A 121,958-nucleotide genomic window follows, 5' to 3' on the forward strand; every position below is an offset into this window, starting at 1 on the left:
GACTAATTTGATGGAATTCTTTGAGGACATTATGTGCGCAGTGGACAATGGGGAACCTGTGGATGTGATGTATCTGGATTTCCAGAAGGCATTTGATAAGGTGCCGCACCAAAGGCTGCTGCATAAGATAAAGGTGCAAGGTGTTATGGGTAATGTATTAGCCCGGACAGAGGATTGGTTAACTAACAGAAAGCAAAAAGAGTGGGGGTAAATGGGTGTTTTTCTGGTTGGCGATCAGTGACTAGTGGTGTGCCTCAGGGATCAGTGTTGGTTGGGACTGCAACTGTTTACAATTTACATAGATGATTTGGAGTTGGGGACCAAGTATAGTGTGTCAAAATTCGCAGATGACACTAAGATGAGTGGTAGAGCAAAGTGTGCAGAGGACACTGAAAGTCTGCAAAGGGATTTAGATAGTCTAAGTGAGTGGGCAAGGGTCTGGCAGATGGAGTACAATGTAGGTAAATGTAAGGTCATCCATTTTGGTAAGAACAACAGCAAAATGGACTATTATTTAAAGAGTAAAAAATTGCAGCATGCTGCTGTGCAGAGGGACCTGGGGTCCTTGTGCATGAATCGTAAAAGTTGGTTTGCTGGTACATGAGGTAATTAAGGCGGCAAATGGAATTTTGCGCTTCATTGCTAGAGGGAGTTTAAAAACAGGGAAGTTATATTACAAGGCATAATGTCCTCAAAAAATTCCATCAAATCTGTGGAATTCCCTGCCCAGTGAAGCAATTGAGATTACCTCATTGAATGTTTTTAAGGCAAAGATAGATACATTCTTGAACAGTAAAGGAATTAAGGATTATGGTGGGTAAGTGAGTCCATGAAAAGATCAGGCATGATCTTATTGAATGGCGGAGCAGGCTTGAGGGGCCAGATGGTCTATTCCTGCTCTTAGTTCTTATTGCAGACATTATGTCTCCAGCTCTTTAGCTAAGTAAGCCAACCCACTGTTTTATAGCTCTATCGCTTTTAACTTTAGTAAACAAACATGGCTAACCTTTTGAACTGCCATACCTTCAGGTTTCTCGGCAATCTCTGAAGCCCAGCATTTTAATGGTCTTGCCTTTCTGGTTATTAACCTCTCAAGGCAACATGACTGCAACCTTTTAAATGTAATAGACTCCTAGCTTGCTCTAGTTGCATTTATCCCATTTTCTACAGTTAAAGTTTAATTCCTAAAAACTTTTTTAAAATTCCAAAACATCAACCATGAACTAGATATTTGCAACAGTCCTGAAACTTTCTGATCAATACACTTTGATATTTTTTTCTAGTCCTGATGCTTCATAAATAACCTTCCCCAGTTTGGCAGCCATTTTCCCCAGGCCAAGATTTCTGCAACAACTTACATTAATAAGTCATTGAGAAATGATTTTTATTTTATTTGTCACCTGTCACTCTTGGATTGGAACAATAAATTGTCATTTAATTGCACAGAACGCAAGTATTTTTTCTTTGTCCTTTATATGGTCCCCGGAAGGGTAGGGGTTTTAGTTAAGTCAGGTAGCATGGTCGGTGCAGGCTTGGAGGGCCGAAGGGCCTGTTCCTGCGCTGTAATTTTCTTTGTTCTTTATTGCTTAAAAAAGACACGCTATTGAAGGTTTTGTCTTAAGATCTTCTGATGATGTAACAATTTGCACTGACATCAGGCACCTTATCCATGAGAGCACAGCTTTTCATCCTGCACTCATCATGACAATTTGCAAGAATACCAAACATAAAAGGGAACAACTTCATGAGAAGACAGTGCTGATTGGTTAGCAAGTGAACTTTGATTGGTAGAGGCATTTGCATGGAGAATGCATCAATTAACTGATGACTGGCAGTTAACTGCCAATCCTAAGCTTGCCTATGACCACAGTTAAGACTTTAAAAGCTATCTTTTTAACAACAATTTTAATTACATGTGCTAATATCACTTTAAGACATGTTAAAGGCACAGTATCAGTGCAAATGGTTGCTGTTCAGCACCATTTTATTTAGCAGGGTTATGGACAGTGGTGGTTTAATTTAAACAGCACTGATATCTCCTCGCTCCACCAGTATGTAACGAGGTGTTTTTGATTTGCTTCCCACTTCATAAGTAGTAGTGTATTTCCCAATCCCCCAGTTTTGGTGTGACCAAGGTTTCTATTAATAACCTAACAGCAAACTCAAGATATAATGAATTCAAAAGGTTAGTTTATTTGCAAACAGAGAAGAGGATCTCAACATTTACTATATGGAGGCAAAGGGGGATAGAGAATAGAAATATTGTTTCACATGGAGAGAGTCCAGAATCAAAGTCCAATCAGGTATTCCTTCACGGAGGTTAGCGGGCTGAAAATGAACGCCGCAGAAGTCACTTTTCCAGTGGTGTTAACATGATGAGTTAAGCACACAGAGATTAATCAGCCATGTGGGCAATGATACAGAAGTTCCACCAGAAATAGTGTAGATGGGGCCAGGTATTAGATATGAGCAGAGTCTCTTTGTGATGGTGCTAGTTAGATGGTAAAATGGCAAATTGAGTTTGAAGTTCAGCAAGGCAATATAACTGGTTCCACCAGCTAAAGGTCCATGTCACACGACTCTCACCTTTCCACATTGTCATTGACCAGATGTGTATCCCATGTCTGAGTCCCCAAGATGATTAAATGTCTCAACCAAGACTTGCCCTTCATCCTAGCAGACGAGTAGAGTCCAGTTGGCTTACCTGGGTTATGAAATGCAGATGGTCTTTGTATAACTCTCTTTGAATTTGATCAGTGCAGCCCATGAGGGGGTTGTTAGTATCTCTTCAGGGATAACAAGGTGCAAGTTTCTTCGATATTGACAGGTTGCTCCTTTTGGTCAAGGGTCATGAACAGACACATACTCGGCTATTTTAAAAGATCTTTGCCCAGTTTTTAACATTTTAGAAATAGCCATGAGGATATCTTTATAGAGTTTATAAAAATGTGCAGTGCGAGGTCTTAGTCCCCTCACAACAGATTGACAAAAATGTCACCAGCTTTTAAAGGACAAGAATTCTGGCCCTTTCAGGAGCTGCAGAAAATGACAGCGTACCCACTCCCCACACACCAAGTCCAGTGACTCCCTGGAGTTCCTGCAAGTGCTGGCTCTCCCTTGAATCTTATCTCAGACAATATGTTGGCAATTACAGTTTATCTGATAGATCAAGCAAAACAGATCGGGAAAGTTGACATTTCATTCTAACTTCTTCCCAGGCTGTTGATTAGAAATTGGTGAGGATATTGGCAGAGGGTTCACTGAGGCAGTTGAACAAATTTGCGGGATCACAATATCTTGGTGCTAAATTATGGAACATGCAAATAATGCACGAACAGAGATTATTCAGTACTTTTGAGGCAAATGGGTAGAGAAAGCATGCAGGCAAATCAGGAAAACATTGAACTCATGAGCCCCAACTCCCAGCACTGAGTGCATGGAGCAGAAATCTAAGCAGGATGTGGTGGAATCCACAGCCCAAGAGTGGTTAACAATTTTAGCCGATATTCATCAAAATATTCAAAAGATTGGTAGTGGTTGTCTATTCAGATGCTGATAGGTTTGTTATACATTTGCAGTGTTTGTGGTTTATCTTTTAGTCCCACTCCAAAGAATTTAGTTCCACAACTTAGTCTGTGACCCCAGCAAATACTTCCTGATTAATAAGCCTCTTTAGCTGAAGTTGGTGGACAGGGCCACTGTGATCAGTCTGGGTTTTTTTTCCTGAGATGGGATTTATCTAGATCAATATCCTTCTTCCCCAGTCTAGGTAAATTGGATTGCACACCTACATTCTTCCAAAGTATCTAGTCCACACTACTGTGCATTTATTAACAAAAACTCAACCACAAAACACACTGCAGCCATCCAAACCTCTTACAAAATGCTGTTTTATATTATTCGGGTGAGGTATTAATCTCAGAACTAACAGATTAGACAGACACGGAGCAAAGGCAGGATTCAATAATGCTCCTTAAATAACACTTTGATTCACTGAACACGAAAAACTCCTCACGTAAAAATTCATACCGAGGTTTTGTATATAACTGGGGAAAATACTTTGCCTTCACACTTCCCACAGGCTCAATTTGAAACATTGCCCATATTCAGTGGTCAAGCATCTTATTGAAGAATGATCTCCATCCAATGGAAACAATCGGACTTTTCTTCACCTGCCACTCACAGCAGTCTTCCAAATAGTTTAATGATCACTAGTTTCTTACTTGTGCATGCTCCCAACGTGAGCGCGCAGTGATAATTCAATTTTGGAGGGGACATAGCTGAACTCGATTCTGTCTGCACAGCACATCATTCAATGGACAGTGATCAGGAGTGCTGCTAGTGGCAGTCAGACGGTGCCCCTGCCAGCACAGAGTGCCAACTGAGAGTTGCAGTCACAGTGCCAAACTATCAGAGGTTAAAGCCCCCTTAGAGGGACAGAATGCTTCCATGTTTTATCCTTGGCACCAAGTTCGCAGAGAAGTCTGCAGCTACTACACGATTCCCATTTGCATCAGAGGTTTCACAACTCAAATATAATCAATTTCCATATCATGTGATATCAGCTTCACAACATAAAAGGTACAGCAATCAAACACGTGCATTTCTGTATTCCCATCTGCCATATACATCTGGACACAGCTACATTTAACTAGCTCATGTCAGACTAAGAAATTTAGAAGGTGGAAACAGAGAGCACAAAGACCTTGAATCCATCACTTGCTAGCTGAATTTATCAGGCTGTGGAGCAATCTGGATTCGTGACATCCAACAACAACCTGATACAGATTTATCACTTGGTCACACTACGATTCTCACCCTGCTGTTTGAGCTGTGCAGTGTGTGTCCACTAAGCACGTAGAAACGGTGCAGAGCCCTGCACCAAGTCAGTGAGGAATTTTCTCCGCTTGTTCTCTAGCTTCTGCAGGAAGGTGGAGACTCTCTCCTCTCGTTCTCTGCTGTATTTTAGGATCAGTTCCTGTTTGCACTCTGTGCCTCCAGCCTCCCCTAATGTGCCCAATTGCTCCAGCACACAGGCGAAATCTGCCTCCACCTGCTGACGCCGACACGCTGCCTCGTGCAACAACTTTGCTTTCTGCAAAATAAAAAACTAATCAGTTTAAGTTGACATGCAAAGGTCAATATGTAGATCAGCATATTTAATATTAGTTCATATACGCTGATTAAATTTGTTCCCAAGTCATTACATCATTAATGAGCAGCAGTTGTGTATCTAAATGATAGCCTGTCATCAACATTCCCTCTAAAATGTAGTCTTTGTGCACGGGCAGATTTTTCAGTACATAGTCCCATTAAATTGTTTTGCACCAACACACACCCATGCATCATAGCAGGCAAATTCTTTGTAAATTTTACAGGGATTGGAACAAGGGACACAGCTATCCATCACAGGATACCTCAGATAGCTACAGCAGAGAAGTGGGTGAGAGAGGATCTGGAGGCAGCAAGCAAACAAAAGGATCCAGAGGCAGCTAGAAGAGTGGACAAAAGGAGGATCTGCTGACAAAGCAGCACTTAGAAGAGCTAGTCTGTGGCTCCAGAGAGGAGCGACTAAGTTCTGAGAGAAATCAAAGGAAAACATGAATGGTTGGTTGGTGAATAATTTAGAATAGAATTACTACTGTGCACAAGGCGGCCACTCAGCCAATTGAACCTGCACCGAACTGGCCTCTGCCTTATCCAATTAACAGTTGGGGGATCTGCTAATCCCCCAACACTAAGGGGCAATTTAATATGGCTAAGCCACCTAATCTGCACATCTTTGGACTGTGGAAGGCAACCAGAGCACCCAGAGGAAAACCACGCAGACACGGGGAGAACGTGCAGACTCTGCACAGACAGTGACTGAGGCTGGAATTGAACTTGGGTCTCTGGCACTGTGAGGCAGCAGTGCTAACCACTGTGCCACCCTGCTGCCCTTAAAAATTGGCACAAAGATTATTTATTCATTATTATTGTCACAAGTAGGCCTAACATTAACACTGCAATGAAGTTATTGTGAAAATCCCCCAGTCGCCACACTCCGGCGCCTGTTCGGGTACACTGAGGGAGAGTTTAGCATGGTCAATGCCCCTAACCAGCACATCTTTCGAACTGTGGGAGGAAACTTGAGCACCTGGAGGAAACCCACGCGGATACGGGGAGAATGTGCAGACTCCACACAGACAATGACCCAAACCAGGAATCGAACGCGAGTCCCTGGCGCTGTGAGGCAGCAGTGCGAACCCACTGTGCCGTTTATCTTCAAAACCTGTGTAATTTATTAGTAATTGTAATGTCTTATTAGTTCTGGTAAGAATTACCAACAGTAGTAAAGCTTATTGGGAGTAGTAGTGTTTATTAATGATAAACTAGTTAAGAAAAAAATTAATAAACACATAATAGGGATGATAGGGCAGGTGATATGTTGCAACTGCAGAATGAGGGGGCGCCTGCACACCATGTGATCCAGAGCAGACACACCTGTACTAAGTGCAGCTTAAGAAGCTTTGGCTCAAGAGTCACTGAGCTGCAGTCACCGAGATACATTAGGCTGGGGGAAAGTTACCTGGAAATTGAGTATCATGAAGCAGTCGCACCCCTTAGAATAGGGTCTTCCGATTAGGTCAGGGAAAGAGGGTGTGACTGCAAATCAGGAAGGTAGAGGAACTCAAAATAGAAGCAGAAAAGTCTCAGCCTTTACAATTGTCCAACAGATTCAAGATGCTTTGCTAAGGCCACACTTGGAATACTGTGTATAGTTCTGGTCACCCTATTATAAAAAGGATATTAAACTAGGAGTGCAGAAAATTACTAGGATGCTACCGGGACTTGATGGTTTGAGTTATAAGGAGAGGCTGGATAGACTGGGACATTTTTCCCTGGAGCGTAGGAGGCTTAGGGGTGATCTTATAGGATGTCTGTAAAATAATGAGGGGCATAGATCAGGTATGCATAAGGTAGTCAACATCTTTTCCCAAAGGTAGGGAAGTCTAAAACTAGAGGGCATAGGTTTAAGGTGAGAGGGGAGAGATACAAAAGGGTCCAGAGGGGCAGTTTTTCACACAGAAGGTACAATTTTGTCTTTTAAAAAGCATTTAGACAGTTACATGGGTAAGATGGGTATAGAGGAATATGGGCAAAAAATGGGCAACTGGGACTAGCTTAGTGGTAAAATAAAAGGGCGGCATGGGCAAGTTGGGCCCAAGGGCCTGTTTCCATGCTGTAAACCTCTATGACTTTATAACCTGTATGGATGTACTGGGGTACAGTTTGGGTGAGGGAACTGAAACTAGCCGCCAGTTAGTTTAATATGTCATAGGGAAAATGCTGGAATCAATAATGAGGGAGGTTAGAAAATCTTAATGCAATCAGGCAGAATCAACATGGTTTTATGAAGGGCATATCATGTTTGACTAATTTATCAGAGTTCCTTGAGGAAATACCAATCAATGTGGATAAAGGAGAAACTGTGGATGTGGTGTATGTAGATTTCTAGAAGGCATTTGACAAGGTGCCGTATCAAAGCTTACTATACAAAGTAAGAGCTCATGGCGTAAGGGGTAACATATTAGCATGGAGAGGGGATTAATTAGCTGATAGGAAACAAAGTGGGCATAAATGGGTCATTTTCAAGTTGGGAAGATGTAATGAGTCGAATGTCATAGGGATCAGTTCTGGGGTCTCAACTATTTGCAATCTATATCAATGATTTGGATGATAGGATCAAATATATGGTTGCTAAATTTGCTGATGACACAAAGATAGGTAGGAAAGTAAATTGTGAAGTGGAGTCTGCTAAGGGATATAGATAGGTCAAGTGAATGGGCAAAGATTGGCAGATGGAGTAAAATGTGGAAAATTATGAACTTGTCCACTTTGGCTGGAAGAACAACAAAAGCAGCATATTATTTAAATGGGGAGAGATTGCAGAACTCCGAGGTAGAGAGAGATTTGGATGTCCTGGTGCACAAATCACAAAATGTTAATATGCCAATATAGCAAATGATTAGGAAGACAAATGGAATGTTGTAATTTATTGCACGAAGAATGGAATATAAAAGCAGGGAGGTTTTGCCACGGTTGTATAGGATATTGGTGAGACATCTGGAGTACTGTGTTCAGCTTTGGTCCCCTTATTAAACAAAGGACCTAATTTCATTTGGAGCAGTTCAGAAAAGGTTCACTTGACTAATTCCTGGAATGAGGGATTATCCTGTGAGGAAAGGTTGAACAGGTTGAGCCTGCATCCACTGGAGTTTAGATGAATGAGCAGTGATCTTATTGAAACATGTGAGATCCTGAGGGGACTTGACAGGATGGATGCTGAAAGGATGTTTCCTCTTGTGGGAGAGATGAGAACTAGGGGGCACAGTTTAAAAATAAGGGACCTCCCATTCAAGACGCAGACGAGAAGACGTTTTTCTCTCAGAGCGTCGCGAGTCTGTGGAACTCTCTTCCCCGGAGAGTGATGGAGGCAGGGTCATTAAATATTTTTAAGGCTAAATTGAATAGATTCTTGATTGACAAGGGAGTCAAAGGGCATTGAGAGTATGTAGGAAAGTGAGATTGATGCCACAATAAGATCAGCCGCAAACCTATTGGATGGCAGAGTCGGCTCAAGGGGCCGAACAGCCTACACCTGCTCCTAATTTGTATGCTGATCAAAGGAGATTGCTGCTACTCCTTTCTCAGGGGGTTAGGTTTAAAGCTTCAATGCCTTCTATGGAGTTCAATACATGGGATCATTGTGAAGGTAAACACTCAATGTAGAGGAAATAGCCTGTGATCAATAGTTCACATCATGCTGCACATGGTTAATCTTTGGACACCATTACCTAAAATTAGTGTAGTTTGACCGATGATGCTTTGGACAGTGGCTTTGAGTGCAGCTTGGTGAGATCTAGATATTCGTTAGGACCCCAGTGTACCATTTCTATTGCTTGTCATCCCAATGTCCTTCCCACCCACAAACCCTCCCCCAGCCTCTTCCAATGAACCACCGACCTTCGCCACACTGTCTACAGAATAGGAGAGCAGATTTAAAATGTTACTCCTTCCCCACCACCCCAAAATAGGTTTAGTGCCAAACTGCCATGTTCTTGACACAATTGCTGCAGGTTTCCACACACTCACCTGTAGGGCAGGATGATTGACCTGATACTGTAGGATGGCTTGACACAGATTCCAGAAGGAATATTCTGGCCACAGCACAGGCTGAAACACCAAGCACGAATGAGAAGTCTGCAACGGTGAACAATCATTGTTTAATTAATGAATGGTGACAATGACTAAGACGTTGAGAAACAATACACACAGGAAGATTATAAAAAGGATACCGGGAAATAGTATTAGATAGTTCCAGCTGCAGTACTTGCATTGGCATGGGGTAATGGGCCAATTGGCTTTTGATTTCTATGGTTCTATTGATTACGCTTTAGTTTGTATCGTTATTCAGCAAGGAGCAGGAATTTTCCGGGTGTCCTGGGGCAACATTCCTCACACAACCAACCTTTTTAAAGGGCAATTTATCATTCCTTTTTGTGGGATCTTGTTATGTGAAATTGGCAGTCAAGTTTGCTTAAATAATACCTTGAAAACAAATCACTGAGTGAACAGCTTTGGGATGTCCCGAGGATCTGATAAAAATTTAAATAACTGCAAGCTTTGTCTTTCTGCTCAAAGTTTAATTTTGGACCATACAATACTGTAAAGAAGACCGTCTCCAAAATGTCTCGGACAACCTTGGGTGGTCTTGCATCAAATATGTACGTTTTTTCTCTTTCAGATGTTAATATCTAGTTGTGCCTTTCCACATTTGCAGTGAGGAAAAGGACAGCATACTAGACATTCCGGTGGCACTGTGGTTAGCACTGCTGCCTCAGTGCCAGGGACCTGGGTTCAATTCCCGGCTTGGGTCACTGTCTGTGTAGTGTCTACACATCCTCCCCATGTCTGTGGGTTTCCTCCGGGTGTTCTGGTTTTCTTTCACAGTCCGAAAGATGTGCAGCTTAGGTGCATTGGCCATACTAAATTGTCCCTTCGTGTCCGAAGGTGTGTAGATCAGGGAGATTAGTGGGGTAATTATGTGGGGTTACAGAGAAAAGGCCTGGTGAAATACTCCCGGAGAGTTGGTGCAGACTTGATGAGTCAAATGGCCTCCTGCACTAAAATAAAAGAACATTGCAGGTACCCTTCCTAAATTCTCTCAATTCAGCAACCATTCTATTAAATTGGAAATTTCCACCCGTCACACAGCTTTTTAAGAAAGGTGACAGAGGGAAACTGGCAAATTATACATCAGTTAACCTAATATCTATGTTTGGTAAATTATTGTGCATAATAAATAATGTGATTGAGGACTGTGATAGATTTCAGTCTGAGAGCCAGCATGCATTTGCAATGGGTAGGTCATGCCTGATGAGCCTGATTGAATTTCTTGAATAGGTGACTAAAGTAGCTCATGGAATTGAAGGTAAATTATTGATCTAGTTAGGAAATTAGCCGGGTGTCAGGAGGCAGAATAGGGATAATAGGCAGGCGCTCTAATTGATGGCAACATAATGATAGGCACTACTGTAAGCCAGGGGTCTCCAAACTTTTCAATACAAGCGCTACATCATATATTTTACACATTTTCGGGGGCCAAAGAAAAAAAATTAGTTTTATAAATGATTAAGCCCGTGGGATCGAATGAAATTCACTATTGAAACAACAGGTTTCAGAACGCAAGACATATCCACATATTTTCCGCACAATGCTTGTTGATGGATAATGCAATGCAGAAACATGGGCTTTGAGAATCCACCAACCTCAAGCTTTTGGGATATGTCCAACCAAACCTTTCTTCACCCCAGACATGTTCTTTCCTCCATCAATTGTCACACATTGCAGTTTATTCCACTCCAGGTTATATTCTAACACAGTTTTTTGCAATTCTTTAAAGATGTCTTCTCCAGTTACTGTGCTGTGCATGCTATGCACTGATGCTAATTCTTGTGTCACATTAAATTCACTGTCGACACCAAGGATGAACACTAGGAGTTGTGATGTGTCACACACATCAATCGATTCATCAAGTGCGAGAGAATACAACTGAAAATTTCTTGCTTTGTCTGCAATTTGATGAAATATATTGCTTCCTATATCCTCAATTCTACGAGCAACAGTATTTGGTGCAAGACTGATGATTTTGAACAGATTTGCTTTTTCTGGGCATAACTTTTCCACTGCTTTCATTATACACTCTTTGATGAGATCTCCATCGGTGAACGGCTTTCCTCTTTTAGCCAACACATAAGCTAGTTTGTAACTGGCCCTGGTTAAAGCTCCATTTTCAGTTATCTTCTACGTAAAAAAAGCTTGTTGGGAAAGCAACCTGCGTTGCATTGATTCAAATTTTTCTGAACACTGTGTTCCTGTGAATTGGGAATAACTTGGTTCATGTTTGGTCTCATAGTGCCAACGTACATTGTACTCCTTCAAAACTGCAACAGTTTCGTTGCATATGACACACAAGGCTTTATCACCTGCTTGTACAAAGTAGTACTTTACACCCCATTCTTCATTAAACAGGCGGCACTCACTGTCCACTTTTCTTTTTTCCTTCCATAACTGAATTTCCGTCATCATTGTCATTGTTCTCACTCATTTCAGACAGATGGAGCTTACGAATTGGATAAAGCAGCTGTGACTCAGTCAATGCAGAGCGGCAATTGGATAACAGATGTCTCAATTGCTGATTCGTTTAATGAACTGTCAGTCACAGGATGGCAGCTCTGATTGGACAATAGGCTGGCAAAGAGGGTGGGGATTCCCATGGGTTCATCAGACACCGCGCGGAGCGGCAGCAAATGCCCGGCCTGTGGCTTCCGTCCCTGCGTCCGGCTCCTGAGTCAGCGACGGGGTTCCGGACGCGGGAGTGTTTTCGGCAGCGGGAATCCCGTCCCGCCCCACTGGCTGCGGGCCAGATGTTAGCCCGCTGCAGGCCGGATGTGGCCCGCGGGCCGTAGTTTGGAGACCCCGGCATCATCAGTCTCGCAGCCCATTCTTCACAAGATTTGCAAGCCTCTTGATTTCTTCAATTCTGCAAACAAGAAACTTCAATGTTGCCAAAACAATAGTAATCTCTTTGAAAAGGCCACCATTGACAAGGAGATCCAACCTCGGATCGGCTGTGCCAGCTCAGTCTTCTCCCAACTACGACAGCAAGCATTTGACAACAAAGACCTCGTGAGTCCTAGTATACAGAACGGTTGTCACACTTCTGGACTGTGATTAGCAACACATAAGAGCACTAGAGGAATTCCAACAGCAAAGCCTCCACTACATCCTCCCCATTCAACAGGGGGAATGTCAAACAAACCCTCGTTCTTTCCTTGAAGCCAGTTCCACAAGCATTCGGACAAAGCTCCTGCAAAATCAGCTTTGATTGACTGCACATTGTCCAGATGGCTGAAAACCATCTCCCCACCAGGTCATGTTTTAACAACTCTCAAATAGACCAGGTTCTGGGAACGACAGAGAAAACACTCTGAAACTGGGAGGAGTTTGCTATCAATCATTCAAAATGGTGACAACTTGTCCATCAAGTCGCATCATGCTTTGAGTCACAATGCCTTAATAATCAGGCAAGAAAAGGAAGCAAATCCTGCACTCTGGGTCCAACGTAGGATCCGGAGTGCGAGATTTGGAAGTGGCTGCCAATTATGGTTAGTGCTCAACATATTCCAGAGTCCCTCCTTCAACATATATGGGAGATGAAATATTTGGTTGACATGAGTTTTCTTTTTGCAACATTGAAGGCTAGGTTGAGGTTTTTGTTTGCAGAATCAAAGAGATCTTGTGTACCATTCAGCCCTTGTGTGCAAAGTCCTGAGGATTGCAAATCGGCCTGTTTAGTCACATGAAGACCCATGGCACAAACATGCATCCAAGTAGATATCATCCTCGAATTGAAGGATAGTCAACAATTGATTTTCTAGTACCAACAAATCAGAGTGACTAAAAGTGACTAAACCAGATAGTGTAGTCATTAATGCAGAGTTTAAGCTATCACGTTAACTGTGCACAATGATTCTATTCACTTGATTCATTACAAATAATTTTTGCTGTCTTAAGTTGATTAGTGGAGCTGCCCTGTTTAAACCAATGGGAAGGTCAATGATGGTACAACCTTTATTGCTTTTGAATTATATTAACTTATATTCACAGCTACATACATGCAATGTAAGGTACCTTTGTCAATCTGGCACAGGCAACATGTGGTATGGGGTCAGGGTGGGTGGTAGGCAAGATAGTGTTAGGGAGAAGGAATTAATTAGTCCAGGAGCATGTCAGTTCTTGGTACAGGAATAGCCATGAGACCTTCAAGCCTGTTACATATTTCAATGGAATCATGGCCGATTTCATCTCAACTCCTTTCATATGCCTTTTATATTCTTGGTGAGCAAAAATCTATTGATCTCAGATTCCATATTATTCACTGAACTTGCACGTACTGCTTTTTATGGGATAGAATGACATTTTTAAAACCATTTTTGATGTGAAGAAGAGTTTCCAAGCACTTCTCCTGAATGATTTGGCTCTGAATCAAGCTAGTTTATGTAATTTCTCCTCAGAATCTAACGCTTGGATCCCTGGTAACATTTTGGTGAATCTATGCTGTACTCCTTCCAAGGTATTATAATAGCCTGGGATTTTGTAGGGGAGGATAGATGATAGTAAACTATCCATGTTTCCTGTTATTATCCCTCTGAAACTGACTGTAAATTCAGGATGTGGGGAATGCACAGGTGAACACAGAAATATTGAAATTGTGATCTATCACTCATGTCCCACTATAGGCTGCACTGTTCACAGTGCCACCCCCTACCACCACAAAATCTGGTCACCACTGAACTCAGGTGAAAATTCCAACAATCCTGCCCCAAAATAGCTTTCACATGACATGAAATGTTAGCTTTTTTTTCCCTTTACAGATGCTGCCAGACCTGCTGAGATTTTCCAGCATCTTCTCTTTTGGTTTCAGATTGAACAAGGTGGGGCAGGATAAAAGCAATCAGATGCAACTGGGTTTTTAACAATGATGTGATAAACAACATTTGATGAGACAGAATTTGCCCAATTGAAATAGGTTCATGTTCATGAAGAATTAAGTGATAACTAAATTGTTAAAGCTTTTTTGAAAAATCATTAACAAACAAAACGTTTACCGTCTACCTTTATGCCATGTGTACATCACCAATCTTTAATATTCCATGTAAAGCATTTTTAAAAGTGATTTTATTTTCAGGTTTTTTGAGATGTGAAAATCCTGTAATGTGATAAGTTCCTCAGACAGCCTGATGACATTACCTGTGTTCCAGACTATCAGTGCCCATATAAAACATTGTGATCAGTTGCAGTACCACTGCATGGTGACAGTGTGAAATCACAGGAGAGATCACAAGATCTCTCAGCAAGATTTACTTTGCTGTCAGTGGTAAGCTTTGCCACGGAAGGCAAACTTTAGGCCTTTCTTTCAGGTGCAGTACCCAGAATGATGCAGAATAATTTAGGTGTGGTCTAACCAGGGCTTTATATTTCTGAGGCACAATTTCCTTCCCTTTATAGTCTCGTTTTTTTTTTAGTTATAAAGGCTAATATTCTACGAACCTTTTTGATTTGCTGAACTCGCGCGGAGCGGCAGCAAACGTCCGGCCTGTGGCTTCCGTCCCCGCGTCCGGATCCTGAGTCAGCGACGGGGTTCCGGACGCGGGAGTGTTTTCGGCAGCGGTAATCCCGCCCCGCCCCACTGGCTGTGGGCCAGATGTTAGCCCACTGTGGGCAGGATGTGGCCCGCAGGCCGTAGTTTGGAGACCCGTGCTATAAGCAGGAGAAGCATGAAATTTCAAGGAGAGGTTAATAGATTAAGTGAATGGGCAAAAATGTGGCAAACGGCTTTTAATGTAGACAAGTGTGGGATCATCCACTTTGACGCAAAAAGGATAGATCAGAATAATTTCTAAATGGTGAAAATTTATAGAGAGTGAAGGTCCAAAGAGATTTAGGGCTCCATATGTAGAGTTCATTAAAATGTCATGGTTGCATAGATAGAAAATAATCAAAAGGTCATACAGCATGCCTTGTATATCTAGAAGACTGGAATACAAGGGCTAAAAGTCATACAACAGGTATACAAAGCCCTGATTGGATCACCTCTGGAGTACTGTGTTCTATTCCAGGCACCACACATCTTAGTAAGGATATATTGGCTTTGGAGGGAGTGGAGTATAAATTCGCAAGAGTGATACCTGAACTCCAAAAGTTAAGATGAGAGATTACACTAACTGAGGTATTCCTTGAAAGTTAGAAGGTTAAGGAGTGATTTGATCAAATGTTTTAAGATATTAATTGGAAGTGATGGAGTAGCTAGAAATTATTTCTGCTGATTTGGAACATAAGCAACAATTCAGAGGCAGATCCTTTAGGAGTAAGATTAAGAAACAGGTTTACACAAACACACGCGGCGCACACACACGGGTAGAATCTATAAATGTAAGGTAGTCAATTGTTAATTTTAAATCTGAAGTTTGTTAACCAAATATATTAGGATGGGCAAAGGTGGCCTTTTGAAATTAGGCCCCAGCTCAGCTATGATCAGACTGAATGGCCCTCTCCTGTTCGATGTTTTCTTTCAGTTCCATTAAAAAGCTTTCCCTGGTTTAACCAGTCCCACTCGTCCCTCAAACACCAATGTTTAAAATGACAAAAAAAAAACAGATATAAAATTATTTCAACAAAATTAAAGCTGGGGTTGGTGTGCATTGAATGTAGTTGTTCACACTTGCCCGGAATCAGTTTATGTACTGGGGTTAGTGTTTAACATCTTCTCCATCATTCAACAAAGATTTGGACTGTGCGCAAACACTTTCCACAACCATATTATCTCAGTTTCACTGTATGGAGCTTTTACTCTAAACTCAGAGCAAATCTGCATGTTTCACAGCAACACATCAATCTTAAATGCCAGCCTCACTGTCTTGCGAATATAATTTTACATCTTTAGATGGTGTGTCAGCGTGCATGATTGTTAAACGCAAAAGTATATTTACAGCAGAAATTTGTGAATTAACATAACTGATGTGCATTTTTCAGGCTAAAGCAACAGCCCAGTGTCAGTTCCTCACCTGCCACAGCAAGAAATCGCTGAGCCGCACCTCTCCCGATGTGCGGATTAGCAGGTCTGGGTCTGGGGAGCCACTCGAGTACAGGCACTTGCTCAGTAGAGACTCTGAAAGATCACTGAAACATAAAGGGGCTCAGATTAATGCTGTGCAATGGGGCAACTCGCCCTTTCCAAGGGGTTAGTAACAAACCAGCCCTTCCCCAGGCTGAAGACTGATTAATACTTCCATCCCTACCCCCTAAAGCTTGACACTGAATAACCACTTCCTAGGCTCAATACTGATTAATGCGTCTCATTGGAGGCTCCACACAGATCAGCCCCTACGTTCAGTATGTGCAATGAGGTAACATTACCTGGGTTTCAGTAACCCTTCCTCCACTCCTAGTGCCATCTCACAAACTGCACTGGTGATCTCATGCCGGGAGGTGTAGGCGAAGCACACATTCAGGAAACACCTGCAATACAGTGAACTAGTTAATAGAACAATAACAAGGACTGGGGAAAGTAAGGCGGCAGCTCACCACCATCTTCTCAAGGGCAATGAGGGAATGGCAATAAATGCTGGCCAGTCAGTGACGCCCATGTCCCACGAATGAATAGAAAGAAGTGGGGGAGAGGGTGCCCCATTCATTCGGACTGGGTGGCAGAGATAGATCCATCCACCAGGCACGCACGCAGATGTAGAGAGTACAGTAGAACTTCTTACTTGTTGTAACTCTGTGTTGCTAGTACCGCCTGTGCAATGAGCTCCTGGATGTCAACAGGGAGCAGGGTCAAGTTTCCCAGGACTCTGATACAAACACCATGTTTCTTCAAATTCTCCCTAGAGATTGAAAATAAAAGAATTTCAACTACTATCAAGAAATCCTGTGGAGAAATCACAACTTAACCAGTCTAACCCGAATGCCATCACTGTGCATGACACTGGCAGTCGTAGCTCAGTAAGTAGCACTCTCAGCTGTGTATGAAGGTTCAAATCCCACTCCAAAATTTGAACACAAAAATCACGGTTGACACTCCAGTGCATTACTGAGGAAGTGTTGCACTATTGGAAGTGCTTTCTTCTGGATGAGACTTTATACCAAGACCCCATCTGCCCTCTGGACATAAAGATCCCATGGCACGATTTTGAATAGAAGGGGATTTATCCCAATGATCTACCAAGCAGAACCAACATCAGATTACCTGGTCATTATCACATTGCTATTCGTGGGAATTTGCTCTGCACAAATTGGCTGTTGTATTGACTGAAAATGAGGAAGCCCTTAGTCAATCTAAATTAAAATGAAAATCAACAAATTTGATTTTTTTGCATGGTTGGGTGGAGTGGAAATCTCTTCACCTTATTGGTATTTGCAGCACTCTTACTGCACACATGGCTACCATGAGGATTCTGGTTTTAAGTATGAAGTCCAGAAGCCAACGGACCAGTGATCAGGAGTGGAAACATTGGCTGCTTTCCCCTCTATAACCCAGGCCTTTTGGATGGCCTCTGCATCTCCTCAATCCTGGGATCCACAGTCAGGTAAAGGGAAAATTGGGGATAGGGGGCCGAGGGTCAGCCACAGGGCATTGCTCTGGCTGTGTGACAGAGCGACATAGGAGGCACCCATTACCAGATTCTGAGTAGTTACTCAAGGTTGGTGTAATTTCCTGAAAGCCTACTGTTCCTCGAGGAGTCTTGTGAATTTCTGACGTGCGAGTTCCATCAGTCCATCCACTTCCTCTTTGGAGCGTTTGAAATTCTCAATACTGAAAGCGTAAACAGTCACCTCTCGGATATTCAGGTTCAAACACCAGCGAAGGGTCTGCAAAAAAAGTGCCAACCTGCCATCACTTCAGTTTTACACTTTGAAGCCTCTCACCTCAAGAATCCTTGATTCCCACAGCCTCCCAACCCCATTGTATTGCAGTCTTTTCTACCCTTTTAACTCCAGGTTGTCTTGTATTTTAACTCCCCATATCTTCCAGATAACTAACAGTAATGTATATGAATTTTAGCATTGTGAACGTTTGTCTGGAGCATTGAGCTCCTGGCATTTCATTTACTGAAGTTAAGCTTTTTAATAATTTTCACAACATTTCAGGCTGTGTCCCAGGGAAAAGCTGCAGTTTGAGAGATCCCCAAAAAGTAGAAGAATGCAAAAGCCTGAAAGTTTGATTTTACACAAAGTGCCTTTGATACATTCCTGGAACCTGACTGGAAAACAAAAATCTCTTTGATGCTTCAACAAGGAGATGAGGATTTAGGCATTAATGTGAGATGTGGATGTGGCTTCTTACCTCAGCCAGCTTCTCAAACCCCTGAGAGTGACCCTGTTCCCTCTCCACTCGACATTTCTGCGCATATCGTCGATTCCCATCCATGATGAATGCCACATGCTCAGGCATTGGGCCAACCTGCAGAACAGAACATGATATTAGAAATCTCTACTCTACAAAGATAATTATTCAGACACTTCTCTGACATAGGATCATATACCTTACAGTGAGAAAACAAATCATTGGTTTCTGTCGGTCAAGCCAATTACTGAGCTCCAGAATATCCAAAACAACCAGCTGGGGTTTTTGTTTATCCAATATAGAACAAATACCCTACCAAGTGAAAGGACACAACCCACAATATTATTGGCAGATCGTTTAGGTGGAGGTTAGCAATGGACAAGGCTCCCACACTCCCATAGTGCAACCAGTAATGCTGGAATTTAGGAAGGTCAAACTTGTAGCCTTTCTATAAGAAAGGCACCATCTCCATCACATGCGCGCTTGGCTCATCAGGATATTGGACTGGAAGATTATTGGATGAAACTGAAGGGCAACAGAGCAGCACCCAGTAGAGCCTGGTGATAGTGCAAATGCAACTTATGTCCTACAAAGTCAATTGAGCACATCTCTGCCTTGTGTGAATTGCAGAATTTGAGTTTAGTTTATGACTTGTATACAACAACTAGACCTCACCACACCCTTAAAAATTTTGAACCAGGAATGCAGCAAAGCACTTGGCGCCTGCTAATGTGAAAGATGAGGAGTGCATTCTCAATTACAAATGCAGGGATGTGTACTGAAAGAAACTCGGAACATATCCAGTGAAGGTACACGGACTATATTTTTGGGAGTGTATTTCCCAAAGGGTCAGGCTGCTCAGAGACTAATCTGAAGTTCTGAACCAAATGAACACAGGAGCCTCTCTGGGAAACAGATAGCTTTGCATGATCAATGACCTTCAATCTGAGGACAAAGGAGTGAAGCAGCTGGTGGATGTGCAGCAAGGAATTTGAAGGTTAATTTAGAAAGCTAAATGTCTTTATCAGGTTTTGCCATGTAGTAATTCACCCCAACCACCAAATTTGCCTGTCCTTGAAGATAAATGAATACAGTTACCTTTAAAATGGACGCACACAGTCTCTCAAAGAGGTTCAGCTCTGCCTCTTGGATCCAAGACATTCTCAGGGACTTGATTCTCTTCAGAGCAGAAACGGACCCGGTAGGATTCTATAAACTGGGAAAGGAGTTAATTGTGAAGCACAATGAAGGATCAGTTGGTCCATTTGTTCATACCAATCAATGCCTCCTGGTTTCTTATGGCAAGTAACAACGTGCAAGAACAGAGAAAAGCCCTTTGGTAGTACTGAAATTGAGTGACTTTTCTCTGAAGGGAGGACCACACTTCATAGTTAGTGCAGCTGAAAGAAGTAAATTGAGCTCTCCAATGAACTGGTGAATTTGTGTTAAATAGAATGTTGTACACGATTCTGGGCACCATACTTCAGGAAGATCAATATCTTGGAGAGGTTACAAAGAAGATTTCCAAGGATGATAAACAGGCCTGAGGGACTTCAGGTATGTGGAGAGATTGGAACAGAAAAAAGTTATGGGGTCATTTAATAAAGATGTTGAAAATTGAGACATTTTGACAGAAATAGATTCCTCTGGCAAGTGGCACAGTAACCGGAAATTATAGAGTGAATATCATTCATCTAAAGGGCCATGATGTGGAGATGCCAGTGTTGGACTGAGATGGACACAGTAAGAAGTCTCACAACACAAGGTTAAAGTCCAACAGGTTTATTTGGTATCACAAGCGGGATACCCAGATGACCCTTTGTCAAAGCTAAAAGGCATAGAAAGTGGGAGATATTTATACTGCAGGGTGAGGGAATGAAAGATGAGTCATAGCCACAAAACCAAGGGGAAAGGCAGCTTATGGCTGTCCATACAGAGAATAAAAAAGGTGTGAATGGCTAAACGGAAGAGAAGCTGAAATCTGAGGGTAAGCTGTAACAGATGAAGATGAGGGGGGGGGGGGGGGGGAAGCACTGCTCCTTCATCAGGTGAGCGGAGTGATTAATCTAAACTTGGGGGGGGAAAGAGGAGAGAGAGAAAGAGGAGGAAAAGAGAACAAGACCACTCCCCTCCCACCTCAAAAGTTATGATATGGAATACACTGCCCAAAATAACATTGAAAGCAGATTCCACAGGCACTTCCAAAAGGCAATTGGAATGCATTTAGAGGATTCATTTGCAAGATCATGGGGATAAATTGGATGGCACACTCGAAGAGCCAGCAAAGGTGTGACAGGTTGAATTACTTTCTTTTCCTGCTTGATTCAATAATCATGTCCAAAAGAGAATCAGGTGATTCCACCTAATTGTTCTATGCCTGTGTTTAAACTTCACTGAACCTTCTTCCCTTCCACTCCGCTTCATCTCATCCCATCACTGGGATTGTCTATTCCTTTCCTCTCTAGCTTCCTTTCAGATGCTAGTCACCCCACAACCCCTTGTGGCCAGGGAAACCCCACATTTCCTTTTCCTTTTCTCAATTTAACCTCTCTCCCGCCCATCTCCCCCCCATCTTCATCTATTACAGCTTACCTTCAGATTTCAGCTTCTCTGCCGTTTAGCCAATCACACCTTTATATTCTCTCTATGGACAGCCATAAGCCGCCTTTCCCCTTGGTTTTGTGGCTATGACTCATTCCCTCACCCTATAGTATAAATATCTTCCACTTTCTATACCTTTTAGCTTTGACAAAGGGTCATCTGGACTCCAAACGTCAGCTTACTCCTTACAGATGCTGCCAGATCTGCTGAGATTTTCCAGCATTTTCTCTTTCGGTTTTAGATCCGCATTCTAACCATATAGTCCTGGTAAATAAATGTATCCTGAATTCCCTATTGGATTTAACAGTAGCTAGCTCACATTCATGCCCTGCAGTGTCACCTCTCCCGATGGAACCCTTTCTGCCAGGTCAACCTTCTTTCTATTACCCTCTGAACTTTAACCTTTACTTAAGCCCACCCACAGACCACCGGCGGCCAATCAGACTCCGAACATCAGCCCCGCCCTCTGATTGACAGCAGGCCCAACCAATAGGAAATGTCCACGTCACCCCACCCCCTCCGCCCAACCGCCAATCAATGGATCCCGCAAGGCGATCCCTAGATTCAGGCGATGCTGTAAATCAAGTTTAATCCTCCATCTCCTACCCGCTTCCTCCGGTAGACCCACCGCTCAGCTGGCCGCCTGCACTCCCGCTTCTGACTAACCGGGCGACCGGCGGCCTGACTGCGCGCCTGACGCGTCGCTCCCTGCGTGATCACGTCACTCCCTTGCGTCAACCGCTCAATCGCCTCCCTGCTGACATCACTCCGTGGGTTCCATTTTTTAAAAAAACAAATTATGAACCATTAAATGATTAGAAAAGTAAAATTGTGTTGTCAATCGGGCAAGTGCTTGCTTAACATTGAAATGTTTTACAATTTAGTTGTGGACTTATTTTGTCCGGGAGCTTGTTTCAGAAATCAGGAGGTCGGAGCCCCTGAAAATTAAAGGGATCGTCGTCGCTTAAAAGGGATGAGAACCTCGAATTTCCATCGGCAAATATTTCTAATTATGATATAAAATTTACTGGCTCTTGATTTTGCACACATAATGACAAACCCATTATACCGCTCATTGTACCAGTTATGCGAGTAGATGATACTATGATGGGATGTTTAATGTCCAGGTGGTACACAAGTTGCTGATCACATTTCCCCCAACGTCTCACAGTGTACAGGAAGGGCCATGAGTTACATTTCCTGACCTACGGGGTAAAAACTGAGGCTCAATAGTAAACTAGTATTTAATTCATGCCACCCCGTGCCCACCATACACCTGCCCACTTTATCCCCTCTCCCTCATATGATCTCTGCATCAGGTGTTTGTTGCTATTGCCCATTGTGCCCCAGCAAGACATTTCAGATGCTAAAAACGACCTGGACAACGTTCAGGCTTGAGCTAAAAAGTGGCAAGTAACATTTGTTTCACTTAAGTGGCAGACAATGACTATTTGCAACGATAAATCTAACCATCTGAATGTTCAACAATTACAATCACTGAATCTTCCAATAGCAACGTTTTAGGGTTACCAAAGACCAGAAGCTTAACTGGACCAGTCATATAAATATTGTGGCAACAAGAGCAAATCAGAGGCTGGGGATTCTGCAACAAAAACGTAAAATGCTGGAAAAGCTCAGTAGGTCTGGCAGCATCTATGGATGAGAAACAGCTAACATTTCAAGTTCTGTAGTAACTCGCCTTCTGACTCCCCAAAGCCTGTCCACCATCTATAATAAGAAGTCTCACAACACCAGGTTAAAGTCCAACAGGTTTATTTGGTGGCAAATACCATAAGCTTTCGGAGCACTGCTCCTTCGTCAGATGGAGTGGAAATGTGCTCTCAAACAGTGCACAGACACAGAAATCAAGTTACAGAATACTAATTAGAATGCGAATCTCTACAGCCAGTAAGGTCTTAAAGGTACAGACAACGTGGGTGGAGGGAGCATTCAACACAGGTTAAAGAGATGTGTATTGTCTCCAGACAGAACAGCTAGTGAGATTCTGCAAGACCAGGGGGAAAGCTGTGGGGGGTCCACATCATGACCACCATCTATAAGTCAGGAGTGTGATAGGATTGTCTCCCCTTGTCTGGTGAATGCAGTTCCAGTAATATTTAAGCAGCCCAAAATTGATTGATAGCCCATTCACCACCTTAAAACATTCACTCCCTTCACCAACAGCCTTCTGGCAGCAGTGTGTGTAGTCTACTAAGTACAGTGCAAGAACTCACCTAACCTTCTTCAAATAGCACCTCAGATCACTTTTGGAATGTTATTTAGGGACCAGTAACTTTTTATTTAAAGTAGACAATGTTTGAAATCCCACTTACCATCTAGAAGAATAAAGCCATAAGATTCCACAATCTTAAACAAAATAAATTTTACTATACAAAGTCAGAAAGGTACATCAATTTACTATATATTGTATACACTCAGAACATTCAGAATTAACAGGAAGTAAATATGAATTAACAGGCCAGCTGGGATTGAACACATCACACTGCATATTAAATACCAAATGCAACTAAGACAGATCCTATGGATTTCTCAGCATCCCACCCAGACATCAATGACCACTGAGTCACAAAATCTCATTAACTCTGCCTCCTTCATGAGGGATTTCAACTCCACACTTTCAAAGATCTATTCTCTGCGTTCCCTCACAAGCAGCTCTGACAGGGACTGCCTCAAATCACAATGCCTCAATCTCCTCATCAGATTGCATTCCATGAGATTCACAAAGCTGCACTGCTGCCTATAATTACCAGCACAATTTACTCTTACTAAGCTGGCACAACCCTGGGTTTTTCCAAACTCCAGTTTCCTGGCAGCACTGACCTATAATTGATTCCCAGGACTTCTCCATGCCTAAGGGTTATGGTGAGAGGGCGGGTAAGTGGAGCTGAGTCCACAAAAAGATCAGCCATGATCTTATTGAATGGCAGAGCAGGCTCGAGGGGCCAGATAGCCTATTCCTGCTCCTAGTTCTTATGTTCTAACTGCCTGGCACACAACCAGTGACCGCCTCACCTCTCCAGGACTTTGGTGAGCCACAACACCTGGAGCCTGCTAACACCAGCACCCTTTCACTATAGTTATTTCCCCTGCTGCAATGGTGTAGTGTTAATTAACTAGTAATCCAGAGGCTCAGACTAATGCTTAGGGACACAGTTTGAATCCCACCATGGAAGTTGGTGCAATTTAACTTCAATTAATAAAAATCTGGACTATAAAGCCGGTCTCAACAATTGTTGTAAAAATCCATCTGGTTCACTAATGTCCCTTGAGGGAAGGCCACCTGCCATCCTTACCCAGTCTGGCCTACTAGTGACTCCAGACCCACAGCAACATAGTTGACTTTTAACTGTCCTGTGAAATGGCCCAGCAAGCCACTCAGTTCAAGATCAATTGGAGATGGGCAACAAATTCTGGTCTTGTTAGTGATGCCCATATTCTATGAAAGAATAAAAAACCTCATCAATTGAAACCAGAGAACCATCTAAAGTTCCACCCATCTCCATGGCAGATTAGACTTTCAGGGTTCACTGAACGTTGTTAGACCAGGATGGGAAGAGATCTAGCCCGGCTACTCCACAGGTTGCAACATTAATGCAAATGTTTAATTCACTCACCAAAATGGCCAATTATTTGCCTATGCTACTGTTAGATCCAGAATAAAAAATACTTCAACCAGTTTCTTTCAATAAACTCAATGATTAATTTATTAAGCTTTCAAAAATAATTTGCAAGAACTGCTTAACATACAATTTGTAACCTGGAAGTGTAACTATCCCTTTTTAAATATTCCAGCACGCACAAACCTGCACAAAGAACAAACAAATAATGTCTCTGCAGAAATGGGTGGTTAAAGACTTTATTAAGGGATGTTCATAGGGTTTCAACGCTGTCAATCTGGAGCTCCCCTGTGCGATGACATCACTAGTCCCAGTGGATGCCTGGAGGTCCTCACCAACTTCTGCGTGGTGGAGAATACAGCCGGATAAATCCTTGCAACCTCCTTCTCATTTCATCTGTATTTGGAAATCCAAGAGGCTAAGTTCCACTGAGTTGAGGACTCCTAGCTACTGATAATACAGATTCATACAAAGCATGAAGTGTGCGAGCTGGGCAGCTTTTCCCCAACTCAGTTCATTCCCAAATGAATTCAAAACATAAAGCTCATCTTCACAGATGATTTCCAGTAAATCTCCAGGGCCTTTGCCTTTAAAATAGCTTTTTAAAAACTATTAATTACTGTTCAAATTAGCAAATAGTTCTCCTCGTCAAGTGTCATGCTGGTCCGGTGATTTCTCGGGGAAGGTATTCTTGCTCATAGTCCAAGATGTGTTTATGATTTTTTTAAAATCACAAATAATACAAAAACATTCCAAATTTTAAAAGACAACACAGTCCTTGATTTCCCAACAATGCTTTTAAATTAAGCTAGCTCTAATTCCCAAAACATCTCTCTGGACTGCACTTTACAAGCAGTGTACGCACCACGTCTCCAGTTCTCCAATTAAATAAGTCCACCTGCTGTTTTATGATCTTACCTTTCTAGCTATTAACTTCTTAAGTCATCGTGGCTCCAACCTTTTAAATGTAAACAATTCCAAGCTGCTTTAGTTACATTTATCCTGTTTGCTACAGTTAAATTTTAATCTTTCCAGAATTAAACATTACCTCTTAAAATATTAACATGAAAATGGACTAGGTATTCATCACAAGTCGCAAGCTCCACCTCCTCCAAGGCAGCAACAACAACTGTGAAGAGGATGCTGCACAGGATGCAGGCTCTGGTGGAACAGCCCTAGATAGCTAAACAGCAAGGCTTGGACAGTGAACCCAAAGCCCTCTTTTACCTCAGAAAGCACTTTTGGCAGTGAGCGTCGAGTGGATCCGGGATGTCTGTGTGGCTATTTAGCACAGGCAAGTGTAATTCAGTAACTGACTCTTGTGTCCCGAGTATGGGGGAAAACCAGAGGTCATGCAGCTGAGTCAGTGAGTGGCAGCCTCAAACTTTGCCGTGTCTGTTCTTGCCTACCTGTTGCACAGGCTCCTCACCACGGGCTAGGGACTCTACTTTGCAGGCCCTGGCAAATTGACCAAGGTGGGGCAAGGGGAAAAGAAGATGAGGGTTGATTTTAGCACGTATGTGTGGAAGGGAAGTGGGGCTGACTACTGTGTATGTGCAGTGTGTGGGTGTGTCTTCTGTCACCGGGGACTTTTAAATGGAGAGCTTAGCTGAAACCTAAATGAGCACATAAAACACCATTTTCACAAAGTATTTTAAAAACACAAATATTCTTATTTATTTGGTGTATATGTTGATTTTAACAGCAAACTTTGGTAATTATGCTCCTTTATTGCTGTTTTGTTGGCGAACGGAGTTATGTTAATTCTCAAGTGTTAAAATGGGGTCACACTGGAAAATGGTTTGGGAAACACTTCCTTAAAACATTCCTCTTTCAGCAAGCTTTTGGTCATCTGATCTAACGTCTCCTCACGTGGCTCAGAGTTAGACTTTGTTTTATAATACTCCTGTGAAGTGCCTTCAAACATTTCAATACATTTATTATTTATTCTTTTGTGGGATGAGGATGTTGCTGCCGAGGTCAGTACTTATTGTCCATCCCTAACTGCCCTTGAACTCAGCGGCTTGCTTGGCCTTTTCAAAGGGCAGTTAAGAGTCAACCACTTTACTGTAGCCTTGAAGTAACTTGTAGGCCAGGACATTAGTGAATAGATGATAGTTGTCATGGTCACTAGCTTCATAATTCCAGATTTTAAAAAATTTATTGAATTTTAATTCCACCAGCTGCCATGGTGAGATTTGATCCATGTCCTCAGAGCATTAGCCTAGGTTACATGTCCAGTGGCAGTACCACCATGCTGTCTCCCTCCCCACAAAAGGCACTGGAAGTTGGGTGTTGTTGTGATGATATGCTGGGATCTGTCACTTCACTGCAGTACCCATCATAAGGAGCTGATGTGTCTTGTGCCTCTGCTCGTTAAACACTGCTTCCACTGCCTCAAGAGGGTCCATGGTATGAACTTGCAGCGCTGCAGAAGACCTGGTCTCCAAGACGCAAAGGGGGTTAAAGAGCCACAAGACCATCCCATAGTGAACGGAAATTAGACAATTCTGGACAGTTCAGCTTGAATTCAGGTAGCTTTCAGAGCTCTATCGATAGTAAGCAGTACGGAAATGGCTCTAACATGACCTCCTGCTTACTGCAACACTTAAAGGTGCATGAGGGCAAAGAGGTAAAAGGAGAGACTGCAGAAACTCAAAATGTAATGGTTTCCTGGGCAGTGACAGCACCTGGATGCGATGATGGGATGGCTGCAGGAGAAGATGAGCTAAGATGGAGCAAATGGTCCTCCTTTGGGTTTCTCAGAAGGACCAATGTTGCAGGATACAAGGCTCTGAAAAATGACATATCATTGTACCGATCAGTAAAGCCAAGTTGGATGTGTGTAGTTCCTTAATTTTCAGCAGTCTCTAACCTGACTGTCCTGTTATTATTCTGGGGGAGGATGTACTGAAGCTATACATCTTTATTGGGCTTTTTTTTTTTAAAAGGGAAAAACAAAGGTCCCTGAAAACAAATTATTTTTCAAGTATTCCCACTGCGAGCAATGCAAGTTGTCCATTAACAGAATTGCCTAAAGAAGGTCAACAGCTGAATCTATGGCCCAAATGTGGCAAGTATGAAAACTCCCAGATTGTACTTCCACACCTGGAATCAGCAGGCATGTTGGGAGATGCCATCTCCATCACCGAGTCACTTCCAGGTGACCCCAGCAACCGTAGGCAGTCACTCAATGAAAGAATTCACGTTGCATCAAAGTTTGTATGTGGATGGGAGAGCTGCATCACTTCCTCTTCCACATCCTCCTCAATCGATTTCACATACTTCTCCTGGGCATCCATCGACCTGCTCATCGCTAAGGAAACACTCAAGGTAATTAGCAAATATATATTAATAAATACACTTACAAGTAACAATGATGATTGCTGCTGCTCAGGTGGGGAACATAACAGAATATCCAGAGGGTTAGAGTGGGGGAGAGGAGACAGAGAGAGAGAGAGAGAGAGCGGCTCTTTGAGTGCACATGTAAATCAGGGCAAGTGCACAATGGAGTGAGGAGAGGGAAAAGAGGAGAGATGGGGTGTGGGGAGGGGCGGGGGGGGGAGATATGGGGGGGGGAGAAGGACGTGGAGCTGGGGGGTGTGGGGAAAGAGACAGGTCGTGGGGCAGGGGAGAAGAGGGCAGGGATCTGGGGGTGGGAAGAGGAGGGATGGGGGGGGGGCTGGGCTGTGGGAGAGGCTGGACAGGGATCTTGGGGGTTGGGCGGGATGGGAGGTGGTGGTGATGGTAAGAGAGATGGGGAGTTGTCACTGGCCTCACTACAATGTTGATGATGAAATGATCTATTTCAAGGATACATGGAGAACTGGAAATCTGCTCCAACTGCTGCTGACATCATGGCTTCCAATGTCCTCTGCTCTGAGTCCCCAAAGCAGTATCCATTTGCCTTATCGACAGCCTTCATCACGTGCTTCATGGTCTCTTTATCCTGTGGGAAAGATCACACTCACCCTTCAAATTTAATCAAACCACCCTCAGTGTGTACCCGTGGAACCCAGAGACGGTAAGCTCCCAAACTCAAATACACACCAGGGTATATCCTGAAACTGAAGTAAAATCCACATGGACCCAAAAATATATGCACCCCCAACAATTAAATACCTCTCCATCCATCTCAAAAATCGATGTTGCTCACAACATCTTGTACTGGGTAATCCCCTCACACTCCCTTTGTTTAGTCTGAACATTCTGTACATCCCAATTTGTGTCCTTGACTTGGAAATCCCGACAATCACAGCTCCTAATCCCTGTCCTCTTGCACAACATGTGAATGCCAACGCTCAGGCTGTACCCTATAATCCCAGTGAGTGCAATACTGTGACATGATAGGTTTATAATTTTCTCAAACATTAATAAGTGTGTTGATATTGATGGAAAGCCAGTGAGTGAGCAGTCGCGCACCTGCACATTAAGAGGTATAAAGGAGACCAGGCTGTAATCTTCAATCACTTCCACCAACTTCTTGTTTAATCGTCGAAAGTTTTTGAAGAAAGGGTCTTTGGCCAAATGATCCAACAAGTAAGACAGATCCAACACCTCAGTGTAATAATCCAAATTAAATGCTGGAAAAGAAAGAAAACAGACCTTAGCCCAAGTGTAATCTCACACTTGCTGATAGTCTCGTGTTTCTATGATTTCATCCCCTCTCTGCAAACCACTCGCTGTATTTTCAATATATCACATCAATATGAACAGTAAATTAGTAGAAAAGCAAAACATTTCCACCTGTAAATTATTGTCAAATTAAAGACTGAACTTTGCTCCTGGACTTTCTAAAAGTTTGTTTGTGTTTAAGATGAATCCCCTCCCCATAGTCTCAGGCCCCTTTGAACCCAGATTCTCTCATCAAACCTAGAACCCTGGAATCACCCAGCACCCCCACAACATACTCAAGGATCACCCAGGCCCACTCCACTTTATTGCAAATACCCCTTTACCTAGTTTCCCAAACTGTTCGATGAGATCAATTTTGGAGAGGATGTTGACGTGAGGTAACTCCACTTGCAGCATGGTAGACAAGGATGTGCAGAGGATGGAAATGAACTTTGCCGGATCGGTGCAGTAGTGAGAATCCACCAAGTGGACAGCCGTTAGCTGCAGGAAGACACATGGACAGATTAACATAGGGTCAGAACCCTTCCAATACCTCCCCCAATCTTCACCTGAGTTAACCTTCAGTTGAATCTATTAGATTCCCCCTTCATTCCTCACACAAGCAACTCAATGGTGTGAATTTCAACAATGAATGATAGTAGGTTCAGTCTCAGAACTAAGCCCTTCCTTCAGTAATTCTGGCCTCATTTCCCCTCTCTCAGCAAAAGCCAGGGCACTAATTAAAGCATCTCTGTCACAAGCCTGAAATTCCCACTCACCTGAAAAGGGGCTTAAGGCTCCGAAAGCTTGTGACTTTTGCTACCAAATAAACCTGTTGGGACTTTAACCTGGTGTTGTTAAACTTCTTACTGTGTTTACGCCAGTCCAACGCCGGCATCTCCACATCATGACAAGCCTGAAACACAGTCATCAACTAAGCACAGATCAGGAATCCAAGCCTCTGATCTACATGTCTCAGTGTGCTGACAGGTTAGTTGCAGTCTAACAAACAAATTGAGGGGAAAGAAGTGTCATTAATCAGCTTCTTTGAGGGGAATGACACGCCTGAAACACTGAATGTTCTCCCTACAGATACTGACTGGCCCGAGTATTTCCAACTTTGTTTATCCCCGAGTGTGAACTCACCCTGAAATTCCACTTGGCTAATTGTGCAAGGATATTCCTCACAGAACAGTTGTGGGTGTACAGCTCCACCTGACCAGGACAGTCAAATAGGAAGTAACAGTTCTTGAAGCGTTCCAGCTTTCCCAGTAGCCAATCCAGATTTGCCTCCAAGTATTCAATGCAGTAAATGAGCCCTCCATTAGGGCCCAGTCCGAGGCCATCCATAACATCATCAAGTTTCACCAGCTCAGCAATGTCTACCGAACACTGGTATGGAATGAGATCATTTGCGGGATCAAGGTTCACTACTGCCACCTTGCGGCCCAGTTTTGAGAGAAACTCTTGCATTGCCATGCAGTAGGTGGTCTTTCCCGAGCCAGGTGGCCCAATAACCACCTGGCCAAAAATCACAGTGGGTGACCTGGGTTCTTCTGACATCTTAACCAGATTCCTAGAGGCTCATCATGGTTCCACAGGCCTGGAACAGATAGAAAACACTATGAATGCAGAAGATGCCCTCAAATCCCACCTTGGCAACCTGAGAATTTGAATGGGGTGGCAGGGAACGAGCAAAGTAATCAACATTTATGAAATAAAATAAGGGACACTTTGACCATGGGACATGGTAAGAGGTGTTAGGGGAGATGCTGGTGATGCCGTGAGAAGGGAGGGGGCTGTGCATGCTTACAAAATTGAGGCAATAGCTTTCCCAGAATAAAAGACAAAATAAAGGCAAATCCCTTAAAATACCAGATAGTTGGTCACCCTGATGAGGAGACAAGAATGCTTTTTACACATCAAGTTGCTGCGATCTGGAATGCATGGCCTGAAAAGGAGGTGGAAGCAGAATCAATAGTGACTTTCAAAACTTGTATGAAGGGACGGAAGATATGGTTGCTAAATTTGCTGATGACACAAAGATAGGTAGGAAAGTAGGAGAACACAAGGAGGCTACAAAGGGATACAAATAGGTTAAGTGAATGGGCAAAAAAGCACATTATCTAAATGGTGAGTTTGCAGAACACTTGAGCTTCAGAGGGATCTGGATGCCCTACTGCAGGAATCACAAGAGACAGGTACAAGTAAGTAGAAAACCAAAAAAAAGTTATCATTCATTGTGAAGGAAATTGCATGCCAAAGTAGGGAAGTTGTGCAGCAGTTATACAGGATACTCATGAGATCATATCTGGAGTACTGTGCACAGTTTTGGTCTCCTTATTTAAGGAATTATATAAATGCAGTTCAGCAGTTTTGAAAAAGTTTACTAGAATAATACCAGGAATGGGTAGGTTGTCTTATGAGGAAAGATTGGACAGGCTAGGCTTGTATCCGATAGAGTTTAGAAAAGTAAGAGGCAGCTTAATTGAAATATGTAAAAACCTGAGGGGTCTCGACAGGGTGAAAGTTGGGAGGATGTTTCTCTATAACTGACAGTAACCACGGGTTACTGCCATTTAAAAGAGATGAGGTGAATTTCTTTCTCTCAGACGGTGGTGAGACTTCAGATCTCTCTTCCTGAAAAGGCAAGGAAGTAGAGTCTTTGAGGTAGAAATATTTTTGATAAGCAAGAAGTATTATTGGGGGTAGGAGGGAAGGTGGAGTTGAGGTTACAATTAGATTAGCCATAATCTTAATGAATGGCAGACCAGACTCGAGGGGCTGAATGGCGTACTCCTGTTCCTAATTCCTATGCTCGAAGCGGAATTGCATTAAACTTGAAGGGTTAAGGTGAGAGCATGGACTGATTGTATAGATCTTTGAAATAATCAGCACTGCCACAATGACCTCCTTCTGTGTTGTGCCACCCTAAACTCATATGAAGCAGCTTTCTCCAACAAGACAGAAAATAATTCCACAAACAGGGAAAGCAGCAGCAGCACCGTGACCAGACTCAGCACCTTCCAGCCTCCTCTTCCCCTTCCCTGAGGGTGGGCGCCTCCCTCAGGAGCTCAGCCAACTCTGGGTAGCCTGTCTCGGCCCGCTTTACCCACGCAACATCTCCGACCACAAGAACATTGAAGCCACACACCAGACAACGGAAAGCCAAATCCTCACTCGCCCACCTTCCAGAACAACATGAGCACAAACAAAATAGGCCCCAATCTGCACCGGCACGACTAAGCATGCGCAACCCCCCCGAGCATGCGCAGCTCCCCCACCCCGTTCCCCGAGCATGCGCAGCTCCCCCCACCCCGTTCCCCGAGCATGCGCAGCTCCCCAACCCCGTTCCCCGAGCATGCGCAGTTTCCCCCCCGCCCGAGTTCTCCAAGCATGCGCGGCTCCCCGAGCATGCGCAGTCACCTCCCCCCATCATTCTCAGCCTCTCGCCCAGCTTCCCGAGCATGCGCTGTGTATCACCACTGCCTGGCGTTACCGTTTGAAGTTTCACAGCACTACGTTAAAGTCCAACAGGTTTATTTGGCAGCACAAGCTTTCGGAGCCCCAAGCCCCTTCTTCAGGTGAGTGAGGACTCGTGTTCACAAACAGGACATGTAAATTCAGTTTGTGTCTTTATAAGATAATGTTTGGAATGCGAGTCTTTACAGGTAATCAAGTCTTAAAGGTACAGACAATGTGAGTGGAGGGAGCGTTAAGCACAGGTTAAAGAGATGTGTATTGTCTCCAGCCAGGACAGTTAGTGAGATTTTGCAAGTCCAGGCAAGTCGTGGGGGTTACAGATAGGGTGACATGAACCCAAGACCCCGGTTTAGGCCGTCCTCATGTGTGCGGAACTTGGCTATCAGTTTCTGCACAGCGATTCTGCGCTGGCGTGTGTCGTGAAGGCCGCCTTGGAGAACGCTTACCCGAAGATCAGAGGCCGAATGCCCGTGACTGCTGAAGTGTTCCCCGATTGGAAGGGAACACTCCTGCCTGGTGATTGTTGAGCGGTGTTCATTCATTCGTTGTCGTAGCGTCTGCATGGTCTCCCCAATGTACCTGCCTCGGGACATCCTTTCCTGCAGCGTATCAGGTAGACAACGTTGGCCGAGTTGCAAGAGTATGTTCGTCCATCGTCGTCGATGAGGACCTCAACACCATTAGTCATTATGAGGCTGGATGCGGTGTGTCTGAAGATGACTGATCAGGCCAATTTGGGCATGGAATGTCCTGGCACATATTGGGCAAACTTGTGTAGGCGCTGTAGTTGTTGTGCTGGTGGCTCTGGACTTGCGCAGACCTTCAGAGCACCCTCCTTGCTCTCATCCAACGTACTCACCGCCTTGGAGATCTCTACTGCCTCCCAAAGATACACAAGGCCAACACACCCGGCCGTCCCATTGTATCAGGCAATGGGACCCTGTGTGAGAACCTCTCCGGCTATGTCGAGGGCATCCTGAAACCATTGTACAAAGAACCCCCAGCTTCTGTCGTGACACAACAGACTTCCTACAGAAACTCAGCACACATGGAGCAGTTGAACCAGGAGCACTCCTCGTCACAATGGATGTCTCAGCACTCTACACCAGCATCTCCCATGACGGACGGCATTGCTGCAACTGCCTCAGTACTCAACGCCGACAACTACCAATCTCCAGATGCAATTCTACTACTCATCTGCTTCATCCTGGACCACAACGGCTTCACCTTCAACAACCAGTTCTTCATCCAGACACACGGAACAGCCATGGGGACCAAATTCGCACCTCAATATGCCAACATCTTTATGCACAGGTTCGAACAAGACCTCTTCAACGCACAGGACCTTCAACCGATGCTATACACTAGATACATCGATGACATTTTCTTCCTTTGGACTCATGGCGAACAATTATTGAAACAACAATATGATGACATCAACAAGTTCCATCCCAGCATCAGACTCACCATGGACTACTCTCCGGAATCGGTTGCATTCTTGGACACACGCATCTCCATCAAGAACGGTCACCTCAGCACTTCACTTTACCGCAAGCCCACGGATAACCCTCACGATGCTCCACTTTTCCAGCTTCCACCCTAAACACGTTAAAGAAGCCATCCCCTACGGACAAGCCCTCCATATACACAGGATCTGCTCAAATGAGGAGGATCGCAACAGACATCTACAGACCCTGAAAGATGCCCTCATAAGAACAGGATATGGCATTCGACTCATTGAATGACTTGGAATGAAGGGATCAATGGTATGGTTGCTAAATTTGCTGATGATACAAAGATAAGTAAGGAAGTAAATTGTGAAGCAGACAAAAGGGGACAAAAGCTAAGTGACTGGGGGAAGACCTGGCAAGTTGAGTAGAAATATAGAAAATAGGAGTGATAGGCTATTCAACCCTTCGAGCCAGCTCTGCTATTCAATATGATTATGGTTGATCCTCTATTCCAATGCTCTCCCCCACACCTGGACACAGAGTCTATTTCCTCAAATATATTCTGTGATTTGACCTCCACAGACTTCTGTGGTAAAGAATTCCACAGTTTCACCTGTGTGGAGGTTTTTCCTCATCTTGGTCCTAAATGGCCTACCCCATATCTTGAGACTGTGACTCCTTGTTCTAGAACCTCTCACTCCCTCAGCTAGAGGAAACAACATCCCTGCATCCAGTCTATCCAGCCCTGTCAGAATTTTATACATTTCAATGAGATCCCCCTCCATCTTCCAAATTCCAGTGATTACAGGCCTAATCGACCCAATCTCTCTTTGTACGATAATCCTGCCATCCCATGAATGAGTCTGGTGAACCTTTGTTGCACTCCCTCTACGGATACTAAAACTACACACAATTCTCCAGGTGTGGTCTCACTAAGGCCCTGAATAGTTGCAGACATTCTTGCTCCTGTATTCAAGTCCTCTTGCATTAAAGGTCAACATACCATTGGCTTTACGGGGATTAGCATGACTTTCGTGGTATTGTCGGTGCTGACTTGATGGGATGAAGGGCCCTTTCTGCGTTGCATGACTTTATACTGCTTGCTGCACACTTGCTTTCAATGACTGGTACGCAACATAAGGACACCCAGGTTCCTTTGTACATAAATGTTACCCAATCTATCACCATTTAAATAACACTCTGCCATTCTATTTCTCCTTTCAAAGTGGATAACTTCATAGTTATCCATGTTATACTGCATTTATCCATATTTATCCATGTTATACTGCATCTGCAATGTACTTGCCCACTCACTCAACTTGTCTAAATCACCTTGAAGCCTTTTAACATCCTCCTCACCATTCACATTCCCACCAAGTTTTGTGTCGTCAGCAAACTTGGAAATATCACATTTTGGTTCTCTCATCCAAATCATTGATGTATATTGTGAGTAGCTAGGGCCCAAACACTGAACCCTATAGGTTTCACAAGTCGCCGCCTGCCACTTCAAAAAGGACCCATTTATTCCTATTCTCTGTTTCCTGTCTGCTCACCAATTCTCAATCCATGACAGTATATTATTCCCAATCCCACATGCTTTAATTTTGTTCACTACCCTCTTTTGTGGGACTTTATCAAAAGATTTCTGAAAATACACCACATCCATTGCTTCTCCTTTATCTATTCTGCTAGTTACGTCTTCAAAAAACTTCAGTGGGTTTGGTAAACATGATTTCTCTTTCATGAATCCATGTTGACTTTGTCTAATCCTGTTGATATTTTCTAAGTGTCCTGTTATCACATCCTTTATAATACTCTAGCATTTTCCCTACTAATGTTAGGCAAACCAGTCTGTGATTCTCTGCTTCCGCCCTCCTTTTTGAAACGTTGGGATTACATTTTATAGAATCAAACAGTGCAGAAGAGGCCCATTGAGTCCATACCGACATTTGCCGAAACACCTTAACTCCCACCTAATCCCATCTGCCAGCGCTTGGCCTATAGCCCTGAATGTTATGATGTGCCAAGAGCTCATCCAGATACTTTTTAAAAGGATGTAAGACAACCATTCTCTACCACCCTCCCAGGCAGCGCATTCCAGGCCATCACCACCCTCTGGGTAAAAAAGTTTTTCCTCACATTCCCCCAAACCTCCTGCCCCTCACCTTGAACCTATGTCCCCTCATTTGCCACTCTCCAATCTGCTGGGCCTATTCCAAAATCTACAAATTTTGGAAGATGACAACCAATGCAAACACTATTTCCATGGCCATTACCATTAGTATCCTGGGATGTAGATTATCAGGCCCTGGGGATTAATCGTCTTTCAGTCCCATTAATTTGTCCCGCACCATTTGTTTAGTAATACTAATTTCCTTCAATTCCTCCTTCTCACTAGATTCTTGGTCCCCTGGTATTTCTGGGAAGTTATTTGTGTCTTCCACCATGAAGACCAAAGTAGTTATTTAATTGCTTTGCCATTCCTTTGTTCTCTACTATTAATTCTCCTGTTTTGGACTGTAAAGGACCTATGTTTGTCTTCACTAAACTTTTTCTCTTTACATGCTTGTAGAAGCTTTTGCAGTCCACTTTTATGTTACTCGCAAATCTACTCTTATTTTTCCCTTTTTAATCAATTGCTTGGTCCTCTTTTGCTGAATTCTGAACTGTTCCCAATCCTCAGGCTTGCTACTTTTGAGCAATCTTATGAGACTCTTCTTTGGATCAAATACTATCCCTAATTTTTTATGTCGCCATGGTTAGGCCGCTTTTCTTGTTGCGTTTTTGTGCCAGAAAGGAATGTTTGAATGTACAATATGGGCAAATATGAAATTGTCCATTTTGGCAGGAAGAATAAAATAGAAACATATTATCTAAATGGCGAGAGATTGCACCAGGATCCCTCTAAGGTTCAGAGGGATCCTGGTGCATTAAGCACAAAAGGTAAGCATGTAGGTACAGCAAGTAATTTGGAAAGTTAATATGAATGTTTTTGTTTATTCCCAGGGGGAACCAAATACAAAAGTAGGGAGTTTATGCTTTAGCTGTACAGGAATATTCAACAGTAAGAAATTCAAAGTTCATTAAACATTATATTTAAATAGGAAAATGTTTTATTTAATGTACAAAATGTTTTTTCCTGAAATTAAGCCATCTGAATGAACATGGACCATTAATAGAACAAAGAATGCTGGAAATACTCAGCATCTGTGGAGAGAAACAGAGTGTCAAGTTGATGATGACCCTTCATCAAAATGGCCTGCTGAGTATTTCCAGCATTTGCTGTTTTTATTTCAGATTTCCAGCATCTGCAATATTTTGCTCATTGTTATGTATACAAAATAAGATTCCTAATAACAAAGCCCTCCATCACACGGTGACTGGACTCAGCACACAGTTCTGGAGTTTTTCCTTCTGGGATACTTCTTATCTATCACCTTAGTTACCTCCTCAAAAAAATCATCTAGGTTCTTTAGGTACGACTTACTCCTTAAAAATCCATGCTAGCTCGCTCTGATCAGGTCATGTTTGCCCAATTGCTCAGTCTCTGTCCAGATTCTCGTAACTTCCCTCCAACAGACTTAAGACTAAGAGGTCCATAATTTGCTAATTTATCTCTCCCACCTTTCTTACATTTTCTACACTGTTTCTTATCTATTTCCAGGATTAGCCGGAATCCTGTCAGCTGTGGGTTTCGTTTAATGTGCTCCATCATTGCACCAACCATCCCTTAGTCTTCAACCTGTGGCTAATTTGACCCAAACTTACTGGGTTGTGCTTTTCACCATGTACAGTATCTTAAGTTGACACCAAGTTATGTGACAATAACTAGTGTAGATGGGAGTCGAACGTTGCAATGGAACACTGAATTCCATTTGTCATAGTTACACCATCATTGTGGAAAGTGCACTTTGGACCAAGGAAAGATAGATCAGAGTATTTTCTAAACGACAAGGAGCTAGGAACTGTGGATGAACATAGAGATTAGGGATTCCATGTACAGAAAATACCAAAACCTAGTGCACACATATAAATGCATAATTTAGAAACCCAGTATAAAGTGGTCAAATTTGCATTGGTTAAATATTCCAAACTGGCCAGTAGTGAAATTGTTAGAGGCTGCTGAGAAATTACAGAGCAGCGAAGCAAAATATCCAGCTGGCCAGTAGAATGGGGAAACCTTTTTTATGCAGCCAAATTACGATCTGAAATCCATTGCTCAAAAAACTGATGGAACAGATTCGCTAGTAACTTGCAAAAGAGAATTGGAAAAAAAATTAAGAGGTCTATGGGGAAAGCACAGGGACATGAGATTAATTGGTTAGCTATACCGAAGGACTGGCACACACCCCATAGGTCAAATGGTCTCCTTTTGTACTGTCATTCAATAATTCCAAAAGGAGCTAGAATTTAGCACAGGCAAGTGTGAAGTAGTGCAGATGGGAAGGAAATATAAGTCACACACAATATCCATAAACAGCAGTGCATCAGCTCAGGGTGAAGCTGAGTAACTTTGTAAAGAGTCCACAAGTCCAACCAATGCAAAGCAATAATAAACAATGCCTATGAGATGTTGGAACTACACAGGCCACAAGTTAGAGGTGACCAAACTGTAGAGTGGTCTGGTCAGATTTCTCCTTGCTACTGGTTTCAGTGATTGTAAAGACGCAAGAGAGACATTAGAACACTGGAGGCAGTGTCAGAAAGAGCTGCTCTCCAGCGTCACAGTTTGAGTGGAATGACTGGAGAGACTTGGGCTATTTAGTCTGGTAATGAGGCACGTGCAAGATAACTGCATCCAGGTACACAAGGTTGTTAAAGGTATTGAAAGTATTAACCCAAAATGTTCTTTCATTAAATTATAGAAGTTGGATAGGGGCACAGGTTCAATCTCATGACAGGAAAATTAAAACTAACAGGAAATTTTTCGGACGAGAAATGAACAACACCTGGAATCAACCCAGGTAGAGATAAAGAGGCAAAAACTCAAACACTGGGGACTTTAGGATCTTGCTTGATGGATGAATTTAGGCGGGCTGAATGGCTTTTCCCATCCGTAACTACTTTTTGACCTCGAGGTGCCAGGGAAAACTTGGTGAAACTTATTTTGGAAAGATTAGTTGCATGTCCATGATCAAATCTCCTGGTCTCCAAAACCTTTCAATTATTATTCTCAACATTTTTTTTCAAATCTCTTCATCCCTTTCCTATTTCTCAAACTTCTCCTATAAATCCATCTGACCCCAAACATATGGTTCCTTCAACAATTGTCTCTAGTACATTTCCTCTACAAGATTTGTCATCTCACCTAACATCTGCTTTGCCATGAAGACTATATTTTTGAGGGTGTTCCTTTAACACACCATTGAATTATTTTTCTATGTTAAAGACACTATATAATGCAAAGAGTTGTTATTGTTCTTCCTCTGTTTATTTTGCTAGAACTTTATCAAGTCCCTCAGTTGCTTCATACAATAAATACAGACTATGGTCTCAGAATGTACTCTGATCTATGGTTGATGTTGGATTGGCATTGGGGGAAATCGCCATCACAGTTTCTGCCCAACTGAACATTACCCCTTGCTGCACTGTCAGTGTCAGAGACCAGCAAATAAAAAGAACTTAACAATGCATTTCACAGAAATAGCAGCTTCAGCTCAGGATGTACCGGCAGCCACAGAATGTCACTACCGGGGTAACTGGGTGTGGTTCCTGAGTTCTGACCCTTTAACAAATTTCACGTCCTCACTGTATTTCATGCCAATCACTGGCTGTCTCCGGAGGAGTGTGTCACCCTGGTCCATCTCCTCAGGCTGATCGTACACAGTTGAAATCAAATGCTTGGCTAGTCGACGTACTTTCTTCGCTGGCTGGAAGTTCTGTATTCTTTCTCCATGATACCTGCAGAGTCAAAGTGTCGCACAGCAACAAAAAGTCAGCAAGGGCATTCAAATAAATAAAGGGCGACACGGTAGCACAGTGGTTAGCACTGCTGCTTCACAGCTCCAGAGACCTGGGTTCAATTCCCGGCTTGGGTCACTGTCTGTGTGGAGTTTGCACATTCTTCCTGTGTCTGCGTGGGTTTTCTCCGGGTGCTCCGGTTTCCTCCCATAGTCCAAAGATGTGCGGGTTAGGCTAATTGGCCATGCTAAAATTGCCCCTTAGTGTCCTGGAATGCGAAGGTTAGAGGGATTAGCGGGTAAATATGTGGGGATATGGGAATAGGGCCTGGGTGGGATTGTGGTCGGTGCAGACTCGATGGGCCGAATGGCCTTTTTCTGCACTGTAGGGTTTCTATGATTCTATGATAACCATCCAAACTTCTTCTGATCCTACTGATGGAAGTGAGATTCAGATGATACCCATGGTAGCGTCCGGGTGATGAACTGAAGCTCTGTCCTGGCATACTGGGTGTCAGCTCGGCTCAGGGGTAGCCTCCGAGTCCAAAGGGCTTGATTATTCAAGTTCTAACTTCAGAGACTTGAGCACAAATTCCAGTGTCAACACTAGTTTGTACTGAGATTGTAACCATATTATAAAATCATATAAATGCCTCCCCACCTCTCTTGGAAGGGCAGAGGGGCACTGGGCTTGATATTTCACTGTATGAATGTGGTTTGAAAATAAAAAGCACATCAGAATTTCACTCTGATAATGAGTTTCCTGGCACAGACTAGTGAAATTAGAATTTTTTTTAGTCAGCTCACTAGTTTGAAAGCAACAAGGGTTTCAGGAACACACAGTTTCCAGTTTCAACACTCCATCCAGTGGGTCTCTGAAAAATTCACAGCAGTTGTTCAACACAACTTCTGTACACCTAGGATCACCCAGTGACAGCCTATTACCAACTGAGACTTTATGCAGCAAAGAGACTCACTTATGGAGGTCTCTTTTAAAGTTTATTTAATTAATGTCACAAGTAGGCTTACATTAACGCTGCAATAAGGTTACTGAGAAAATCCCCTAGTTAGCACACTCCCTGCCTGTTCGGGTACGGGGAGGGAGAATTTGGCATGGCCAGTGTACCTGACCAGCACGTCTTTCAGACTGTGGGAGGAAACCAGAGCACATGGAGGAAACCCATGCAGACACGGGGAGAATGTACAGACTCAAACCTGGAATCAAACCTGGATCCTTAGTGCTGTGAGGCAGCAGTGCTAACCACTGTGCCACCATGCCGCCTCAGTCACTATCAGACACTTGCCCTCAGGAGAATATTCTGGGCTTCTGCCCCTACACACAGCATCACATACCCAAATCCACGTTTACACCTGGGGTTTTGCCCATCGCTGTCCAGAGCATCAGCCAGCCCAGAATTGTTGGAGCCGAGGCCTTGTCCATCCTTCCACCCTTGCTTTTCCATCACCTTCCTGCCAATTCCCTGGGTAACAAGATCACATACATTTATCAACATTATTTAAAAGGGAGAAGGTGACTGAATTAAAATGCGAAACTCATCAGACCTAATCACCATTCTATTGTGGCACAGGAAACAACTGTAACTGGGCATGTGTCTGTGGCAGGGACTTACTGATCTGCAGAATTAACTAATGCTGTGACATTGACTCCAGTCATTCCTCTATCAGTCCCTAATCTACTCTCTAAGTATCTTGGTTCAGCATCTTCAAGACAAACGTGTTTGAACTTCCACAATTTTCAAAGCCCATCATTGGGTCTGAAACTCCAAAGAGTTACAGAAGGGGTGCCACACTGTTGGAGATACCGTCAAACAAGCCCCTACCTATTTGTTCAAGTAGGCATTAGATCTCAGGAAACTTTTCCAGAGATAAGCACGTGAGTTCTCAGTGCCTTGGTTAACATTCATCCTGCAACACATAAGATGGTCCAATGATTTCACTTGTTGCCCATGGGGCCTTGTGTGCAATTGGCTTTGTTATTTCAAAAGTACTGAATTTGCTGTGAGGATTAACAGGCTGGAGAGGCTAAATGAACAACAACTGTTACTATGAGACACTGTGGGAAATCACACGGATGTGAAAAGCATTGTATAATGCAAACGTTTTCTGTATAACCGCAGTAACAATGAATAGAGTAAGTCTATAGATAATAAATACAGAAAATCCTGTAAATGTTCAACAGGTCTAGCAGCATCTTCGGAGAGAAACAGTTAACATCTCAGGTCCCTGATTTTTTTATCAGGACAGTTCTGATGAAAGGTCACAGATCTGAAATGTTAACTGTTTCTATCTCCACAGATGCCGCCTGACCTGCTGAGTTTTTCCAGCATTTTCTTTTTTAATTTCAGATTTCCAGCATCTGCAATATTTTGCTTTTGTGCAAGTATACAATTTGCAATGTATTTGAAGTGGTCACACCAACTGCTTTTTAAATATTTGCTCATTCCATGTTTCATGTGTGATGATACTGTGCCTTTAAGAAATGTATTTGAGTCATGTTTCTTGTGCAGGCCTTTTTTTAACGATCTACTCTAACCAGCATCCTCTATTGTTACTGAAGCAGTATAATTGCTAGAATGTTTGTTTTAATTTGGACTAATGCTGTTCTGTTATTTTTAGTGTTCCACTGGGATTTTGAATAGTAGGGCTTGATTAGGGCGATTGACAGGGAACAAATCATGTGACTGGATGGAGCTAGGCTTACACAGAATATTCAAGTCAGATGCTGCTTGGAGTTGTTAAGAGAGCAGTGTCTCTCTTTTCCTCTCTGTAGCTGGAGACTGGAATCTGCCAGGAAATAAGTCTCTTTCTCTGAGATTCTGCTGTTTGGGAGTGGATCTTTCTCTGAGATTCTGCTGTATGAGACTCAGAGGACAGGTGTGCATCTGGATCTCTGTCCAGAGGTGTTAAAAGCCTAGAAATTGTGCATCCATATAAGCATATCTGCTTTTGGTGCGAGCTGGTTCTGAAGAGGGGATTAAGGTCTATGGGGATACTGCTAAATTGGAACAATGAAGATGGATAACTGTTAAGAATTATACTTTGTCATGTTTAAGTATTTTAATTGGTAAAAGTTATGATAATACTTTTTGTTATAGTCTGTGTTCTTAAATAAAGTTTGCTTTGCTAAAAGCTTTCCAGTGGGTCAAATGAATCATACCTGGAGAAAAGCACCTTATGTTCACCCTAATGCTAAAATCGAAAGTAAAAGTTACGGTCCAAACTAACTTCATAATATACCGTGGAGTTTCTGATCTGGACTCCAACAAATGTTAAAGACGAACCTATTATTTAAGTTTGCAGGGAGGTTTGGAATAAAGGCAATGATTTAAACAAAACCGTCTGTTATCATTAAGTACCATTCTGACTAATCTAATAAAAAAATAAACATGTTTACCTTAGTATATCTTTCAAAGCCTCCAATACGTGGGGACTGCACAGAGACACTCTCAACACCTTCTCTTAGCCGTTGTTCCAATCTCATCTGTACATAATCCCGGGAATCTTTATCTCCTCCATCTGTGCAAAATTCAAAAAGTAATTTCATACTTGCTTCTGCGCTTATAGCAGAAATTCACTCTGGGTAAGCTTTTCAAAGGTCACGGTACAGGAAAGCAAGCAATATCTGCACACACCATCCTAAGTTTCCACAGGAAACTCTGTGAACAGTCTGGTTATCATCTCTACGCAAAGGAAGCAGGAAGTCACCACGTTGCATACTGTAGGCTACACAGCATGTGCATCACAGGGTGAAATGCAAGAAACACAGACTCTGTAGCCCATGTCCTACTGCATACTGCAGAAATGCAGGTTCAGATTCCCTCCTCCTCCATGCTATTTTTGTATTGTCTTGTGTAATCTCATTGATGTACTGCAGATTGTTCATGTCCCAAATATTACATTTCTATTACCTTTTACTGCAAGCGCAGATTTATATTCAGTGTTTATTTATCAACACAATTAGTCTCAGACTGTTTTACCAAGAACAATTCTCCATTCTGTTACATTTGCAAAGGTGTAAAGGAATCAGGAGTATAAAATACCAAACTCTAATGCCAAACTAAACATGACAAAAAATTTATAAACTACCCATTCATCCAAACTGACCTTGGTCATAATAGACGCTCATATCGACATCCCAGTCATCTGCCGTTTCCTCATCAAAATCTGAAAGAAAGTAACAGAAGTCAATCACAGAGACCAGCCATTACATGATCACTATCCTGCCAACTCCTGGCCCGACCAACCCACACCCCAACAATCCCCATGCCCCAACCTACCTCCTTTCTCCTCCTGCCAATATTGGGCGTCTGTGTAAAATACGAGGCCAGACCCACCCTTCTCCCACTTCAGCTCAATCTCTTCCTCATACAGTCGTTCCTTTGTCCGCTCCTGAGTTGTAACATCCTCATAGAGCGCCTCATGTCTTTCCCACTCCTCACATGTATCATTGTCCTGTGCAAAACATAAAGTTCAATAACAGGCCACATAACAACTGCTTGCTTTTATACAGTGCACTAAAGCAACAAAATCAGCCACTGGACGCAGGCCGGGTCCCGGGAGCCACCCGCTGGGCGCAGGCCGGGCCCCGGGAGCCACCCGCTGGGCACAGGCCGGGCCCTGAGAGCCACCTGCTGGGCACAGGCCAGGCCCTGAGAGCCACCCGCTGGGCACAGGCCAGGCCCTGAGAGCCATCTGTATCTATTTGCGCTCCATTCCAATCCAAGCTCAAGTGAAGAGACTCTGTTCTAATCCCTGAAGCACTCAGCTCACCATCAAAAGAGAAGATTCCATCAGCCTGAGGAGGACTGGGACTGGCATTGGGGCTGCCTGGGAATTTGCATCTCTATCCAAGTGTAATACTCATCAATCACCACAGGACCTTTGACCACAAAGCAAGAAAATGTCACTTACATCATCAGAATGAGATGTCTCTCCTTCCTCCTCCTCGTTTCTTCTCTTTAAAGACTTCCTGTGTCTTACCCATTTTCGCTCCTTTCCTGGCTGTGGGATTATTCCTCCAGCAACTGTATAAACTGTTTCCCCTCTGTGCACAGAGGCTGAGTCCTGGTACTGGAATGGAACATTACCATAACGCCTGCTGGAGCTGGTCTTAGGAAACTTCAGGTCAAGCTTGGTAATGATACGGGGAGGCAGGCGGCATGCTTGGATAAGTTCCAGGAAAACTTTCAATGGCGTTCCAACATTCCCATTGGGCATCAATGTCGGGGGGTTTAACTCTGGCAATCTAGACAAGTCCTCAGGTGTGAAAGTCTCACTCTGAGCTTTCTGATTCCGCAACTCTTTTCTCGTCTTGTATGCAAAGAGGTTAGAATCTGTTGAACAAAACACACAGAACATGATCCTCTGCTCAAAGAGGAACAGCAAAGGCCAAACATCCGTTAGTTCACACTAATAACCCCCCTAGTACACACATGAACATTTATGTACCAACCCCATCTGTACATGCACCAATCCCATGCTAATTAAACTGTCAAATGCAGCATTTGAATGTGTCTGTCCTCCTAACCTATGGATTGTTCTCCAGTCATGGATGATACTATACTTGCGAGTAGTGATCAGCTGGTGCAGGGAACAACATGAGGTTTAAAGTTCAGCCAACCAAGCTACAAGATACCATAGCTTGCATTTATATAGCATCTTTAACATAGCACAACATCCTAAGGCACTTCACAGGAATTTTATCCAACAAAAATCCGACACCAAATCACATAAGGAAATATTAAAACAGGTCATCAATCGCTTGATCAAATAAATAGCTTTCCTTTAAATATTCATTCTTGGGATGTCTGTCACTGGCAAGACCAACATTCATTGTTAATCCTTAATTGTCCTTGAGAAGTTGTAGTGATAGGCCTTTTTAAATCACGGTAGTCCATATAAATAGTCCATAGTGCTGTTAGGGAGGGAATTCCAGGATTTTGAACCAATGACAGAGAAGGAGCAGTGATGTAGTTCCGAGTCAGAATAATGAGAGACCCGGAAGGGAAGAACTTGCAAATTGTGGTGTTCGCATGGATCTGCTGCCCTTGTTCTTCCAGATGGTAGATGTCGTGGGTTTGTAGGGTACTGTCAAAAGAACCTTGGCGAGTTGTTGCAGTGCATCTTGTAGGTAGTATGCACAGTTGTTTCTGTGCATTGGTGGAGGAGGGAGTGAATATTTAAGGTGGTAGATGGGGTGCCAATCATATGGGCTCATTATTAAAGAGCATCTTAAAGGAGGAGTGGCGGGGAAAGGATTATAGGCCATGGCCTCAAATGTTAAATTATCATTTTAGTTTTCAAATCCTTCCAGGACCCTCACTCCTCTCTAACTTTGGAACTTAATTTAATCCTAAAACCTCCCAAGGTCTCTGCATTTCATCCAATTGTGCTCTTTGCCCATCCCTGATTTTAATCGCTCCATTTCAGCCACCGAGGCCCAAGTTTCAGAATTCCTTCCTAAAACTCTCTGCTCGTCTAATATCAGCTGTGTCTCAGTAAATGGCACTTTTGCTCCCGAGTCAGGAAGTTGTGGGTCCAAATCCCACTCCAGACACTTGAGCACAGAAATCTAAGTTGACACTCTAGTGTAGTTCTGAGGGAGTGCTGCCTTTCAATGAAACTTCAAACCAAGACCTCATCCATCTCTCAGGTGGACGTAAAAGATATCATGGCATTATTTTGAAGAGTGGAGAGAATTTATCTTCAGGATCATAGCAAATATTTATCCTTCAATCAACATCACTAAGTATACAGATTATCTGGACAGTATCAAGTTGTTACTCTTTTGTGGGAGTCTGCTATAGCTGTCTTGTTTTCTACATTACAATACTGACCACAATAAAAGCCATTTGGGAGTATAAAACTTGGGTATTGCTGAAAAAGCGGTACATTAAAGCTTTTTGTCTTGCATTCAACAGCACAAAAATACCAATATCAGAGGAAAACAACAATTTACACTGTATGAAAAGAGAATGCTGATTGATTGGCAAGTGGACTCTGATTGGTAAAGATGTTGTCCTGGAGGGCGCACCAGTTAATGGTGACTGACAGTTAACTGCCAAGCATTGTTTCAAATTTAAAAGCTTGACCCTGATTGGACAAGATTGGCCGGTTGAGGCTGTCCTCATGTGTGCGGAACTTGGCTATCAGTTTCTGCTCAGCGACCCTTATGTCCGGATAAGGATGTCTGGCGGTATGGTACATTGGGGAAACCATGCAGACGCTACGACAACGGATGAATGAACACCGCTCGACAATCACCAGGCAAGACTGTTCGCTTCCTGTTGGAGAGCACTTCAGTGGTCACGGGTATTCAGCCTCTGATCTTCGGGTAAGCATTCTCCAAGGCGGCCTTCACGACACACGACACCGCAGGGTCGCTGAGCAGAAACTGATAGCCAAGTTCCGCACACATGAGGACGGCCTCAACCAGGATCTTGGGTTCATGTCACACTATCTGTAACCCTCACAACTTGCCTGGACTTGCAAAATCTCACTAGCTGTCCTGTCTGGAGACAATACACATCTCTTTAATCTGTGCTTAATGCTCTCTCCACTCACATTGTCTGTACCTTTAAGACTTGATTAGCTGTATTAGCATTGATTAGCTTGATTAGCATTCCAATCATTATTTTGTAAATTGAGTTTGTGTCTCTGTATGCTCTGTTTGTGAGCACATCTCCCAGTCCACCTGATGAAGGAGCAGCACGCTCTGAAAGCTAGTGGCATTTGCTACCAAATAAACCTGTTGGTCTTTAACTGGTGTTGTGAGACTGCTTACTGTCTTTGTGATGACCAGCCTACCTACCTTCACAAAGGCACTGAAATTCATATAACACGTTACTCACATGTGTGGCAGGCAGAATGTCTTTTTCGGTTGACAGCAGCATCCCATTAGTGGCAAATGCCACACATATTGCTACTGCATAGTAACAGCGTGAAACAGCTAACTTCACCTGTTGCTCAAATTTTTGGGGTACCTTGCCCTTCCAGGGTAATCTGAGGTAACTGGGCACTTCGTGTGGCTAAAAGTGACAGCCTTAGGCGCATTTATGAGTTTGCCTGATGCATTGCACGAAATAATCTGATCCACTATCCCATAAGATGCCTTTGATGTGGACAAGGATGAGGCTTTAAAAATTGACACGTTATCAGACATGTTTGTGAAGGTCAGCAAGCTCAAGGGTGATGGGTGAATAAGATTTGGAGTAAGTTAAGATATAGGCTACAGTTTTGGAAGAGCTCAAGTATAAATGCAAATATTTTCTTTTCATAGAATCACTACATTGCAGGAGGCCGCCATTTGGCACATCGTGTCTGCACTGACTCTCCGAGGGAGCATCTTATGTGTATTTACCCCGTTAATCCCCTTGACCTACCCATTGTTGGCCAATCCACCTAACTGGCACATCTTTGGAGTGTGGGAGGAAACCGGAGCACCCGGAGGAAACCCACACAGACACGGGCAGAATGTGCAAACTCCTCACAGAGTCCCCCCGAGGCCCGAATTGAACCCAGGTCCCTGGAGCTGTGAGGCAGCAGTGCTAACCACCAGCTGCTGAGAATAAGGGGTGGGAGTCCACCCAAAATTCTGCCGTTCTCTGTCTACCCTCTTTGCCATTGGCTTTCAGCCATTTCCCCCGGCCCTTGACCCTTCCAACCACAACCTCACCCATCTTCAGGACCCTAATCCCCAGCCCCCCCCCCCCCTTCCCTTACCTGCAATCTCTGCCGCTCGGACGATGCGGATGAAGCAGCGACTCCACAGAGATTCCCCAGCCCTATCCACCCACTGGCAGCCATCATACATCTGGAGGAAGTGGCAAGCTCGGTCCGAGGGGAGGCGAACCACGCAACAGCAGGTCGGACTGCGGCCTAGGGCCGGGGCTTGGGCTGGAGTCGAAGTTGGCCGCCGCCACTCGGGCCGATGCCGGTAATGAAAACAGCTAAACCCGCCGCTCTCGGTGAACTGGGAGAACTGGTTACGGAGGTCGGCAGAGCGGAGAGTTCGCGGAATATTCCCGACAACAGCGTAAACACAGTCCACCATCTTTCAGACTGGCATGGGGAGTGCGCATGCGCACTGGGCAATTGGAATGATACTGGCAACATACCTTTGCACAACAGGTCAGGCAGCATCTTTGGAGAGAACCAAAGTCAACGTTTCAAGTCGATGACTTCTCAATGGGGGTGCTGTCCTTCGGACGAGCCACAAGCTTTCGGAGCGCTGCCCCTTCATCAGGTGAGTGGGAGTTCTGTTCACCAACAGGGCATATATAGACACAAACTCAATTTGTGTTCCGACCCGCCACAGTGAAAAACCGCACCGACCTCCTCAGAAGACAAACACGGGACACGGCGGACAGAGTACCCTTCATCGTCCAGTACTTTCCCGGAGCGGAGAAGCTACGGCATCTTCTCCGGAGCCTTCAAGGTGTCATCGATGAAGACAAACATCTCACCAAGGCCATCCCCACACCCCCACTTCTTGCCTTCAAACAACAGCACAACCTCAAACAGACCATTGTCCGCAGCAAACTACCCATCCTTCAGGAGAACAGTGACCACGACACCACAAAACCCTGCCACAGCAATCTCTGCAAGACGTGCCGGATCATCAACACGGATGCCATTATCTCACGTGAGAACACCATCCACCAGGTACACGGTACATACACTTGCAACTCGGCCAACGTTGTCTACCTGATACGCTGCAGGAAAGGATATCCCAAAGCATGGTATATTGGGGAGACCATGCAGATGCTACGACATCGAATGAATGAACGCCGCTCGACAATCACCAGGCAAGAGTGTTTTCTTCCTGTTGGGGAACACTTCAGCGGTCACGGGTATTCAGCCTCTGATCTTCAGGCAAGCGTTCTCCAAGGCGGCCTTCACGACACACGACAACGCAGAGTCGCTGAGCAGAGACTGATAGCCAAGTTCCGCACACATGAGGACGGCCTCAACTGGGCTCTTGGGTTCATGTCACACTATCTGTAACCCCCACGACTTGCCTGGACTTGCAAAATCTCACTAACTGTCCTGGCTGGAGACAATACGCATCTCTTTAACCTGTGCTTAACCCTCTCTCCACTCACATTGTCTGTACCTTCAAGACTTGATTACCTGTAAAGACTCACATTCCAACCATTATTTTGTAAATTGAGTTTATGTCTATATATGCTCTGTTTGTGAACAGAACTCCTACTCACCTGATGAAGGGGCAGCGCTCCAAAAGCTTGTGGCTTGTGCTACCAAATAAACCTGTTGGACTTTAACCTGGTGTTGTGAGACTTCTTACTGTGCTTACCCCAGTCCAATGCCGGCATCTCCATATCATGGGATAAGAGGTGCAGTTATTGGCGACCAGGATAGGGGCACGTTACAAAGAACTGGATGGGATTTTACATCACAGAATTGAGCCATTCAGCCGAAAATTTTGTGCCAGTGCTTACGTTCCACACGAGCCTCCTCCCACTCTTCATCTCACTCTATTGGGAACAAGCATCAGAATGAATGGAAACAGAAAGCAGAGTGAGGTTTAAAGATTCACCAGAATAATATCAAGGCTAAAAAGATTAAAATTATGTCCAGTTTTGATGCAGTAAGTAGGGGGAAATTATTTCCCTTGTCAATAGGGTCAGTAAAAGGAAGCACCACAAAGATGCAGTTTATCTGAGTGCAACAAGGTCAAGTTACCTGGACACTTGTTCCAGGAAGTAGTCACACCCCTTAGGCTAGATACTTCAGATTTGGTCCATGGTTGGGGATAGGGGAACATGTGTAGGAGCTTTTTCCGAGACTAAGTATTAAGCTGGCTTTCAAGTGAACGCTTTTCTCTCCTAATTATGGCTCAGCTAACACAAAGACTCACAGAGGCAGCATTGTGGTTAAAGATGCTTCTTTATTTCTCAAGCTTGGTCCACATATGAGGGAGAGGAATTTAGGGCAGTTCTAAACCACTCTGAAATTACATTACTTTCAGTATTACAATTCTACAATTTTCAAAAGTCATTTACCTGTCCCTCTGTACACCCCAACTGGATATGAGCCAATCATCATTCGTTTGGATAATTTACCTTGGCCAATAACAGTTACCCTCTGACAGCATGGGAATATGTGAGTTCATGGTCTTTGAGAATCTTTCTCACAGTCTCCTAACATTCTCTAGACTTTCTTACCTGACCTATTAATTTGAACTGTCTGAGATCTCTACCGCTGTCCTTGGCCAGTGAATATTCTATTCATTAGGGCTGTCTAAAGACCCTGATAAGAAATGCCTTTCCCTTCTCTCAGTAGCTGCATTGTTCCGAAGAATGCACTTTTTAGGCACTTTGTGACTTCATTCTCAATTAATTTACCCTGATCTGTTAGTCTTTTAGTCCCAAGTTATTCTAGGCTCCCTCTTACAGTACGTCTGTCAGAGAGGCAGGTTTAGAGATCCAGAAAGTAGCAATAGAGGAGTCTCAGCCCTTGCAATTGTCCAACAGGTTTAATGTTTTTACAGATTTTGTGAATGAAGCAAGTCTGCAGAGAGGATGAGCAAATTAATCATGGTGCCATGGTGCAGGGGGATTTTCAAGGTGGTGGGGGAGTAAAAAGGAATGTAGTTAGCTATGGTTAGACAGTATGGTTAGGGGACATAGATACTGTTCTCTACAGCCGAGAATGGAGTTCTAACAGTTGAATTGCCTGCCCAGTGCCAGAGTTAGGCAACTGGAGAGGAATTTGGAGTAGGAGGGAAAGGATCCAATTGTTGTGGTCCACATGGGTACCAACAACATAGGCAGGACCAAGAGAAACATTCTGCTGAGGGATTATGAGTAGCTAGGGGCTAAATTAAAAAGCATAACTACAAAGGTAATAATCTCTGGATTACTACCTCAGTTATGAGAAAACTGGCACAGGGTAAATAAGATAGGAGAGTTGAATGTGTCACTGAAAGATAGGTGTGGGAGCAAAAGGTTTTAATTCATCAGCCACTGGGGAAAGAGGAGCTGTACCATTGGGATGGTCTTCAACCGAACCATGTTGGGACCAGTGTCCTAGCGAATTGTCTTCTAGAGAGGGCTTTAAATCAAATAGTGTGGGAGAGGGTTCACATGAGGAGAAATAAGGCAAGGCAATAGATAGAGTAGTCATATCGGTATGTTATGCAGAGTATGACAGGAAGGGACAATGCATACAAATATGAGTGCAACGGCTTTTGAGTTTTGAGTACAAAACCTTTGTTAAAAAGACAGAATTAAAGGATGTTTATCTGAAAGCACACATCATTTCATAACAAGATGAATGATTTGGTAACACAAATAGAAATAAATGAGTATGATATGAGAGTCATTGACACGGTTGTGAAGTGACCATAGCTGAGACTTGCATACTTACGGATGAGATCAGTATAGTAGTGAGAAATGATCTTGGTTCAGAGGATCAAGATGTAGGGCGGGATTTTACGACCTTGCTCGGGTGAGATCATAAAATCTCGCCCGAGGCCAATGGAGATTTCCATTCTATGAACCTCGCCCGCTCCGATTCCATGGTGGGCGAGGTGGTAGAGTTTCGGCGGTGGAATCAGTTCAGGTGCAGAAAACAAACAGCAAAGGAAAGAAGTGACTCACCTCCACCTCAGTACACCTGTTGCTGAAAAACTGACCCATACCTTTGTTATTTCCAGACTCGTGTATTCCAGCTCTGAAGAAGAGTCATACAGACTTGAAACATTAACTCTGTTTCTCTCTCCACAGATGCTGCCAGATCTGCTGCGTTTTCCAGCATTTTCTGTTTTCGTTCCAAGTATTCTATTGCTGTCCCGACTATATCCATTTACTACTCACCTCCCAAAGCCTTTCCAAAGCACAAGTCAGGAGTGTGATGAATCATTCTCCATTTGCATGGATTAGTGTAGCCCCAACTACAATCAAGAAGCTCAACATCATTGAGGACAAATCAGCCCACTGATTGGTACTCCATCCTCAACATCCTCTCTTTCTACCACTGATGTACAGTGGCAGCAGTGTGTACCATGTACAATGCAACACCTCACTAGGAGTCCCTCGACAGCATTTTCCAAACCCGCAACTTCTACCACTTAGAAGGACAAGGGCAGCAGATGCGTGGGAACACCAGCACCTGCAAGTTCTCCAAGCAGCGTGCCTCAATGACTATCGGCTGGTGGCTCTGACATCCACGATTATGAAGTGCTTTGAAAGGTTAGTCATGGCGTGAATCAATTCCAGCCTCCCGGACTACCTGGATCCACTACAGTTTGCCTATCGCCGCAACAGGTCCACAGCAGACGCCATTTCCCTGGCCCTGCACTCAACCCTGGAACACCTAGATAACAAGGACACCTATGTCAGACTCCTATTTATTGACTACAGCTCAGCCTTCAACACTATTATTCCCACGAAACTCATCTCCAAACTCCGTGGCCTGGGCCTCGGCACCTCCCTCTGCGACTGGATCCTGAACTTCCTAACTCACAGACCACAATCAGTAAGGATAGGCAACAACACCTCCTCCATGATCATCCTCAACACCGGTGCCCCACAAGGCTGTGTTCTCAGCCCCCTACTATACTCCTTATACACCTGTGACTATGTGGCCAAATTCCCCTCCAATTCGATTTTCAATTTTGCTGACGACGCCACTGTAGTGGGCGGATCTCAAATAATGACGAGACAGAGAACAGGAATGGGATAGAGAATGTGGTGCACTGGTGCGGCAACAATAATCTCTCCCTCAATGTCAACAGAACGAAGGAGATTGTCATCGACTTCAGGAAGTGTAAAGGGGAACATGCCTCTGTCTACATCAATGGAGATGAAGTAGGAAGGGAAGAGAGCTTCAAGTTTTTAGGTGTCCAGATCACCAACAACCTGTCCTGGTTCCCCCCATGCCAACACTATAGTTAAGAATGCCCACCAACGCCTCTACCTTCTCAGAATTCTAAGGAAATTTGGCATGTCAGCTATGACTCTCATCAACCTTTACAGATGCACCACAGAAAGCATTCTTTCTGGTAGTATCACAGCTTGGTATGGCTCCTGCTCTACCCAAGACCGCAAGGAACTACAGAAGGTCGTGAATGCAGCCAAATCCATCATGCAAACAAGCCTCCCATCCATTGACTCCGTCTACACTTCCCGCTGCCTCGGAAAAGCAGCCTGCATAATTAAGGACCCCACGCACCTCGGACATTCTCTCTTCCACCTTCTTCCTTCGGGAAAAAGATACAAAAGTCTGAGGTCACGTACCCACCGACTCAAGAACAGCTTCTTCCTTGCTGCTATCAGACTTTTGAATGGACTTACCTTGCATTAAGTTGATCTTTCTCTACACGCTAGCTATGATTGTAACACTACATTCTGCACTCTCTCATTTCCTTCTCTATGAACGGTATGTTTTGTCTGTATAGAACGCAAGAAACGATACTTTTCACTGTATGTTAATACATGTGACAATAATAAATCAAAATCACATCTTCCAAGCCATACAACATCCTGACTTGGAAATACATCGCCATTCCTTCACTGCAACTGGGTAAAATCTTGGAACTCCCTTCCAAACAGCACAATGGATGTACCTAGACCACATGGACTGCAGGGTTGAAGAAGGCAGCTCACTACCACCTTCTCAAGGGTAATTATGAAGTGGCAATAAAAACGCTGGCCTACCCAATGATGCCCACATGCCATGAAAGATTTTTAAAAATCCATAAACTTAAGCTCATTCAAAACTCTGCTGCCTGTATCCTAACTCACATCAAGTCCCATTCACCCTATGCTCATAACCTACATTGGCTCCTGGTCCAGCAACAACTTTGATTTTAAAATTCTCATCCTTGTTTTCAAGTCCTCAACGACCTTACCCTTTTCTACTTGAACCTAGTAGCACTGTGCATCGTCTGAACTCAACAATATTAGCACTCGCATTCTGTGGAATTGGTAATGTCAGCACCATATATTGTTATGAACAAGAGAGGGGTGGCGAATGTAAATAGCCCTGATTTTTCCTCTCGTCACTTGTCCACGAACAGAAAGGTGTGTTGATTTTGATTTGCTTCCCCCTTTATAAGCAATAGTGTATTTCCCAAAATCTCAGTTTTGGTGTGATCCAATCATTAGTAATAACCCCACAACAAACTTGAGATAGGATGAACTCGGAGGGTTAGTTTATTTCCACACACACACAAACACAGGAGAGAGTACCAACTTTTCCTCCTTTGCACTCATACAATAAAAGAGGGATCGAGAACAGAAAGGTTTACAGGGCAAAGACTACAGAGAAAATAATTCCACAGTCCAGAATTCCACAGTCCAGAACCAAATTCCAATGGGGCATTCCTTCATGGAGATCGACAGGCTGTAAACTGCTGCTACATAACTCACTTTCTGAATGGAGTTGACTTCATGTGAGAAGATAGGCACATGGAGGTGAATCAGTCTTGTAAGCAATGAAAACTACTGCTGCATAATTCACCTTTCCAGTAGAGTTGACTTCACATGAGAAGATAAGCACACAGAGATGAATCAGACTTGTGGACGATGGTACAGAAGTTGCAGTAGAAATAGTGTAGATGGGGCTAAATATTCAATCTGGGCACAGCCCCTTTTATGTGCTGCTGCTTGTAGATGGTAAGATGGCAGACAGTTTTCAGTACAGAAAGGCAATATAACTGGTTCCACCAGTTAAAGGTTCACGCCACATGACTCCCACTTCTCCACTCTGGCTTTGACAAAGGATCTGTATCCCTTTGTGTGGATGCTTGTAATTGTTAAGTATTCTAACTATTAAGAGTTAAAAGGAAGGTCATAGGGTCCTTTTATCCTAGCAGATTAATAGGCTCCAGTTAGCCATGTCTGGCTTATGAAATGCAGATGACCTTTCTAAGCTTCTCTTTGAATTTGGCCTCTGCAATCTACTGGGTGTGTGTGTGTGTGTGTATGTCATTAGTGTCTCTTCAGAGCTAACAAAATCCAAGTTTCAGTCAGTAAGGATAGGCAACGACGTCTCCTCCACGATTATCCTCAACACTGATACTCCGCAAGGCTGTGTCCTCAACCCCATACTATATGCCTTATACACCTTTGACTGTTTGGCCAAATTCCCCTCTAACTCGATTTTCAAGTTTGCTGATGACACCACTGTGTGGGTCGGATCTCAAACAATGACGAGGCAGAGTACAGGGAAAAGATTGAGAATCTGGTGAGCTGGTGCAATGACAATAATCTCTCTCTCAATGTCAACAAAACAAAGGAGATAGTCATCAACGTCAGGAAGCGTAGTGGAGGGCATGCCCCTGTCTACATCAGTGGGGATGAAGTAGAAATGATCGACAGCTTCAAGTTGTTAGGTGTCCAAATCACCAACAACCTGTCCTGGTCCCTCCATGTGGGCACGAGAGTTAAGAAAGCCCACCAACACCTCTACTTTCTCGGGAAACTAAGGAAATTTGGCATGTCTGCTACAACTCTCACCAACTTCTATAGATGCATCATAGAAAGCATTCTTTCTGGTTGTATCATAGTTTGGTATAGCTCCTGCTCTGCCCAAGACCACAACAAATTACAAAGGGTCGTGAATGAAGCCCAGTCCATCACTCAAACCAGCCTCCCATTCATTGACACTGTCAATGATCATAGAACATCATAGATCATAGAAACCCTACAGCACAGAAAGAGGCCATTCGGCCCATCGAGTCTGCACTGACCACAATCCCACCCAGGCCCTACTCCCATATCCCTACATATTTACCCAACTAATCCCTCTAACCTATGCATCTCAGGACACTAAGGGCAATTTTTAGCATGGCCAATCAACCTAACTCGCACATCTTTGGACTGTGGGAGGAAACCGGAGCACCCAGAGGAAACCCACGCAGACATGAGGAGAATGTGCAAACTCCACACTAGATTCGCATTCTAATTAGTATTCTGTAACTTGATTTCTGTGTCTGTGCACTGTTTGAGAGCAGATATCCACTCCATCTGACGAAGGAGCAGTGCTCCGAAAGCTTATGGTATTTGCTACCAAATAAACCTGTTGGACTTTAACCTGGTGTTGTGAGACTTCTTACTGTGCAAACTCCACACAGACAGTGACCCAAGCCGGGAATCGAACCCAGGTCCCTGGAGCTGTGAAGCAGCAGTGCTAACCATGGACGGATCATGGACATTTTTCAAAAAAGGATGAGAAGTTTAAAACAATGGAGTTCTCACCGCCAATCCCTGTGGAACTCCACTGTATCTTCTGCTAGAACAAAGAACAGTACAGTCCAGGAACAGTTCCTTCAGCCCTCCAAGCCTGTGCCGATCATGATGCCCTAACTAAACTAAAAAAACCTTCTGCCTTTATTCGGTCCATATCCCTGTATTCCCTTCCTATTCATGTACTCATCCAGATGCCTCTTAAATGTTGCTAATGTGCCTGTTTCAACCACCTCCTCTGGTAGTGCGTTCCAGGCCCCCACCACGCTCTGTGTGAAAAACTTCCCCCCGCACATCTCCCTTAAACTTTCCCCCTCTCACCTTGAACCTGTGCCAATTTGTAATTGACACTTCCACCCTGGGAAAAAAAGCCTCTGACTATCCACCCTGTCTAAGCCTCTCATAATTTTGTAGACCTCTATCACTGAGGGGCAAGGTGTTGCCGTGAGCCAGATTTCAGACACCCTGTGCACCTTTGCTCAGTGAACTCTGGGTACAGTACTTCATGTAGCTCCATCTCAAAACTGCATTCTGTTGGACATTCATAACCAGCAGGAAGTGGAGACTTGGGCCCGTGAGAAATACCTGGGTCTTATTCCCAATCCCAGGGATGCAAACATCCACTGCACCATCCAATCTCCACTACCCTTCAATTTGTGTGGTTAGATTTGGCATCTTGAATTCCTGACACCTAATAGGAATATGAGTAGGCCCATCCAACTGTTCTGTGTACCCAGGGTCCCACAGACACATAATTCATGGGGGGATTAGACATTTAATGGCCCCCCAAAGATACAGCGTGTAAATCAGCAGTGACTGGCTATTGATATCAACCTGAATTAAATGTCTACTCTTAAACCTGAGAATTTCTTTAAATTGGAAACCACAGTCATGACACAGAAACGCTGTATTTAATAAAATGCAGTAAGAAGTCTCACAACACCAGGTTAAAGTCCAACAAGTTTATTTGGTAGCAAATACCATAAGCTTTCGGAGCACAGCTCCTTCGTCAGACTCCATCTGAGGAAGGAGCTGTACTCCGAAAGCTTATGGTATTTGCTACCAAATAAACCTGTTGGACTTTAACCTGGTGTTGTGAGACTTCTTACTGTGCTTACCCCAGTCCAACGCCATCTCCACATCTTTAATAAAATGACCAGTATTTCAAAACAAACAAAATAATTTTATTCAAGGTAAAAAAAAATAATTTAATACATAACAAATGTTGAGAGGAGCGAGGCGTGGCTGGAAGCGAGTGGGTGGATGAGTGAAGTGCCCTCACTGGGTGTAGAGCATGTCCAGTAGTAGCTCCTTCATGTTTGCTGTCCCGATCACCGGCCGGAAGAAGAGTTCAATGATGAGGCTGCTGCTGATGGTTTTCAAGGCGGAGACGGTGAGCAGAATGCGGGCGAAGCGGCTGCTGGCTCTGCGGGGCAGAGGTACCAGCAACTCATGCAGGGCGCGCTGAGCTTCCCGCTGAAGGCTCTCGATGTAGGCAGGGGCTCGGAGTCCTGGCAGGTCTGTAAAAACACGAGGAGAGCACGAATAAGGTCAGACCCAAAACCCAAGCAAAGAACATGACACAAGCAGCAGAATGTGAGGAAGTAGCAGCCCTGGAAATGCAGCATCAGCGGCTGCTATAGGAATAGCCACTGCTTCACAACTCGGACACACTAAAAGCCTGGAGTTGCTTTGCGTTTCCAGGTGGTTCTGCATTTAGAGCTATTTCCTGCTCCCTAATCTTTGATCCTCGGATCCATGACCATCACCACCCCCGACACCCCACCTCAATCTCCGGCTGGATCACACACACAATCCCAGAAAATGCTGGAAAAACTCAGCAGCTCCGGCAGCGTTCGCAGTGCTTTTATTCACAGAAATATTTTTTATCCGGTGGGTTTTGCGGGTTATATCTGTCATGTTGAGCAGGGCAGTCAGACCCCAAGTACTGGAATTGTCTTTAAAGAATCAGGGAAAAGAGGGGAAACCTATCAGAGATTCTGAAGTGGATAAATATAACCACAGCATTTATTCATCCCAAAGTAGAGAGTATCCCCGATTGAGAATCTCCCAGATTTCAGATTCCTGGCTGGTGTTCAAACTGCCATGGTAGAATTACTGTCGGGGTGTCGAGAGTAAGGGGTAATTTGTAATGGGCTCGGGGTAAAGGTGGCATTATTACAATTCCTTTGCTCTATTACACACACACTGGAATAAAGAGAGAAACTGCTTACTTACCAGGGTTGAAGAGGATTGCTCCTTTAAGGTACGCATACTCCTTGGGGCTTAGGTCCAACCCCCAGAATTTGTTCAGGCACATTTTTATTCTCTGTACGCCAGCAAGTGTCGGCTGCCTCCTCTCCTCTTCCTGTGTCCTGATCAGGCCTGGTCCATTCAGCAAGATTCTCTTTAGCATGCTGTAGCCCGGGGTCTCTGTCACCTCGAAGCTCACTCTCTCCTGAGCCAATCCCAACAGAAGCAAAGGGAGCCAGCAACTCTCCAGCAGCAGCAGCTGGTCTGCTTTGGGAAGGTGTTGGAATGAGGGGAGGTTCCTCATAAAACTGACTGTCTTCACCAACACATCAGATACCGCCTGACACGTAACCTGTGGATTCTTTAAGCAAACCGCCCGCCTTGCTTCACTGGAGCAGCTGTGATGTGAGAATTCGCAGCAGGCCTTGAGATCTCCCTGCTGGCTCAGGATGGTGTATAAAATTGCACTCTGTCTCTTCCCTGAAGCACATTGGCATTTACCGAGTAAAACATCGACGCAAGCCATAGCCGCCTCAATGCCAAACCAGAACCACTCTGAATTTAGCACGCTGATTTACTGGTGTGCGCAATTCAAGGTAGTTTAAAGTTCTAATCTCAACTGGCAACCGAAATCCCTAACTCCTAACACTTCAAACAATTGCTTTTGGAGCCGCGCTGTGCGGGAGTTGACTGAGAATGAATCAGATAGGCTCGCCCAAAGTTCTCAGTGCAGCACAAGCTTCCACAGGCACCGACTGAGTTGCTTACACCTAAAACTATTTATATTCCGCTTCATTCAGTGACTAGAAGCGACCTTGGCCTCAAAGAACAAGCACCTTTCATTGAAAAACAAGTTTGCAGTAACTCATTGGCCAAGAGGCTTGTCTCTATGCCATAGTGCAGGCCAGCAAAAGATAAGGTTTTCTCTTCAATGAAATGGCAGGTCAGACAGATGGAAGTGGCTTATCTCGATTACCTGATATAATGTACACAGACTTTAAACCCATCTTGCACCAATGCACCAAGGACTACAAGAGGCCATTAACAGGACACCAGTCAGGTACACTCAGTTACAAAAAGTGATATCAGGCTAATTAGATAAACAATGTTTACTGTTTGCAACCTTGAAAGAAATAAACTAATAAACAATTCTACTTGATGTTAGATCACTGCATTATTAATAGAGCAATTGTTCTCTCTCCAAAAGAGAAAATGCTAGAAAATCTCACCAGGCCTGGCAGCATCTGTAAAGAGAGAAAAGAGCTGACGGTTCGAGTCCAGATGACCCTTTGTCAAAGCCCTCTGGTAATCTGGACTCAACACGTCAGCTCTTTTCTCTCCTTACAGATGCTGCCAGACCTGCTGAGATTTTCCAGCATTTTCTCTTTTGGTTTCAGATTCCAGCATCTGCAGTAATTTGGTTTTGACCATTCTCTCTCTCCCTCTCTCAATAAGTGTTTCAATCTGCTGTAAGTCTCAATCAAGATTATGAGGAGCACCAATACAATGGTGAGTAAATACACTGTAAGAAGTCCCACAACACCAGGTTAAAGTCCAACAGGTTTATTTGGTAGCAAAAGCCACTAGCTTTCGGAGTGCTGCTCCTTCGTCAGGTAAGTGGGAGTTCTGTTCACAAACAGGGCATATAAAGACACAAACTCAATTTACAAAATAATGGTTGGAATGTGAGTCTTTACAGGTAATCAAGTCTTAAAGGTACAGACAATATGAGTGGAGAGAGGGTTAAGCACAGGTTAAAGAGATGTGTATTGTCTCTAGCTGGGACAGTTAGTGAGATTTTGCAAGCCCAGGCAAATCATGGGGGTTACGGATAGTGTGACATGAACCCACGATCCCAATTGAGGCCGTCCTCATGTGTGCAGAACTTCGCTATCAGTCTCTGCTCAGCGACTCTGTGTTTCCCGGAGTGGAGAAGCTACGACATCTTCTCCGAAGCCTTCAATATGTCATTGATGAAGACGAACATCTCGCCAAGGCCATCCCCACACCCCCACTTCTTGCCTTCAAACAACTGCACAACCTCAAACAGACCATTGTCCGCAGCAAACTACCCATCCTTCAGGAGAACAGTGACCACGACACCACACAACCCTGCCACAGAAATCTCTGCAAGATGTGCCAGATCAACGACACGGATGCCATCATCTCACGTGAGAACACCATCCACCAGGTACACGGTACATACTCTTGCAACTTGGCCAATGTTGTCTACCTGATACGCTGCAGGAAAGGATGTCCTGAGGCATGGTACATTGGGGAGACCATGCAGATGCTACAACAAAGGATGAATGAACACCGCTCGACAATCACCAGGCAAGAGTGTTCTCTTCCTGTTGGGGAACACTTCAGCGGTCATGGGCATTCGGCCTCTGATCTTCAGGTAAGCGTTCTCCAAGGTGGCCTTCATGACACACGACAACGCAGAGTCACTGAGCAGAGACTGATAGCCAAGTTCTGCTCACATGAGGACGGCCTCAACTGGGATCTTGGGTTCATGTCACACTATCTGTAACCCTCACGATGCTCACAACTTGCCTGGGCTTGCAAAATCTCACTAACTGTCCTGGCTGGAGACAATACACATCTCTTTAACCTGTGCTTAACCCTCTCTCCACTCACATTGTCTGTACCTTCAAGACTTGATTACCTGTAAAGACTCACATTCCAACCATTATTTTGTAAATTGAATTTGTGTCTTTATATGCCCTGTTTGTGAACAGAACTCCCACTCACCTGACGAAGGAGCAGCGCTCCGAAAGCTAGTGGCTTTTGCTACCAAATAAACCTGTTGGACTTTAACCTGGTGTTGTGAGACTTCTTACTGTGTTTACCCCAGTCCAATGCCGGCATCTCCACATCATGAGTAAATACACTGCCAGAGATCATGCTGAGCTGCACGATTTGGAAGATTCCAGGCTCAAGCCCACCCAATGCTGTTAGCTGATCTCCAATGTGGTACTTAATCTCAGCATTGCTCTGCTGGAGTAGAGACAAACTAATTTCCAGTTCTGATCACTTTCTAGGCAGGTTGATAGGTTTTTGTTAGGTTAGGCTATCAAGAGATATGAGGCAGAGGTGGGCAATTGGTGTTGAGGTACAGATCATCCATGATCTAACTAAATGGCAAAACAGATTTGATGAGTTGAATGACCTCCTCTATTGCTATCTTCCCAATCTCTACTGGAAAATGCCAATGGCCAGACATTTGATCAGAAAATATTGATTGACCCCAAACACACAGAGAGGAAAATCTATTACCCCCAATTAGAATCTAGTCTTTAAAATGCAACTGTGCAAGTGAAACAAGCCATGTAGGACACTGGGAGTCATGATGTGGAGATGCCGGCATTGGACACAGTAAACACAGTAAGAAGTCTCACAACACCAGGTTAAAGTCCAACAGGTTTATTTGGTAGCAAAAGCCACTAGCTTTCGGAACAGGCTGTCTGTGGGAGACCATTAGTAATCTCGTTATCTGGAGACGTACAAACATATGGACATACGAATTAGGAGCAATAGGCCACCTGGCTCTTCGAGCCTGCTCTGCCATTCAGTATGATCACAACTGATCTGATTGTAACCTCAACCCCACATTCCTGCCTATTCCCGATAACCTTTCAACTCTTTGTTAATGAAGAATCTGTCTAGCTCCACCTTAAAAATATTCAAAGATTCTGCTCCCACTACCTTGTGAGCAAGACAGTTCCAGAGACTCAACCATCTGAGAGAAAAAAAATCTCCTCATCTCTGTCTTAAATGAGTGATCCTTATTTTTAAACAGTGACCCCTAGATCCTCCAACAAGAGGAAACATCCTGTCACTACTCCTGAGGATGTTACAGGTTTTGAACAAGTTGCTTCTTGCTTTTCTAAACTCTTGTGAATAAAAACCAAACCTCTCCAATCTTTCTTTATAAGACTACCAGCCTATTTCCAGTATTAGTCTAGTAAACCTTCTCTGAACTCTTTCTAACACATCTATATTTGGGCGGCATGGTAGCACAGTGATTAGCACTGCTGCTTCACAGCACCAGGGACCTGGATTCGATTCCTGGCTTGGGTCACTGTCTGTGTGGAGTTTGCACATTCTCCCCGTGTCTGTGTGAGTTTCCTCTGGGTGCTCTGGTTTCCTCCCACATTCTGAAAGATATGCTGGTTAGGTGCATTGACCCGAACAGGCACTGGGCTGTGGTGACTAGGGGAATTTCACACTAAGTGCATTGCAGTGCTAATGTAAGCCTTACCTGTTACGAGTAAATAAACTTTATTTTTCCTTAAAAAAGGAGACCGATACTGTACACAATACTCCAGATGTGGTCTCATCAATGCGCTGTATAACTGAAACATAAGCTCCCTATATTTGTAATGAATTCTCCCTCACATTCTATTAGTTTTCCTAATTACCTGTATTCTAGCCTCTTGTGAATCTTGCACCAGGAACACCCAGATCCCTCTGCACCTCAGGACTCCGCAATCTCTCACTATTTAAATAAGCTTCATTTTCATTCTTACTGGCAAAATGAAAAATTTAACGTTTTCCATTTGCCAGATTTTTCACTCCAGACCACATCAAAATAGAAAATCAAAGTCACTTATATAACACTGTTCACAGCCTCAGGATGTACCAAAGCACTTCACTGTTGGTAAGATAGGAAACAAAGCAGCCAAACAGCAATGTGATAATGACTAGATCACTTGTTTGGAGGTATTACTGGAAGGATAAATATTAGCCAGGACTGAGAACACCCCTGCTCTTCTTCAAATAGTTCCATGGATCTTATACATCCACACAGGAAGGCAAATGAGGCTTTGGTTTAATGTCTTATCCAATTGACAGAACCTCAAGCAGTGAAGCACTCCCTTAGTGCTGACCCTCAAGTATATTTAAGGTCAAATAAAACTCTGTTGCCTGTGTCTTAACACGCACCAAGCCCCGTCCACATATCAACCCTGTGCTCACTGATCTACATTGGCTATGGTCAAGTCATGCCTTCATTTTAAAATTCTGATTCTTGTTATCAAATGTCTCCATGGCCTCATCCCTCCCTATCCCGAAACTCTTTCAGCATCAGATAGGGTGATTGGCTTCAAAGGCTGGGTCAGTTGGAGTGGGGTGTGAAACGTGGGCACGTGCTGCGGTTGGACTAGGCACTGCCTCTGGAGTGGTGGCAACCGATTCTGGCCTTTTGAGCATCCCTGATTTTAATTGTTGCACAATTGGTGGTCGTGCCTTCTGTTGCCAGGGCTCTAAACCCTGGAATTCCTAGCCTACCTCATTTTTCTCTTTTAAAAACCTATTTAAAATCTTCTTTATTGACCAAGCTTTTGGTCACCTCACCTAATATCTCCTTATGTGACTTGGTGTCATACTTTGATTTATAACCCTCCTGTGAAGAACCTTGGGACATTTTATTACATTAAAGACACAATATAAATTAAGTTGTTGTTGAGAATATCAGCCTTACAGATTCAACCTCACATGTGGGGCTTGAGCCCATAAGTTTCTGACTAAGAGGTGAATGAAACCCACTAAATCACGCCTGCCACCAACAATCCCCAGACATCTTGCACTTTATTCTCTGTTAGTTGTAATATGATGTCCATTGTTTGAAGGGAGTAAGGACAAACATTTCTCCCAAGTGGAATCCTTGCACAACCCTTCATGGAGATTGACAGCTTCGTATGGCTCGTTCACTGAAAAGATCCGATTGAATAACTTCTCCACTGCAGCTGCCTCATCACCATTTATAGTTTATGTCAAAACTAATCTGTTATGATGCATGGACCGCACCACACCAAATCTGAAAACAGTAAGAATGAGCTAGGTCAGGAATAGTGTTTTGAAAAGTTTATTGAAGAAAAGAACAAGGGGGGTGATCAATTGCATGGAGTTCTCATCTGACTCAGGAATTACAATGAATTACAACTTATTAATAACACAGAAAATGGCCTATGCTGGTGTTTATGCTTTTTAAGAACAAAGAACAGTACAGCCTTTGGCCCACCAAGGCTGAGCCGACACTGACACCTTTCTAAACTAAAGACCTTTTGTCTCTACGTGGGTTGTATCCCTCTATTCCCTGCCTATTTATGTATCTGTCAAGATGCCTGTTAAGTATATCTGCTTTTACCATCTCCTCTAGCAGCGCATTCCAGGCACTTGCCTCTCATATTTCCTTTAAATTTTCTCCCTTTTGGCTTAAACCTATGCCCCCTTAGCAATGACATTTCTACTCTGGGAAAAAGATACCAACTATGCATTCTATCCATGCCTCTCATAATTTTGTAAACTTCTATCAGCCTCCGATCCTCAACTGAAAACAAAGCAAATTTGTCCAACCTCTCATCATAGCTAATACCCTCCAAACCAGGCAACATCCTGGTAAACCTTTTCTGTACCCTCTCCAAAGCCTCCATATCTTTCTGGTAGTGTGGCAACCAGAACTGTACACAGTATTCTAAATGTGGCCTAACTAAAGTTCTATACAGCCGCAACATGACTTGCCAATTTTTATGCTCTATGTCCCAACTGATGAAGGCATGCATGCCATACGCCTTCTTGACCACCTTATCCATTTGTATTGCCACTTTCAGGGAACTGTGGACCTGTATGCCTCGATCCCTCTGTATGTTAATACTTCTAAGGGTTCTGCCAATCTCCTTCCACCTTTCTACATCTAAATCCATCATCATAATCTTTCTCCCTCATGTGTTTATCTACTTTACACTTGCATGCATCAATAGATTTTCCCCAGCTAATCCCTTTTGAAGCAAGTTCTGCATGGGGAGATGGTAGCATAGTGGTAATGTCAATAGACTGCTCATTCAAAATCAGGCCCTGAAGACGAGTTCAATTCAATTAATTGAAAAAAAAGGAATTGAAAACTAGTCTCAGTAACACCATGAAACTATAATTGGTTGTCATATTAAAAAAATGTCTAGTTCACTAATATTCTTTTGGGGAAAGAAACTTACCTGGTCTGGCGTATATGTGACATCAGACACACAGCAATGTGATTAGCTCTTAAGGACACTTAGGGATGGCATGGACTTGCCTGTGACACTAATATTCCAGGGAAAATAAATTTAAAAAACACTCTCTGGGTAAGTATATTTGTCCTGAATTCACTATTGGAGATGGCGGTGGCTATATTACTATCCCTAATTCTGGCCTCACCTGCAAGTGGAGACATCTCTTCATCTACTACATTTAACCCTTTTGTAATCTTAAAGGTTAACCCTCAGTCAAAGATCCCCAACTTTTCTTGATAGGTATATCCTCTCACTTGTTGTTTTTCATCTTTTCAAGGAATATGTACATCGTTGCTCTGTGGCCCATCCCTAATTGCCCTTAAAAGGTGGAGGTTCCTTGAACCACTTCAGTTAATGTTGTGCAGGAACATCTGCAGTGCTTGTTAAGGAGGGAATTCCAGGATTTTGACCCAGCGACAGTGAAGGAACGGCGGCGATATATTTTCAAGTCAGGATAGTGTGGCTTGGAGGGGGATAGTGGTGTTCCCATGTATCTGCCACCCTCATCCTTCTAGGTGGTAGAGGTCATGGGTATGGGAGGTGTCGTGGAAAGTGCAACGCATCTTGTAGATTGTACACACTAGTGCAAAGTGTGGATATTTAAGGTACTGATCAAACAAACTGCTTTGTCCCAGGGTGTTGAGCTGATTTGCCCCTACTGTAAGAGTTTTAACAACGCCAGGTTAAAGTCCAACAGGTTTATTTGGCAGCAAATGCCATTCGCTTTCGGAGCCCTGCTCCTTCGTCAGATGGAGGGGAGATCTGCTCACAAACAAGGCACACAGAGACACAAAATCAAGTTACAGAATACTAATTAGAATGCGAATCTTTACAGCTAATCAAGTCTCAAAGATACAGACAATGTGAGTGGAGGGAGCATTAAGCACAGGTTAAAGAAGCGTGTATTGTCTCCAGACAGGACAGCCAGTGAGATTCTGCAAGTCCAGGAGGCAAGCTGTGGGGGTTACTGATAATGTGACATGAACCCAAGATCCCGGTTTACGCCGTCCTCATGTGTGCGGACGAGTGTCACACGAGTGCTGACTCCGGGTCAACATTCGGCCACACACGGCAGGCTGTGCCTGAGAGCCAGGTCGCGAGGGCCAGGTTCCCAAATGTTCCGGTTTCCATGGTGACCGCGCCATCAACACGCGCTCCACCCGCGCGGCGCTGCTTCAGCGTCTGACGTCAGGGGGACGCGCGCCCGCCGATTGGCTAAGACGCCTGTCAATCACACATTGACCCAGGCAGTCAGCATTACTACCGGGTGAGCGGCCTGGGCCGGAAGCTGGGCCACAGCCTGAGGGAGCCGCATTGACACACACACTCACCATGGGGGACTCGTCCGGGGAGGATCGCTTCGATGGTATTCTACTAGCCATGGCCCAACAACACGAAGGAGGTGTTCACCAGGTACGGAGTAGATTGCTCTGCCTGGGGATGGGTCTCCCCCCACCCCTCAACCGCACCCACTGCCTGGGGATGGATTCCACCCCCCCCCCCCTCCCCCACCAGCACCCACTGCCTGGGGATGGAACCCCCCCCCAAACCTCCAAACACACCCACTGCCCGGGGCTGGATCCCACCCACTGCCCGGGGCTGGATCCCACCCACTGCCCGGGGCTGGATCCCACCCACTGCCCGGGGCTGGATCCCACCCACTGCCCGGGGCTGGATCCCACCCACTGCCCGGGACTGGATCCCACCCACTGCCCGGGGCTGGATCCCACCCACTGCCCGGGGCTGGATCCCACCCACTGCCCGGGGCTGGATCCCACCCACTGCCCGGGGCTGGATCCCACCCACTGCCCGGGGCTGGATCCCACCCACTGCCCGGGGCTGGATCCCACCCACTGCCCGGGGCTGGATCCCACCCACTGCCCGGGGCTGGATCCCACCCACTGCCCGGGGCTGGATCCCACCCACTGCCCGGGGCTGGATCCCACCCACTGCCCGGGGCTGGATCCCACCCACTGCCCGGGGCTGGATCCCACCCACTGCCCGGGGCTGGATCCCACCCACTGCCCGGGGCTGGATCCCACCCACTGCCCGGGGCTGGATCCTCCCTCCTACTGCCTGTGGGTAGATTTCCACTCCAACCCTCATCTGCCCGTGGATAGATTGCCCCTTGTCTGTAGTTTATTTCCATGTTAAAAACTGAGTGGATTTTCTTTGTGTTTCTGAGTTGCTTTATACATTCTTACAGTGAGTGGTTTTTATGGGAGTATCTACATAGCTGATGCTGGGTGACCTGTCAACTTCAGGGGATCTGAATAAAAACCCTTAATTTTTATTTCAGCTCGTGGATACGTTCTTCAGTTTTCTGAGGCGGAAAACCGACTTCTTCACTGGTGGAGAGCAGGGAGCAGCTAATAAAGTGAGTACAGGGAGTTCCCTTATATCTCCATTGTTCTCAGTCACAGGGGCCCTGCTGCATCTCCATCTCTCAAATTAATTTGATGGGAATGCCAGTTTCTCCCAGCATACTAATGGTGTAATCCCATTTAACTGATGATTCTGGTCATATATTTTCCACAGTTGGTCACAGAGACGTTCAAACGCCACCATAAGTTAGCATTACAAGTTCAGATGGAGAAGGAGGTGAAAAAGGAAGCAGAGAGAAAAGATCAATTGGAACGGGCAAAGCTCACTGAGGAGGAGAAAGAGAAATCTGAGCCAGATTCGAAGCAGCCGAAAATCAAAGAGTTGACCGATGAGGAGGCAGAGAAATTGCAGAAGGAAATCGACCAGGTAAGTGCAGCGTCTACTGGCCAATCGCAGCCAAGAATTGGATCATGGAATTAAGGGCAACCTATTGGCTTGGATTAGAAATTGTTGAGGAAGTATGAGGCAGTTAAGAGTAAGGATAAGTGGTATGTATGTAATCATATTGGTAGGATGTAAGTTGTCGTGTCGCCCAAGGATCTGTACAGGGGCCTTAATGTTTCACTCTATTTATGAGTTACTTTTAAGGAATAGAGAACTGGATACCTAAGTTTGCTGATGACACCCAGTTGGTTGGCAGAGCAAACTGGAGTTCAATTGGGAAAGTTTATGTCTTCCACTTCAGATCTAAGAAAGATAGATCATAGTAGTTTTAGATGGTGATAAGTTAGGAACCCTGGAGGAGCAGATTGATTTAAGGCTTCAAGTACAGAAATTGTTAATCAGGTGGAGAGAGACAACTTTATTAAAAAGGCAAATGGAACGTTGACCTTTATGTCAAAGAGGCTGAGTGCAAAGGGGTGGATGTTCTCTTACAGTTTTATAAAACGCTTCTTAGATCCCAATTCTGACTCTAAAGCTCAGGAAGGATATATTGGTGCTGGAGGGGATGCAGCATAGATTCATCAGAATTATACTGGGACTAAAAGAGTTTAATTATGAGGTTGATTAGACTAGGCTTGTATATTTGTGAATTTGGAAGATTACGGAATGATGAAATTGTGGTGTTCAGACTTAACGAAGGAATTGATAGAGTAGATAGAAACTATTTTCTAGAAACAAAGGGGACATAAACTTAAAATTAGATATAAAAATAGAAAAGAGTTACTAGGATGCTACCAGGACTTGATGGTTTGAGTTATAAGGAGAGGCTGGATAGACTGGGACTTTTTTCTCTGGAGCGTAAAGGCTGAGGGGTGAACTTATAGAGGTCTATAAAATAGTGAGGGGCATAGATCAGCTAGATAGTCAATATCTTTACCCAAAAGTAGGGGAGTCTAAAACTGGAGGGCATAGGTTTAAGGTGAGAGGGGAGAGATACAAAAGTGTCCAGGGGGCAATTTTCTCACAGACAGGGAGGTGAGTGTCTGGAACAAGCTGCCAGAGGTAGTAGTAGAAGCGGGTACAATTTTGTCCTTTAAAAAGCATTTAGACAATTACATGGGTAAAATGGGTATAGAGGGATATGGGCCAAATGCGGGCAATTGGGATTAGCTTAGGGGTTTAAAGAAAAAGGGCGGCATGGACAAGTTGGGTCGAAGGGCCTGTTTCCATGCTGTAAACCTCTATGACTCTACTCAGTGGGCCTGGCAGGATCTGTGGAGAGAGAAATTGAGTTAATGTTTCAGGTCAGTGACATGAAATATTAACTCCAGTTTCCTTCTCGTTAGCTGCTGCCAGACCTAAGTATTTACAGCATATTCCCATCCTATTTCAGATTTCCAGCATCTGTATTGTTTTTTTGTGGAGGGGAGTGGGTTTAGGGAGCCATACAGAATGTAACCATTGAAAGATTTTGTGGCCACCATTTGAGCCAGCTCCAGTATCAACTTTAAGAGCTACAAGTCTGCTTAAGCTTAGGAATATCTGAGCAGTATTCTGGAGCAAATGCCCTGCCATTTGTAGATGGCTGTCTTAGAGCTCTTGCAGCTGACGTACAGGCTGCCTGCAGGGTCACCCTAAATGCCAGCATCCCATCTGACCCAAAACTCAATCCGTTTCCTTCGTTTTTCTTCCAAATAATGTGTGGACCCACCCCCCCCCCCCCCCCCCCAGCCTCCCACACATAAATGGAGGACAGGTTTGGATCCACTGTCAGGACCTCCCTACATATTTGAATTGGTTGTTGATATTGGTTACGTTTCCATATGAAGCATTGCATGGGCACAAGGCACTGGACATTGATGCCTGTGAAACCATTTCAGCACCAGGCAACCCGGCAGCTATGTCTTGTGCCTGTCGTTAATGCACATTGCGAGACCTAAGATTAATAACTGGCCAGGTACACTATGATGAGAACATTTACTATTGCATTTTTCATCTAGAAAAAAGAGCACAAGAACCAGGAAAATGATGGAGATGGAATCACTGCCAATGGAGAAGGGAACTCAGAAAAAACAGAAACAAAACAGGTAATGTACAATTGAGTCAGTGTGGAGCAGGGAGAAGAAAGTTCATTTATGGGATTTAGGAAAAGGAAGGAAAGGTCATATTTAAAATCCACAAGTTCTATCTTAATTTCTTTATCTGTTGAGATTTTTCCCCCTGTTGTCTCCACTTGAAACTCTTGACAGTCTTCAGTGTCTCACTAAACTAGTCTTTCATTATTGTATGGGCCCAGATAGTAAACTTTTCAACCACAGGGTGCATCACTGCAGTAACTTGCAGCATAAGTTACTGAACAGATTGTATGATTTACTTGCAGGGTTAGTGATTGACACAAAAATTATGTCAACATTCCAGATTCAATCAGGCAGGTGGATGATGGAAAAAGTGTTGAATGGATTTGGGGACAGGATGGGTAAATGTGATTTTAGACTATTTGCCCATGCGGAGCGTAAACTCAAAAATGGACTAGTTGGTTTGAATGGCTTGTTTCTGTATTTTAACTCCTATTTATAACTTAGTAAAAACAAAGTCTGTGTGGAAATTTGCTTCTAGTAAACTGCTCTCCCATGACATTTATCATGGACAAAGCAGTAAGAAAAATGTTGAAATTGGGAATCCTATACCCAAAACTGACAAAGACTGCTCACAAAGTGAGTGCCAGGCATCATCAACTCTTTGGCTTTGTCAAGGGCAGATTGTGCCTTACGAGCCTGGTGGAGTTCTTAGAAAATGTGACTAAACACATTGACGAAGGGAAGGCGGTAGATGTGGTTTATATGGATTTTAGCAAGGCGTTCAAGAAGGTCCCCCATGCAAGGCTTCTAGAAAAAGTGAGTGGGCATGGGATCCAAGGGGCTGCTGCCCGGTGGATCCAGAACTGGCTTGCCCAAAAGACAGTAAGAAGTCTCACAACACCAGGTTAAAGTCCAACAGGTTTATTTGGTAGCAAATACCTTGCTACCAAATAAACCTGTTGGACTTTAACCTGGTGTTGTGAGACTTCTTACTGTGCTTACCCCAGTCCATCGCCGGCATCTCCACATCATTGCCCAAAGGAGGCAGAGAGTGGGTATAGATGGGTCTTTTTCTAAATGGAGGTCTGTCACCAGTGGTGTGCCCCAGTGATCTGTTCTGGGACCCTTGCTGTTTGTCATTTTCATAAATGACCTGGATGAGGAAGCAGAGGGATGGGTTGGTAAGTTTGCCGACGACACGAAGGTTGGTGGGGTTGTGGATAGTCTGGAGGGATGTCAGACGTTACAGAGGGACATAGATAGGATGCAAGACTGGGCGGACAAGTGGCAGATGGACTTCAACCCAGATAAATGCGTCGTGGTCCATTTTGGTTCGACAAATGGGATGAAGGAGTACAATATAAAGGGAAAGACTCTTAGTACGGTAGAGGATCAGAAGGACCTTTGGGCCCGGGTCCATAGGACTCTAAAATCGGCCCCGCAGGTGGAGGAGGTGGTTAAGAAGGCGTATGGTGTGCTGGCCTTTATCAATCGCGGGATTGAGTTTAGGAGTCCGGGGATAATGATGCAGCTATATAAAACCCTCGTCAGACCCCACTTGGAGTACTGTGCTCAGTTCTGGTCGCCTCACTATAGGAAGGATGTGGAAAAGATTGAAAGGGTGCAGAGGAGATTTACAAGGATGTTGCCTGGATTGAGTGGCATGCCTTATGAGGATAGGCTGAGGGAGCTCGGTCTTTTCTCCTTGGAGAGACGTAGGATGAGAGGAGACCTAATAGAGGTATACAAGATGTTGAGAGGCATAGATCGTTTGGACTCTCAGAGGCTTTTTCCTAGGGTGAAAATGTCTGCTACGAGAGGACACAGGTTTAAGGTGCTGGGGGGTAGGTACAGGGGAGATGTTAGGGGTAAGTTTTTCACACAGAGGGTGGTGGGCGAGTGGAATCGACTGCCGTCAGTGGTGGTGGAGGCGAACTCAATAGGGTCTTTTAAGAGACTCCTGGATGAGTACATGGAGCTTAATAGGATGGAGGGTTATAGGTAGGTCTAGAAGGTAGGATGTGTTCGGCACAACTTGTGGGCCGAAGGGCCTGTTTGTGCTGTAGTTTTTCTATGTTTCTAACTCACACCTCTAACTTCATTCCATCTTAAAGTTTAGATTTTAAATCTATTTAAATTTGTTCCTTAGATTCATCTTGTTAAATTTTTAATTTTGACAACTATTTCTGCCTGGCTGCTGCACAGTCGCTGTACATGACTGCGTGGCCACTTTGTGACTATGTATATTATAGCAACAATTCTGTCTTTGTTCAGTCCGTCTAACAGCCTTGCTGTTGTGAAACGTTTCATATACATTGTGAGAAGTAATGTTTACAATGCTACATACTTGTGCCCTGTATTCTGACAGTCTTCTTGTGATCCTCGCATTCCTGTAGGCAGAGTCCGAGTCCGACGGTGAAGAGGATGAGAAGGATAAAGGGAAACTGAAGCCCAATGCTGGAAACGGTGCTGATCTGCCAAACTATCGGTGGACCCAGACCCTCTCCGAGGTGGATGTAAGTGTTGTGTTAATTGCTCTGTTCATTTAGTGTAGTACCACAGTGCTTGTAGGTCCAGGTTGGGGTAGGAAATGATACGACAAATATAAACCTTCATGGTGAGATAGGAATTCGAGATCTTCACAGTGAAAATAAGGTGATAGATTTTGGTGGTGAGTTGGCCATGTGATTATAAACTGGAAAAAATATAATCCAAGGTAAACGCCAGGATAATTTTACATTTAGCTGATTTGTATATTAGACCAGTGCTTTCCAATGTGACTCCATTTTAACACTTGAAAGTTAACATAATTTCAGAGGATACCATGTAATTATTACGGTTCTATAGGTTTCAGCCAAGCTCTCCATTTCCCTAGTTTCAGAAGAGTCAGCGAAACCCCTGTTCCTCCCACATATTGTAATCCGTGCCCCCTTCCCCCACCATCAACACCCGCCCACACACACACACCTTTTTCCAACCCCTGTCCTTACCACTGAGTCAGCAACTTTATTGCCGAACTCACTGCCTACACTACTGCCCCCCAGTCATTCACAGTAAGAAGTCTAACAACACCAGGTTAGACTTCTTACTGTGTTTACCCCAGTCCAATGCCGGCATCTCCACATCATGACCCCAGTCATTCATCAGCCCCTATCTTCTTCCCTGTTCTCCTCCTTGGTTGCCGGTGCCTAAGAAACTGAGTTGTTATTCTGGGGTAAACTTCCTGTAAATGGCACAAGAAAGTTTGAAGCAGCCACTTAACTTCGCGGCTGAGGCGTGTGACCTTCCAGTTTCTCCTGCAGTCGGTGACTGAGCTACACTTACCTCTAAATAAGAACAAAGAAAATTACAGCACAGGTACAGGCCCTTCGGCCCTCCAAGCCGACACCAACCATGCTGCCCAACTAAACTAAAACCCCCTACCCTTCCGGGAACCATATCCCTCTATTCCCATCCTATTCATGTATTTGTCAAGACGCCCCTTAAAAGTCACTATCGTATCTGCTTCCTCTACCTCCCGCAGCAGCGAGTTCCAGGCACCCACTACCCTTTGTGCAAAAAAACTTGCCTTGGACATCTCCTTTAAACCTTGCCCCTTGCACCTTAAACCTATGCCCCCTATCAATTGACGTCCACCCTGGGAAAAAGCTTTGCATATCCACTCTGTCCATGCCCCTCATAATTTTTAGACTTCTATCAGGTCGCCCCTCCACCTCCGTCATTCCAGTGAGAACAAACCAAGTTTCTCCAACCTCTCCCCATAGCTAATGCCCTCCATACCAGGCAACATCCTTGTAAATCTTTTCTGTACTCTCTCCAAAGCCTCCACATCCTTCTGGTAGTGTGGCAACCAGAATTGAACACTGTATTCCAAGTGCGCCAGTTCGGTGCAAAAACATCCCAGGCCCACTTGCACTCACCGTGAAAAGTGGTTTCTGATGTTGAAGGGTGCTTTGGGCCCACTGTCTGCCCCTTGCTGTTTGATGGCATCAATCTAGTGGGTACAGGGCTTTCTCACCAGTGCCTTCAGATTGGGTAGCCTCTTCTTCACAGTCACCACTCTTGCTGCCTTGGAGAGGGGAGCTCATAACCCAAGGGGGATTGCGACCCATAGTTTGGGAGCCCCTGTATTAGAGGATTCCACCCTCCAGTAAATACTGTTACAACCCTGAAGGATTTGGAGGGGAAATGGATGGATTTTGGATGCAATGTTATTGGATTGAGAAACTCATTTTATATGCTTTTTTAAAAAAAACTTTCTTGTGTTATGTTCCCAGCTCTTGGTTCCATTCCAAGTCAACTTCAGATTGAAGAGTCGGGATCTCATTGTAGAGATACAAAGACGTCACTTGAAAGTGGGTCTGAAAGGCCATCCTCCCGTGATTGATGGTGAGATGTTCAATGATGTGAAGGTGGAGGAAAGCTCATGGCTGCTGGAGGATGGAAAAAGCATTAACATACATCTAGAGAAGGTGAGCTGGCATCACTATAGGGTAGAATGAAACCCCAATCATACCCCTGGCCACTGTGGACATTCCCATATCCTGGCTCTCAACTTATTCATGATGTGGAGATGCCGGCGTTGGACTGGGGTGAACACAGTAAGAAGTCTCACAACACCAGGTTAAAGTCCAACAGGTTTATTTGGTAGCAAATACCATAAGCTTTCGGAGCGCTGCTCCTTCGTCAGATGGAGTGGAAATGTGCTCTCAAACAGTGCACAGACACAAAATCAAGTTACAGAATACTGATTAGAATGTGAATCCCTACAGCCAACCAGGTCTTAAAGGTACAGACAATGTGGGTGGAGGGAGCATTAAACACAGGTTAAAGAGATGTGTATTGTCTCCAGACAGAACAGCTAGTGAGATTCTGCAAGTCCAGGGGGCAAGCTGTGGGGGTTACTGATAATGTGACATAAATCCAACATCCCGGTTGCAACTTATTCCACAGCTCTGGACTTGGGGAATGAGATCCGTCCCTATATGGGGAGATGTACAATCCATATGGGACCTCCATTCTGTGGGTAAGGTTTATATTGGACTCTGAGTTTGAATGAACCTAAGGTTTTCTTGTCTATGGATGAGGGTTACACAGGGCTGTGGGCGAGGCTAACCCCAGAATTCCCAGTTTGGTGGCTGGGTGACTTTCCGTGCCCGCGGGATTTCTGGAGAACTCTGGTTTAATTGTGCTCTTGCTGTATTACCTTGTGAGCTGCATCAGCATCTGTGAGGATTTTTTTTTTAAATTTCAGATCAACAAAATGGAATGGTGGAACAAAGTAGTGACAACGGACCCTGAGCTCAACACCAAAAAAATTAACCCTGAGAATTCAAAAGTGAGTATTACCATTTTCATACTCCGATTCTGTCATGTGGAGAGCTAGTGCCTTGTTGGGTGAGCACGGTGATTTTAAAGGGATTTGTTCCTATTTGGGCGATGTGAAAACTCCCTGACTTTATGATCTTTTACTCGCTGCTACACTGAATCAATGCAAATAGTTAACTCCTCCAATTGGGATGCATTGCTTGCTGATTTTCAAAGGCACATTCACAGGGGTGAAATTTCTGGTTCCGCATGTCCATCGTGGAAATTGTCATGGGTGGAACAGAAAATTTGGTGGACCGTTTAAAGATCCATTAACCTCAGGTGAGAATTCCCAGTCTCTGGGCGGGCACGACCGGAAAATCCCGTCCACTGTGATCCTCTCAGTCAGGAAACACAAACATACCAAAGGTGAGAACTTTGTAGCAAAGGCTTGATCTACAGTGAAACTGACTGAAATTCAGTCATTGACTGATAACAACAAGAAGCTCAAATAATCCTTTAACTTTGTGCTTTAGGCCCTTGTCTAGTTTCACTCTGGCCAGTGCATCTCCATCCCTTCGCAACCATCTCAGACTCTTCCTATCATTGTCCTGCATCTCCCCACCTTTTTCTTATTTACTCACTATCCTTCATGGACAGTAACCATTCACAACATCTCAGATACTGAATCCAGACCCTCATGCAGCAAGATCTACATTCGGGCTTGGGCTGATAAGTTGCAAGTAACATTCATGCTACACGGCTGCCGGCTGATCATCTCCAACAAGAGACAATCCAACCATTTCCCCACAACATTCAATGGCATGACCATTGCTGAATTCCCCACTATCAGTGTCTTGGAGATTACCACTGAGCAGAAACTGAACTGAACCACTGCGGCTACAAGAGCAGGTCAGGGGATGGGAATTCTGTGGCGAGTAACTCGTTTCCTGATTGCCCAAAGCCTCCCTACCATCTACATCTGGGGCAGCACGGTGGCACCGGGTTAGCACTGCTGCCTCACAGCACCAGGGACCTGGGTTCGATTCCTGGCTCGGGTTACTGTCTGTGCAAAGTCTGCATGTTTTCCCTGTGTCTGTGGGTTTCCTCCAGATGCTCCGGTTTCCTCCCACAGTCTGAAAGATGTGCTGGTTCGGTGCTAGATTCTCTCTCAGTGTACCCGAACATGCGCCGGAGTGTGGCGACGAGGGGATTTTCACATTGACTCCATTTAAGCCTACTTGTGACACTAATAAATAAATTAAATAAGGCACAAGTCAGGAGTGTGATGGAATGATCTCCACTTGCCTGGATTAATGCTGCACCAAGAACACTCAAGAAGTTTGACACCATCCAGGACTTGATTGGCACTGCCGCCACCACTGATGCACAGTGGCAGCAGTGCCTGCCATCTACAAAATGCATTGCAGCAATTCTCCAAGGTTCTTTCGACAACATCTTCCAAATCTGCAACCTCTCCCACTGAGAAGGACAAGTGCAGCTGATGTATGGGAGAATCGCCAGCGGAAAGTTCCCCTCCAAGCCACTCACTATATCACCATTTTTTCATTGTCGCTGGGTCAAAATCCTGGAAATCCCTCCCTAACAGCACAGTGGTTGTACCTACCTGGCATGGACTGCATTGGTTCAAGAAAGTTCTCAGCACTACCTTCTCAAGGGAAATTAGGGATGAGCAATAAATGCTGGCCTAGAAGTGGCACCCAAATCCCCTAAATAAATAAAGTTGCTTAGTTTCCAGGGGCAGCCTTACCAATCCCTGTGGATTTTAACAGTATTTGTGTTTCTGAAATGCCTGCCTGTGATCCTGCACCAAGTCCAAATTGCCCATCGACCTTGCATGCATTGGCTTTCAGCCCTGCCAAACATAAAATATCCATTCCATCCTTGTGCTTAAATCCCTCCGTGCCCCTGCAAGCTTCTCGAACTCTGTTCCTCTTGCACATCTTCCACCACCCTGCGTCGTGTCACTCCCACCATTAGCAGTGTGTCTTCAACCACCCAGGCCTCATTCTTTGGAGTTCCCTTCCTAAAACTCTACCTGCTCGCATTTCTTAAGACCCACCTTTAAAACCCACATCTTTGGCTGAGGTTTGGTCTTTCCTCCAATTGAACGTCAAGAAAAGCAAAGCAGTTGTGATCACTGCTCAGAACACCACAGATCATCGGTTAGTAGTTTCTTCCTATTCTTTGGCCCCAGCATACTGTAATTAAACACATAAATCACTCTGTTATCTCTAGACTCGGTTTCCACTGTGCTCCTTGCTGGCCTCTCAACCTGTGTTTGCATTCTGCCTCACTAAATCCTATTTGCTCAGCATCCTTGTCCTTGCTGACCTGCAGTGACTTCTTGTCCTCCAATAATCCAAATGTCAAACTTTTGCCCTCTTACTTATACTGAAATCTTTCCACAGTCTCATACAATCTGCTCCAGCTTTGTGTTCTCCCCCTCATGTTCTCTGAACCTCTGATCCTGGCCTTCATCTCATCTCATCCCCTTCCTCATTTTACCTTTGACAGCCTTCGACAACCTCGCCTCCTTTCTGGAGATCACAATTTATTATCTTTGAAAAAGCAAGAAGCAGTGATGCAATCCAGGATATAACATCTGGGGTTTCTAAAGTATAAATGATCAGTCTGGTGAGATGGACTGTGACGTACTGTAACATTTTAAACACTTTGTCCCTCCCCTTTCATCCTGGTTAATTTGCAACCAGATAATCAGTCTTATTCCCATAGCCTGTGTATTCATGATCATCCATTTTAGACTTGCTATTTTATCAATGTAAGCCTGTCCAGTGTTATTTGATGACTGTTCAATAGTAATGAGTGAGGATGTTGAAAAACTGCTTGTTCTCTGTCCCCTCAGTTATCAGACTTGGACGGTGAGACCCGGAGTATGGTAGAGAAGATGATGTATGATCAACGGCAGAAAGCTATGGGGCTTCCCACTTCAGAGGAACAGAAAAAACAAGACATACTGAAAAAGTAAGTCCTCCGTTGCAGCAATGACAATCTGTCATGTTGATAAAGATCCATTGTACTGGTTGGCGTAACCAGTCTGTGACACACTGTAGCCAGGGCAAATTCTTCCTGCAGAAAATAGAGGCACTGTAGCAGGGTGGCTGTACTCTGTTTCGGTTGGGGTGGAGGTGAGGTCAGGACTGCAGAGTTGGGGTGGAGATGGGGTCAGGGCTGCAGGGTAGGGATGGGAGTGGAGCTTGAAGCAGGCTGCCAGGTGAGGAAAAGGGGGGTAACCTAGGCTGGTCTGGTGTGGGAACAAAAGTTCATGCTCCGAGTGAGTCTAGATGCTGCATGTAAGATCAGCACATATGAATTAAAACAACTTTTTCCTGATGGGCATGGGATACATTGTGTTGTGTTGATGAAGCTAGGGTTGTGATGTCTTCTTGGATGGGGAAGCTGATGGGAATATGTGGGGTTTGCTCATCTCTGGTCTGGAAGATGTTGGTCTGGTCGCTTGTTTATACTGAATAAATTGGGTGTTTGGGAGAGCAATGATAGCAGAATAATTATAGGAGATGGAGGTGGGTTGGGTGCATTTTGCTGGATTCCTGTTCTAGACACACTTGTGTGTCTTTGGTGTTGTGATTTGATAATAGTGTGCAAGAGTGTGGTGACTAGGGATGGATCTGGTGTGGAGGATGAGTGGACCACACTGTATGGTACTGGAATGTGAAATGTGTGAGACCTGAGCACTTGTACTAGTTTGCGAGGTACGAGCTCACATTATTCATACTGGAATCATGAAATGAAAACCTGAGAACACCTACTGAATTGTGAAGTATGATATCTAATTATATTGGTGCTAACAATCTTCCCTCTATTTTTTCCCATCCACGTGCAGAATAAATTTTATGTGCATCAGTATCAAGCTAACGTAGCTGTGTGCCAGTAGAAACAAAAAACCTTGTCTTGTTTGTTTCTTCTTCCCTTCATGTTGCATTAAGTTGGCCGCTTTAGCCATTCATACCTCCATCCTTTGTTTCTTTTGTAAATGCAATCTTAAATCCAATGTAATATATTACTCACAATCCCATGAGCTCTAATGTTGCCGAACAACAATAGCCACCTTATTGAATGTCTTTTGAAAATATGGCGATGGCTTCACTGGTTTATAGGTTCTGTAAGTCACCAGTTTGGCAAAGCATCAATTGTAATATTTTCATCCTTGTTTTCAGATCCCCTCCTCATCTTTTACCCTTCCGCGTCACCCCTGCCCCCTGAGATCAGGCATCTTCAGAGAGCATCCTTTATATTAATCATACCCACCACTGACAGCTATGTTGGCTGGACCCTAAACTCTGCAATTGCTCCCTGAAAACTCACCCTCCCCTTACCTGCCTCTCCTCTAAGATATCCTTAAATCTTACTTGTATGACAACATTGTCTGTTACCTGTGCTAACATAATCTTGCATTGCTTGGTTTTTGTTTAAAATCACTTCTCTGAAGTGCCTTGGGATTTTTTAAAACTACATTAAGCTGTTACATAAATGCAAGTTATTGTTAATGTGACTCTCATTGAGCAATAGTTTCTATGGGTGTGGCTCTTGCTCCTTTGTGGTTGCTATGGACATGGCTCTCACTGGGGTATGACTCCCCCCGTCCCCACGGTCCAGAGGCAGTGCACCTATGATGCCCCCCATACGGGTTGCAGGTCAACAGTCAAAGCAGCACATTCTGATCTATTGAGTGCAGATACCACGCTTGGCATTGACTGTAGGACCGTGACCTCGCGTTGAGTTAGAATGTACAGGATGTCTACCTCCCGATTTCTAAGTGCCTGATATTGGTTAAGGTTAGCGTTGAATTGATGGGGATTGAGTGGCATTAAGTATGTATTGATGCTGTGTCCTATGGATCATTTCCCAATCAGGTCAATACTCATGTTGCAATGTGCTTTTTTTTATGTTTCCCTCTCTCCTTGATAGTCAAAGATTAATGAAGCTGTGACCTTGTCTTTGGTCTGATTGTGGAGGTGCAGGAAGGTGCTGTAACAGCAGAATTAACCTGCTCTACAGAGTTAATCTGTAGCCCTGACGGGTACATGAGTAAAAAGGGAAAGGGCTGCAAGCGGTGGGTGAATGCTGAAATCATCTCTGTATTTGCCATGGCTAATCCACCTAATCTACACATCTTTATGAAACTAAGGGGCAATTTAGCATGGCCAGTCCATCTAACCTGCACATCTTTGGACTGTCGGAGAAACCATAGCACCTGGAGGAAAACCACGCAGACACTGGGAGAACGTGCAAACTCCACACGGTCACCCAAGGCCGGAATCGAACTGGGTCCCTGGCGCTGTGAGGCAGCAGAGCTAACCACTGTGCCACCTAAGATAGTACCCCATTCCCCTTCTTCCTACCCACCTGATGCCTTAAACTCATCATCCCCACTCCTTGTCCCTCTCTCTAATCTGCCCAAACCCTTTCTGCCCAAGACTCTGAGCTTATCTGTTTTCGGGGATCCATTAGGCCATTCTTCTGCTTCCTTATTCAGTCCTGGCAGCACACACTCTGGGCGCTGCCAGGACTGACGGTCAATTGAAATGGGTAAGGACAAATACAAGGCTCCTTTACTCATGCCTGAAGCAGATGTAAGGCGTTTAGTAAATAAAGGACCTAACTGCTTCAGGTGCTCACTGTAACACTAGTTTTCCCCAAAGCACCTCATGTCATTGTGCCTACATTAGGCTTTGGGATTGTCTGCCACAGAAAAAGTGAGTAATTCACCTGTAAACCTCCCTTCCTATCATCCACCACTGTCTTGCTCCACTGCAATGAGTAGATCTAAGGGCCAATTCTTCATGTGCATGTTGCCTCCCATCCAAATGCTCTCAACCACTAAACTTCCCATCTCTCACCCCAGCTACATCCTGCAGTTTTTCAGCCTATCATAATTTCCATTACTGTGACTGTGAGCCACAGTTAACTGTGGCCCAAACTCCTGACAATCGCCTTGCTCTGGGAGCTATCCAAAAGTACGATTATAAATCTCAAACTTCGGATGATTCTGACTATCTTACAGCTAGCCAGGAGAAATTAGAATAATTAAAACCACTATCTCCTGGGTAACTCTGGTATTGATTCTACCCCTCTGCCTCCGACTTGCCCCCACCTCCACACCTGCCCACTTGCCTTACAAAACTACCCTTTTCCTGGTATCTGAAAGTGGCTGGCCCTTAAACTTCCCTGCTTTATGGCAGCTAGTACTATTTTTAAAAAGGGGTGTGGCTTCCTCACCTCCGGCTGTGCTGCCCCCAACTGAAGCCTCCGTTGCGAGCTGTCCTACACAGTTCTGGGCTGGCTAAGTTGGAAGGCCGTGCAAGAAAGGAGCAGCTGGAATTCCAGGTACAAAACTAGGAACGAGTGGCAATGAGACTCTGATTGCCACTCTGTAGAAGTTCAGGCTCATTAACACTGACACCACCTGATCCGCTGAGAATTTCCAGCATTTTTGGTTTTAGATTCAGATTTCCAGCAATTTATTTGGAAATACAGATGTGTACAAGCGCCCATGGAGGGGGAGGGGGGGGCTGGTGTTGTTGGGGGTGTTAGTGCTAAAGATCAGGCTTGGTGCCTCTAAATCAATCCTGAGGTGATCGTTCTCAGTTAAGGATACTTGATTAATTGTGAATATGCTACTTAGTCATGTAAGCCAGATCTAATCCTCCTGTGCCACACTCTGCAGGTTCATGGAGCAACACCCAGAGATGGACTTCTCAAAGGCCAAGTTCAGTTAAAAAGAATGTGCGTCTTCCCTAAAGCTGAAGGGGATAATCGGACTGTTGGAAGATTTTCTGCAGGAAGGACTCCCTTTGAGCATTGCCTCGTGCTGTGCAATCTGGTTTCTGAGCTCATACATCATTCAGGTTATTCATTGTATGGAGAGCAATTGTGCACCTGGCACCTGCAGCGCAGTTACCGAGCTTACATCCACCGGCTGCCCATTTAATCACCTTGCATTTTCTGACAACCTGAGCACATTTTGGTGTTGCCAGTTTCCCAGGCTCACTGTAAACAGAATTAACTTTGTAACTACCTTAGACTGTTCCTTCTGGCAATTGCCAGATCAATGAGGGAAATGTGAGTTGCTGTCACTGCACTCATCATTGTCTCTTTACGGGGCAGTTTTGATGACCTCTCTGTATCTAAACGTTTGGGATCCTTAATATCATTTTCAGAGAGAGAATTTAATCAGCATTGCGCTAAGGACATTATATGACAGGTGTCACCCAGAGGTTGCTTGATGGTTATTTCCCCTTGCTACCCACGGAGTTCAAATTGGTCTTCTGTGTTTCAGTAACTTATTTGATCAACATATATGCAAATCAACCATTTTAGAAGCTTCCCCCTTTCACTCCACACTGAAGCTTTCAGTGAGTGCTATGCAAGCCCCTACCTGCTGATTAACTGAAATAGGGTGAGCTTGTGTTACATTTACAAGGTCATGTCCATATTGATACAAGTGCTGCTTCCAGATGGGCTACTTTGTTCGGTTTTGAAGTTGTCTGGTTGACGGAACTGCCACGCAGTGCCAGGTGAAGGCCAATGTGTTGTAAATATCAGGGTCATTGCTCTCCATTTCCCTGTCTCAATGTTTCCAGGTCAGTAACAGGGTGGCCAGATAAATCAGTGAGTGGAGCACTGGCCCTCATGGAGTGTGGTTTATGTTTATTTTTAGTTTGTTTGCATTTACGCACTTGAATATGATGCTGGAATTCATTTCTCAATAAAGTCGAGCCATTAGCTGCTGTGGTTCATTGTCCTTGCGTTAAACTAAATTAACCCTATTTTGTTCAGCAGCAACACAACTTAAAGCTGTGTTAGTGCCACAGACACACTACATCAAAGGTCTGACTGTAAAAGGTTCTATTTCCAGGGCAATAGAGAACTACCACATTGGAACACTGACCTCTTGCATCTGGGATTCGTGCTAATGGAGGTGATCAGAAAGTGCAAGTTAAAAGTCTTTTGACTCCAGGCCCTTCCTTTATTCCATCCTGTCCTACAATCCCTCCCCTGGCTGCATCCTATCAACTCTTACCCTGCCCCCATCTTAATACAGGCAGATACTGTTGCATCTGGCATCTTTATCAGCAGAATTCGAGATCAGATGGTGGGGGTTGATTTAATCAACAGCAATAACATTTCACTTTAAATATAAGCAAGTTTTAGATTGTGTGAATTAGATTTTAGACAATAGTCCTTTCTAGAAAAGTTTATCATTAGCTGTGGTTCGATGCAATGAGGAGTAGGATTTCTTCAAGGGAACAGTGTCAGATCAGAAAATAGAAAGAATGGACCTTGTAATTGGGTGTGAATTTGAACAGTCGAATTCAGGCTGAAATTTCCATTTTAAAAATATAGGACAGAGCATAATGTTTAACAAAATGATAAATATCAACTATAATTTTGTGTTCCTTCTCAACTCCTCACATTCTCTCTCTCAGGTTCATGCAATCTTTCCCTCCATATATACCTTCCAAACCTGTATTGACAGCCACCCCTTCACATAGCTTCTGCACTCTCATGAACAGATGGGAACATCTCCAGTCATTTCCATGTATTGCTCTCCACCCAGTTACTTCCTTCTGAACCCACCCCAGGGAGGGAGGGAGGAGGGGGGAGAGAAAGGGAAGAGGGAGAGAATCTTTTCTAATTCACTTACAACTGCACTTTCAAATACCCACTGTGCAGCCTTTGGCCCTCCTGTTCACCATGACATTTCTACAGCTATGATCTGCTCAATTACACCTTCATTCCCCCTATCCTATCAGAACTGAGGTGAGGAGAAATTTCTTCATCCAGAGAGTGGTGAATGTGTGGAATTCACTACCACAGAACAAAGTTCAAGAAGAAATTAGATATAGCTTTTGGGGCTAAATGGATCAAGGGATATGGGAGGAAGGGGGGATCTGGATATTCAATTCAATGATCAGCCATGATCAAAATGAAGGGCCAAATGGCCTTCTCCTGCTTCTACTTTCTATGTTTCTATCCCCCGTAAAACCAATACACACACTCTAGTCATGTCCCCATGGAATCTCTGCTTATCTCAACTGCTTCAAGAACAATTGGTTTAGCCATGTATTGCCAGATCTGGCTCAACCACATAAATAAAGCTGGGTCAGGTTCTGCTCTCCTCTGCTAAACTGCTCATTACTCCAGGATCATCTGCAAAGATAACTCCTGACTTCTCTGCCTCAAACTCCACTCCTGTCACCTCTACCCTCACAGCAAGTGCAAGGATTTAATGGATTTCTGTTACTAAAATTGAGATCTTCTGTTGCTTCTGTCTCTTTCCCATGGGCACCAGGGCAAACTTTCCTCATGGTTCTGCCCTCTAATAGCCCTGAACTCACATTTTTCCATAATTTCTCTCCTATCTCCCCTTGTGCCCTTTCGAAGCACATGCTGTCCTTGAGACCAAATCTACTCCCAAAGTCCTGCCAACCCACTTTTCTTTCCCCATGCTTTCCCATCCCCTCCAAATCTACCAACATCACTTGCTCTTGATGCCCCCACTGCCTTGCGGACAGGCAATCTCATTTCCAACCTGTTGTCGCCTCCCAAATTTGTGCCCACCTTCAACAACTTAATGTTTGAATCCTTCCAATCATATTTTTGCCCTTACCACAGTGCTGAAACATCTCATTAAAATTACAAATGACATCCTATGTGACAGACCATCCTAAACTATCCCTCCTCATTCTCCTGACTTGCCTACAGCCTTTTACATGTTGACCACACCATTCTCCGACTGAACATCTCCCCCACAGCCTCCATTCAGTTGGAGGAGGTGTTCACAGACATCTTCAACCTCTCTTTACACCTATCTGCTTCAAGAAGATGATCATCATCCCGGTACCTAAGAAAAACCAAGCAGCGTGCCTTAATGACTATCGGCTGGTGGCTCTGACATCCATCATTATGAAGTGCTTCAAAAGGTTAGTCATGGCATGAATCAATTCCAGTCTACCGGACTACCTGGATCTACTAGTTTGCCTACTGCTGCAACAGGTCCATAGCAGATGCCATTTCTCTGGCCCTGCACTCAACTCTGGAACACCTAGATAACAAGGACACCTATGTCAGACTCCTATTTATTGACTACAGCTCAGCCTTCAACACTATTATTCCCACGAAACCCATCTCCAAACTCCGTGGCCTGGGCCTCGGCACCTCCCTCTGCGACTGGATCCTGAACTTCCTAACTCACAGACCACAATCAGTAAGGATAGGCAACAACACCTCCTCCACGATAATCCTCAACACCAGTGCCCCACAAGGCTGTGTTCTCAGCCCCCTACTATACTCCTTGTACACCTATGACTGTGTGGCCAAATTCCCCTCCAATTCGATATTCAAGTTTGCTGACGACACCACTGTAGTGGGTCAGATCTCAGACAATGACGAGACAGAGTACAGGAATGAGATAGAGAATCTGGTGAACTGGTGCGGCAACAATAACCTCTCCCTCAATGTCAACGAAATGAAGGAGATTGTCATCGACTTCAGGAAGTGTAAAGGAGAGCATGCCCCTGTCTACATCAATGGGGACGAAGTAGAAAGGGTCAAGAGCTTCAAGTTTTCAGGTGTCCAGATCACCAACAACCTGTCCTGGTACCCCCCATGCCGACATTATAGTTAAGAAAGCCCACCAACGCCTCTACTTTCTCAGAAGACTAAGGAAATTTGGCATGTCAGCTATGACTCCAACTTTTACAGATGCACCATAGAAAGCATTCTTTCTGGTTGTATCACAGCTTGGTATGGCTCCTGCTCTGCCCAAGACCGCAAGAAACTACAAAAGGTCATGAATGTAGCCCAATCTATTACGCAAACCAGCCTCCCATCCATTGACTCGGTCTACACTTCCCGCTGCCTCGGCAAAGCAGCCAGCATAATTAAGGACCCCACGCACCCCGGACATTCTCTCTTCCACCTTCTTCCTTCGGGAAAAAGATACAAAAGTCTGAGGTCACATACCAACCGACTCAAGAACAGCTTCTTCCCTGCTGCTATCAGACTTTTGAATGGACTTACCTTACATTAAGTTGATCTTTCTCTACACGCTAGCTATGATTGTAACACTACATTCTGCACTCTCTCGTTTCCTTCTCTATGAACGGTATGTTTTGTCTGTATAGCACGCAAGAAATAATACTTTTCACTGTATGTTAATACATGTGACAATAATAAATCAAATCAAATCATTATCCAGCTGGCTGGAAACTGGTGTTACCGGGTTGTATTGGAATCTGTCCAGCCACAGCCAAAAAATCTCCTGCGCCATTAACTCTAGAATCCAAACACCAATTCATAGCCCCCTCTATTTCCTGTCAATATGCTTCCCCCTCAGTGCCATCATCTGAAAGCACAATAAGTTTTGCTCATACACAGACAGCCCCAGCTCCACCTATCATCTCTTAACCCCATCCACTGTTGCTGATTTGTCACATGGCTTGTCTGACATCCAGTATTCAATTAGCAGAAACTTTAAGTATTGGGAAGTCATAAACCATTGTCTCCAGTCCCATCTACAAACTCTAAAAACCACAGATTCCATACTTTGCCCTGGCCAGTGTCTGAGGTTGCACCAGACCATGTCAGTTTCTGATGCACTGTTTTCCATAAAGACCACATATCCCACCACTAATATCACCCGTCTTCATCTGTTTCTCAGTCCATCTGCTGCTGAAACTCTCATGCACGCCTTTGCTATCTCTAAACTTGGCTATGCTCGCCTTGCCAACTTTCACCCTCCAGAAACTGGGAGCCCATCCAAAGCTCTGCTCTCTTTACCTTAACTCACACCAGGTTACATTCAACTATCATCCCTATGTTCGCTAACCTAGAATTTTATCCTCATCTTCAAATCCCTCTATGGTCTATCTCCATAACCTTCTCCAATCCTACAACCCTGTGAAATATCAGGGTTCCTCCAATTCTGGCTTTTCACACATCACCAATTTTAATCTCTCCCTCATTGACAGCTGCCTAGACTCCAAGCTCTGAAATTCCCTCCTTAAATCTCTCTGCCTCTCTCTCCTCACTTTTAAAATGCTCCTTAAACTACTTAAAGCATACGAGGCCAAGACATTGAATGTTTTCAGGAAGTAGTTAGATATAGCTCTTGGGGCTAAAGGGATCAAAGGATATGGGGGGGGAAAAGCAGGAACAGGTTACTGAGTGTGATGATCAGCCAAGATCATAATGAATGGCCTACTCCTGTTTCTATTTTCTAGGTCTCTATGTAACCTACCACTCTGACCAAGCTTTTGTTTATTTGTCCTAATACCAAATCGTTTTGGTACGAAATCATATTTTATGAACTGCCTTAGGATGTTTTGTGTTAAAGGTGCTATTTAAATTATAGTTGTTGTAACAGGAGACCGCTAACCCATTAGTACCCTGTGACCACAGATATTGAATAATTGGAGCATTTTTGTATTTTTGACTCTAATACATTTGGCTTTGATTTGAGCATTGGTAATTGTAGTGCTTGAGGATAATAATCAGGGAGTGGAGCAGAGATCCAGCATCCTTGGCTGAGTATCTGAACTAAGTTCACTGGTCACATACAACTCTTGCTGTTCTTTTCACTGTGACCTGTCAGGGCCATAGCTATTTACACTGGCTCAATCGGAGGATCAGTTTCTGACTCATTCTACCCTGTCCTGTTTTCATGTTGTAAAGTAAACTGTGAATCTGCAAACACCAGTGGGTGTTCAAGGTTAGTCAAGAGCTTTCACCTTCATTACCTTCGCATTGCTGCTGTTCTGGAAATGGTTGTGTGATCTGGATGTTTACTGATAGGGGGGAGGACATGTGTAAGCACTGCTGCTCCGAGAACAGCTCTCTTTAAGCGAGACTGCAATGCACCAAGTTGAGCAGAGGAACCGTTTAGGATTATCTGTTGAACAAGAGTCCAACATTTATGGCCGGTCAGTGTGAATGGTCACACCAATTCTTTGATGTGGACGTAACTGTCAGGGCTAGCATTTGTTACCCAGCCCCAATTGCCCATGTACAAGTGACTCGCTAGGCCATTTCAGAGGGCTGTGGTTCTGGAGTCACATGGAGGCCAGACTGGGTAAGGATTGCAGATTTCCTTCTTTAAAAGGACATTCCTGAACCAGGTGGGCTTTTACAAAAATCAGTGATGGCTTCATGATCACTATTACTGAGGCTAGCTTTCAATTCCAGATTTTTGTTTAATTCATTTAAACTCTACCAGCTGCCAGAGTAAGATTTGAACCCATGCAACCAGAGGATGAGCCTGGGCCTCTGGATAACTAGTCCAGTAACAGTAGCATTATGTCAACATCTCCACCGCTGAGCTCCTCTAGTTCATTGGATTTGGAATTCACATCCTGAGAGTGTTGTGGAGGCAGATTCAAACATGGCTTTCAAAAGATACTTGGATCATTACCTGAAGAGGAAATGTTTGCAAGACTACAGACGATTGAATTATTCAACCAGGACACCTGTATCATTAGTGTTAGCTCTTCAACTGAGAGATTTTTGGGGTCGGGCAGAGAGAGGACATGTCCCCTTTTCTTTGTGCTCTGCCACTTTTCTTTCAGCTCACAGCCAACCCTTGTTGCTCCCTGTAATGCCTTGCCCTTATCTTGTGGCTTGTTGCCTTCTTGCCCCTTTTCTTCTTAAAAATTATTATAATTCATGTTAGTTTTTTCTTGTGTGGGGTGGTGAATGGGGATACTTCCCGGGGCAGAAGAGTAGTAGGTGGGGGCGGGGGGAAGAACAAAAGAAAACAGGGTGATGGTCTGCTTTTAGAGTCATAGAGGTTTACAGCATGGAAACAGGCCCTTCGGCCCAACTTGTCCATGCCACCCTTTCTTTTTTAAAACCCCTAAGCTAATCCCAATTGCCTACATTTGGCCCATATCCCTCTATACCCATCTTACCCATGTAACTATCTAAATGCTTTTTAAAAGACAAAATTGTACCCGCCTCTACTACTACCTCTGGCAGCTTGTTCCAGACACACACCACCCTCTTTGTGAAAAAATTGCCCCTCTGGACACTTTTGTATCTCTCCCCTCTCACCTTAAACCTATGCCCTCTAGTTTTAGACTCCCCTACCTTTGGGAAAAGATATTGACTATCTAGCTGATCTGTGCCCCTCATTATTTTATAGACCTCTATAAGATCACCCCTCAGCCTCCTACGCTCCAGAGAAAAAAGTCCCAGTCTGTCCAGCTTCTTATAACTCAATCCATCAAGTCCTGGTAGCATCCTAGTAAATCCTTTCTGCACTCTTTCTAGTTTAATAATATCCTTTCTATAATAGGGTGACCAGAATTGCACACAGTATTCCAAGTGTGGCCTTACCAATGTCTTGTACAACTTCAACAAGACATCCCAACTCCTGTTTTCAATGTTCTGACCGATGAAACCAAGCATGCCGAATGCCTTCTTCACCACTCTGTCCACCTGTGACTCCACTTTCAAGGAGCTATGAACATGTACCCCTAGATCTCTTTGTTCTGTAACTCTCCCTAACTCCCCACCATTAACTGAGTAAGTCCTGCCCTGTTTCAATCTACCAAAATGCATCACCTCGCATTTGTCTAAATTAAACTCCATCTGCCATTCGTCAGCCCACTGGCCCAATTGATCAAGATCCCATTGGAGATAACTTTCTTCACTGTCCACTATGCCACCAATCTTAGTGTCATCTGCAAACTTACTAACCATGCTTCTTATATTCTCATCCATTTTGTCGTATTTTAGGTAGTTGGGGGGTGCGGGTGGTTGTTGAGGTGGTGTGTGTTCGGAGGAGGGGGCTGCTATATTGAGGGTTTACTCTTCAACTGAGAGGGTGAGGCTGTGGGATTAGTTTTGGATTGATAGAGGCTGCCTGAAAGGATTTAGTAAAGGCATTTAGATAGTGGTGACTGTTAAAGGTCCAGACAGTGCTGGTCTCCTAGTGGGTTAGCAGTTGACAAATCTGCCCCATTGCCTCAGAAGGGGGGGGGGGAAGAGAGATAGAGAGAGAGAGAGAACCAATGCAGACAATACAGTGAAATGCCAGAGGAAGAATCCATCTATCACCCAAAGCCCTACATCAACATTTCACTTAACTGCAGTGAACTTGGATAGGATATTTGACCATGCAGTACAAATGAGCCCACCACCCACAAGTCTCCTTCAAGCTCAGGAGCTCAGCACTTTAACCCTTTGACGTATGGGTGCTGAGATCAACTGGTTCAGGTCAGCTAATTACACAGATTAGCTCCTCATCTAAACTAATTCTCCTAAAAATTGGGAATTCTAACTCAAATGTAAAAGATGTGGACTCTGACCGTAGCAGCCATGGTGATGTCCCCTGTCATCTGAGGGCCATCCTCTTTTGAAGGATGGCCTAACTACATTGATGATGATAGTTGTACCAAATATCTGCCCAAAGCCAATGTCCTACAAGCAAACTTTAAAGCAGACTTAGAAGATACATCGGACTGGTGAAAGACTTTTGAGTTTAATGTCATAGCGATTGAAGAATGGGGTGGCTTAAGAGACTTTGAAGCTGAAACTGGAATCCCTGATCTGTACAACTCGGGCTATACCAAGTGGAACCTTTAGTCCTTAAGCAGTGGTGAAAATTGAGGTTGATACACTATTCCAGACAAGATCCATTTATTTTAAGACCTGAAGCCCACAGGCAAACATTGGCAATTGATGAGCAAGGCCTTCGCTGTTCTCCATTCCTAACAGATTGCTGGTGTCTAGGTTCCCATTGGGAGAATCTTGAATAGATTCTTATAGAAAGTTTCTCTCCAGTACTGAGTGACCGTAATGTGGGCCCTGAACTGACATTTCATCCGGTGATTGTTTACAGGGGGCTATTTTTACATCATCTGTGACTCTGTGCTCGCTATATTGATCTATGTGTAAACAATGTGGACAGTTCGAACTCATTACTGTGGCCTTGTGTTAATCTATCACTTGCGTACCATTGAACCTCAAACAATGGGGAAAAAAACAACTTTGATTACTTCCTTTGGTAATCATTAAACAAACTGCTGCAGTTTCCAGCAAAGAATTGTTGGCAAATCCCACTATCAACCATTGGAAAGACGAGGAGCCTGCTGCCAAGGAACAATTCCTGCTTTCCCCACAGCTTCACTCTCTGGTTTCATCACTACCTGGAATCCAGTTCTGTCTTTTGCTGGAATTCTTAATGATCCAACTGCGCCATACCTTACTCCGCCACCCACCAATAACCTGTGCCCTATCTAATCTCTTATCTTAATCCAGCCTACGCAATTGCTTTAAATCCATTCAGCCCATCTGCAGTTAGTATCTAACCATGGCCTGACCTAAAAACTTGTGTGCAACTCCATAATCATCAAACCGATCATACATCTCATTCACTTGTTCTCATGGGGCCCTCAGAACCCCTCTTCCACCTACATTTGCAGGCAGGAGTGATCTACAGTCTCCTCCATACAGCATCAGTGAGGGAATGAGGAACACACCGTCAACAACAGACCAAATTCTGTGAATACTGGAACAAAATAACTCAACGAGTTGAGACTGTGGCACTGGACCCAAGTGGCTGCTGGGAATTTTTGCTGATTGGAATCAGAGAGCACAAGGTGAGGGCTGAGGTTGTTGGGCAAGATCATGCTGAGATTTGAAAATGACTACGAGTTGCCTGGGGCAATGAAAGTACTGAAATACATGGAGGAAGCAAATAAACAATTCTAACAACAAACACGATGTTTCTATCCTGCTGGCAGTGGGAGTAGTGTGAAAGACCAAGTGACAGACAAGATGGTTAAAGGGAACCAATTTAAGTGGAATATTAAATGTGATGCAGAATATTAAATGTGATTAAAAGTAAAAGGGTGGCACAGTGGTTAGCATTGCTGCCTCAGTGCCAGAGACCAGGGTTTGATTCCAGCCTCGGGTGTGTGTGTGTGTGTGTGTGGAGCTTGCACATTCTCCCCGTGGCTGCTTGGGTTTCCTCCGGGTGCTCCGGTTCTTCCCCCCTCCCCTGCCACAGTCCAAAGATGTGCAATGTGGGTGGATTAGCCATTATAAATTCACAGGGTACGGGGATAGGGCAGAGGAGAGGGCCTGGGTGGAATGTATTTTCTAAGAGTCAGTGCAGACTCAATGGACCAAATGGTCTCTTTCTGCACTGTAGGAATTCTAAGGACTCTACATGCAGGTTAGGTTGATTGGCCATGCTAAATTGCCCCTTAGTGCCCCAAGATATGTAGGTTAGGGGATTAGCAGGGTAAGTGCATGGGCCTGGGGTAAGATGCTCTGTTGGGAGAGTGTGTGGGCCAAATGGCTTCCTTCCGCACTGCAGGGATTCTATGATTATTCAGAATATAGCAGTTCAATCAAAATGAGTGAGAAGTCGTTTTTTACGGAAAAAATAAGCATTTTCTTTTTAAAGTGTTTGACCACTATTTATTAAAAAATCTTACACCTGAACCCACATCATCAACCTTTCCCACTATAAATCTCTTAGTCCGTTTATAGTGAAAACTAGTGTAGTCATGCTGTAATTACAGCTTCCCATGAGTGGTGGCACTGCTGAACCTCCATTTTACTTTTCCCAACTCCCTGACCCTGTCCCGCCATAGGAAAACCTTCCGGATTGGTCTCTGCTACATTCACTGGAAGCAAGTTCACAGCAGAGTCTGGTTCATATGAGGCTCTCAGTTGAAAACACAAAACAGAAGCATCACTTCACGTAACCATTAGGTAAAATATTTAAAAACTATAAATGAATTTAAAAACCCGACAGAAATAGAATTAACAGATGGGGAAATCTGTCACACAATATCCCACAGTTTACAGCACAGATTAATGTACCAGAGGGAAGGGGCCTCAATGGATTAGCATACCAACAGAAATGACTTTGATGGGCAGAGTGGGTCACTATAGGTTTACAGCACCACCTGTCTGCACAGAGAGGCACCAGCAAACTCAGTTTCAGAAATCCACTGTGAACCACAGGGCTCCTCTGTCCTTCCCAGGATCGATTCACAGCTTCCTGCAATACTAAACTTTCCAGCGACCATCTGATGATTCATCCTAAGAGATGGTCCACCTAAGTCTAGACAGTATGGCTATACAGGATATTGAACTATACAGGGCATCACAGCTGAGTCCAATCCTGCCCTCACCATAGTACAGTGGACAAGGTGGAGGGGGATAGTGGCTGAGGTACAGCTGTCCTGTACGGAGGTGACCGTACCTGGACCTTTGTCTGAATGGAGACTTTGAGGGGGAAAACGAGATGGGGTGTCAGTGGAGCTCAAATATAGTTCGAGTTAGGAGGGAGTCACAGGGACCGAAGCAATTTTCAAATTGCAGACGAGATTCCAATTTTTGCATTCATATAAAATACGACTTATTAAAATCAATGTCTCTCACCGCAATTCACCATCTGGTTCAGTGACAGGAAACAATGTACAAAATATGCAAAGTAACTGTACAACCTCCACCCCTCCCGCACACCAATCCTCCTCAGTATCAAGACAACACCCAACCTGGAGAGCAAACCTGTGACCAGTTCCATATTTACAGCAGCTCCTGTCTCACTGGCTCCCAATGGGCTGTGATAACCTCCCACCCCACCCACATCGCTGATCTTCGGCACTGAGCTGGCGGCTCCTCATCTGCAGTGGGGCTGGGGTGTGGAGCGGAGCAGAGGGAGATTGGCCACCCCCAGGCTAACAGCACCATACTCGGATATTGGAGACTGAACTCAGAAGCAGAGCAACTCCCCGGGTGCTGCTGGCAGGGGGAAAACAGCTTCACAGTGAACAAGATTCAACTCCACGCCTTACTCCAGACCTAGAATGTCCGGCCTCTCACTGACCATTCCAGACCCACATTCCCCAGTCCAGTTCTTATCACGGGATGGCCTGCTCTCCGACCTTAGAGATAGACTTTGAGCAGTGGTGCTCCTGATGAATCAGTCTCTGTATCCTGAAGAGAATCGTATTTTTGCAAATCTGCTGAGAGAGAGAGAGAAAAGTGAGTGTCAGGATCTCAATGGGGATGCATACCCTGAGGTTGGGTTAGGGAGAAGGGTCCTGCCTGCAGCATTTGAACAAAAGTCATGGGGTCACATCAAATCAGGAGCAACTGTTCGGAACAGTGACAGGACAGGTTATTGGAGGAGACAGGAATGTGGAATTGAGGTTACGGTCAGATCAGCCATGATCTTATTGAATGGCAGAGCAGATTCGAGGGGCCGAGTGCCTACTCCTGCTCCTAATCCATATGATCATATGACAGTCATCTGTGCACAGATTGCACAATAGAGGGAATACGAGATGAGAGCAACACCGACTGGAAAATGGGGGCAGAGTGAGAAAGGGGGTGGGAGGGAGTTGAGGTTGCAGAGAGGGGAGGGCAGGAGATGGGGCTGCAGAGAGGGGAGGTTTGGGAGCCTGATCCCAGCCCTGTGGCCCCAACTCCCACCTCCTCCTCTCTCTCTGGGGGGGGGGGGGGGGAGTAGGGGCCGCAGAGAGTGGGGTGGGGTGGGCAGAAAGGCAGACAAAATGACTGAAAGAGAAAAGGACAGAAAAAGGGCAGTGTCATTCACAACACATCTTTAAATATGAAGTGAAAAGCAGCTTCCCAGCCACTCACTCCACCAGGTACACAAATCCTGCAACCTGGACACTGATGAGGAACAGGTCTCCTGGCTGAACAACTTTGTCGAACCCAAACTAGGGAATTTTGTGTCTGTGTAATTCAGCCTTGAGAAGTTCAGTTCCTCCACTTGCACCGTATTTGGGAATTACCTGGAGAACCCAGGCCATGCATTTGTCTTGCTTTCAAATCGAGCGGGTCCACGACTGAAATCTCCAGGTTAAGCTCTAAACAGAAAAAGTCAGAAATCACAGTATTGCGATCACACATTCCAGTCAAACCCCATATAACACCTCTCCCCCCACCCCCCCCCCCCCCCCAGCTGCAGATAAACATCAAACCCTGCACAGATCCCAGGAGCACACAACCAACTAGCACAGCCCAAGCACCAAGTTCAACTCCAGTGCATGTATCCCTGTGCCCCCTCCAGTGGTGCTACATTGCAATCCTGCCCCCTCCCAGTGCAGCAGCAGTGCATTCTCCCCCACCCCCCCCACCCCAGTGCAGCTGCAGGGCATCTCTGCAAACCCAGTGTAGCCCCAGTGTGGTGGACTTCAGTTGTGCCTTTGTCCCGCCTGGACCACTGTGTGTTTGTCATGCCTGGACACATCCCCTGCCGGCTCCTCCCCTTGTCACCTAGTATAAAGGTGGCTGTTCCCTTCCCCTTGTTCAGTTCGGGTCGGTTATCTGTTGGGATGTGCTCCTGGTTCTGTAATGAATAAAAGCCTACAGTTGTATTGGCACACAAGTAGTCTTTTGCCTCATTGATAGCGCATCACCCAGCACATCCCTGCCCGCCCCCCCCATGCAGCTCCAGCGCATCCCCCTGCCCCTAGTGCAGCTCCAGTGCATCCATTCTCTCTCAGTGCATCCCCCTCTACCCCGGTGTCACTCCAGTACATCCCCCTGCCCCCCAGGGCAGCCCCATTGCATCTCCTGCCCCCGGTGCCACTCCAGTGCATCCCTTCCCTCCCAATGCATCCCCGTCTCCCCAGTGCTGCCCCCAGTGCACCCCCCTGCCCCCAGTACATCCCCCTGCCCCCAGGGTAGCCCCATTGCATACTCCTGCCCCCAATGCCACTCCAGTGCATCCCTTCCCTCCCAATGCATCCCCATCTCCCCAGTGCACCCCCCTGCCCCCAGGGCAGCCCCATTGCATCCTCCTGCCCCCAGGGCAGCCCCATTGCATCCTCCTGCCCCCAGTGCCACTCCAGTGCATCCCTTCCCTCCCAATGCAACCCCCTCTCCCCAGTGTTGCCCCCGGTGCATCCCCCTGCCCCCCAGGGCAGCTGCCTCACCTTCACTGGGTAAAATGGTCTCGGTTTGTGGTTTGGGGTCAGCAGAGGTCAGGGTGAGCAGCCTGTCCTCACTGGCCTCCTCCGGCCAGCGTTTCTTCTTCTTCTTGGACTTGCGGGTGCTGATGCGGACGATGCCGGTGACGATGCGGCACTCGGCGTCCTTCTCGTCGATCTTGTAGTCCTTGGTGATGCTGCCGATCAGCTCGCTGATCTCGCTGCTCTTGCTGATGAAGGTGGTGTCCGAGGTGCACTGGGCCAACATGTCGATCTGGTGGATGCTGAAGAGCTCCAGCAGCTTGCGGCTGATGTACTGGTCCAGCTCGGCGCTCGACATGGACACGTTCAGCTCCGTGTTCTCCAGGTCCTCCTCCAGGAAGGAGGGGAACTCGTCCGAGACGCGCTTGTGGGAGGCGGGCGAGGCGCTGCCCGGGCTCTCGGAGCGGTGGCCGGGGGCGGGCGGCGGCGGCGGCTCCTTGCGGCACGAGTCCCCGGACAGGCTGCGGCTGTTCTTCCAGATGACCTGCTGGCCCCCCAGCTTGACATCGTAGTAGTTGAAGCTGCTGCCGGCCAGCGGGGGCTTCTTCCTGGGGCTGGGCTGCGGGCTGAGTGCGATGCCCAGGGTGGGGTTCTCCAGGTAGCGGATGGTGTTGCCCCGCTCCAGCTCCCTGGCCCCGGCCGCCGTCTCGGCGCCGCTACACGGGCTGTAGACGCCGGAGTCGGCCTTGCACAGGCCGCAGCTCAGCACGCAGCACAGCAGCGCTCTCACCGCCTGCCAGCTCGCACAGCCCGGGCCGCACCAGCGGCACGCCGCCGCCGCCGCCGCCTCGTCCGCCCCCTCGGCCGCGGAGCCCGGCAGGAAGCCCAGGCTCTCCGAGTGCTTCCCGTTCGAGTCCCGGGGAGCCGCCTTGTGCCGCTGGCCCCTGCCCGCCCTCCGGCCCCCCGCCGGGCCCTCCGACACCTCCAGGCAGAGCGAGTCGACCGCGGCGGGCGACAGTGCCGGGGGGCTCACATGCCTGGGCTTGGGGGCAGCCCGCTGGGCAGCCGCTGTCCACCGAGCTCCTTGCATAGCCTGGACTGAAGGACCTGCAAGGGACAGAGAGAGAGAGGGTGAAACTTCACCCATGGCTGGGGGGGTCCCAACAAAGTTTTTAAAGTTTATTTATTTGTTTGTGTCACAAGTAGGCTTCCATTAACACTGCAATGAACTTATTGGGAAAACATGCACTTCACCCAAACATTACCGACAGACAGACAACAGCATGTGGGGGGTCTGGGGACATTTGCAGAACTCTGGGCATCAAATTTGGGGAAAAGTGGGCAGCAGAGAAGGCAAAGGGTAGATCCAGAGGATTTAGGGAGATGGGGGGCACTATTACAATTCTGCAAACACAACTGCTGCACCCAGCCAGATAACGGGCTAAATGGCCCATTTTTTAAAAAAAACCTTTCTTAAAGTTACAAAACTAAGTAACAAAGTGGACAGAGACAGCCCACCACGCGGTTGACACAGTGGTTAGCACTGCTGCCTCTCAGCACTAGGGACCTGGGTTTGATTCCTGGCCTGGGTCACTGCCTGTGCGGAGTCTGCACGCTCTCCCAGTGTCTGCATGGGTGCTCCAGTTTCCACCCACAGTCCAAAGTGGTTAGGTGCATTGGCCATGCTAAATTCTCCCTCAGTGTACCCAAACAGGCACCGGAGTGTGGCGACTAGGGGATTTTCACAGTAACTTCATTGCAGTGTTAATGCAAGCCTATTTGTGACACTAATCAATCTTAAACTTAATCCAGCTTCTTGCTTGCTCCAAAAAACAATTCATACTGAATCCAATTTATGGTCCTCACAAGAGATGATGTGGAGATGCCGGCGTTGGACTGGGGTAAATACAGTCAGAAGTTTCACAACACCAGGTTAAAGTCCAACAGGTTTATTTGGTAGCACAAGCCACAAGCTTTCGGAGGCTGAATGCCCGTGACTGCTGAAGTGTTCCCCAACAGGAAGAGAATACTCCTGTCTGGTGATTGTCGAGCGGTGTTCATTCATCCGTTATCGTAGCATCTGCATGGTCCCCCCAAAGTCCTATACCTCGGGTCATCCTTTCCTGCAGCGTATCAGGTAGACAATGTTGGCCGAGTTGCAAGAGTATGTACTGTGTACCTGGTGGATTGTGTTCTCACGTGAGATGATGGCATCCGTGTCGATGATCCAGCACGTCTTGCAGAGATTGCTGTGGCAGGGTTGTGTGGTGTCGTGGTCACTGTTCTCCTGAAGGATGGGTAGTTTGCTGCAGACAATGGTCTGTTTGAGGTTGTGCGGTTGTTTGAAGGCAAGAAGTGGGGGTGTGGAGATGGCCTTGGCGAGATGTTCGTCTTCATCGATGACATGTTGAAGGCTCCGGAGAAGATGTTGTAGCTTCTCCGCTCCAGGGAAGTACTGGATGATGAAGGGTACTCTGTCCGCCGTGTCCCGTGTTTATCTTCTGAGGAGGTCGGTGCAGTTTTTCGCTGTGGCGCGTCGGAACTGTCAAATCGATGAACCGAGCGTCATATCCTGTTCTTATGAGGGCATCTTTCAGCGTCTGGAGGTGTCTGTTGCGATCCTCCTCCTCTGAGCAGATCCTGTGTATACGGAGGGCTTGTCCGTAGGGGATGGCTTCTTTAACGTGTTTAGGGTGGAAGCTGGAGAAGTGGAGCATCGTGAGGTTATCCGTGAGCTTGCGGTACAGTGAAGTGCTGAGGTGACCATGGTGAGTAGTCCATGGTGAGTCTGATGGTGGGATGGAACTTGTTGATGTCATCATATAGTGTTTCAGTGATTATTCACCATGAGTCCAAATTCGCACCTCAATATGCCAACATCTTCATCACAGGTTCGAACAAGACCTTCAACCGATGCTATACACTAGATACATCGATGACATTTTCTTCCTTTGGACTCATAGTTGTTTCAATGATTGTTCACCATATGACATCAACAAGTTCCATTCCACCATCAGACTCGCCATGGACTACTCTCCGGAATTGGTTGCATTCTTGGACACACGCATCTCCATCAAGGACGGTCACCTCAGCACCTCACTGTACCACAAGCCCACGGATAACCTCACGATGCTCCACTTCTCCAGCTTCCACCCTAAACACGTTAAAGAAGCCATCCCCTACGGACAAGCCCTCCATATACACAGGATCTGCTCAGATGAGGAGGATCGCAACAGACACCTCCAGATGCTGAAAGATGCCCTCAAAAGAACAGGATATGGCGCTCGACTCATTGATCGACAGTTCCAACGCGCCACAGCGAAAAACTGCACCGACCACCTCAGAAGACAAACACGGGACACGGCGGATAGAGTACCCTTCATCGTCCAGTACTTCCACAGAGCGGAGAAGCTACGAAATCTTCTCCAGAGCCTTCAACATGTCATCGATGAAGACGAACATCTCGCCAAGGCCATCTCCACACCCCCACTTCTTGCCTTCAAACAACCGCACAACCTCAGACCATTGTCTGCAGCAAACTACCCAGCCTTCAGGAGAACAGTGACCATGACACCACACAACCCTGCCACAGCACCCTCTGCAAGACGTGCCGGATCATCATCACAGATGCCATCATCTCACGTGAGAACACCATCCACCAGGTACACGATACATACTCTTGCAACTCAGCCAACGTTCTCTACCTGTTAAGCTGCAGGAAAGGATGTCCCGAGGCATGGTACATTGGGGAGAACATGCAGACGCTACGATAACGGATGAATGAACACCGCTTGACAATCACCAGGCAGGAGCGTTCTCTTCCTGTTGGGGAACACTTCAGCAGTCACGGTCATTCAGCCTCTGATCTTCGGGTAAGCGTTCTCCAAGGCGGCCTTCACGACACATGACAGCGCGGAGTCGCTGAGCAGAAACCGATAGCCAAGTTCCGCACACGAGGACGGCCTCAATCGGGATCTTGGGTTCATGTCACACTATCTGTAACCCCCACGACTTGCCTGGGCTTGCAAAATTTCACTAACTGTCCTGGCTGGACACAATACACATCTCTTTAACCTGTGCTTAACCCTCTCTCCACTCACATTGTCTGTACCTTTAAGACTTGATTACCTGTAAAGACTCGCATTCCACCCATTATCTTGTAAATTGAGTTTGTGTCTTTATATGTCCTGTTTGTGAACAGAACTCCCACTCACCTGATGAAGGGGCAGCGCTCCGAAAGCTTGTGGCTTGTGCTACCAAATAAACCTGTTGGACTTTAACCTGGTGTTGAGAGACTTCTTACTGTCCGCACACGAGAGTCATACGTGAGACAAGCTGACAAGAAAAGACATTACAATTGATCTTGGGCTTGGTCTGACGCTCGAACTTAGCCGAAACGCCGACTTCTGCTCTCATGCGACTCGGGGATTTTCACAGTAACTTCATTGCGGTGTTAATGGAGGCCTACTTGTGACACTAATAAATAAACTTAAAACTAAACTTTAAAAAAAAGCATGGCCCCTTATTCTGAGACTATGTCCTCTGGTCCTAGACTCTCCCACAAGGGGAAACAACCTCTCAGCATCAACAATATCAAACCCCCTGAGAATTCTATTTGTCCCAATAAGGTCCCCCCTCATTCTTGTAAACTCTTCTCTACTCAACCTCTCCTCATAAGAAAATCCTTCCATACCCAGGATCAGCCTAGTGATTCTTCTCTGGACTGCCTCCAATACCAGTATATATTTCCTTAGATAAGTGTACCAGAACTGTTCACAGTATTCCAGGTGTGGTCTAATTAATGCCTTGTATAGTTTTAGCAAGACTTCCCTATTTTTATACTCCATTTTCTTTGAAATAAATGCCAACATTCCATTTGCCTTCCCTACTGAACTTGTATGATAACTTTGTGTGATTTATGTACAAGGATCCCCAAATCCCTCTGTACTACAGCTTTCTGCAGTCTTTCTCAATTTAAATATTCATCTCCTTTATTCTTCCTACTAAAGTGCAAAGCTGGACATTTTCCTATATTCCATCTGCCAAATTCTTGCCCATTCACTTAACCTGTCTATATCCCTCTGTAGACTCTGCCATCCTCACCACTTGCTTTCCCACCTATTTCTGTGTCATCTGCAAACTTGACAGTCTTACATTCATTTCCCTTGTCGAAGTCACAAATATATACTGTAAATAATTGTGGTCCCAGAGGTACTCCACCACTAGGTAAAGGTTGCATTCCTGAAAATGCCCCTCTTATCTTCTATTAGTTAGCCAATCCTCTATCCATGCCAATATACTTCTCCCAACACCACGGGCTCTTATATCATCAAGAGGCATTTTGTGCGGTATCTTATCAAATGCTTTTTGGATATCCAAGTATATTACATCTACTGGTTCCTTTTTATCGATCCTGCTCTTTGTCACCTCAAAAGAATTGTAATAACTTTGTCAGGCACGATTTCCACCTCAAAGTCATACTGACGCTCCTTGATTATATAATGTATAATGTATTTCAAATATATAATGTAGTCCAAAGATGTGCAGGTTAGGTTGATTGGCCATGCTAAAATTGCCCTTAGTGTCCTGGGATGCGTAGGTTAGAGGGATTAGTGGGTAAAATATGTAAGGATATGGGGGTAGGGCCTGGGTGGGATTGTGGTCGGTGCAGACTCGATGGGCTGAATGGCCTCTTTCTGTGCTGTAGGGTTTCTAAGAAAATATTACATTCTTAATAATGGACTCTAACATTTTCTCAATGACAGATGTTAAACTAACTGGCCTACAATTTTTTGTCTCCCTCCCTTTTTGATCAGAGTGTTACATTGGCAGTTTTCAGATCCTCTGGGGCCTTTCCAGAATTTAAGGATTCTTGGAAGATTAGTGTCTGTGCATCTACTATCTCTGTAGCTATCTTTTTGAATATTCTATGACACATCCTATCTATCCCCTACCTTCCAACTAATTCTACGGCCTGCCTCTCCACCCATTTCACCTACTTACCTTACACACCTACCTAATCTCTGGCTTCTCAAAGTGGCTGGGACTTTTAAACTTACTGCTTTACAGTCGTTCGTACTGTAAAAAGGGGACTTGCCTTCACTTTCATCAGTGCTACTGCCCTGCACACTTCTCACCAGGCTCAAGTCAGAAGATCAGACAAGAAATGCGCAGATCCCGAGGAAGGTAAGTAAAAAGGAATGGAGTGGCAATCTGACCAATTGCTACTCCTTAGAAGTTCTGGCCCATTATATTTGCATTTCCAAAAGGCCCGTGATAAGGTAATGCATTGTGGACTCATGACTAAGGTCAGAACATGCAGTATTAGAGACTAGTAGCAGAATAAGTAGCAAGCTGGCTACAAAACAAAAAGAGTCAAGGTTAAAGGTAGTTACTCAGACTGGCAAAAGGTGAGAAGTGATATTTCACAGGAATCAGTGGTAGGACCATTGTTGTTCACTATTTTCATAAATGATTTGGACTCCGGAATCCGAAATAGAATTTCAAATTTGCGGATGACGTTAAATTGGGGTGCAATTAATATAGAGGAGGACTGTGACAAAATAAAGATGTTAATAAACAAGCAGAACAGGCATATTATCAACAAAGACATTTCAATACAGTCAAGTTTGAGGTGGCACTCCTTGCTAAATAAGTGTCTAAATGAGGTAAATAAACAGAGGGATCTTGGGTATAGGGGCACAAATCACTAAAAGAAACAATAGAATTTAAGAAAGTCATAAAATAGCCAGACAATGCACTGGGTTCATTTCTAGAGGGATATAACTAAAAAGTAGAGAAAGTGTGTTAAGTTTGTATAGAAAGTTGGTTAGGTCACATTTGGTGCACTGTGCACAATTCTGGCCTCCACATTATTAAGAGGGAATAGAGGCACTGCAGAAAGTGCAAAACAATTTACAAGAATTATACCAGAACTGAGAGGTTATTGCTAGCAAAGGAAGAATAAACAGATTCTCTAGAAACCAGAAAGCCAAGAGGTGGCCCAATAGAGGTATTTAAGCCAATGGAAGGTTTTGATAAGAGTAGGTGTAGGGAAACTGTTTCCACTTGTGGCCGAGACCAAAATTAGAGGTTATGAATATGATAACCACTGATAAATTCTCCAGTGAATTCATGAAAAATCTCTTTATCCAGACAGTGTTAGAATGTGGAATCACTACCACGAGGAGTCAGAGTAGATGCATTTAAGGGGAAGAACACGAGGGAGAAAGGAAAAGGGATATGGTGATAGGATGAGATGAAGTAGGGAGGAAGCTACTGCAAACATATTAGGTCCATGCTAATGTTTATGAAGGGGTTTGATAATGTAGATTAGAGGTACTGTTAGGCCAAATGACGTATTTCTGTGCTGTGCTGTGCAGTGTATAAAAAAATAGAAAACTAACAGTTTCTAAGAGGCAAGAAAAGATGGTGGGGTGGGGGAGAGAAAAAAGCTGGAAGGGGAGGTAAAGAAAGAAAGAACAAAAGGGAAAGTACGTGATAGGGCAGAGTGGCTAAATAGATGGTGATGCAAAGCAGAAGGGGGTGGTGATGGGACAAGTAAAACAAAACTAAAGATAGCTCCAGAGGAATTGTAAATGCCAAAAGCGGAAATATTAACAGTAGCAGCTGCCACAAAAATGAGCGTGGTAATAATCCGAAGTTGTGGAAGTTTTAAGTTGAAGCTGGAAGATTGTAAACTTCCTCATCAAAAGATGAGACACGGTTTTGTCTTCGGCAGTCCCTCTGAGTCAAGGGTGACTTGCTTACAATCTGGGGAAGTGGGTTCTGCGGTGGCTGAATAGTCCAATCCTGGAGCCATAGACTCTGCAACAGTTTGGCAGCGGGTATTTGTTGAGGTGGGTGGGACCCTCTGGATTCTGCATTCTCTTTCCGCTGTTTGTACTTGGCCTCTGCGTGTTCTACGCTCGAGGTGATTGGCACCTTCGCAGATGCTTCTTATCTAGTTTGTGCATTCTAAGGCCAGCGATTCCCACGTGTTGATGGGGATGTTGCATTTATTTATGGAGGTTTTCAGAGTCCCTGTAGCGTTTCCTCTGCCCTCCTAGTGATCGCTTGCCACTGTAGAGCCTGGAGTAGAGTACTTGTTTTGGGAGTCGTCTCGGGCACGTGGACAGTTTGGCTCATCCATCGCAACTGGTTGGGCATGACCAGTGCCTCGATGCTGGGGCTATCAGTCTGGGAGAGGACCCTCATATTGGTACACTTATCCTGCTAGTGGATTTGCAGGGTTTTGCGAAGGCAAGATTGGTGATATCTCTCCAGGGATTTGAGGTGTCTGCTGTCCATGTTTCTGACGCATGCAGGAGGTCAGGAACCACGGCTGCTCTGTAGACCATGAGCTTGGTGCTGGATTTGAGGTCTCAGGCTTCAAACACTCTGATCCTCAGGTGTCCGAAGACTGCACTGGTCCATTGGATTCGATGCCGGATTTCATCGTCAATGTCTGCTCGTGCCGAGAGGAGGCTCCTGAGGTATGGGAAATGATCCACATTGTCCAGGGGCTCACCATGGACCCGATTGGTTGGGGGACAGTTTTCTGTGACAGGAGTGGGCTGGTAGAGAACCTTTGTCTTCTGGATGTTTAGTCTGAGGCCCATTCTCTCATATGTCGTGGTGAATGTGTCAACAAGAGTCTAGCTCGGCCTGAGTGTGCGCGTACACAGGCGGCATCAGCATATTGCAGCTTGATGACAGAAGTCAGAGTGGTCTTGGTTCTGGCCTGGGGGCGTCGGAAGTTGAACAGTTTCCTGCTTGTCTGATAGATTAGCTCCAGTCCAGCAGGGAGCTTCAAGATGATGGGGTGGAGTGTTGCTGTGAGGAAGGTAGAGAAGAACATTGGTGCGATAATGCAGCCGTTTGACCCCAGTTTGCACTCGTATTGGGTCTGTGGTGGTTCCATTGGAGAGGATCACGGCTTGCATGTCATCATGAAGCAGGCGGAGAATGGTGACGAATTTCTCGGGCAGCTGAATGAGGAGAGCTTGTGTTCTGTGCTTGTGTTGAATTCCATTAGAACAGCACAGGAGGCGGAGGAGAAAGCTCAAGAGTAGGATTGGGATAGAGAAATGAAACGACAAGTGACCAGAAGCTTGGGTTATGTTTGTAGACTGAAGGGAGGTGTTCAGCAAAGCAATCACCCAATCTGCTTGTGGCCTCCCCAGTGCAGACGAGACTGCAACGCGGCCTCCCCGTGCAGACGAGACTGCAACGCGGCCTCCCCAGTGCAGACGAGACTGCAACGCGGCCTCCCCAGTGCAGACGAGACTGCAACGCGGCCTCCCCAGTGCAGACGAGACTGCAACGCGGCCTCCCCAGTGCAGACGAGACTGCAACGCGGCCTCCCCAGTGCAGACGAGACTGCAACGCGGCCTCCCCAGTGCAGACGAGACTGCAACGCGGCCTCCCCAGTGCAGACGAGACTGCAACGCGGCCTCCCCAGTGCAGACGAGACTGCAACCCAAGATACTTCAAGGAGCATTGAACAAAATTTAACACAAAGTCACATTTGAAGAGATGAACAAAAGCTTGGTCAGGAGGTAGGTTTGACATGCAAAAAATTAGAGAGGTGGAAAGGGTTAGGGAGGAAGTTCCAGATCTCTGGGCAGCTGAAGACGTGACTACCAATAGTCAATTGATTAAAATTGGTGATGCGCTAAAGGCCAGAATTTGAGTGCAGAAATCTTGTAGGGTTGTTGTGCTGGAGGAGATTACTGAGATAGAGGGCACAGTGGTACTTACACAAGTGCACCCCATAAACAGAAGCTGCAATGCACTTGTACCCTAGACACTGAGACTGTTATAAACTGACACCAAATAATCACCCCCACCTTAAATAATCAATCAGTGGGAGACCTAATGTTAGAGACCCCCCCCAGCCCTGTAATGAAACTTTTGGAGGGTTCATCACTTCCTCTCCTAGGAAAAGCAGAGTCAGGTACAGAAATAACAATCAGTAAGTACCCAGATCAGTGGCAGAAACCCCCACACTGAGACTACCCCAACAATAAGCAAAGTGCTTTGTGGACCCCACATCAACCACACCTTTCCCACTGCCACTTTAAGTGGCTGGAAGCAAACCAGTTCTACAGGGAAGGGAAAATCAGAGCAAAGTGCAGACAGCACGGCGACAAACAAATGGGCAGCTTTCTATAAGGCCCATGCTCCAGGGTAGGATGAGGGAGCAAGGGGATGGCCTGGACAGGGTGGGTTGGTGGTAATGGGGTATTGATCCCAGTGGCAGGATTGCTTATCCTGTTTTATGTGGGTTTATTGGGTTTCCCAGGAGCTGTGCCGATCTGTGAAGTGAAACAGCTCTGAATCCCCAGCACCACAGCAAAACACTCTCACACAGTCCCCACACCGATCCATCTTTTCACAAATCTTTGAAGATAACAACACAAGCTGATAAGGCAAATGAGAAATTAGACAAGATTGTTTTTAAAGTGGCACTGAAGACATAAACAAAGCAAAATCATGCTAAACCTCTACTAACAACTGGTTCGACCTCAACTGGAGTATTTGGTACAATTCTCAACACTGGACTTCAGGAAGGAAGCCGAGGCCTTAGACAGTGAAGGTTCATCAGAATGAGGGACTCTGTTATGTGAGGGGCAACCAAATAAACCTGTTGGACTTTAACCTGGTGTTGTTAAACTTCTTACTATGTGATGGGCAAGCCAGGATTGTCTTCCTTGCAACAGAGAGGGTTAAGGGGAGATCTACAGAGGTATACAGAGTGGTTTTGATTGAGCAAATAGGGAGAAAGTTTCCTTTGGCAAATGGATCAGTAACCAGAGGTCAGAGATTTAAAACAATTAGCAAAAGAACCACAGGGGAAAAGAATTATTTCCATAGAAAGGGTAATCGCTATCTAGACCCGAAAAAGATGGTGAAAGCAAATTCTATTGGAAATTTCCAAACGCATCTGGATATGCACTTAAAGTGAACTAATTTTCAGGGTAATGGGGTGGGTGGGGTGGGGGGTGAGTGGGGGAAGAAATTGAGGTATGGAACTAGATTGGACAACTCTTTCAAAGAGCTGGCACAGGTATTATAAACTAAATGGCGTCCTTCTGTGCCCGTGATTCTATACCCGCAGGCTTGTGTTACTAAACCGGTTTCTGATGACTAATGTACTTGCAGCCTGCTTAAAACTCCAATCCACACCCCGGGCAATCCAGGCTGTTACTCACTCTGTTGTTTTACCGACACAAAGTTTTGAAAACACAAAGGAAAATTATCCCCCCTCTGCAACAAATCAGCTTCTTGTTCAACAACTATTTGCATTTCTACAGCACCCTTCACGTAAAAGAAAAAACACCTCTTGCACTCTACAGGCAAAAAAGTGGACACTGGATCAAAGATTTTGGAAAATGGCAAAGGCGTAGGTTTTAAAGGAGAAAAGGTAAAAAGACAAAGGTAGTAACGGTGGATCAACAAAAATCAGGAATACAAACAGAAAATGCTGGAAATACTCAGCAGATGAAGCAGCATCTGTGGAGAGAGAAACAGAGTTAACGTTTCAGGTCAGGAGTTATCAGAACACGGGGAAATGTTAGAGATGAAATAGATTAAGAGTAAGGAATGGGTAGAAGGATAAATGCGATAGGATGAAAGTCAGGAGAGATTGATTGACAGAAGAGTAAGTGTTCCAGAGGCAAATAGAATGGTGATGAGGCAAGAAAACAAACAAAGAACATGCCTAAGGCAGGCGTGCTGTTGATTGCAAGCAAAAAATGAGCGCAAAATCAAACAATGTAAAGAAAAAGGAGCATACTGGGGCAGAGATTAAGGTCCAAAATTGTTGAACTCAATGTCTGGAAGGCCTAATTGAAAGAGAGAGATGCTGTTCCGCAAGCTTGCATTGAGCTTCATTGGAACAGTGCAGCAGGTCAAGGACAGAGAGGGTAGCATGACAGCAAGGTGGGGAATTAAAACAACAGATCACTGGAATCTTGGCATCATGCTTGCAGACCAAACAGAGGTATTCCACAAACTATCCCCAGCTTTTGGAAAGGGGCTTTGGAAAATGAAGAGATATTTTAGCAAGGCGTTCATTCGATAAGGTCCCCCATGCAAGGCTTCTAGAAAAAGTGAGAGGGCATGGGATCCAAGGGGCTGCTGCCCGGTGGATCCAGAACTGGCTTGCCCAAAGGAGGCAGAGAGTGGGGATAGATGGGTCTTTTTCTAAATGGAGGTCGGTCACCAGTGGATCTGTTCTGTTCTGGGACCCTTGCTGTTTGTCATTTTCATAAATGACCTGGATGAGGAAGTGGAGGGATGGGGTTGGTAAGTTTGCCGATGACACGAAGGTTGGTGGGGTTGTGGATAGTCTGGAGGGATGTCAGAAGTTACAGAGGGACATAGATAGGATGCAAGACTGGGCGGAGAAGTGGCAGATGGACTTCAACCCAGATAAATGCATAGTGGTCCATTTTGGCAGGTCAAATGGGATGAAGGAGTACAATATAAAGGGAAAGACTCTTAGTACTGTAGAGGATCAGAAGGACCTTGAGGTCCGGGTCCATAGGACTCTAAAATCGGTCCCGCAGGTGGAGGAGGTGGTTAAGAAGGCGTATGGTGTGCTGGCCTTTATCAATCGAGGGATTGAGTTTAGGTGTCCGGGGATAATGATGCAGCTATATAAGACCCTCGTCAGGCCCCACTTGGAGTACTGTGCTCAGTTCTGGTCGCCTCATTACAGGAAGGATGTGGAAAAGATTGAAAGGGTGCAGAGGCGATTTACAAGGATGTTGCCTGGATTGAGTAGCATGCCTTATGAGGATAGGCTGAGGGAGCTCGGTCTTTTCTCCTTGGAGAGACGTAGGATGAGAGGAGACCTAATAGTGGTGTACAAGATGTTGAGAGGCATTGATCGGGTGGACTCTCAGAGGCTTTTTCCCAGGGTGGAAATGTCTGTTACGAGAGGACACAGGTTTAAGGTGCTGGGGGGTAGGTACAGGGGAAATGTTAGGGGGCAGTTTTTCACACAGAGGGTGGTGGGCGAGTGGAATCGGCTGCCGTCAGTGGTGGCGGAGGCAAACTCAATCGGGTCTTTTAAGAGACTCCTGGATGAGTACATGGGACTTAATAGGATGGAGGGTTATAGGTAGGCCTAGAAGGTAGGGATATGTTCGGCACAACTTGTGGGGCCGAAGGGCCTGTTTTGTGCTGTAGTTTTTCTATGTTTTCTAAAAGGGCAGATGTTACATCCCTTGCATTTACAATGGAAAGGTGCCATGGGAAGAGGGTGTTCGGGTTAACTGAGGAATGGCCGGGGGGGGGGGGGGGGGGGGTGCAGAAAATGTGGGTTTTTTTATTCTTTCATAGGAGGTGGGCATTGCTGGCAAGACTAGTGTTTGTTTTGTTGCCCATCCCTAACTGCCCTTGAATTGAGCAGTTTGCCACACCACACTGTCAACCACAATGCTGGGGTCTGGAGGTATATGTAGGCCAGGAAGGCATATTTCTCTGCCTAAAGGACGTGTGTTTGGTGATGACATTATGTTATAGGTAGCAGAAATGATTTGTTGAATATGGGCGCTGATGGGTTAAAAGATAAGGACCAGGAGAATCAGACCATGGTCTTGGGAAGGAGGGGAAGGGGAGAGAAGTGCAGGAAATGTGCCAGACATGGTCAATGGCTCCACCAGTAACTGTGAAGGGGAATCCTCAGTTGAGGAAAAGACAACATCTCAAAGCACTGTTGTGGAAGGTTGCACTGTCAGAACAGATGCAATGGAGACAGAGGAGCTGGGAGAAAGAAATGGAATCGGGATGGACACCATGCTTAAATTGGACACGTGCAAAGATCTCAGAGGGTTGTAGGGCTGGAGGAGATTAGAAAAAGAGAGAGCACCGAGGCCATTGAAAACAATGATGAGAATTTTAAAATCAATGTGTTGCTCAACCAAGATGCTCTATAGGTCTGTAAACACCTGAATGATGGGTGGATAGGAATTGGTGCAAGTTAGAACATAGACAGCAAAGTTTTGAATGAGCAGAAGTTTACAGAGAGTGGGAGATGGGAAGTTGGCCAAGAAAGTGTTGGAATAGTGAGTGTGGAGATAACAAAGGCATGGATGAAAGGCAGAACAAGATGATGACAAGGTATAATAATTTGACTCATGGAAGCTGATCCCATGAATGTGGATGACTTTACTGAGGGATAACACATAGATGAGGAAGCGGAGTGGCCAAAGTAGACTCTTGGAGGACTCCAGAAGTAACTGGCAAAAAGAGAAGCTTTGGCACAAGATAGTCCAGCTGTGATCAGACTGGTAAAAGTGGGACCACTGAGCGGAATTATTGAAGATGAAGAAGAGGGACAGTTTACTATGGTCACGGTCACATTGGATGTCACTTGCAACTTTGCTAAAGCCATGAGCCTCTTGCCCATGTTGTTGGAGGTGAGGGGTGAAGGCTTAAGTATCCCAAAGCACTTCAGAGATCCAAGCAGGAAAAAAGGCTTTGGAGATTTACTAGAATGGCTGTGGGAAAGAGGGACTACAGTTAAGTGGACCGACTGGAGAGCTAGGATTGTTCTCCTTTGAGCAAAGAAGACGATGACAAGATTTGATAGATGTATTCAAAATCATGAAATGGGTTGGGTAGTGTAAATAAAGAGATGCTGTTCTGAAAGTCTGAAGGGTCAACAATAAAAGGGCATGGATTTAAAGTAATTGACAAAAGAATCAGAGGTGAAAAAATACTTTTAATGAAACGAGTGGTGAGGATTGAGTGTACAGCCAGGTATGTTGTAGGTGGGCAGCATGGTGGCACAGTGGTTAACACTGCTGCCTCATAGCGCCAGGGACCCGGGTTTGATTCCCAGCTTGGGTCACTGTCTGTGTGGAGTTTGCACTTTCTCCCCGTGTCTGTATGAGTTTCCTCTGGGTGCTCCAGTTTCCTCCCACAGTCCAAAAGACGTGCTGGTTAGGGTGCATTGCCCATGCTAAATTCTCCCTCAGCGTATCCAAACAGGTGCCAGAGTGTAACGACTAGGGGATTTTCACAGTAACGTCATTGCAATGTTAACGTAAGCCTACTTGTGACACTAATAAATAAACTTAAACCAGGATACAGATTCAGTAGCAATCTTCAAAAGGGAATTGGATAAATACTTGAAAGGGACAAAATAATTGCCAGGAAGTGGGAGAGTGGAGCTAACTGGATTGCTCTTCAGACGAGCTAGAGCAGACTCGATGAGCAGAGGTACCCTCTTCTGTGCTAGATTATGATCTTACAAGTTTTTTTTGAACTGATGTTAGTTGAAACATACTTATTGCCGAGGACACCAGGGAGAATTATCCTGCTTTGTTTCAAAACAATGAATTCTATTACATCTACCCAACGCAGCTGATGTGGCCACAGTTAACATCTCAGACAGTGGTGCTCCCTCCATACTACACAGGAACGTCAGCCTTGATTATGCACTCAAGTCTCTGGAGTACTTCTTGAACCCAAAACCCTCTGACCTGAAGACAATAGCGCTACCCACTCAGTCATGGCCTGAATCAGTTACTCAGCTCTTGTCATCTGCTACTGCGAACGGGTACTGTCTGCACCCGATGAGGAACTTGGGGGGAGGGGGGGGTGGTGTGGTTGTGGGAGAGTGGCAGTCAAACAAACAACCCTGCTGTCTTTTCTGATCCCATATCATAACTATTCAGCACCCTCCCATCCCTCAGTGCATCCGATACATTCAGGAGGTTGAGGACTACACTTCATTCCTTCCACAAACTGACTTTCTTGAAAAATTCATTAATTTTTTTCCTGTTAGTCAACTCCCCATCTCTCTGAAACGAATAGCAATATTTCTCTGCTATAGGAGGGCCCCTCACACAGTGTCCACCGGGGCCAGTCTGTTTCTCTCTCCATGTACAGTACTGTACTCCATGGTAGTATTAATCGGGGACTCAACAGTCAGGGGGACGGACAGGCGATTTTGCGGAGGCAGGCGGGAGTCTCGCATGGTGGTCTGCCTCCCTGGGGCTGGGATCCAGGATGTCGCTGGGCGAGTCCCAGAAATCCTGAGGTGGGAGGGAGAGGAGCCGGAGGTAGCGGTACATATTGGTACCGCTGATGTGGAAAGGAAGGGGGAAGGGGTCATGAAAAGAGAGTATAGGGAATTAGGGAGACAGCTGAGAAGGAGGAAAGCAAAGGTAGTAATCTCAGGATTGCTGCCTGTGCCATGGGAAGGTGAGGACAGGAATGGAGTGAGGTGGAGGATGAATGTGTGGCTGAGGGACTGGTGCAGGGGGCAGGGGGCAGGGATTCAGGTTCCTGGACCATTGGGACCTCTTCAGGGGCAGGTGTGACCTGTACACAAAAAACAGGTGGCACTTGAATCCTAGGGGGACCAATATCCTGGCAGGAAGGTTGGCTAAGGCTACTGGGGAGAATTTAAACTAGATAGGTTGGGGGGGGAGGGGATCAAAATGAGGTGACTGAGAGTGAGGAAGGTAGCTCGCAAACAGAGAAGGGTTATAGGCAGTGCAAGAGGGCGGATGGACAGGGAATAGAGAAGGGGAGAGCTCAGACCAAAGGATTGAGATGTGTTTACTTTAATGCCAGGAGTATAGTGAATAAAGGGGATGAGCTCAGAGCGTGGATCAATGCCTGGAAGTATGATGTGGTGGCCATTACGGAGACTTGGATGTCTCAGGGACAGGACTGGATACTCCAGGTGCCGGGATTCAGATGTTTCAGGAAGGACAGGGAGGGAGGCAAGAGAGGGGGTGGAGTGGCACTGCTGATCAGGGATAGTGTCACAGCTGTAGTGAAGGTGTATGCTGTGGAGGGATTGTCCACCGAGTCTCTGTGGGTGGAAGTTCAGAATGGGAAGGAGCCGGTCACTTTGCTGGGAGTTTTCTATAGGCCGCCCAATAGTAACAGGGAGGTGGAGGAGCAGATAGGGAAACAGATCCTGGAGAGATGCAGTAATAGCAGAGTTGTTGTGATGGGAGACTTAAATTTCCCAAACATAGATTGGAATATCCCTAGGGTAAGGGGATTGGATGGGGAAGAGTTTGTTAGGTGTGTTCAGGAGGGTTTCCTGACACAGCATGTGGACAAGTCGACAAGAGGAGAGGCTGTACTTGATCTGATTCTGACCAATGAACCTGGACAGGTGTCAGATCTCTCAGTGGGAGAGCATCTTGGGGATAGTGATCATAACTCTATCTCCTTTAGGCTTGCATTGGAAAAAGAGAGGATCAGGCAAGCTAGGAAAGCGTTTATATGGAGTAAGGGGAAATATGAAGACATTGGACAGCAAATTAGAGGAGTAAATTGGAAGGAGGTATTCTCAGGGAAATGTACTGAAGAGAGGTGGCAGTTTTTCAAGGAATGTCTGTCTAGAGTTCTACAGGACAATGTTCCGAGCAGACAGGGAGGTGTTGGTCGGTTAAAGGAACCGTGGTGCATGAAAACTGTGCAGGACCTAGTCGAGAAGAAAAGGAAAGCGTACAAAAGGCTCAGAGAGCTTGGAGAAGATAGGGATTTAGAAGAGTATACGGCTTGTAGGAAGGGACTAAAGGAGGAAATTAGGAGAGCCAGAAGGGGTCACGAGAAGGCCCTGGCAGGTAGGATTAAGGAGAACCCTAAGGCGTTCTATAAATACGTGAAGAGTAAAAGGATGAGACGTGACGGAATAGGGCCTATAAAAGGTGAAGGCGGGAAAGTCTGTACGGAACCAGTAGAAATGGTAGAGGTGCTCAATGAGTATTTTGCCTTGGTTTTCACAGAGGAGAAGGACCTGGGTGGATGTACTGCGGGTGTGCGGTGGACTGAAAGGATTGAGTATGTGGACTTTAAGAAAGAGGTTGTGCTGGAATCTTTGAATGGCATCAAGATAGATAAGTCGCCGGGTCCGGATGGGATGTACCTCAGGTTACTGTGGGAGGCGAGGGAAGAGATTGCAGAGCCTCTGGCGATGATCTTTGCGTCGTCGATGGAGACGGGAGAGGTGCCGGAGGATTGGAGGATTGCGGATGTGGTTCCTATTTTCAAGAAGGGGAATAGGGATAGCCCAGGTAATTACCGACCGGTGAGTCTAACCTCAGTGCTTGGTAAACTGATGGAGAAGATCCTGAGGGACAGGATATATGAGCATCTAGAGAGGTTTAGTATGCTCAAGAATACTCAGCACGGCTTTGTCAAGGGCAGATCGTGCCTTACGAGCCTGGTGGAGTTCTTCGAAAATGTGACTAAACACATTGACGAAGGGAAGGCGGTAGATGTGGTTTATATGGATTTTAGCAAGTCGTTCGATAAGGTCCCCCATGCAAGGCTTCTGGAAAAAGTGAGAGAGCATGGGATATAAGGGGCTGCTGCCCGGTGGATACAGAACTGGCTTGCCCAAAGGAGGCAGAGAGTGGGGATAGATGGGTCTTTTTCTAAATGGAGGTCGGTCACCAGTGGTGTGCCCCAGGGATCTGTTCTGGGACCCTTGCTGTTTGTCATTTTCATAAATGACCTGGATGAGGAAGCGGAGGGATGGGTTGGTAAGTTTGCCGACGACACGAAGGTTGGTGGGGTTGTGGATAGTCTGGAGGGATGTCAGAAGTTACAGAGAGACATAGATAGGATGCAAGATTGGGTGGACAAGTGGCAGATGGACTTCAACCCAGATAAATGCGTCGTGGTCCATTTTGGTAGGTCAAATGGGATGAAGGGGTACAATATAAAGGGAAAGACTCTTAGTACTGTAGAGGATCAGAAGGACCTTGGGGTCCGGGTCCATAGGACTCTAAAATCGGCCCCGCAGGTGGAGGAGGTGGTTAAGAAGGCGTATGGTGTGCTGGCCTTTATCAATCGAGGGATTGAGTTTAGGAGTCCGGGGATAATGATGCAGCTATATAAGACCCTCGTCAGGCCCCACTTGGAGTACTGTGCTCAGTTCTGGTCGCCTCATTATAGGAAGGATGTAGAAAAGATTGAAAGGGTGCAGAGGAGATTTACAAGGATGTTGCCTGGATTGAGTGGCATGCCTTATGAGGATAGGCTGAGGGAGCTCGGTCTTTTCTCCTTGGAGAGACCAAGGATGAGAGGAGACCTAATAGAGGTGTATAAGATGTTGAGAGGCATAGATCGGGTGGACTCTCAGAGGCTTTTTCCCAGGGTGGAAATGTCTGCTACGAGAGGACACAGGTTTAAGGTGCTGGGGGGTAGGTACAGGGGAAATGTTAGGGGGAAGTTTTTCACACAGAGGGTGGTGGGCGAGTGGAATTGGCTGCCGTCAGTGGTGGTGGAGGTGAACTCAATAGGGTCTTTTAAGAGACTCCTGGATGAGTACATGGAGCTTAATAGGATGGAGGGTTATAGGTAGGTCTTGAAGGTAGGGATGTGTTCGGCACAACTTGTGGGCCGAAGGGCCTGTTTGTGCTGTAGTTTTTCTATGTTTCTATGTACACTGCCAGACCTGTTGAGTGTTTCCAGCATTTTCTGCATGTCAGACTTCCACCATCCATGGTATTTTCCATTTATTTAAACATTCACAGAAAGATATTCAAAATCCCCTTCGAAAGAAAGAAAACCTTGTATAAGGAAATTTATGTGGCACCTTTTGTGACCTCAGGATGTCCCAAGCATTTTGACTACACCTTGCAAATAAATCATTAGTCATTTTGTTGTAGAGACCACTCCAGTCTCTCCCAATACTTAGCAGCAGCAACAGGGCAGGGGTCTTGTAGTGATGCATAGACTCAATTTCCAGCATAGTCCCACCCTCCAATATGGGAAGATGTAAAGCGATGTAATGTAATGAGTTTCAGCCAGTCAGGGAACTTCAGCAACTGAAAGTGTCTGTACATCTCTGCAAACAACTCTCCTGCTACAGACGCCAGGCCCAGCCACAGACGTCCAGCTACAGACGACTGGTTTGGCCCGGCAGCAGACGCCCGGTCCAGCCAACCGGCCATGCCACCATTTACACCCACAACTGCTACATGGTATAAAGAAGATTTACTTAGGCATAAGCATTCAGCTCGGCTATCAACTATCAAGAAAGATTGATCAGCCTCTGTTTTTCCTATAGAAAAGAGAAGGCTGAGAGATGATCTGATATAGAGTTCTTCAGGATTGTGAAGGGTTTCAATAGGTTAGACGTAGATGAATTTTCCATTTGTGTATGGGGGCAGGGGGGGGGAAAGAGTCCAGAACTGGGGGCCATAAATATAATAAAAGCAAAATGCTGCAGGTGGTGGAAATCTGAAATAAAAACAGGAAATGTTGGAAATACCCAGCAGGTTGGACAGCTTGTGTGGAGATGGAAACAGAGTTAACATTACAAATCATTATGACCCCTTCATCATGAAGGATCATCACAAATGTTAGGTTTGTTTCTCTCCACAGATGTTGCTGGGTATTTCTAGCATTGTGTGTTATATATAAATCACTAATAAATCCATTAGAGAAGTCATGAATAGTTTCTTTATCCAGAAAATGGTTTGAATGTGCAACTTAACTACTATATGAAGTAGTTGAAACAAATAACATGAATGCAATTAAGGGGCAGCTGGATAAACATGAGGGAGAAAGGAGTATGGAAGGACATGCTGATGGGGTTAGATGAAGAGGTTGTGTGTGAAGTGTGATCACGAACACGGATCTACTGGATTGAATGGCCTGTTCCTGTGCCATATGAAAGGCAACACCATCCACTTGGAAAACTGGCTAGAAATGCATTGGGCCCATGGAGTCAAGCCAAGTGGACTGGCGTCAGAATTAGGCGAATCAGAGTTGATCATAACCTCTAGTTATGATTATAATTATCAATAAACACCTTTTTGCACATCAACTGCCCCTCTCTAAAATAACCACACGGGACCTCCCAAATTGGCAACAGCACCAAGAGCCCACGCTCAAAGAAACTATGGCAATTCCCAAATGAATATTCAATTCCACTGTCCACATCTTACTGAGCTGCAGCTTATGAACAAGTCTCCCAGACACACAAGCCCTGTTATGTTCCATATGAGAAGAGGCTTGAAATTGCAGTGGAAGCAAAGAGATGGTTGGAAAAATGAGAAAGTGACTTATATTCTAAATGGGGAGAGACTTTGGGGTGTTCCGGTGCAGAAGGATCTGGGTGCCCTTGTTCATGAGTCACAGAAATCTAGCATCCAGGTACAGCAGATAATAAAGAAAGTGAATGGAATGTTGGCCTTTATAGCTAAAGAAATAGAATATAAAGGTAAGGAAGTATTGTTGCAACTGTAGAAGGCGAGACCACACCTGGCGTATTGTGCACAGTTTTAATCTCTTTATTTGAGGAAAGATGTAGTGGCATTGGAGGCAGTTCAGAGGAGGTTCACTAGATTGATTCCAGAGATGAGGGGTTTGTTGTATGAAGAGAGATTAACAGTTTAGGCCAATACTCTGGAATTAGGAAGAATGAGGGGAGATCAAATTGAGGTATACAAGATGATAAAAGGTACGGATAAAGTAGACGTGGAGCAGATGCTTCCTCTTGTGGGGCATTCTAGGACGAGGGGTCATATTCTTACGATAAGGGGTAGCAAATTGAAAACAGAGTTGAGGAGAAACTACTTCTCCCAAAGGGTTGTGAATCTGTGGAATTCACTACCCCAAAGTGCGGTGGATGCTGGGACAGTGAGTAAAGAAGGAGTTACACAGATTTTTAAATTGGCAATGGGTTGAAGGGTTATGGGAAGAAGGCAGGAAAATGTGGATGAGGAGCATATCAACCATGATCGAATGGCGGAGCAGACTCGATGGGCCGAATGGCCTACTTCTGCTCCTACATCTCTTATGAACTAGATTTAGGGTTCAGGAACTGAAATCACTGAAAGTTAGCAAATGTGAGGTTATCCACTTTGGAAGAAATAATAGTAAATTGGAATATTATTTAAATGGAGAAAAATTACATCGTGTGACTGTGCAGAGGGACCTGGGGGTCCTTGTGCACGAATCGCAAAAACTCAGTCTGCAGGTGCAGCAGGTGATCAAGAAGGCGAATGGAATGTTGGCCTTTATCGTGAGGGGGATAGAATATAAAAGCAGGGAGGTCTTGCTGCAACTGTACAAGGCACTGGTGAGGCCGCAACTGGAGTACTGTGTGCAGTTTTGGTCCCCTTATTTGCGAAAGGATATATTGGCCTTGGAGGGAGTGCAGAGAAGGTTCACCAGGTTGATACCGGAGATGAGGGGTGTAGCATATGAGGAGAGATTAAACAGATTGGGTCTGTACTCGTTGGAGTTTAGAAGGATGAGGGGTGATCTTATAGAGACATATAAGATAATGAAGGGGCTGGATAGGGTAGAGGTGGAAAAATTCTTTCCACTTAGAAGGGAAACCAGAACTAGAGGGCACAGCCTCAAAATAAGGGGGGGCCGGTTCAGAACAGAGTTGAGGGGGAACTTCTTCTCTCAGAGGGTAGTGAATCTCTGGAATTCTCTGCCCATTGAAGTGGTGGAGGCTTCCTCGTTGAATATGTTTAAATCACGGGTAGATAGTTTTCTGATTGATAAGGGAATTAGGGGATATGGGGAGCAGGTGGGTAAGTGGAACTGATTCGCTTCAGATCAGCCATGATCTTGTTGAATGGCGGGGCAGGCTCGAAGGGCCAGATGGCCTACTCCTGCTCCTATTTCTTATGTTCTTAAAGTTAGCAGAAGGAACAAAACATTTAGGAGGATATTGGAGGGAATGCAGTGCAGATTCACCGAACATTGGCCTTCAGTGGAGTATAAAAGTAGGGACGTCCTGCTTCAAGTGTGCAGGGAGATGGCACCAAGAGTACAGTGTCTTTACTGATGGAAAAATATACTTGCACTGGAGGTGGTTCAGAGGTTTGCAAGGCTGATTTTGGGATGTGCGTTTTATCGGAGGAGGAAAGATTGAGCAGGTTAGGCATATGCTCACTGCAGTTTAGAAGAATGAAAGGTAATCTTGTCAAGACACACAAGATTCTCATGGGGCTTAAAAAGGGTAGAGGCTGAGACGTTTCCTCTTGTAGGGAATCTAGAACTCAGGTGCACAGTTTAAAATAAGCAAGCACACATCCAAGACAGATAATGTGGAAGGTCTTTCTCAGAAGGTTATTGGCCTTTGAAAATCTCTAGACCAGAGAACAGAGGAAGTTCCCCCTTCACCACTCTCCCCCCTCCTCCCCCTCACCGCTCCCCCTTCCCTCCTCCCCCTCACCGCTCCCCCTCCCTCCACCCCTCACCGCTCCCCCCTCCCCCGCCCCCCCTCACCGCTCCCCCCTCTCCTTCACCGCTCCCTCCCTCCCTCCCTCACCGCTCCCCCCTCCTCCCCCTCACCGCTCCCCCCTCCTCCCCCTCACCGCTCCCCCCTCCTCCCCCTCACCGCTCCCCCTCACCTCCCCCTCACCGCTCCCCCCTCCTCCCCCTCACCGCTCCCCCCTCCTCCCCGCTCCCCCCTCCTCCCCCTCACCGCTACCCCCTCCTCCCCCTCACCGCTACCCCCCTCCCCCTCACCGCTCCCCCCCTCCCCCCTCCTCACCGCTCATCCCTCCTCCCCCCTCCCACACCGCTCCTCCCCTCCTCCCCCTCACCGCTCCTCCCCTCCTCCCCCCTCACCGCTCCTCCCCTCCTCCCCCCTCACCGCTCCCCCCTCCTCCCCCCTCACCGCTCCCCCCCTCCTCCCCCCTCACCGCTCCCCCCCTCCTCCCCCCTCACCGCTCCCACCCTCCTCCCCCCTCCCCCTCACCGCTCCCCCCTCCTCCCCCTCACCGCTCCCTCACCGCTCCCCCCCTCCTCCCCCTCACCGCTCCTCCCCTCCTCCCCCTCACCGCTCCCCCCCTCCTCCCCCCCACCGCTCCCCCCCTCCGGCTCACCGCTCCTCCCCCTCACCGCTCCCCCCCTCACCGCACCCCCACTGCCACCCCCCCTCTCCCTCACACCCCCCTCCACCTCCTCCTCCCCGTCACCCCCCCCCACACACACATCCCCTCACACCCCCCCTCACTCTCCCTCTCTCTCAGACACCCCACTCACTCTCCCTCTCCTTCACACACACCCCCCTCACTCTCCCTCACACACACCCCCCTCCCCCTCCCTCTCCCTCACACACACCCCCCTCCCTCTCCCTCACACACACCCCCCACCCCCTCCCTCACACACACCCCCCTCCCCCCTCCCTCACA

General features: G+C 45.3%; 6 protein-coding genes across 18 annotated transcripts; 1 reads left to right on the forward strand and 5 right to left on the reverse strand.

Annotated features, from left to right (window-relative positions):
- Nucleotides 1-3,872: 3,872 nt before the first annotated feature.
- On the reverse strand, nt 3,873-22,259 carry dhdds (dehydrodolichyl diphosphate synthase). Of its 9 annotated transcripts, none has more exons than XM_078238072.1 (9): nt 22,134-22,259; nt 19,550-19,667; nt 18,452-18,568; nt 17,834-17,976; nt 16,875-16,991; nt 16,522-16,623; nt 16,170-16,284; nt 9,136-9,243; nt 3,873-5,095 (listed from the first exon to the last, which is right to left on the reverse strand). In XM_078238072.1, exons 2-9 carry the CDS (start codon nt 19,610-19,612, stop codon nt 4,850-4,852), a joined length of 1,011 nt encoding a protein of 336 aa, XP_078094198.1. In that variant the 5' UTR covers nt 19,613-19,667; nt 22,134-22,259; the 3' UTR covers nt 3,873-4,849. The 9 variants fall into 9 exon arrangements, with proteins under 9 accessions (XP_078094198.1, XP_078094197.1, XP_078094195.1 ...); XM_078238071.1 differs by lacking the exon at nt 22,134-22,259 and adding an exon at nt 21,681-21,783; XM_078238069.1 differs by lacking the exon at nt 22,134-22,259 and adding an exon at nt 21,719-21,772.
- A 2,497-nt stretch (nt 22,260-24,756) lies between these two features.
- gpn2 (GPN-loop GTPase 2) lies at nt 24,757-32,591 on the reverse strand. Of its 3 annotated transcripts, none has more exons than XM_078238047.1 (6): nt 32,328-32,591; nt 30,451-30,907; nt 29,649-29,805; nt 29,113-29,273; nt 28,509-28,639; nt 24,757-27,996 (listed from the first exon to the last, which is right to left on the reverse strand). In XM_078238047.1, the coding sequence occupies exons 2-6, from the start codon at nt 30,865-30,867 to the stop codon at nt 27,894-27,896; spliced, it is 969 nt and encodes a 322-aa protein (XP_078094173.1). In that variant the 5' UTR covers nt 30,868-30,907; nt 32,328-32,591; the 3' UTR covers nt 24,757-27,893. The 3 variants fall into 3 exon arrangements, with proteins under 3 accessions (XP_078094173.1, XP_078094174.1, XP_078094175.1); XM_078238048.1 differs by having other exon boundaries at nt 32,493-32,584; XM_078238049.1 differs by having other exon boundaries at nt 32,459-32,583.
- Nucleotides 32,592-37,204: 4,613 nt separating this feature from the next.
- Nucleotides 37,205-49,332, reverse strand: gpatch3 (G patch domain containing 3). 2 transcript variants are annotated; one of them, XR_013500455.1, is made up of 8 exons: nt 48,881-49,332; nt 45,071-45,492; nt 44,437-44,611; nt 44,264-44,323; nt 43,554-43,675; nt 41,492-41,619; nt 37,522-40,139; nt 37,205-37,428 (listed from the first exon to the last, which is right to left on the reverse strand). XR_013500455.1 is itself a non-coding variant. In XM_078238050.1 (7 exons), the coding sequence occupies exons 1-7, from the start codon at nt 49,209-49,211 to the stop codon at nt 39,926-39,928; spliced, it is 1,452 nt and encodes a 483-aa protein (XP_078094176.1). In that variant the 5' UTR covers nt 49,212-49,332; the 3' UTR covers nt 37,205-39,925. The 2 variants fall into 2 exon arrangements, 1 of the variants encoding a protein (XP_078094176.1); XM_078238050.1 differs by having other exon boundaries at nt 37,205-40,139.
- A 9,302-nt stretch (nt 49,333-58,634) lies between these two features.
- On the reverse strand, nt 58,635-60,376 carry nr0b2a (nuclear receptor subfamily 0, group B, member 2a). The gene is made up of 2 exons (XM_078238051.1): nt 59,611-60,376; nt 58,635-58,892 (listed from the first exon to the last, which is right to left on the reverse strand). Exons 1-2 carry the CDS (start codon nt 60,149-60,151, stop codon nt 58,651-58,653), a joined length of 783 nt encoding a protein of 260 aa, XP_078094177.1. The 5' UTR covers nt 60,152-60,376; the 3' UTR covers nt 58,635-58,650.
- A 7,569-nt stretch (nt 60,377-67,945) lies between these two features.
- Nucleotides 67,946-84,619, forward strand: nudc (nudC nuclear distribution protein). 2 transcript variants are annotated; one of them, XM_078238052.1, is made up of 9 exons: nt 67,946-68,090; nt 68,977-69,054; nt 69,216-69,428; nt 71,447-71,533; nt 73,921-74,040; nt 75,802-75,996; nt 76,779-76,862; nt 79,719-79,837; nt 83,562-84,619. In XM_078238052.1, the coding sequence occupies exons 1-9, from the start codon at nt 68,010-68,012 to the stop codon at nt 83,611-83,613; spliced, it is 1,029 nt and encodes a 342-aa protein (XP_078094178.1). In that variant the 5' UTR covers nt 67,946-68,009; the 3' UTR covers nt 83,614-84,619. The 2 variants fall into 2 exon arrangements, with proteins under 2 accessions (XP_078094178.1, XP_078094179.1); XM_078238053.1 differs by having other exon boundaries at nt 67,949-68,090; nt 69,216-69,432; nt 71,454-71,533.
- Nucleotides 84,620-94,306: 9,687 nt separating this feature from the next.
- LOC144509351 (keratinocyte differentiation factor 1-like) lies at nt 94,307-113,702 on the reverse strand. The gene is made up of 4 exons (XM_078238055.1): nt 113,667-113,702; nt 97,825-98,907; nt 96,679-96,753; nt 94,307-95,883 (listed from the first exon to the last, which is right to left on the reverse strand). The coding sequence occupies exons 2-4, from the start codon at nt 98,888-98,890 to the stop codon at nt 95,804-95,806; spliced, it is 1,221 nt and encodes a 406-aa protein (XP_078094181.1). The 5' UTR covers nt 98,891-98,907; nt 113,667-113,702; the 3' UTR covers nt 94,307-95,803.
- Nucleotides 113,703-121,958: the final 8,256 nt, after the last annotated feature.

The sequence above is a fragment of the Mustelus asterias genome, chromosome 21 (genome assembly GCF_964213995.1).
Source record: "Mustelus asterias chromosome 21, sMusAst1.hap1.1, whole genome shotgun sequence".
NCBI classification, from domain to species: Eukaryota; Metazoa; Chordata; class Chondrichthyes; order Carcharhiniformes; family Triakidae; genus Mustelus; species Mustelus asterias.

Excerpts from the sequence above, each read along its gene's own strand:
- dhdds (XM_078238072.1), bottom strand. The coding sequence starts at position 19,612 with ATGTCTTGGATCCAAGAGGCAGAGCTGAACCTCTTTGAGAGACTGTGT. Across the intron at positions 16,992-17,833 it reads ACAAGACTCCTCGAGGAACA|GGAGAATTTGAAGAAACATG; the intron begins GTAGGCTTTCAG and ends TTCAATCTCTAG. Across the intron at positions 5,096-9,135 it reads TCAATCATCCTGCCCTACAG|AAAGCAAAGTTGTTGCACGA; the intron begins GTGAGTGTGTGG and ends TTTATTTTGCAG.
- gpn2 (XM_078238047.1), bottom strand. The coding sequence starts at position 30,867 with ATGTCAGAAGAACCCAGGTCACCCACTGTGATTTTTGGCCAGGTGGTT. Across the intron at positions 29,274-29,648 it reads CGAACAGTTTGGGAAACTAG|CATTTAATTTGGATTATTAC; the intron begins GTAAAGGGGTAT and ends TTTCTTTTCCAG. Across the intron at positions 27,997-28,508 it reads GCAGATTTCCAGTTCTCCAT|GTCGATGGATGCCCAGGAGA; the intron begins GTATCCTTGAAA and ends AGCGATGAGCAG.
- gpatch3 (XM_078238050.1), bottom strand. The coding sequence starts at position 49,211 with ATGGTGGACTGTGTTTACGCTGTTGTCGGGAATATTCCGCGAACTCTC. Across the intron at positions 45,493-48,880 it reads CCGAGCGGCAGAGATTGCAG|ATTCTAACCTCTTTGCATAC; the intron begins GTAAGGGAAGGG and ends TTTGTTCAACAG. Across the intron at positions 41,620-43,553 it reads GCTTTGAAAGATATACTAAG|GGAATTGGCAGGAAGGTGAT; the intron begins GTAAACATGTTT and ends CTTGTTACCCAG.
- nr0b2a (XM_078238051.1), bottom strand. The coding sequence starts at position 60,151 with ATGGCTTGCGTCGATGTTTTACTCGGTAAATGCCAATGTGCTTCAGGG. Across the intron at positions 58,893-59,610 it reads AGCAATCCTCTTCAACCCTG|ACCTGCCAGGACTCCGAGCC; the intron begins GTAAGTAAGCAG and ends GTGTTTTTACAG.
- nudc (XM_078238052.1), top strand. The coding sequence starts at position 68,010 with ATGGGGGACTCGTCCGGGGAGGATCGCTTCGATGGTATTCTACTAGCC. Across the intron at positions 69,429-71,446 it reads TGCAGAAGGAAATCGACCAG|AAAAAAGAGCACAAGAACCA; the intron begins GTAAGTGCAGCG and ends TTTTTCATCTAG. Across the intron at positions 74,041-75,801 it reads AGACCCTCTCCGAGGTGGAT|CTCTTGGTTCCATTCCAAGT; the intron begins GTAAGTGTTGTG and ends TTATGTTCCCAG.
- LOC144509351 (XM_078238055.1), bottom strand. The coding sequence starts at position 98,890 with ATGCAAGGAGCTCGGTGGACAGCGGCTGCCCAGCGGGCTGCCCCCAAG. Across the intron at positions 96,754-97,824 it reads GACCATTTTACCCAGTGAAG|AGCTTAACCTGGAGATTTCA; the intron begins GTGAGGCAGCTG and ends TTTTCTGTTTAG. Across the intron at positions 95,884-96,678 it reads GCATGGCCTGGGTTCTCCAG|CAGATTTGCAAAAATACGAT; the intron begins GTAATTCCCAAA and ends TCTCTCTCTCAG.